General features: G+C 48.3%; 3 protein-coding genes, 1 long non-coding RNA gene and 1 other non-coding gene across 9 annotated transcripts; 3 read left to right on the forward strand and 2 right to left on the reverse strand.

The window, feature by feature from the left end:
• Nucleotides 1-7424: 7424 nt before the first annotated feature.
• Nucleotides 7425-91449, reverse strand: ABAT (4-aminobutyrate aminotransferase). The gene is made up of 16 exons (XM_060120209.1): nucleotides 91327-91449; nucleotides 42726-42840; nucleotides 37306-37403; nucleotides 35530-35559; nucleotides 32981-33098; nucleotides 29963-30012; nucleotides 22503-22583; nucleotides 21798-21890; nucleotides 21244-21306; nucleotides 18764-18827; nucleotides 18139-18287; nucleotides 14188-14325; nucleotides 13204-13371; nucleotides 11590-11736; nucleotides 8989-9100; nucleotides 7425-7669 (listed from the first exon to the last, which is right to left on the reverse strand). The coding sequence occupies exons 2-16, from the start codon at nucleotides 42793-42795 to the stop codon at nucleotides 7548-7550; spliced, it is 1503 nt and encodes a 500-aa protein (XP_059976192.1). The 5' UTR covers nucleotides 42796-42840; nucleotides 91327-91449; the 3' UTR covers nucleotides 7425-7547.
• Nucleotides 10137-10209, forward strand: TRNAE-UUC (transfer RNA glutamic acid (anticodon UUC)). The gene has a single exon. It is a non-coding gene; the product is annotated as a tRNA-Glu (tRNA).
• LOC132503605 (uncharacterized) lies at nucleotides 41122-42949 on the forward strand. Of its 2 annotated transcripts, none has more exons than XR_009534628.1 (4): nucleotides 41122-41426; nucleotides 42149-42294; nucleotides 42441-42582; nucleotides 42670-42949. It is a non-coding gene; the product is annotated as an uncharacterized LOC132503605 (long non-coding RNA). The 2 variants fall into 2 exon arrangements; XR_009534627.1 differs by having other exon boundaries at nucleotides 42692-42949.
• Nucleotides 91450-108244: 16795 nt separating the features above from the next.
• Nucleotides 108245-125884, reverse strand: METTL22 (methyltransferase 22, Kin17 lysine). 4 transcript variants are annotated; one of them, XM_060078961.1, is made up of 12 exons: nucleotides 125101-125884; nucleotides 122833-122974; nucleotides 121157-121248; nucleotides 120892-120955; nucleotides 116753-116793; nucleotides 116520-116664; nucleotides 113618-113689; nucleotides 112189-112242; nucleotides 111129-111209; nucleotides 110845-110947; nucleotides 109594-109762; nucleotides 108245-108351 (listed from the first exon to the last, which is right to left on the reverse strand). In XM_060078961.1, the coding sequence occupies exons 2-12, from the start codon at nucleotides 122936-122938 to the stop codon at nucleotides 108286-108288; spliced, it is 993 nt and encodes a 330-aa protein (XP_059934944.1). In that variant the 5' UTR covers nucleotides 122939-122974; nucleotides 125101-125884; the 3' UTR covers nucleotides 108245-108285. The 4 variants fall into 4 exon arrangements, with proteins under 4 accessions (XP_059934944.1, XP_059934941.1, XP_059934943.1 ...); XM_060078958.1 differs by having other exon boundaries at nucleotides 120892-121248; XM_060078959.1 differs by lacking the exons at nucleotides 108245-108351; nucleotides 109594-109762 and adding an exon at nucleotides 109777-110238 and having other exon boundaries at nucleotides 120892-121248.
• Nucleotides 122960-130833, forward strand: LOC132476974 (NADH dehydrogenase [ubiquinone] 1 alpha subcomplex subunit 1-like). Its single transcript, XM_060079227.1, has 2 exons — nucleotides 122960-123043; nucleotides 130591-130833. Exons 1-2 carry the CDS (start codon nucleotides 122960-122962, stop codon nucleotides 130831-130833), a joined length of 327 nt encoding a protein of 108 aa, XP_059935210.1.
• Nucleotides 130834-143090: the final 12257 nt, after the last annotated feature.

The following is a 143090-nucleotide window of genomic DNA, read 5'->3' on the forward strand; positions in this document are numbered from 1 at the left end:
TGCAGATTCTGGTTGGGCAGAAGCTGGGCATCTGTTTTTTGGGTTTTTTTTTGCAGTACGCAGGCCTCTCACTGTTGTGGCCTCTCCCGTTGGGGAGCACAGGCTCCGGACGCACAGGCTCAGCGGCCATGGCTCACGGGCCCAGCCTCTCCACGGCATGTGGGATCTTCCCCGAGCGGGGCACGAACCCGTGTCCCCTGCATCGGCAGGCGGACTCTCAACCACTGCGCCACCAGGGAAGCCCCTGGGCATCTGTATTTTGATGCTTCCCAGGTAATTCCAAGGCACCTCAGGTTTTGAGAATCATTGTGTGGGATTGAGCCTTCCCAAGAGCCGTGCCTCTCTGGTGGCCAAGCAGCTTCTCAGAAAATGGAAACGGTCTTTAGATTCAGGTGGTGTGTGGTTATATTGGTGATTTCCCCCTTGGAAAACAATTCCAAAATAATCATCTAATAGAAATACTCAAGCATGTATATGAGGATATTCACTGAATGTTTCTAATAGTGAAACAAACACAACAACAACAGGAAGTAAACTAAGTTGCCATTAATAGGCAACACAGTTAAATAAGCTATGGAATATTACACACCCTTAAAAAGAATGAGGTTGAACCATATCTGCTGATGTGACAGGATAATCATGAGGTAGTGTTAGGTGGAAAAAGCAAATCAGAGAGCAATATAGTTCTATATGATCCTATTTGTGATTTTAAAAAACACATTCCAATTTTTTCACAGTGGTTAATTCTGGGGAGGAGATTCAGGTGGATGAGACAGAGGGAAAACGTCTACTTTGAACTTCATGGCCTTCTAGTGTTGTTTAAAATTTCCGTAACAAGCATGTCATCCATCTTAACAAATGAAGTAAAATGCTGTAATAAACACAATCTCTTTTGCCATCCTTTCCCCCTCCTGCCAGCTTTCGAGGTAAAGAGAAAAGTTTCTCAACCATGAATCTCCATTCTGGACTTGGAAGCTGGGTGGACAGTAGGAAACAGTCATTAAAAGCATTAGTGATACAACCGTGTTTGTATTTTGCAGACTGGTTTTCATTCCCATCTGCTGAGAACCATCTGGACTTTGGGCACCCCACCTGCCCTGGGCTGTGTATTATTTAGATGCAGGAAATGGGGTAACCTGTAGCACATCCATTTTCACATGGTAGTTGCTAGGGACTGAATGTTTGTATCCCCTCCTAAAATTCATATGTTGAACCATAGCCCCCCATGTGATAGTGTTTGGAGATGGGACTTTTGGGAGGTGATTGGAGTCAGATGAGGTCATGAGGGTGGGGCCCCCACGATGGAATCAGTGCCATGTGAGGACACAAGCAGGAAGAGACCCTCACCAAGAACCCAACCCTGGATTTCCAGCCTCCAGAACCGTTAGAAATAAATGTTGGCTGTTTATGTTGCCCCATCTCTGATATTCTGTTAGAGCAGCCCGAGCTGAGACAGGTAGTCCTCCAGACCATGGTGAGGTCTGCTCCAACTGGGGACATTCACAGTGTGCGTGGCTGGGAGCCGTTGTCCCTCCTACACCGGTTACCAGAACTGAGCCTTACCTGGTCATAAGCCCAGGTATCCCACCCCCAGCCCATCATAAATAAGCATGTTTAATGCACTTCCCAGAACAGATTTGATGGGCTTAGCTGCTTGCAGGGGGCCAGCCTGGGGTGAGTTAGCCAAATAACTGGGGACTTGCCCTTGGCTGCTTTAAGAATTCAGGACTTGTGAATCTGCAGATGGAAAGCCACCGGGTCCCTTTGAAACCTGGGCAGAGTCCAACTTTTATGGCCCTGTTTTGATCCTGCAGCATTCATTCAACTATAAAATCATGCCTGATGAGGGTTAATCAGGCAGGGTCGATACCATCTGGCCACGTTTGTACCAACTCTAGTGACAAAACATCCGTTTTACTGATTAACAGTTGTAATCTACTCTGGGATCTGGTGGGACTTGTCCCCGTGTTGGGAAGTAGGTTTAACATTTAGAACTATATGTGAGCCAGGTTCACAGAGATCAAGTGGCAAAAGGAACCATTATGTATTAAGCACCTACCACGAGTCAGGAGATGATTACATGATTTTTTATTTTATTTATTTTGTTTATTTTTATTTTTTGGCTGTGTTGGGTCTTCGTTGCTGTGTGCGTGGGCTTTCTCTAGTTGTGGTGAGCGGGGGCTACTCTTTGTCGCAGTGCGTGGGCTTCTCATTGCGGTGGCTTCTCTTGTGGAGCACGGGCTCTAGGTGCTTGGGCTTCAGTAGTTGTGGTGCGTGGGCTCAGTAGTTGCGGCACGTGGGCTCTAGAGCACAGGCTCAGTAGTTGTGGTGCGTGGGCTTAGTTGCTCCGCGGCATGTGGGATCTTCCCGGACCAGAGATCAAACCTGTGTCCCCTGCATTGGCAGGTGGATTCTTAACCACTGCGCCACCAGGGAAGTCCCGATTACGTGATTTTCTTGAATCCTCCCAGCAGCTGTTGGAGTTGGAGAACCAGAGAGAGGTCGCAGGTGTAGGGTGAAGCACGTGGCTTGGAAGCAAGACTTCCTACCTGCTTGAACCCCAGCCCTGCCACTCCCAGGCTGTGACTGTGGGCCAGTAATATAATCACTGTCTGTGCCTTGGTTTCTTCATCTGTGAATTAATGATAAAGCACCCATCGAGGGTAGTTGAAGGGGCTGACGTAGTACATGAAAAGCACTTAAAAATAGCGCTTGGTCCAGGGAAGCCCTCAATAAGTGTCAGCTCTCTGCAGGTGATGCTCAGAGAGGTGAAGTGACTTACTCAAGGTCACCCAGCTAGAAAGCAGCAGAGTTAGGTCATTCTACTGCCTTGTCCTGCCTCCCCGGGGGTGGAGAAGGGGGAAGGACAGAAAGTGGGAACAGTGACTGTTTTTAACAAAGGTCCTGGCACCTTCCACCCACCTACCTTAGGGATATACGCTTAGGAGCTCACACTAATGCTGACCAGTTCAAGTTCACTTTCCCAGGCCAGTGGCCAGGCTGGTGGTGAGAAGGGTCCTGAGTGGTTGATCCTCAACCAACCCCATGCTGACTGCATGTGCTCATTCACACACACCCGTGTGTCTTAAATCCTGGCCTCCAGGCTGTGTGATGCTGGGTGGGTTCCCCAATCTCTCTGAGCATCAGGCTCCTCATCTTACAAATAGGCAGACACATACATCGCTCATAGGTGTGTTGTGAACATTACAAAGCCCCAGCAGAATATGCTTGTGCATAACAGATGCTCAACAAATGATAAATATTATCTCTATATGTGATTATTCTTAAAAGCATATTTAATGGTAGATATTGCTTTCCTAGTCAGTTATTTCATAGACCTGTTTGGTGTCCCAGCCGGAAGGAACCTTGGAAATCACGTGGTCCAAACCATACATTTTCCAGATGAGAAAAAGAAGGGCCGTGGAGGGCCACTGAGACAGCTGGGTGCAGAAGTGAGTCAGGAGCCCACGGCCTGTGGTTCTAGGTCAGGACACCAGGAGGACCAAAGAGCCAGCTCATTTCCACAGGTGCTGACTCAGCATCTCTTCCGTGCCTTCCCACGCTGCACCTGCCTCCCGGCTGATTCCCATCAGTCATCAGCTTACCACCTCAATCCAGTGACGGAGAGAATGTGATTTAATTGGTTTGGGGTGGGGCCTAAGCATTAATATATTTACCAAGTTCTTTAGGGCAACTCCAAAGTGCCTCTAGCGTTGAATGTCACTGTCCTGGATGCAGTGGATTCTGTGCTTTTCCTTCCCTCTCCATCCAGCCCATTATCGCTGTCCTGGTTGGGCCACCTGGTCATCTTGATGACCACAGATTCCGACTGATCACCCAGTCTCTCTGTTGTTCACAGTGGACAATCAGGACATTCTTTCTAGAATGCATGTTGGATTACCCCCCTGCTCCAAACCTTTGGTGGCTCCGTCAGTTCATGGAGGTCCCAGACTGGCCCAGAAGGCCCTCCAGATCCGAGCCCTGCCTGTCCCTTTGGCCTGGTCTCCAGGCTCTTCTGCTTTCCTGGTCTTTGTGATCTAGAAATGCTGAACGCTGTAGAAATGCCTGCCTCGTCCTGCCTTCGTGCCTTCAGCTAGCTGTTCTCTTGGTCTGGAATGCCTTCCACCCCTCCTCTGAGTCACTGGAGCAGTTCCCACTCAACCTTGAAGTTGAAACTCAGAGGCCTAACCTCCATCCTGACTTGGGCCTATCCTTTGTTCATGTACAATATCCTCCTGTATCCTGGTCCTTATGCTGGGTTGCTATGACCTTTGCCCCACTGGAAGGTGAGCTGAGGGTAAGGACCACACCTTGTCCATCCCCATTACATGGCATGTCTTGGATGAACTCGGATGAACTGTACGGCCTCACCAGGCTTCTAAGCCCAAGGCAGACTGAACGCAGGTAGAGAATTCCCCCAAGACATCCCTAAGAGGTGCTTAATCATAGGAGCTTCATAAGAACTTGTGAAATAAGTCCTTACCAAAACCATTTCCAAGCAAAAAGGCCACATTTACTCTGATGTTTCCATTATAAATATTTTGTTTTTAATTTAAGAATACTGATTAACACAGGAAACAGACTGAGTTCATGGAATTGTGCATATGGTCATCAGTTACACTGTGACGTGTTAATTTCTTTATCATTCATTGGCACTGTCAACAGAATACTGTAAACAAAACCACTTTGTATGCGTAAGTTGGCAAGGCTCCCTAGCTATGGTTTTCTACCATGAGCTGATATACAGATAGATATAGACAGGTATAGATACACAGATTATATTCATGTTGTGCACGATTTTGCATGGTTACTGAGTGTCAGTAAAAATTATTTAAAAAACACCCATTTATAATAAAAGTGAGGATGTGCTAAGATTTGCCATGACCAGACCTTGTTTTCTGTAAAAGTGATGAGATTTGCTAGCGACATTTACTAAACTCTATGGCACTAATGTGTGATGGATTCGTTTCTGGACCGTCGGCCACAGAAGTTCTTCTGCATGGGCTCTGCCTGAGCCAGCACCCTGTCCTCTGGGCTCCCTGTGTTTTCACTAACTTCTGGCAAGTTCCTTGAGCGCCGCTGAGAATGTTTTCCTTGAAATTCTCGCAGCTACACCTCCACCTCCAAAAGAGAACGTCTCAGGAACTCAATATGCCCTGAGTCAATGAGGACTGGCTGATAAATGGCTTAAAAAGTTTTATAAGTAACTTCCCTTGGTTAAGGAGTGAATAAGTCTGGAAATGACTTTCCAGATAGAAAAGATTTCATTTCTCTGTCAGTGCCCTGTGGGGAGAGAACAAAATATTGGAGCCACTCTCTCCACCAAAGAGAGCCAACGTTTCTGGTTGTGCCCTGGCTTAAAAACCTTTTGGACTCCAGGAATCTCATTGTATGTTTGGATCCAATGCTAAAGTTCTCAGGAGAAAGCATACATGAATTATGGTTTGGTTTGCATTTTGCTTGTTTGTTAAATAAGGCCTTGAATCTTGGGATATTGCCTGTGGAATCTGGATCCCCAGTGAAAAGTGTGAGGCTGTGAACTCATGTGTCTTTGCACATGCTGTTCGCTTTCTGCAACACTCTTCCTTGTCTTGTCTACTTGGTGAACTCTTGTTCATCCTGCAAAATCCTGCTCAAATGTCACTTTCTCCTTGGAACCTCCTCTGACCCTTAGGTGGATTGGGCCATTCCCTCTGATTTCCTGATGTTCCTACACATACGACTGTTATGGCATTAATTGTTGGTTTAAGAGTCTGTTGTCCCCAGTGGGATGTGAGTCCCTTGAGAGCAGGGACTAGGTTTTATTTCACCTTTGGATTTCTAGTGCTTAGCATTGGGCCTGGGACAGAGCAGGTATTTAATGGAAGTTTCATGAATGAATGATTGGATAAATAAATGAATATACAAATGAGCGCAAGCTTGCAGAGAGAGGGAGGCTCCATTTAGTTGGCAGTGTGAATGCCCTTGGACACGGCAGAGCTCCTTAAAAGCAACGGATTAGCACTGAGTGCAGGAATGCAGGGTGAACCGGGATTCAGTGATTCCCCCTCGTCTGTTAAGCACGTGACTGCCTTTCATTCTTGGCAAAAATAGGATGATGACCAAATCTGCTGAAAAGCGGAAGCAGAAAAAAACCAAACCACTTTGAGATCTTTGGATGGTTAGTTATTAAAACAGAAAAGTGCTGAATTGAGAATCTTTATCTGCCCAGCTCCCAGAATAGTCAACCAAGGCACCAGGAGACCAAGTGGCTTCCTTTTGGACAGACTTCCTTTATCTACCCGCTAAACAACACTCATTGCTGGAAGACAACCAAATGCTCTTTTTAGGAGCATCTGAGATCAAATCAGTTCCAAAATTGTCTTGCCTCCAGCAGAGACCTCCTTAGCCTCAGCCATCATCCAATTAAGCCTCTAAGCATCACCTGCCTGGTCATCTCACAGTCACTCATGGCAGGAAAATCTCTGACTTGGAGGGGTAACGAAAAGGAAGCCACCTTGCACCAACAGGCTACTTTTTCCTGCATGGAGCTCTGGTGCCTTCAATTCATGATGCCTCCAGCAAGAAGACACCTAGTCCAGTTTTGATGCAGCAGCAAAGCCGGTCCTGGGACGGCTCAGAAGTGGAGCAGAGGTGGATGAGCAGAGCTAGAGAAAGGGTCCCGGGGCGAGGGGTCCAAAGTCAGACCCCAGGTGCCGTGGGGACGGGAGGAGGGGTCTCTGCTGCCCCAGGCCTGGGCTTACACTCCTGGGTGTGTGTCCCTGGGGTGATCGGGCTCAGCTTTCCTTCCACAGAGGTCTGGGCTGACGTTTAACGGGAGGGAGGGAATTTGGGGAACGAAGGTGGTGAGTAAGACCTGTTGGCGATGCCCCCCAGAGATTCTCCCAGGACAAAGCCCCATAAAGGCGAGAATTCACAGTTTGGAGAGGAATCCCCGGATGGATCGGGGAAGTGGCCTTACTCTTCAGGAGGCCAGAAGACCCCTTCCCACACCCCCAAGCTCAATGCCGTGTCCCTACTCTCCTGCCTTAATATGCTCTGTCCTGCCCGTCACTGGACTGCACATGGGACGTGCTCAGAGCTTCGGGGCCTGGGCGCGAGGGGGAAGCACGTCTGTTTGCATAGGGCAGGGGGAGCCAGCGTCCTCCCCGTTCAGAACGCGTCACTTGAGAGGGACGGAACCCAGGAGTCCCAGCCCCCAGCCCCAGGAGCAGGTATCATTCCCTTGACTGGCTTCCAAAGGTATCGTTGGGGTCGAGGGTGGCAGATACCTGGCCAGGACCCTCGGGGCCCAACCTAAGACTGTGTCCAGGGCTCAAGCAGAATTTCTGGTCTTAAAACCAACGTGCGCCATTGGCTCTGCAGGGAGAGAGCAAACCAGCCCCTCCCCTCCCCCCAGGCCACGAAAAACATCCCCCCCCACAAATAATCCTCCAGTTTATGCATTCACCTCTGATACTTTAAGTGAAAACATGAATTAGGCAAACTAATCAATTTGACAAGGGGTGAGATCAGGGCTTCCTCAGAGCATGGAGGAAATGGCTTCTTTACTTGAAGTCGGCTAAGATGTCGCTGAAGATATTGAGGAACAGGTGTGCGTGGTGGTCCCTGAAGACCAGAGTGGGACGGAAGCGGATGGATTTGTCGCCGCAGCCCCCCAGCATCAGGCCTAAAAGGAGAGGCGGGGGTGGGTTAGGGGCTTGGGCTCGGAGTCACGGGCCGGGGAGCCGGGCGGGGTCACACACGGTGGCTACCGCATCCGTCCGAACCGTTCTGTCCGTCCAGCCGCCGTCCAGCCTTCCTTCCCGTCCTCTCTCATCGGCCAGCTCACCCGCCCTTCTCTCCCCTCCCTCCCCTCCAACTTCGAAGGCCAGCTCTGCTGCCCCTGAACTAGGCCTGCTGATTGAGAAATCCTGACACAAAGTCCTTGCCCTCCAGAAACTCGTGGTGTGGCGGGGAAAGAAAATAAGAAGTAAATTACAGAAGTGTGGGCAGGTCAGCAGTGCTTATGAAGGACGGAATCTGAGTTTTGGGGTTTTTTTTGGGCCGCGCTGCACAGCTTGCAGGATCTCGGTTCCCCAACCAGGGATCCAACCGGGGGAGTTCTAACCACTGGACCGCCAGGGAATTCTTGGAATCTGCTTCTTTCAAAGGGCGATTTCACCTTTGACTAGATGGGGCTCTTTGGCTGGGTTGTATAGTGTCTCTGAGACTCAGTTTTTTCATTCTCAGGAGGAGGTGAATTACCCCCTGCCCTTCAGGGCTGCTGCAGGATTCTCTAAGATGGTCCAGGTGAAAGACACCAGCTTTGACGCATAGTAGGCTCTCTGATCTGCCCCACTTAAAACTTCCATGGCTCCTATAGCTCTTAGGAGAAAGTCCACAATCTCGAACCTCATCCCCAGGCTGACGTGAACCTGATTCACCCCCTGCCACCCGTCTGTCCCTCGTTACACTCCATGCATTTGTTTTCTCCCTCTGTATGCCCCATTCTGCCCAGCTAAAGGCACACATCCCTTCTCCTGCCCGGAATGCTCCTTCTCACCTTCTTCACCTGGCCAATTCCTAGTCATCCGGCAAGATGTAGGGTAAAATGCCACTTCCTCAAGGAAGCCTTCCCTGATTTCCTGGACATTTTCCCCAGCTATTCGTTCTCTGGCTCCTTTTCCTCTGTTCTAGGACTTATAACTGTAATAGATTGTTTATGGAATATTCTCTTTGATGTCACCCCTTCCTGCTAGACTGCAAGCCCCTTGAAGGAAGGGACCCTGGCTCTCCTGACCCTCTCCAGAGTTGGTACCTCTCACCTTCTGCTCACCTTCTCGGCAAATATCGTTGAATGAATAAATGTATACGGAAAGCTCCCTGGTAACTTTCTCTTCTTTTGAGAAAGGCAATTCAGACTATTTTTAGTCCTGTGAATCACCTTCCCCTTCTCCTCCCTCCGGGCCCCCCACCAGGAAATGTGGGTACCCCTTGCTGCCTTACCTTTGTTTCTGGCTGTTGAAATGAGTTTATTCCGTGTGGATTCATCTGGCGTGTCGAAGGAGCAGAAGGTGCCTCGTCCTCTCACTCTGCTGATGAGCTGGGGGTACCGGGCCTGCAGCAGGGACACAGGCCGGCATCAAAGCCAAGGAAGGCAGCCATCAGCCCACGTGGACCTCACGGCCACTCAGGACAGGGGCGGCCTGCGTTTGTGACAGCCTCAGAACAACAAGATCCCTGCCGAGCCCGGCCCTGGCGCGTCCCATACTCCAGCACCAACAACTGCAAGCAGGGTGCAGCTGTACCCCCAAGGGACATAAGTAAGTGCCTGACATTTCTCCTGCCACGCTGGTGACAGGGGAAGGAATATTGTGGCAGGAGGGAAGGGCCCGATCCTTCCACCCTTCCCAGAGGCTTTTCCTAGCACCTACCCCTGCCCAGCCTCAGTCTAAATGCAAATCCAGCCCAAGAAAAGAAAAAGAAATTCCCCCTAGAGCTACAGCACAGTTAGAGGCTCTCAGCTATCTCAGCAGCCACACTTGCCCCTTCAGAGTCTGCAATCAGGCAGATCTGGGTTTAAAGCTCCCCATTCTCATCCAGAAAATGAGGAGAATTATAGTTTCCTAACTTCAAGTTGTTCTGGGTTAAGGGTGCCAGAAGAAAAACAGGACACCCAGTTAAATTTCAGATAAGCAACTTCTAATTCTTTTAGTATAAATATGTCCCAAACATTGCATGGGATATACTTATGCTAAACAAAAAAATTAGTTGCCAACCTTTAAATTTAACCGGGTGTCCTGTATTGTAATTTACTAAATCTGGCATCCCTACCTGGGAGAGGAAGACGGTGGTCCCTGAAGCTCCTGCCTCTGCCCCGTGACTGGAACCAAGTCCAGTGTCCGCCCTTCCCTCCTGGGCTTCAGACTTGTGAAATTTAAACTTAACTGCAGGGGGGACCTGCTTTTTTTCCCCCCTAAATGCAGCAATCCTATGCTGAGGATTAAATGAGATAAGGCACTTAACACAATGCTTGGCACAGAGCAAGTTCTCAATTAATGGAAATAATAATAATAAATAATAATTATTATTATTGTTATGTCCTTGATCATGTCAGAGAGGTAAACGCTGGCAAAGAACATGGGCTTGGGAATTCCCTGGTGGTCCAGTGGTTAGGACTCAGCACTTTCACTGCTGGGGGCCTGGGTTCGATCCCTAGTTGGGGAACTAAGATCCCGTCAAAAAATAGAAAAAAAAGAAAGAAAAAAAAAGAACATGGGCTTTGAAGGCTACAAGAAACAGGTTCAAACCCCAGTGGAAGCTGTGTAACTTTGGACAAGTTAATAACCCACTACACCTCAGTTTCCTCATCTGTAAAATAAGGATCATAGTGGTGTCTACACCCACGGTGTTACCGTTGGACTTAAGAGTGTATGAGGGGCTTCCCTTGTGGCGCAGTGGTTGAGAGTCCGCCTGCCGATGCAGGGGACACGGGTTCGTGCCCTGGTCCGGGAAGATCCCACATGCCGCGGAGCGGCTGGGTCCGTGGGCCATGGCCACTGAGCATGCGCGTCCGGAGCCTGTGCTCCGCAACGGGAGAGGCCACAACAGTGAGAGGCCCGCGTACCGCAAAAAAAAAAAAAAAAGAGTGTATGAGATCCCTATTACGGAACTTGGCAGGAGCAGGCTCTTAGTAAATGGAAGCTGTTATCACTACCACCCCTCCTCGCCTCATCATCACCATCACCATCACCATCAGTGGATCTGCTCAGCTCGCTGGTGACTGGGTGCTTCAAGCTCCCGGAGGAAAGGCTCTTTGTATCCAGCCCTCTGGGGAGGGTCATCTCTCCTCCTAACTCCTGGGCTGGGCTGGCCAGTCCTGGAAACACTGTGGTTCCTCCCAGCAGCATCCCCCATCCCCAAATCTAGGAGAGCGTGTCGGGCAGGGAGTAGATATAACAAAGACAAATAATTATAATAAAGAGCTATACTGTCCAATGAGGTGGCCACATGTAGCTGTTGAAATGTGAGTCCAAATTGGAATGCACTCTAAGTGTAAAATACATACTGGATTTCAAAGACTTATTATGAGAAGAAGAATAAATATTGAATTATTTTATATATTGGTGGCATGTTGAAATAATATTTTGGATATGATGGGTTAAGTAAAGTATATTATTCAAATTAATTTCAGCTCCTTCTTTCTCACTTTTAGTTTGGGTACTAGGACCTTTGAAGTTATGTGCATAGCTAGCAATCTATCCCCCTGGAGAGCACTGCTACGGAGTGATCAGGATGTACAAGGTGGTCCAGAGGAGGGAATAGTGGGCACATGGGTGGGAATGAGAGACAGGGAATGCTGGGGAGGTTTCTCAAAGGAGGGATGCCTGAACTCAGTGTCAGCAGAAAACCGGGAGTTCAGGAACTGGGAACGGGGTCGGCACGGAGTGGTGGGAAGGCATCCCCTACAGAAGTGGCGCAGCCTATTCAGAATCGCTGGGGCAGCGGGTGTGGTGCTACACTGAAGAGCTCAGCTGCTGTCCGCGGGGGCTGTGGGGAGCCGTGGATGGGGAGCCGGGAGGGCCGGGGTGGGGCCGGGCGGAGTACCTGGAGGTCCAGCAGTCCCGTGAGCAGGGCCTTCCCGGCGTGCACCGCGTTATTCAGCAGGTCCTCTCGCTTGATGATGTTGATGACCTCCGCCAGCAGCAGGTTCTTGGACGGGTCCCCCAGCCACGTGTTGAAGATCCGGTAAGGCTGGAACAAGACACGGGGTATCAGAAGGGTTCCGGGCCCAGCCTCAGACACACTTCTCCCCATTTAGGAGGAGAGAGACTAACCCAGCGAGTAGCTACTAAGTGCTGGGAGGATAACGCATATGGTCTCACTAAAATCTTTCCGTAACAGGGCTTCCCTGGTGGCGCAGTGGTTGGGGGGTCCGCCTGCCGATGTAGGGGACGCGGGTTCGTGCCCCGGGCTGGGAGGGTCCCGCGGAGCGGCTGGGCCCGTGAGCCATGGCCGCTGAGCCTGCGCGACCGGAGCCTGTGCTCCGCGGCGGGAGGGGCCACAACAGTGAGGGGCCCGCGTACCGCAAAAAACAAACAAACAAAAAAAAAAACTCTCCGTAACAGCAACCCCGTAGGCAGGTACTATTAGGGACGCCAACTTGCCCAGGTCCTGGGAAATCCCTTAGTCCGGGGGAAACCGAGACGCCTGGCCCCTAATTACTGTAATCCTCATTTTATAAAGGAAGAAGCTGAGGTGCTGAGAGGTTGAGTGATTGGTCTGTGAAAATATGGCCCTTAGGTGTTGGAGTCAGGAGTGGATTGGTGGCACTCTGACCCTCAAAGACCACCCGCTTTACTCCCCCTTCAGGGTGTCAATGCAGCCAACTAAAACACACTTCCCAGCCTCTCTTGCAACTAGGAGTGGCCATGTGGCCAGATCTTGGTCAAAAGTGGTAGAAACAGAAATGTTGTGGGATTTCTGGGAAGACTGCTTAAAGACGAGAAGGGGGCCACTTTATCCTTCCTTCCTTTTTCCTTGCTACTGCATCAAATTGAGACGGTGCTCCAGTAGCCATTATGGATCATGAGGTGACCTTGAGGGTAGAAGCTACATGCAGGAATGGTGGAAGGAACGATCCTGGGCCCTTGATGACTGTGTGCATGTGTGTGTGTGTACGAGAATCCATATGTACAAGTGGCAGTACAGTAAAATGGTTTAGAGTACGAGCTCTGGGTTTAAATCTTGACTTTGTCACTTAACAGGCTGTGTAACCTTAGACAACTTACTTAACCTCTCTGTGCCTGATTCCTCATTAGCAAAACGGGAGAGAAAAATACCATCTACTTGGTTAGACTGTTGTAAGGATTAAAAGTACAAGAGGAATACTTAGAACTGGGCCAGGCACAGAGCAAATGCTCCATTCACAGCAGCAGCTAATAACAATATTTTTGCTTGTGCACAAAGCAAAAAATTAGAAGCCTGACAATGGACTGCTATGAAGTCAGCCCTGCAGAGAGAGCTGGGGTAATCGTAAGCATTGACTTTAAATTAAATTGATAAGAACTAGGCTTTAGGAAACTTCTGTGACACACTAGGTATTCACTTAGTTCCTTGCTGGTGAGAAAGAAGCAGTAATGAGAAGTCGATGCCCCTTGCCCCGCCTCCCTCCCCTGCCCTGGACATGAGAGAGGGGTGGGCGGGCGGGTCGACACTCACAGCGTTGGGCCTCAACTCCTCCTTGTGGAAGAAGCCCCCGGTCATCATCTTCTTGCTGAAGGTCATCACGTCCGCTGGGTCATCCAAGCCCCAGTGCTCGTGGGCCCAGAACTTGCCGGTGCAGCCTCCTCCAGTCTGGACCTCATCCACCAAGAAGGCACAGCCGTGCTGGCCGAGATAGAACAAAGGAGAAATAAACACCCAGTGCAACTCGCCCTCCTCGGACCCCCAAATCCAGCCCAAGAGCCACTGCTTTCTGAACCTCAAACCAAGCCCGTGTTCTTGGGCTGTGCAAAACCAAACTAAGGCTGCAGGAGGGCAGTTCCAGCAGGCCTGCGTCTGCACGTGGCCTCAAACTGCTCAGCCGGTACGAAACCGGAACATCAAATGCTCCCTGAGCCATTGGCTTCGGTCCCTGAGCAAGTTGACCTGCTCAGAAGGAAGTGTGTCCCAACTGTAAGGCAGCCCCATTTCCCAAACTTCTGGTGCAGTGTTTGCCAGCTCTGCTCATCACCCGGACTATTATTTACTTAGCATTTGTGTTTAAATCAACTCATGTCATGTCACCTTTATCCATGAACGGACTGATTGGACAGGCCAGTTATATGTGCAAGACACATTAAAATAGACATGATATTAACATGAAGTTTGTTCATTTGGCTTCTGTTCAGTGTGGACCACAATGGGCTGAAAGATGAGGTGGGATCCTTAGAAAGAAAAGGGAGGAGGCTGAGGCTTTCCCCAGGATGTTCTCTTGATTGGGAATGTCCCCGACTAAGACGGCAGGTTGGAGACTGACTTTGGAATAAGATTTTAGGGGAGAATCCCCTGTCATGCCCTCACCCCCAACTTCTCTACCCGTGAGGCCGACAGGCAGCCTCTGAACATCTGGAAGTTTACAAGGACCCCAGGCTAACCCTTTGCTCTGGAAAACCAACTGGAAATGGCCCGTGGCCCCATCCAGCCCTGGCCCTGTGTGCTGACCTTCCTGGAGATGTCCCTCAGCTTCCGGAAGAAGTCGTCTGACGCGTGGTTGTCTCCACCTTCAGACTGGATGGGCTCCACTATGATCCCGGCCACCGTCTTCTTCTTCTTCCGGTATTTCACGATCAGGTCCTCCACCTGGATTCCAAAGGGGGACATGACAAGGACTCGTGGAGGCTCTTGGGCAGCCTCGGAGGACGGGCATGTGGGGTGCTGTGGACCCCTGGAATTTAAGTTGAAAATGTCGTAGTGTCTTATCATTACATAGAATACACAATGGAGAAAAGACAGTCTCTTCAGCAAGTGGTGCTGGGAAAGCTGGACAGCTGCATGTAAATCAATGAAGTTAGAACACACCCTCACACCATACACAAAATAAACTCAAAATGGCTTAAAGACTTAAATATTCAATATAAGACACAGCACTATAAAACTCCTAGGAGAGAACATAGGCAGAACATTCTCTGACATAAACTGTAGCAATGTTTTCTTAGATCAGTCTCCCAAGGCAATAGAAATAAAAGCAAAAATAAACAAATGGGACCTAATCAAACTTATAAGCTTTTGCACAGCAAAGTAAACCATAAACAAAAGGAAAAGACAACCTACAGACTGGAAGAAAATATTTGCAGACGATGCGACTGATAAGGACTTAATTTCCAAAATATACAAACAGCTCGTACAACTCAATAACAAAAAAACAAACAACCCAATCAAAAAATGGGCAGAACACCTAACAGACATTTCTCCAAAGAAGACATACAGATGGCCAACAGGCACATGAAAAGATGCTCAACATCACTAATTATTAGGGAAATGCAAATCAAAACTACAATGAGGTATCACCTCACACCAGTCAGAATGGCCATCATTAAAAAGTCTACAGGGCTTCCCTGGTGGCGCAGTGGTTGGGAGTCCGCCTGCCGATGCAGGGGACCCGGGTTCGTGCCCTGGTCCGGGGGGGTCCCGCGTGCCGCGGAGTGGCTGGGCTGGTGGGCTGTGGCCGCTGGGCCTGCGCGTCTGGAGCCTGTGCTCCACGGCGGGAGGGGCCGCAGCGGTGAGAGGCCCGTGTACCGCAAAAAAAAAAAAAAAAAAAAGAAAGAAAAAAGTCTACAAATAACAAATGCTGGAGAGCGTGTGGAGAAAAGGGAACCCTCCTACACTGTTGGTGGGAATATAAATTAGTGCAGCCACTATGGAGAACAGTATGGAGGTTAACAAAGTAAAAATAGAGTTACCATATGATCCAGCAATCCCACTCCTGGGCATATATCCAGAGAAAACTCTAATTTGAAAGATACATGCACCCCTATGTTTATAGCAGCACTATTTACAATAGCCAAGAGGTGGAAGCAACCTAAATGTCCATTGACAGATGAATGGATAAAGAAGATGTGATATAAATATACAATGGAATATTATTTAGCCATAAAAAAGAATGAAATAATGCCATTTGCAGTGACGTACATGGACCTAGAGATTATCATACTAAGTGAAGTAAGCCAGACAGAAAAAAACAAATTTCTGATATCGCTTATATGTGGAATCTAAAAAATCATACAGGGACTTCCCTGGTGGTCCAGTGGTTAAGACTCTGCACTTCTACTGCAGGGGGCATGGGTTTGATCCCTGGTCGGGAAACTAAGATCCTGCATGCCACGTGGTGCAGCCAAAAAAAAAAAAGAAAAAAAAATACAGGTGAACTTATTTACAAAACAGAATCAGACTCACAGACATAGAAAACAAACTTACGGGAAAGTGTGGGGAGGGAGGGATAAATTAGGAGTTTGGCATTAGCAGATACACGCTACTATATATAAAACAGATAACCAACAAGGTCCTACTATATAGCACAGAAAACTATATTCAATATCTTGTAATAATCCATAATAGAAAAGAATCTGAAAAAGAATATATATACACATATATATACATACATATATATATGACTGAATCACTTTGCCACTGCAATGAGAAGCCCACGCACCACAGAAAAGAGTGGCCCCTGCTCGCCACAACTAGAGAAAAGCCCGCGTGCAGCAACGAAGACCCAATGCAGCCAAAAACTAAAAATAAAAATTTAACTTTTTTTAAACTATTTTTTTAAATTGAAGTATAGTTAATTTACAGTGTGTTAGTTTCTGGTGTACAGCAAAGTGACTCAGTTACATACACACACACACACACACACACAAACACACATATTCTTTTTCAGATTCTCCTCTATTATAGGTCATTATAAGAAAAAAATTTTTAACTGTTAACAGTGAGAAAAGCATCTTATTTTCCCCAAGAGGTTATATTTCTTGAACTCTTGCTCTAAAATGGGCATCTTCTTACAGATAATTAAAGACTAATAATTGTGATACTTGGGGCTTCCCTGGTGGTGCAGTGGTTAAGAATCCGCCTGCCAATGCAAGGGACACGGGCTCGACGCCTGGTCTGGGAAGATCCCACATGCCGCGGAGTAACTAAGCCCGTGTGCCACAACTACTGAGCCTGTGCACCTAGAGCCTGCGCTCCACAACAAGAGAAGCCACCGCAATGAGAAGCCCATGCACCGCGACGAAGAGTAGCCCCAGCTCACCGCAACTAAAGAAAGCCCGCGTGCAGCAATGAAGACCCAATGCAGCCAAAGATAAAAATAAATAAATTTATAAAAAATAAAAAAAATTGTGATACTTTATTAATAATTTAATAATTAACACATAATTGAAAAAACCAAACCATACACCTGGATAGAGTAACAAGTACAATCTTTCTCTGTTATTCAGAATTAAGGAAAAACCTTCTATTTGGATGATGCAATTTTAGCCTCAGTCTCACCAGTTGCCCCAAGGAAGCTCTAAGACGCTTTTCTTTGCAATCAGAGTGTCATTTGCAATTTGTCATCATATGGCTATTTTCTTGCTTATTTGTCCAGTGCTGTGTTTCTGACTACCCTATACTATCTGATAGGATGCAGGAAAGACATGTGGCTATCAAGCTCTTGGAATGTAGCTGGTCCAAACTGAGATGTGCTCTATGTGTAAAATACACAGTGTTTCAAAGATCTAACATGAAAAAAAGAATATAAAAACATGTCATCAATAATTTTTAAATATTAATGACATGACAATATTTTTGATACACTGGGTTCAATAAAATGTGATTAAATTTAATTTCACCCAATTATTTTTACTTTTAAAAAATGTAGTTACTAGAAAAGCTGTAGTGACTTTTAGCTTGCCTTATTTTGCTTGGACTGCATCACCTTGTCTCTTATTTACCACTAAGTACCCAGCGCCTAGCACCTTGCTTTACACCTAGTAGGTGTTAACTATTAATTAAAAAGAATGATGAGCTTAAGAGGCAAACCAGCCTTATTTGAGCTCAGATCCAAATCTGAAGAGTGACAGCCATTCCCCGCCACCCCCCACCCTAAAAAAAAGAATCCTTCCAATGTCTTACATGGAATCCCAATATATGGGACAGATCAAAGGGGGGCTGTTCTGGTTGAAGCGGAGGCACGGGGACCAGGGTTGCCCATCCTTAGTCCCTCGCCACCCCCACTGCAACCTCCAGGGCTCCCAAAAAAGCCCCAGGATTCTGGAGAAGATTGACACACAGTGGACTACAGGATCCCATGGAATTGTTTTTCCTATGAGCTGCCCTGTATTCTTTCCATCCGTTCATTTTCTCCTACTCCAGAGTCAATGAAGCTTGTCCCCAAAGAAACTCACGATACAGAAGTTGGTACCAGAAGCGGGGTGATGGAGGCTGGGTGGCAAAATCAATGTCTCAGTACCTTTCCTAACATGGAACATCGGGACACGAAGCGCCCCCATCCCCCCGTCCCACCCAGGGAGCGCCACGCGGGTCCCTGGATAGACTCTTTGTGTGTTCCTCTTCCCCGGGGCTGTCTTGGGGTGAGGGGTTGAGGGGGAGGTGAGGGGAGGACCTGGGGGTTACCTCTTCTAGACAACGGGCCTCTTCTTGTTGGTTCTCCTTCACAAACTCTTCCAGAGGATACTTCAGCCGTGGGAATGGTGCAATGGGCCAGTCGAAGGAAGGGATGTCGATCTTGTGAATAGCTTTGGAGTGCGTGGTCGCTAAGCAACCTAAGCCCAGCACAACAGAAGAGCAGAGGTTGGCTCAGGGAAGGAGGACGGACCGTCTCTGAGCAGGAGATGGGGCAGCCCAGGGAGGCCCAGTGCCTGCAGAACCCCAGTTCTGGGACCATCCTGAAGCTGAAGTGGCACCCATGTGTCTTAATCTGTGCATGCGTGTGTGTGTGTGTGTGTGTGCCTTTGCTTTCTGATCTATCACAGACTAACACAGACTTTGAAGGAAGAGAGACAAGGATTCAAATCCTAGCTCTGCCACTGCATGGCCTTGGAATGTTCCTTCCCTTGCCGAGCCTCAGTTTCCACATCTGCAAAGTGGCAACAGCCATCCCCAGTCTCCAGGGAACAGTATGCAATCGGTGAGACAATACGTGGAAGCCGCCAGTACCAGATCAGAGGCAGCCGTCGCTATTGTTGTTGCTGTTATTATTACTCTACCTGCCACCTTGGGATCTCACGGCCCTCCTTACCCATGGTCCTCCCATGGAAGGCACCCATGAAGGAGAGGATGCTGTAGTCGGGGCACCCGGGGGCCTGGAACCAAGAAACAGCCATCAGTCAGGGTTGTGAGCTGGGGACCTACATGGTGGCCCCCACGAACCTCGAGGAGTACGAAAGTCTCAGGAGAACCAGGATCCCCTCTCAGGCAGAAGTTACAAACTGGACTCCAGAGGTCTGTATCCAGCCCACACGTGGTGTTTTCTGTTTGTTTTTTATCAAGAGATTTCATGAAATAGATATCTGAACCTCTGTCTTCTCACAAGTTCTGCACCACGTGGGCCCATTTTTCTCGGTCAAGCCTGAAGGTGGGCGAGCATGCTGGCCCTGGGCCCTCACCACCCACCTTTCTCCTATCCATCACTGGCAGGCGTCCGCAGGCTCTTCAAACTCCCCTGCCTCGGTCCCCCTGCCCCCCCGACTGCTCCCACAGCCCACAGATGGGCCAGGTGCTGGTGGTGGTACCTGCCTCCTGTGACCTGAGGTTGAGCTGGGCCCCTCACAGGACATGCCCAGGCTTTGGACGAGGTCTGCTGGGCCAGAGTGGGAGGGTGGGACCCCTAGCTTTCCCTCTCCCCACGGGGCTGCCCCTGAGCTCAGGAGGGACTCATGAACCCCACTCTTCTCCCAGCCCCAAGCGAATGGCACAGCAGCACTGCCTTCTGACCCTCCAGCTGGCAAGGGAATCAGACCTGCCTCCAGTGACTCAGGAGCCACTGGGGACACGGCAGAGGCCACCTTGGGGGCCCCTGAGTCTCTGGGAGGTTGTACGGCATTTTCTCAGGCTGGCTGATCTCCACTGGGTCCCTGAGACCCCTGGGAAAAGCTCCAAGACCTCTTCCCACGAATCCCAGAATGCCTTCTTGTCATTTTCCTTTGTTAGTCTCCAAATGTGATATATAGGGCGTAACTTGTTTTATTGCACTTCACAGATGTTGCGTTTTTACAAATTGAAGGTTTGTGGCAACACCGCATGGAACAAGTCTACTGGAGCCATTTTCCAGCAGCATTTGCTCACTTCGTGTCTCTGTGTCACATTTTGGTAATTCTCACGATATTTGCGACTTTTGGGTTATTATTCTGCTTGTCATGGTGACCTGTGATCAGTGATCTGTGATGTTACCACTACAACTCCCTGAAGGCTCAGATGATGGTTAGCATTTTTCAGCAATGAAGTATTTTTGAATTAACGTGTGTACATTTTTTTTAAGACGTAAGGCTATTGCACATTTAATGGACTACAGTAGAGTATAAGCATAACTTTTCGATGCACTGAGAAACTAAAAAAAGTCATGTGACTCGCTTTATTGTGATATTTGCTTTATCGAGGTGATCTGGAACCGAACACCCAATATCTCTGAGGTGGCCCCTATGCTGATTTACATGGTTGAGAGCACAGTGTCTATACACTTTACATCCCACTGTTTTCACTAAATTATAGCACACGTCTCCAGGCCAAGAGAAACCCTTTGTGATTATTCTGGCTGCAGAACTTTGTGTTTGGACACAGTGGGTAACTGAGTTCAGTGGCTCTTGATCTGCAAACACCCGCCCCCCCCCACCTTTCTTTAAGCGGTATATACTTCTGCCTCAGTCATAGTGGGAATTAGGGGAAGGACTGGCCTGCTCTGGTTGAAGCTGGCTGGGAAGCTTGGAGCCTTACTTGGTCTTCCCCATGCACCCCCGACTGTTGTACCCCAACAGTGGCCCCCTTGGTGCCTCCCTGAACTGCTGGGGTTCCACTTGGAACCCCTACACTTAATCCATCTTTCCCCATTACTGGATATACAGGTGGTGGCCAATCTAAACACCAACGGGTTAACACTCTCGCACATACATTTGTGTTGACATTTTGGATTATTCTAGAGAATACATGAAATGCCACTTTAGATGGGTCAAATACAGGCAGCTGTCCTGGGAAACTGATGAGTGCTAGTCCGAAGAGTTCCACTCGGCCGGCCTTGAAACCAAGGGAATGGACTAGGGGGTTGGAATGCTTGGGGAGCCCTTGTTGTGGACTGAATGTTTAAGTCCCCCTCAAATTCATATATTGAAGCCCTAACCCCCAGTGTAATAGTATCTGAACATGGGGTCTTTGGGTGGTACTTAGGGTTGGACGAGGTCATGCGGTTGGAGCCCTGTGATGGGATTAGTGCCCTTATAGGAATGGACAACAGAGTGTCTGCTCCCTCTCCCTGAGATAGATGGAGGACACAGTGAGAAGGTGGCCATCCCCAAGCCAGGAAGAGAGCCTGCCCTGGGAAACTGGATTGGCCAGCACCTTGACCTTGGACTTTCAGCCTCCAGAACTGTGAGAAAATACATCATACACATCTGGTGCTTAGGCCACCCTGTCTAGGGTTTTTGTTATGGCAGCCCAGGCTAACTAAGACACCTTCTACTTGAGGAGGACAGGGCCCCACACATGAGGCGGAGGGGATGCTGGGCTCACCTGGTTGATCATGCACGTCTCCAGCTCCTCTTTGGAGAAACCCGATTGGCCCCTTTCCTTGCTCTGATAAAACGGAACAGAACAAATTCTCAGAGACACTTTGGGGCAGGAAGGGCTCCCACTTTCCACCCAAACCAACATCTAGTCAACGAGGGGATGCTTTCTCAAGAGCTGATCAAATACGTCGACGTTACACGTACGGACAGAAGCATGAGACCATTCATTGTCCTTGTGATGAAATAAATAGATGGATGAATAAGTTGCTTTACTATTCTATTGGCAACAATGAAGATCTGTGAGATGGTATGTTATTTCAGGTAACACAGTATAATGACACTGGGGAGGTTTTACACTACACACTGCCAGGATGTTTGGAAAACTCGGTCCAGGCAATGGCCCTCCCTGGATTTTGACCATGGCCACTGATGTCCAATACTCCAGCCAGCTGGGATGAACAGTCAGACAAGGGCTGAGTGTGTGGCTGGGGGCTGGGGGGCCTGTGTGTGTGTGTGTGTGTGTGTGCACGTTGCATGCATACAAGCCCCAAACCTCACCCGGTACCACATGAAGATGGTCTTGAAGGCGTTTTCGTTGGAGCAGGAACCGCAGGCCATCGTGATGAGCTGGGACATCCCTTTAGGAGCCACCTGTGGGGAGGGAAACAGTTGTGGGCTCCCCACCTCCCCAGCTGGAGTGGGGCCTCTGCAGGGGCTGCACACTGGGCCCTGGAGGCTGTGGGAGGCTGGGAGGGAAACAGGGATGCAGTCCCAGAAGCAGTCTGATTGGGAGGGTGGACGAGAGGCCCCACAAGGCCCCAGGCTGGAGGCCAGAGAGGAAAAAAGGTGAAGAAAAGCCCAGACATCCCTCCTCACACAACCTCTGCCCGGAGACACCCACATTTTACAGGTGGGAATTCGGGGTTCTGAAGGACTGTAATCCTTGTAGCAACTGAAACCCAAAGGAGGACTGACGGGCACAGGCAAAGGCCCTGTCGTGGGATCAATACTAACTTCCCCGGGTTCCCTTTTTCCCGCACACAAGGGATCCCAGCTTTTATTGCAAAGGAAAATTAAAAAGACTCTTCATGAAAGAAACAGCACGAAGAGCAAGACTGAAGTAGAAACATCCCATCCTTAATCATTATGGATCTCAGTCCTTTCCTTCCCTGCTGCTCCAGCCTCCTGGATCAGAGCTGCGGGCCAGCGCGGTGAAGGGCGGAGGTGGGTTCTCACGGTGGCAAGCTGTCCCCACAGACTCACTGAGAGCAGGGACTCCCGGAGCTTCTCCACGAAGTTCTCAGGAGGAAAGATTCCAAGGGCAGGTCTGTTGATGAATGTGCTCTGCAAAAAAGCCAGGAGACCAGCAGTGACTTCTCCACCTGACCCAGCTCCCACCCACCAGCGATGCTTTTCAGAGCGGATGTGTTCCACGCTGTGGGGAATGATAGACTTCCCTGCGTTTTTAGAGAAATCCACTAGGATTGCTCTGGGTTTAAAATAAAGAGTCAATTTCTTGGTTGGGATATTGCACTATCACTAGGTAAGATGCTACCATTGGGGGAAACTGGATGGAAAAGACACGGGACCTCTTTGTACTATTTTTTGCACCTCCCTCTGAATCTGTAATCTTAAAAAAAAAATCAGAATGATTGAAAAACAAAAAATGGACAATAACAATTACTGGTGAGAATTCTCATTCATGGCTGGTGGGGATGTAACATGGTGCAGCTACTTTGGAAAACAGGTTGGCAGTTTCCTATAATGTTAAACAGACACACACCCTATGACCCAGCAGTTCGCTCTGAGGTATTTACCTAAGAGAAAAATGACAGCATATGTCAGACAAAGATGTGAATGGATATGAAGGCTTGTTGTGTCTTTTATCTTCAGTTGCCAAGAAATGGAAACAGCCCAAATGTCCTTCCACTGGGGAAATGATAAATAGACTGTGGTATATGCACACCATGGAACACTGCTCAGCAATGAAATGGAACAATCTACCCACACACTTAACAACACAGGAGAATCTCAAAGTCACGATGCCGAGTGAAAGAAGCTGGAATCAAAGGGTCACCCACTGCAGGGCTCCATTCCTACGACATTCTGGAAAAGGCAGAACTATTGGGACAGAAAACAGCTCATGGCTGTCAGGGGCTGGGGTGCGATCGACTACCCATGGGCTCAGAGGAATGTCTGGGGAGATGAACGGTTTGTGTCTGGATTTTTTTGGATTTTGGTTAAAAAACAAGTAACATAAAATTTACCATCTTAGTCATTTCTAAGCATATCGTTCTCAGTAATGTTAAGAATATTCATATTGTTATGCAACCATCATCACTATCCATCTCCAGAACTCCTTCATCTTACAAAACTGGAGCTCTGCCCCCACTAAACACTGACTCCCCATTCTCTCCTCCCCCCAGCCCCTGGCCACCAGCATTCTACTTCCTGTCTCTGATTTTGAGGACGCTAGCCACCTCAAATAAGTGGAATCAAACATTATGTGTCCTTTTGCGACTGGCTTATTTCATTTAGCATAACGTCCTCTAGGTTCATCCATGTTACAGCATACGGCAGAGTTTCTTTCCTTTTATTTTTTCTCCTTTCCTTTTTAAGGCTGAATAATACTCCACTGTATGGATATGCCACATTTCCTGTATCTGCTCATCTGCTGATGGACACTTAGGTTGCTTCCACCTTTGGGCTACTGTGAACAGTATGAACATGGGTGTGCAAATGTCCGGGTTTTGACAGTGGCTGTACAATTATGCATTTTTTAAATTAAAAAAATTTTTATTTATTTATTTTTGGGCTGCACCGCGTGACTTGTGGGATCTTAGTTCCCCGAGCAGGGATCAAACCTGTGCCCCCTGCAGTGGAAGCGTGGGGTCCTAACCACTGGACCACCAGGGAATTCCCAGATTATGCATTTGTTGAAACCCACAGAACTGTACCTGCAAAGGATGGATTTGACCGCATGTGAATTACACTTTAATTAAAAAAAAAAATGGGGAAAAAAAAAGAGGCTTCAGTAGCTCTGCAATTTCTAAATAGAATGAGCCTTAGGAGAGCAATCTGATGAGGGAGCTGGTTAATAAATGAATGAGCTGCATATGAAAAAGCAGTTTTAGACCCCCCCCCGCCACCCCCCCACCGCACCATTTTGATAGATGTGCGTCCAGAGAAGGATTTACCTCTGTAAGGAAATCAACAGTGCAAACCTGATGCTAAACAGACACTCACTTCTGATACCCAGGAAAGGAGGGAGTGTTATTTACAACAAAAAAGAGAACCACTCTAAATGCCAACATTAGGTTAAGTAAATGAAGGCACATTAACTGAAGGTGATGTTGTATTGCCGGAAAAATGGCGTGTAAAAAGAATGTTACAATTTTACTTTAGGGTTCACTGAGTGTTGTACCTTCTATGGGTTTTGATAAATGTATAATGATGACACGTGTCCACCATTATGGAAAAGACACAAATGGAAATGCAAATGGGGATAAGAATAGAGCGGTCCAGTCCCTCCAGGTCTAGCCAGTGCCCCCTGGAAGGCTTGGGAAGAGTCTGGGAGGGATCTGCTCAATGGATAAGCAATGAGGTCATCAGGAAGTGGATTTGAGTAATAGAAAGGGATTGTACTAAATGCAATGCATCATACTGGATTGGATTCTGGGGACCAAAATAATGGACACTAGTGGAAAAACTGGGGAAATCTGAATAAAGTCTGTAATAGGTAATGCACCAACGTTAATTTCTTAGTTTTGACAAGGGTACGGTAGAGAGGTGAGGTGTTAACATTGGGGCAAACTGGGTAAAAGGTAGATGGGAACTATCTTTACAACTTGTAAATCTGAAATTAGTCAAAAATAAAAACACTGAGTCTGGAATTCCCTGGCGGTCCAGTGGTTAGGACTCGGCGCTTTCACTGCCAAGGGTGCAGGTTCAATCCCTGGTCAGGGAACTAAGATCCAGCAAGCTGAGAGGCACAGCCAAATAAATAAATAAATAATAAAAATAAAAACAATGAATTAAAAAGTATGGAAGGTTTGATTGAGCCTGGGATTTGGGAACTTCTCAGGCACCCCTCTCTCTCTTGGACTCAATCGTGTAATAAACTCAGTGCAAATCCAAATGGTGGCATCACCCCATCGGAGGAAACCCAAGGATAGGGAGGCCCCAGCACTCATCCTCCTGGTGGCGTTGGGATTTGGCGTGGCCCACTAGAGTTTGTGGCAGGCTCATACCTCTGTTGCCTCTTCTTCTTTGTGACCAGCCGGGTGGGTCTAGGATAAGCGGTGGAGGGAGTGAACCGTTTTCATTGTAGAGCTGGGGAAACGGAGGCCCAGAGAGGTCAAGCAACCTGCCCCAAGTCACACAGGAAGGGGCAGCACCACGACTCAAGCCCAGGTTTGCTGACCTCACATCCCACCCTCTGCCAGACGCCGCAAGCAGCCTCCACCCGAAAATGTCAGTGCTGGACATGAATTTACTTGGCACAGCCCAGAGACCTTGGGTGACCTGTGGGGGCTGCCGAGGGGCCTTTTGTTTTGGCTTCGAGGTATTAATGGGGCTCCAAAGAAATCAAGCATAGCACGAGAGCAGGGTGGAGGCGAACTGCCATCACTGGCAGTGGGGGAAGCGGCTCACAGAGGGGATGGCCGGGCTGGCAGCGTGACTGCCTATCTGGGCCCAGGGAAGATGTGGAGGTGGTATTCCTGTTTGGCAAAGCATGATATTCATGAAGAACAGAAGATTCCTGGGACTTTGGGTAGCAGAATCAATTGAGGACAGGTTTCTAGAATCCTCGCCATCAGACCTGCTGTAGCAGGAAGAGAATGAGCTTTGGTTTAAGTGGCTGTGCAACCTGAGGCAAGTCACTTAACCTCTCTGGTCCTTAGGGTCCTCATTTGCAAAAATGAGGATCCCTTCTTGGGTCCTCAGAAGGAGCCAGTGGGAAAACACAACATACAGATGAGGCAGGAGCTCAGTCTTGAAGGACAGAATCACTCAGGTGGAAAGGCCTGGAGGTCACACTGATGTCTTAGCTGACCAGGCCAGCTGCCCTCCAGCCAGCCTAGCCAAGGTGCCACGGATGTCAATCGGCACTCATCACACATTGCACTGACTGGGCATGCGCAATGCCCAATAATTATTGTATAACCTGTGGGCAATGTAATGAGATGGTCCTGGTGACATAAGAAGTTCTACCTGGAACCCAGATATTGGATCCAGGTGACACGGCACATGAATAATGGATGATGTGTTTGGGGTACAAAAGGGTTGATAAGCCCTTCTCAGAACTTCAATGACTTGGCAGGAGCCTGCCCAGGACAGGTAAAATACCTTGACCACCAGCTGAGCGCATTTCCCGCTAAGAGTTTGGAAGACCCAAGACGTCAATCACCGGTCGTCTGGTCTGACGCCCCAGATATACTCTGCTGAGCTTGTGGCGGTCAGCTGTCACTTCTCTAAGGCTGTGCCGGTCACCGTGCCCTCTGCAGGGCATCAGCACAGACTGTGATCTAGACAATGAACTAGACTACGGTCTAGATAGTGATCTAGATGGATCTAATCTGTGATCCAGACTGTGGTCTAGACTGTTCTGGACTGTAATCTAGACTGTGATCTCGCCATCAAATCCAGCACCAAGGACTGTGCCCAGCACATAGTAGGCACTCAGTAAGCAAACAGATGTCAAGAAATGAGGCTGAAGAAGCAGAAGCCAGATCACAAAGGGCTTTACACTTGCAGTGGAGGAGCTGGGATGCATCCTGAAGGCAGTAGGTACCAGGAGAGGGTTCCAGGTACAGCGCAGCTTGGAGGGTGGTTTGGAGGAAGTGAGAATGGACGTGGAGGTGGGAGGGAGTGATGAAGAGGGGCTGTTGAGGAAACCCCAAGTGGAAGTTGGGGGCAGAGCCGGGACAGGCCCCGGACTGGGTGGGGGAAGGGAAGATGGGGGGTGGCATCCAGGTCCAGGTTCCGGGCAGGGATGGGTGGGGGCAGGTCATCCCCCGAAATCAGAATCTCTGGGCCTGGAAGTCACGTGCTGCTGGGCGACTGTGCCTCCGGAGGCAGCTGACACTGCAAATGTGTCTGGTGTGTTTGTTGACACAGTTTTTTAGCACCAACTGCTGAGGCATCTGGGATCCGCAGAACGTTTCGAAACAAAGCGGGGCTCTGAATGTAAACAGACGCATGGAGCCACCAACGGGCCTCGCCAGACACCCTCCGGAGGACACGGCTTCTGCTGGAGCAGCCCCTAGACTTGTCAACTAATTGGAGGCGAGAACCATGTCCAGGCCCCTCCCAGGCAGGCACACCCACAGGTAAAGAGGACCTGAGTTCTTTCCTATTATCTTCTGCTGTTCAGATTCATGGGAAAACGTTTAAGCCTGGAGAGTCGGTTCCTGACACGGTCGGGCTCTCAGTCCCCCTGCTTTTCTTTGATTTCCTTTTAGGAATCACACTCTTTGTCATGTGTGGACACGTATGTCACACCTGAGAAAAATGAAAGCCCCAATGACAGGCAATGCCCGGGAGGGCGGGGAGTGGCTGGAGCTCTCACACTGCTGGAGGGAGAAGATTTCCCACGCCCAGTTTGGAAAACTGTCTGGAGAGATCTGCTGAGGCCAACTGTGTGCGCTCACCATGGCCAGAGACGGACTGGCCTTGTATCATGGGACGTGTGAATGTGCCATCAAAAGACACACTGGAAGGTTCACAGTAGGAAGCGACCCAGATGCTCATCAGCGGTAGGTAGGATGTTAATTGCAGTGTGTTCACACAATGGAATGATTAGAGCCAGGAGGATGGATCCTCTGCGGCTACCAAGGATGCATCTTCAGATGGATTTTGAGTGAAATAACCCAGACGTGATAAAGAGCACACCCAGTACAATTCTACTTATGTGCTGTTAGAAGTTAAGGGGAGGGCTTCCCTGGTGGCACAGTGGTTGAGAGTCCGCCTGACAATGCGGCGGACACGGGTTCGTGCCCCGGTCTGGGAGGATCCTACGTGCTGCGGAGCAGCTGGGCCCGTGAGCCATGGCTGCTTGGCCTGTGTGTCCAGAGCCTGTGCTCCGCAACAGGAGAGGCCACGGCAGTGAGAGGCCCGCGTACCGAAAAAAAAAAAAAGAAGTTAAGGGGAGTGGTCGGCCTAATTTGGTCTGGGGGAATAGGACCTGGGTCAAGGCATGTTGAATTCAGTGGGGGTGAAAATCATCTTACCCTTGTGATATAGAAAGCACAGACATCTCTATGGTGCTTATTATCTACGTATGTACCACACCGTATACATATATACCACACACCATAGGTGTGTTGTAGGCACAGTTATGAAGATGCCCCAAGAAGATGTCCCAACCCTCATTCCATCCCCGGGACTGTGAATATATTTGTTTGGCCAAAAAGTTCGTTCGGCTTTTTTCTGGGAAAATCACAATGAACTTTTTGGTCAACCCAGTATCACATGGCAGAGGGAACTTTGCAGGTGTAATTAAGCTTCTTATTCAGTTCAGAAAGGAGACTGTTCTGGATTTTCTGGATGAGCTTAGTGCAACCATACAAGCCCTTTGCTAAGGGCAGTGGCAGAGAGAGGGATTGGACCAGCTGTTGCTGGCTTGACGATGGAAGTACCACGTGAAACAAACTCTGCCAACGACCTGCCCGAGCCCCAAAGCGGATCCTCCCCCCAGAGCTTGCAGCTAAGAGCCGACCTCAGCTTCGTGAGCCCCAAAGCAGAGCATTCAGCTAAGCCGGCCAGACTCCGGACCCACAAGACCTGTGAAACCATAAATGCGTGTTGTTTTAAACCCCTAGGCTGGCGGTAGTTTGTGACGGCAGCAACAGGAAACTAACGTCTAAAAAGGCTCCTTAAGGGAGTGATAATTGAAAAAAGAAAGTTGAGAAACACTGGGTTACAAGGGAAAATTCATTCAGCAGTACACTCAGCATGTATGCATGTCTCCGTGTGTGTGTGTTACAGCCAGTGTCAGCAGTCATCAACGGCGCCCACCACAGAGGAGAATCTGGCTCCGAATGTTGACAGTGCCGAGGATGAGAAACTGTGTGTCACCTGCCCTCTGCCTGCCACTCCAGTCATACGTGGATCCTTCCCGGCCCTCTCTGCTCTGGCTGCGCTGTCCTCTTTTGCTCCTGAAGGTCTCTGCTCCTCTCCCTCCCACCCTCCTCTCCCTACAGGGACCACTCTTCCCTGACCCCCGGCCCCTCCATCCCCAAAAAGCCCAGCTCCCGTGGGTTTTATTCCCAGCACCTCCTCTAGCTGTGTGACCTTGGACAAATACTTAACCTCTCCGTGCCTCAGTTCCCTCCTCTGTAAAACAGGGATAACAACAGTAGCTGCCTCGTAGACTTGGCAGTGTTCAATCTGTGAAGTGCCAGCCACAGTGTTTACACATATTATGCTCGTAACTGTTGTTCATTATTACCACTGTCACTGTTTTATGCCCACAGAGCACTGGCTGCCTCGGCCTGTAGCACTTAGTATGTTTGCAATTCTCTACTTATGTGTGTGGCTAACTGGCTGCCTCCATGGGAGCAGGGCGTTGTGTTTGTGCTCACCCAAGGCGTACCAAGCACTTAGCGCATAGTATGTGCTCAATAAATATTTAAGGGATGACTGAATGGTTGGACTATTTCCAAAGGCTGCTCCAGTGATCCTCTGAATCTCTGTGAACACTGCATAACCCGGGGACTCACCACATTTTGAGGCTGTTGGATGAGTTTCATGAGAGCAGGATGGTTGTAACCTGGGGAGAGGAAGATATGGTTAGAGACCAGCATCGGATCTGGGGGTCCCATGCCCCTCCCGCCATTGCCTGCCCCCTCCCTTCCCTTCCAACCCTGCAACTCTCTTTACACACAAAGGCCCATTCCTGGGACCCAGCCCAGATTCCCCTGACTCAGAGTCACTCAGGGTGAGGCCCCCAGATCTTCCACTAGTTCTCTGGATGACTCTGATGTTCAGGTGGGAGACACACTGGACTAGACGGACAGTGAATGAAGGTTAAAGCTAACTCGGGACCAGGGTTGGGAGGGTTCCCCAGGCCTGTGTGATGAATTGCAAACGTGGTCCTTGCCTTCCCCGCCGGTGTCCACTGCTTGAGTCAAATCTCAACAGGCATTCGGTCAGGGACTGGGGGAGGGAAGGATGCTGGCTGCACTCTGCGACCAGCACAACCGGTGCTGCCTGCACACATTTGCTCATGTCCAGCCTGGGCCTGCCACCCCGCGACAAGGCCGAGGATGCCCTTTGATTCCACAAAATTGCTCTTCTACGAATTTATCCTACACGTGAATAAAAACCCATGTAGGGACTTCCCTGGGGGTCCAGTGGTTAAGACTCTGTGCTTCCACTGCAGGGGATGTGGGTTTGATCCCTGCCCAAGGAACTCAGATCCCACATGCCGCAGGTGGCATGGCAAAAAAAGACAAAAACCAAAAAACCTGTGTACACCTATCTTCATGGTGACTCGCCAACATCTGCAGGCTTGAAAGCAACCTAATGTCCATCAACAGCAGGTCAGTTGTTGCCAGGATTAGCAATAATGAACACAAAGTCTCTTGCACATAGTAGATGCTCGATAAAATGGGAGATTTTTATCATAGAGGAGGGAAGAGTAAGACAGGCCCACACAGCACTGAAGCCAGATGTCCTGGGCTCTGCAGAGCCTTTACTGCCATTTACTGAGCATCTACTATGTGCAGGGGGCTTTCTGTTCCTTATTGCTAATCCTGGCAACAACTTGCGCAGAAAGGCCAAGTTTGTAGGAGGCACAGAAGTCAGGAGACCAGATGTAAGACCCTCAAAGGCAGATGCCAAGTGTTCAGCCCGATAGATATTGGTTGAATGATGGAACAATGTGAAGATACAGTGACACAGGCTAGAACTCAAAAACTGTTACAGATGAGAAAAGACTAATCAGTGACTCTTGGAAGCAGACTTTGGAGAAAAACCCCCAGTCTTCAAGTATCACATTTTTTTTATCATGCATACTTTACACCTACTTCCTTTAAACCAATTAACTTTTTATTTTTAATTTATTTTATTTTATTTTATTTTTTTGCAGTATGCGGGCCTCTCACTGCTGCGGCCTCTCCCGTTGCGGAGCACAGGCTCCGGACGTGGAGGCCCAGCGGCCATGGCTCATGGGCCTAGCCGCTCCATGGCATGTGGGATCCTCCCGGACCGGGGCATGAACCCATGTCCCCTGCATCGGCAGGCGGACTCTCAACCACTGTGCCACCAGGGAAGCCCGAAAAATAAAAATTTTATTGGAAAAAAAAAAGTATAGCTTTTTTTTTTTTTTGGTATGATTCTTTTTATTTTTATTTTTTATTTTCTGGCTGCGCTGCGCAGCATGTGGGATCTTAGTTCCCCAACCAGGGATCGAACCCGTGCCCCTGCAGTGGAAGCGCAAAGTCTTAACCATTGGACTGCCAGGGAAGTCCCCTATGGGAGTATAGTTGATTTACAATGTCGTGCTAGTTTCAGGTGTCCAGCAAAGTGAATCAGTTATACATATATATCCATTCCGTTTTTTTTTTTAAAGATTCTTTTCCCATAGAATCTCATCTTAATGGGAAATAAATAGGTTCGAGGGACTGGGCAGGGGGAAAGCAGAAGAGGCATGGAGACCTAAAGGGGGGTCTCAGGGGAAAGACCCCAGGCGGCTGAGTGCAGGGGCTTGGAGGGGAGTGGGGAGCTGTTGATGCGGAGCCCAGGATGTCTGCCATCATCCACTAAGGGACAGGTTTCATCCGACGCTCAGCCTACAAACCAGCGGATGCCATGGGTAATCCATCGACCCAAGAAACATCGACCATCCAAGCTACAAACAGCAGCCACATGCATGTGCCAATCAGCCCTGTCTGTCCCGTCTGCCATGCACTCCTGCAGCAGCACAGCCTTGCTCTGGATGGCCAGGAGATGAGCCTGGTAAGGCAGAGGCTACTGGTGCCCCTCCAGGTCACCTTTCCTGGGCAAGCCACCCCTCTCCCAGCTGCTCTGTGTGTGTGTGTTGGCGGGGGTGGGGTGGGCAGTGCTGTTAATGGCTCCAGCTGCCTCCTTCTCTGGAAAATTGCCCCTGGTGAATGGAAGCCGCTTCGCCCAAGAGATGACACAAGTCCTTCCCTCTGGCAGCTGATGGGCAAGGACCGACTGGCCCAGGGGTACCAAAAGGCCAGCCTCTTTGCCTTGGTCTGGGACCGACTCTGGGGTGCAAAGCACGCTTCAGAGACCCCCGTGGAATCAGGCTGTGGCTGGTCTCTGGCTGAGACCTCATCTTTCTTAATTTCCCCCTGCCCTCTGCTTTCTCCCTCCCTGCCCTTTCTCCCAAGAGCTCTCCCTCAGTTAAACACTTGCACCAAATCCCTGCCTCAGGATCTTCTTCCAGGAATCCTAAGACTGCTGACATTGGACATGGGTTCACCTTCTACCTATGCTTCCTCTCCAAGCTTTGCTCATCTACCTACAAAATGGGCATATTTACCCAGATCCATACTTGTAGGGTTTTGGGGAGGAATAAATGAGAAAAGACATGTAAAGTTCCTAGTAATACATGCTCTACGAATGACCTATTCCTTTTCTCTGCCCTTGAGGGAAGCGTCTGGCTGCACACAAGGATGCACATCTTGGAAGGAGTGGCTGAAGTCTGGAGAGCCACAACTAACACAGAGACAGAGGCTACATCCAGGGACTGATTTTCCAGCTCTTACCTATGGGGACAGAGGAGATCTGGGAATAAAGATCCAACATCCGGTTGCCATCCACATCCACCAGGTAATTGCCTCGGCTCTCTTCATAATTGCAGAAAAAGTGCACAGCTTCTGCATTCTTGGGGAAAGGAGAGACTGGATCAGGCTCACTGCAATTCCTTAGATCCTCAGTCTTTCAGGATTAAACTTGAATTGATGAAGTAAGCCATGTCCTGCCCATTTATGGACACATGGACGGTATCTGTGGGTGCTGGCAGTGTTGGATTTTTTGCCCTGCTGGTAATTACATGGGTGATTTGCTTTATAATTGTTTATTAGGCTGTGGATTTGTATTTTATGATTTTTTTCTGTATGTGTTTTATATATCACAACAAAAAAGATTGAGATATAACTCTGAAGAAGATTCTGAAAAGTTAAAATGTATATAGTAAGTCTTAGGGCCTAAGGAAACTAAAAAATATATAGTGATTATGAAAGAAATGAAAACGGTACACTAGAAGATATTCACTTTATGTAAAAAATTAGAAAACGAAGAGAGGAACAAAAAAGACATGAGACAGAGAGAGAACAAAAAATAAAACGGAAGCTGTAAATACAACTACACCAATAATAACATTAACTGTGCATGGATTAAACAATTCAACAAAAAAAATCAGAAACCATCAGACTGGATAAAAAGATTCAGTTATATGCTGTCTACATGAGACATACTTTTGTGTGTGTGTGTGTGGTACACAGGCCTCTCACTGTTGTGGCCTCTCCCGTTGCGGAGCACAGGCTCCAGAGGCGCAGGCTCAGCAGCCATGGCTCACGGGCCCAGCCGCTCTGCAGCATGTGGGATCCTCCCGTACTGGGGCACGAACCCGTGTTCCTTGCATCGGCAGGTGGACTGTCAACCACTGCACCACCAGGGAAGCCCGAGACATACTTTATTTATTTATTTATTTATTATTATTTTTTTTTGCAGTACGCGGGCCTCTCACTGTTGCGGCCTCTCCCGTTGTGGAGCACAGACTCCGGACACGCAGGCTCAGCAGCCATGGCTCATGAGCCCAGCTGCTCCGTGGCATGTGGGATCTTCCTGGACCGGGGCATGAACCCGTGTTCCCTGCATCGGCAGGCGGACTCTCAACCACTGCGCCACCAGGCAAGCCCCCGAGACATACTTTAGATTCAAGAATACAAATGAGATTGAAAGTAAAAATATGGGAGGGCCTCCCTGGTGGCGCAAGTGGTTGGGAGTCCGCCTGCCGATGCAGGGGATGCGGGTTCGTGCCCCGGTCTGGGAGGATCCCATGTGCCGCGGAGCGGCTGGGCCCGTGGGCCATGGCCGCTGAGCCTGCGCGTCCGGAGCCTGCGCGTCCGGAGCCTGCGCGTCCGGAGCCTGTGCTCCGCAACGGGGGAGGCCACAGCAGTGAGAGGCCCGCATACCGCGAAAAAAAAAAAAAAAAAAAATATGGGAAAAGATATATGATTCTCACAGCAATCATAAGAAAGATGCAATGATGTCTACTAATATCAGACAAAATTGACTGTAAAACAAACAAAATGTTCCTAGAGGTAAAGAGAGGCATTTTATGATGACAAAAGGGTCCATCCACTAAGATGACTATAAACATATAAGCACCTGATAACACAGCCCCAAAATACATGAAACAAAACCCAACAGAATTGAAGGGAAAAAGAATTCTATAAGACTAGTTGGAGACTTCGGTACCTGGTTTTCAGCAATGGATTGAACAAATAGGCAGAAGATTAACGTGAATACACTCCAGATCAATAGATCTCACAAACATGCATGGAACACCCCACCCAACAACAGTAGGGTACATGTCCCTCTCAAGTGCATGTGGAACATTTTCCAGAGTAGATGATATGCTAGGCCATAAAAAAGGCTCAATAAATTTCAAACTCAAAATAAGTTTCCAACCCCAATAGAATGAGATGAGATTAGAAATCGATAACAGAAAGAAGTCTGGGGGGTTTCCCCGGTGACGCAGTGGTTAAGAATCTGCCTGCCAACGCAGGGGACATGGGTTCGAGCCCTTGTCCAGGAAGATCCCACATGCGGCGGAGCAATTAAGCCTGTGCACCACAACTACTGAGCCTGCAGTCTGAAGCCTGCAAGCCACAACTACTGAAGCCCGAATCACTAGAGCCTGTGCTCCACAACAAGAGAAGCCACTGCAATGAGAAGCCTGTGCACTGCAAAGAAGCATAGCCCCCGCTCGCTGCAACTAAAGCCCGCGCACAGCAATGAAGACCCAACGCATCCATAAATAAATAAATAAATAAATAAATAAATTTTTAAAAAAAATTTAGAAAGAAAGAAAGAAGTTTGGGAAGTTCACCAAAATGTGGAAATTACACAACACATAAATAACCAATGAGTCAAAGAAGAAATCACAAGGGAAATTAGAAAAAAATGTTTAGATCAAAAGTCACCTGCATGTTTTAAAAAAAGAGCCAGCACAGATTAAGTGTTTGTGTCCTTTGGCGAAATTGTAACAAAGAAGCAATGGAAGGATTGTTATTTCATCCCCACTCACCTGAATTACATTCAGCTGTTTCATTAACTCCTGCAGGAGAGAAGAGAAAAGCATTATAGCAAGGAGACATGCTTGCCAGAGCAGCTTAAAATCTTTCATGTTTTCCCAGTACTATAAATATTTTTAAATTGCTTAATAGAATTAGTTGGCAGGAAACAATTCCTGCCAGTTAAATTACCAGTACAACAGACAGGCTGGAGGTTTAGACACTTCAAAGATAACAGTCAAATAAACTATTTAACAAAAAAATTTAAGCTGAAGATATTTAATGTCCAGGAAAGCATGGGCTCTCTTTTTATTTAGGGGTTAAAAAAAGGCTTTAACACCCCATTAGGAAAATAAAATTAACTGAAAATAGAAATTTGCACATCAAAGAACCATTTAAAATTATAATCTGAACACCCCACTTGTACAATTCCACATAGAAACTGGGAATTACAAACTAGTGGTTTTACTATTACAAGGATTTCTTCTTTAAAAACAAGTCAACATAAAGTAAACTTTAGCAATTAGTGTCATAAAACTATGTATTTCCACGTAAAAATACAAAATAATATTCATGACAAGAATATGAAATTTATTCCAAGTATTTTACTATTATTAAATTAAAATCCACCCCTCCCCAATAGAAATATGCATGAAAAAAGTCTTTTGTCAGCAAAAGACTATGCAAAATAACTACAATCATTTACATCGGTACAAAGATTTCTGGATTTATTAAATAGTTTCAACGACAAAAGAGACAGCTTTTGACTTAAAAAAAAAAGACACTGTGGATAAAATCTGCAAAATATGCAAAGAAAATAAATTTGTATTAAAAAGGTTTACACTGTTATATTTTAGGTGCAAACATTAGAAAGAGTATTGCACATTACAACACAGAATCAAGGTTAACCAGCCTTCCAAAGTGTGTTGTATGCAGGTTTTGTAGCTTCTTTGAGGAGAAGCAGCAACACCCCTCACTCATCTGTGTCTCTTCCATCTCACAGGCTAACATCAATTCCAGGGATTCAGAGCTACCCAATGTCTCTCATACACCCTGTACTGTCACCCTGAGGGCTTCTCCGTATACCATTCCCCTTGCCTACAACAGAATGCACTCCTTCATCCAGTTCCTCCTTGTGGCCCTTTAAGGTCAAGCTCAGTGGGGGATGTGCTATATCCCCTGTGTGCCCTGTGCCATATCACATCATCATGTTCCTTCACTGTTGTTGGAATGCTCTGCCCCAGCCCCTGACTCTGGACTCAAAGCAAGCCATGTAACTTGCTTTGGCCAACAGAATGAAGTGGAAATGATGGTGGGCCAGTGTGGAGCCTAGCTCAAGAGACCTATAGCAAGCTCTCCTCTTCGATCACTGTGAGAACAAGCTCAGCCTGGCTGGCTGGAGCATGCGAGATACCCAAAGCAGAGCCAAGTCACCACAGTGACCCAAGACAAGCCTAGCCAATCATCCCTCAGGCATGCAGATGAGCCCAAGAGAGCTGCCTACCCAACTGCCAGTTAACCCTGGATGCATGAGCAACTTGTGTGCTGCTAAGGTTTTGTGACTGTTTGTTACACAGCATTATTGTGGCAATAGACAACTGATACATCTCCTCTGAGAAGACTTCTTTGGCTTCTTATGAAGGAATGGCTTGGTTTAAGGTTCTGGATCTCTAATGGTGAACTCTCTGAAAGCAGCTAAGGATACGGGGCCCTCAGCTTAGCTGTGTTCTTGCCCCATGGACACTTTTTGCTCTTTTCTAAAACACACCATTCAGCTGTGTTCAACTTACCAGAGATCTAGGCCCTGGGACTTCCGTCTTCATCAAAGGCCCATCATAATCAAATTCAATGTCGACTTTGGCTGCGGCCTGACTGATGTGTCTGGATCCTGCAGTAAACAAAGATGGTGAGAACCCCTGGGGACAGCAGATGTGAGACTTGCCCTTATAACACCCAATGTCCCTAACAAAGGCAGTGCCAGTACCTCAGCCCCATCCCCGCCAGACTGCCCCAGAACTCTGAGTGTGGCCATGTGGGCACCACGAGAACCCTGAGGATTTAAAGAAATGGGAAAGCCTGGTGCCAGTGAAGCTGCAAGCAAGCAGGCATGCTCACGTCCTGCTGGTGTGAAGATAAGCTGATGCCGGCTTCCTATTCCTTTCGAGTGAGCAATCTCACTTTTTAGGATTCATCCCAAGAAAATAATGGGACCAGTGCACAAAGATATAGGTTAAAAATACTGGGACGTCCCTGGCGGTCCAATGGTTAATACTCCGTGCTTCCACTGCAGGGGGCATGTGTTTGATCCCTGGTCGAGGAACTAAGATCCCTCATACAGCACAGCGAGGCCAAAAGAAAAAAGAAAAAAACCAAAAACACACAAAAAATATTTGTCATAGTATTGTTTCTAACAACAACAAACAGGAAACAACCTAAATGTCCAACAATGGAGAGTTGCTGAATAGAATATGCCATATTCTACCATTTCACAGACAGCGGAATACTGGGAATATTATGTATCCATAATAAAAATTACTCAAATTTTGTAAAAAATTTAATCTATATCCATATGTATATATAGACCTGAGTTTCTCAGCCTCAGGCCTATTGATATTGTGGGCTGTATCTTTCTCTGCTGTGGGAGATTGCCCTGGGCACTGTAGGATGTTTAGCCGCATCCCTGGCCTCCACCCACTAGATGCCAGTAGCACCCATCCGGGAGTTGTGCCCCTAGTTGCATCAATCAAAAATCATCCAGGAGAGAATAATCAAATGTCTAAATTCAGGTGGTCCTCACTTATAGATTTTTTTAGTTAAAAAATATTTGGGGCACAAGTCATTTGCTTGAAACTGATTTCACATTTTTTGCATAGTAATAAACTTGTAGAGGGTTAAATAAACTTGAGTTCCCAGGCTAACCTCACAGGGCTTTTTAGCTCAGCATCTTGCTGAAATGAAGGATAGTTTTAATTCTAAGTCTCACTGATCCCTAAGCAAAAGACCGCTGTGCGGAATCCAAGATAAGTGTGTAATGATTTATAATCAGTAACCCCTAGAAATCCTTTTAATGTCCCTGTTCATCTTTTATCTTCCTGGCACATATTTGGTGGTTGGCAAATGTGAGTTCCTCTTACATGGGTTGCCATACTTGCATCAAAGTAGGGAATCTCTAGATGCTTCATATAAATCATATGTGTGATCTTATTTTATGTTTCCACAACCCTGAGGGGTAGGTTGTTATTGTTTGCATTACATAGGAAAGGAAGCTAACACTAAAACATGCTAGCATCTCTCTCTGTTTTCTCTCTCTCTCTGTGTCTCACACACACACACACACACACACACACAACTTGCCAAACTACAAAAAGCCATGATATTAGAAAACATATTTAAATTCATTCTTAATTTTTCATAATTGCTTTGAATATCAAAGAAGGTTTCTGAATTAATTATGCAATAAAGTGTAGCCCTTTGAACGTAAAATCCAGTTAAAATCCAACACTACCCTTATTTTGAGGCATGAAGGTACCAGCTTTTATTATCTTTTGTTTGATCTTACAATGAAAAGGGAATTCCCATTTATTCCATTAGCAGAGAGTTAAAGGTCATGGAACACACTGATGACTTTTAAGAAAACTGTAAACTCTTTCTCTCTTCCAGAGCTCAGGGTTACTGGTCAAGACTGAGTCCAACCAGACCTGCATTCAACAGGGATGCCTATTTGGATAAAAAGAGCTCTTAACCAGTGCTGGTCTTGCTTTGTCTCCAGCGAAGGGGGAAAGTGAAAAATTTGTAAGTAGTAAGTTGTCCTCTCATGAGGATACACAAGTCCTCCCTTCCTTTCTCCAGAAAATGTCTTGACATTGCATTGTAGGAATCAGACTTCTTGGGGGTTGGAAAGCGGGAATACCAGGAATGGAGGGAGTTACCAGTGGGACCTACAGCTGAAAGGATCCTGATGACAGGGAGCGTGTGGGGTCATGTGGAGTCACGGTTATGAGGTTGCCCAGACCATGAGTAAACAGGACTGGGAGGTGGGGTTGGGGTAGGAGCTAGGAGAGGCAGTGGATAGAGGGGGAGGATCCTTCCACTGGGAGCAGAGATCAGTGGGGCATGAGGCGGGGAGGCCATGGCCAGGTGCAAGGCAAGAACTGCACCTACCATGTGCCAAGTCTTTGTGGGTGTGGATGGAAGAGGGCCAAAACCTCTGGGCAGAAATCCTGAAAATCAGAGTCTGGTGAGTTTTTTGGGCAACTGTGCTATCTGAAAAAGGAAGATGGGGAAGCTAGCACAGATTCAGTCCCTACTTTGTGCTTGGCAGGCCCTACCTAGGCAAACGCTCACCTCTTGTTTTAATTAATCCACAACCTTTTTGTGAGATGATGTTGTCCCCATTTTACAGATGAGGATCAGAGAGGTTAAGCAACTTTCCTGAGGTCACACAGCTAGTGAGTTGCAAGGCCAGAATCTAAATCCAGAATACTTGTGCTTTTCCCACTATATCTCAATTTTGATTTTTTGTAGAGGAAAATAACCAAATACCAATATGACAACTTTTCTCTTGATGATATATAATGCCATAAACCACAAAAAAAAAGAACAAGATTTAAATTGTCAAGGAAGCCTTTTCTGGGATCGCTTATACCAAGTTGCATGAGTAGATGTCCATTTACTGAGCACTAATGGTGAACATACCAGGCATTATTCTGAGCAATTTACATGGATTACCACATGTAATGCTCACAACCCCCTAGGTGGTAAACGTTATTATGATTCTCATGTTAAAGAAGACACTAAAGCTCAGAAAGGTCAATTAATTTGCCCAAAGTCACACATCTGTCAAGTGGCTAAGCTGGAAATCTGTCCGCTGGACCTCTCCTTTCCCAGATACTGTGAATGTAACTTGATGTATCTTCCATTTCATCTAGTGTGGGTCTTTCAAATGAAACGTTTGCAGCAAAATGACTCACTTCCCCCAGAGGCAAATTACTATCAAAGTACAAGGAAGCCAAAAAATGTTTGAATTAATATTGAATGATCCAGCTTTTTCATTCATGAATAAAGCAGCACGCCCAGAAGGCAGGGGTGTGCCCTGACACACAAGACCAGGCATAGTGGGTAAATCCAGCCCAGCCCTCCGTGGCCATGCCAATCCACAGAGTCATTTTTTAACTCTAAACTGTAAAAGCAGCCATCCAATGTTTTTAACGTCCTCTTAGTCTTCTACTGAGAGTAATAAATGAATGTCATTTTCCCAAATAGCAAGGGTTCTGTATGTGAGCCTGGCCAAAATCAAGGTCACGTTCAACTGGAGTTGTTTGCTCTGATTTTGTTTGAAAACAAAACAACATACCTTATCCCTCCCTTCAACTGTCCACCCCACTTATTTCCTCTTAACAAGGAAAATATCAGTAAGCAACAATGAAAAAAACAAACACGTCTAATTTCACCACCCAGAGAGAACCATTCTGCTGTCTGGTCTCCCGGTCTCTGTGCTCTACTTGCTGATGTAAGATTATAAACGCTTTGCATGATGCCATTGGGAACACTCCCTCAGGCCATGAACTATCAGCATGTTTAATGGCTTTGCAGTGATCCAATGGGTGGAGGCACTGCACGGAAGCATCTGAACACAGTGTGGGCGGTAGCAGCCTCTGGCTCCCCACTTGGGCACCCTCTTCTTCCCCTCACCCTGAGGAAGCAGCTGCCGTGTTGTGAGCTGCTGCATGAAGACATCCACGTGGCACTGAATCCAGCCACAGCCACGTGAGTGAGCTTGAGAGTGGATCCCCGGCTCCCCCGGTGAACCTTCACACAGGACCACAGCCCTGGTACCAGCTCAACTGTGCCTCATGAGAGACCTGGACTCAGAGCATCCAGCCAAGCCTTGGATTCGTAATCCACAAAAACTGTGAGATAATAAACATGCATTATTTTAACCTGTTAAGTTTGCAGGTATTTGTTATATGACAATAGATAATTAATATGTAGTTAAGGGTGTGGGTCCTGGGGCAACCTGGCTTGGCTCAAAGCCTGGCTCAGTCCTGGCAGGCTCTGAGACTCTGGGAAACTTACATAACCTCTCTGAGTCTCAGTTTGGTTCAGAGCAACGTACCAAGGTCAGTTCCTCAGTTGTGGCAAATGCTAACACTGGGGAAAACTAGGTGAGGAGCATATGGGATCTCTTTGTACTGTCTCTGCAATTTCTCTGCATACCTAAAATATTCCAAAAGAAAATGTTTATTTAAAAATAAAACCTGTGGGAGAGGAGAGAACATTCCTGCTTTTTATCACACTCGGGATATAAACACCTGCAACATTCAACATGCAAACCAAGGCCTCGGCCAACAGCTTGTCTTCAGAAGGCAGACAGGACTGACAATAAGAAGGAGACTTTGTGACAACAAGCACGGGGCTCTGAAAACTGGGGAGAGCCTGGAGGGGCTGGCGTCCAAAGGAGGCTACTGCAAGCCTCCCTCTCCCAGAGCTGCTGGGAGGCACGTGGGGTAGTGGTAATGATAACCCAGCGTTTGGAGCCGGACTGACTTGCATTCAAGGGGCTGCGTGACTTTGCTTCTTGAACCTCAGTTTTCTCATCTGTAAAATGGAATTCACCCTTTCCTTCCTCATTAGACTATAGGGAGGGAGGTCTCCTGAGGTCATGCGGGCAGGGTGCTCACTTGGCTACACTGAACTCAGCGAGGCAGAGAGAAATAGAAGCATCTGAGAGAGATCACGGCGGCAGAATGAGCCAGTGCTGTTGGCCGGTTGGGTGCAGGGTGAGTGGAGGTGAGGGAGAGGGTGGGGTGGACATTCCTGGGGTGGGGCCTCCCATCCAGTGCCCTTGAAGCTTTCAGGTGAATTACAAGGACTTCTGTAGTTTTCTTGTTTCTCCGCAGTAAACCCAGCTATATGTTTTCTCCAGCAATCCCTATGCAGCCAGCTGGGCCCTTCTGGCTGCTGGGACCACCACCTCCGTGCCAGTAGAGTGGCTCCAGGATGGATCAGCTCCCTGACCACTGCAGAGCTGTCCACCCGGGGACAGGAACACATGGTGGAGATGGGAGGTGTGGCGATGGGGACAGTTTTATGGGGGTGGGTGGGACAGCGGATCCCTTTATCCCCAAGGACTTTTTCAGACCCCAAATCCCTAGTCTGGATTGTGTCTTCCATTAGGGCCAGTTCTTGCCGAGACCTCCCCAGGGCTTACCGGGCACCAGCAGGCGGTAGTTGTGCTGGAAGCTGCAGGCCAGCCGCCGGGTGAGCAACATGGAGGCCATGGTCACCTCCACCGGCAACAGAGACCCCTGTCACACGCTCCTGCCCTGAAAGAAAACAGAAGCACAGAGTCACGCCAACAAAGACCACACCCTTGCTGGCCAAGTATCCCACTCCCCACAGTTTCCCCACACAGTGGAGAAGTTTCTTCTAATATGAAATCCTTTGCTTTCATACAGAATATAAACTTTTTTAAAAAATAAATTTATTTTATTTTATTTACTTTTGGCTGAGTTGGGTCATTGCTGCGTGTGGCCTTTCTCTAGTTGCGGTGAGCAGGGGCTACTCTTTGTTTTGGTGCGCGGGCTTCTCATTGCAGTGGTTTCTCTTGTTGAGGAGCACGGGCTCTAGTCATGCGGGCTAAGTAGTTGTGGCTCACAGGCTCTAGACTGCAGGCTCAGTAGTTGTGGCGCATGGGCTTAGTTGCTCCGCGGCTTGTGGGATCTTCCCGGACCAAGGATTGAACCTGTGTCCCCTGAATTGGCAAGTGGATCCTCAACCACTGCGCCACCAGGGAAGCCCAGAATATAAATTTAAAAAAAAAAACTTTCTGACCGCATGACTTGCAGGATCTTAGTTCCTGGACCAGGGATTGAACCCAGGCCACAGCAGTGAAAGCTTCGAGACCTAACCACTGGACCTCCAGGGAATTCCCCAGAATATACACTTTAAATCAAAGCCTGTTCACGTGTTTTCATTTGACCTTGTACCCAGGTAGGATTATTATGCCCATTTTCTAGATGGAAAAACAAAGATAGGGGACAGAGTTGGCTTGAGAGCTCTCTGTAGGTGAGCTGGCAAGCTCAGGGCATCATCCACCTGGGATAAGCAAGGCAGGCCTGTGTTCTACACGATGGAAAGACCCAGACAGACGAAACTTCACAGCAGACGTCATGATGACCGCTCAGTGTGGGAAGCAGGGAGCTCCCTCTGCCCTGTTCACATACAGAATGTCGGTGGTTGGGAATCCTGCAGATCCAGAGGCGTATCTGGTGGCCCATTTTGGGGGTTGTACTTCTCCCGAGTTTGTTTTGGACTGAGAGCGGTCCCCGGAATGTGGGATTTTCAGTTTTGAAACTGGAACAGGCCCAGAGCCCAGTGGATAGCTACTCTACGCAGCACCATGGAGTCAGGGTTCCCAGCTCCCACTTTACAGGTGTGTTGGTTGATTCTCTCCAGATTGCTCCTAAGCCCTGATCCCAAATCCTGGCACCTAGCTCCGTTAGTTGCCTTTTGCACTATGGGCCTGGAGCAAAGCCTCCCTCCTCCATTGTTTATTTGCTTCTTTTTATCACCTCTCCCCCCTCCATCCCCCTCTCCCCAGGCCACCATTCAAACATACTCTCTGTGCATCTTTTTGCTTGTGGGTCTTCTCACTAAATACATGCTTTGTTACTTGGCACATGTATTTTCCTTGTCTACCTACAATACTGGGTATAGACCTGTATTGTTTCTCAGAACAACGACGGAAGCATTCACTTCTCATTATTACTCTGTTTCCCGAGTCCTTTCTACATGCTGCCCGCTGTGCTAAGCACTTTACATGCAGTATTATTAACATTTATTATTATTATTAACACCCACAACAATGCTATGTGATCCCCTTTTTACAGGTGAGGAAACTGAGGCACATAGATGTTAATGGTGGATCTGAAAACAGAACTCAGCTGTCTGAGTCCAGGGTCAGCAAATGTCACCATTCACCATTCTCAGAAACTTCTCCCTCCATCTACAGTGGTGTAGACATGAGAGCCAGGTCTGTTCTGTATGACCCAGCCCCACTGGTCATACCTGACTGGTCCTAGCTGGGCCAGAGTCCTGGGAGCTGTTGGGTCAGCCACTATGTACGTTGTAAGAGGAGCTGGCGTTCAAACAGGGTCTTTTGTTTAATAAATAAATTAATTAATTTGGCTGCGCTGGGTCTTAGTTGCGGCATGTGGGATCTTTTTTTTTTTTTTTTTTTTTTTTTGCGGTACACGGACCTCTCACTGTTGTGGCCTCTCCCGTTGTGGAGCACAGGCTCCGGACGCGCAGGCCCAGCGGCCATGGCTCACGGGTCCAGCCGCTCCGCGGCATGTGGGATCCTCCCGGACCGGGGCACGAACCCGTGTCCCCCGCATCGGCAGGCGGACTCTCAGCCACTGTACCACCAGGGAAGGCCCCGGCATACGGGATCATCGTTGCCGTGTGTGGGATCATTAGTTGCGGCATGCGGGATCTAGTTCCCTGACCAGGGATCGAACCCAGGCCCCATGCATTGGGAGCAGAGTCTTAACCACTGGACCACCAGGGAAGTCCCCAAACAGGGTCTTTTCATGGAGAAGAATGTGGCCTGTGCACTAGAGAGAAGCAGCCATAGGAGAGAGAAAGTGGGTCCGGCATGTGGGGGACTCCCTGGTTCCATCTCAAGCCTGCAGCTCAGCTCGGCCATGAGTGCAGCACCCACTTCTGAACCTGTTGGGGGGACCTGAGTTATCTTCCTGGGGGGTGAGTGGGTGGGGGCAGGGGAGAGCCAGGAGTGTTAGGCTCAAAGATGTCCCTCCACGTGGGAGGAAACATCAGGAGTGAGGGAAAAGTGTTCCCATCTTAATAGTGCCTTGGTAAGAAAGTCCAGAAAGCCTCCCCCTTCCCCACTTTTCTGGGCTTGCTTGCATTACTTTGAATGGATTTCTGTTGCTTGCAAACAGAATCCTAGCTAACAGCATGGTTAGAGCGTCAGAGCCCCAAATTTTGGGAGTGTACTGGGAATAATAATGCCTCTTCTGGGACTTCCCCGATGGTCCACTGATTTAGACTCTGTGCTTCCACTGCAGGGGGTGCAGGTTCGATCCCTGGTCAGGGAACTAAGATCTCACATGCCACACGGCGCAGCCAAAAAGAGAAAAAGAAAACGATAAACAAAACCATAATAATGCTTCTTCTACTCAGCACTGCAGGTGGAGCAAGGCCCTGCAGGGTGGCTAAGGATAAAGACTTCTGGGCTGGCAAACCTTCTCTCCCCAGTGGGGGATCGGGATTCCTCCAGGGTGGAAGTGACTATTCTGAAGGGTACTTTATTCCCCTCAATCTGCTCAACCAGAAGTAGCATATCTCTCCATTTCAGAGACGATGAGATGGAAGCTCGGAGGAGTTATGGTATTTGGCTTTGGTCATAGGATTGCTTCGGACTGTCTGACCCCAAACCCTTCATTACAACATCGATTAAGTCAGTGAATAACAAAACACCTACTGTGAAGCAACGGGGCTTGATGAATACAAATGATCTAGTTCAGAGAGGAAATTTTGTTGCTTTTCACCCTAGAAAATATTATTGAGAAAAGCATGGGCTTGGAAGGTGCAACCTTAAATTACTGAGAAACCAGACTCTTTCCTTGATAACTCAATGGATATTTTGATCTATTCCAGAACAGGCAACTCAATGCAAGCCTATTAATTTTTAGCAGCCTGGTAACTAGGTAGAAAGAGTAGTTGCTGTCTCTCATTTAAGAGCATTGGTCTCAAACGGGAGCACTTAAGACTCCACACAGTTCAATTTCCATTAGACGTGTTTTTGAAAATGCGAGAATCTCGGAGAGCTAGCATATTAACATTTGAATGCTCCGCAAAAGTGAAAGTCACATCTATACACTTTCAATTACAAAATGTCACACTGGGAAATATATCTCAGTGACATTTCAGTGGCCCGCAGTTGAAACTGACCTTATAACGAAACCTGATCTCTATCAGACTTTAGTTCTTAGCACAATATATTTCCAACAATCAGAAGAATTAATGTCATTCATTCACTGTCCCTGGCCCACTAATTCAATCAGCAAAATTAATCAGGCACTTGTTTCAGACAAGGCACTGCATTATTTAGACATAGGAGAAAACGAAGATGGATAAAATGCTCCTCTCTTTCTGAAGTTCTTAATTTAGTGTCAGAGGAATGAAGGGGAAAAAAAATGGGAGAATTTAATGCATCATGTTGATAAATTCCTAAAATAACCTGGCAGGATATGCAGGTGAAAAAATTTCCAGTTCACTGTCAACGACTAATCCTGTATAAGACAGAATGGAACCCTGACTTTTGCTGGTATAAGCAAGGTGCCACGGGAACAGAGAAATTAATTCTGGGTTGAGGGCGTGCTGCCCCTTGAAAGGCTGCGAGATTTCAGAAGTCACAGAGGAAAGGGGAGGTAAGGCCTGAGCTAATGCTCAGAGGCATGAAAGGACATGGAATGGCCAAGGATTCAGGCAAGAAATCACAGAGCGGTGGAAGGGAAGATGAGGGGCAGAAACAGCTGATCGCCAGATGGAACCCTCTGGAGACCCTCTCAAGGAGGGAGGGTGCCAGCTGCTCTAGTCTTATCCGGAAGGATCCTGTTCAGCCAAGTCCCAGAGGACAGGGAGGGAATGAGTATTCAGCATGACAGTGAGACGCTGGGGTCATCGTTGAGTTGGGGAGGGGGGCTTGCTGGGGTGAGCTGAGTGGAGGGCACACCAACGAGGGTGGGAGTTGATGGCGAGGAAGCAGCCGGGGACCAGCTCCTAAACCCTCAGCCTTAGAGATGGTGGTTTAAGAATTACGCATTCCTCAAAATGTTAAACGTAGGATTACTATATGGCCCAGCAATTCCACTCCTAAGTATACACCCAAAAGAACTGAAAATAGGAATAAATACATAAACACGCATGTTCACAGCAGCACCATTCACAATCATCAAAAGTTGGAAACAACCCAGTGTCCATCAGATGAACACCATGCAGTCTGTCTATACCAGGGAGTATTATTCGCCATGAAAAGGAAAGAAGCACTGATACAACATGGATGAACCTCAAAGACATTATGGTAAATGCGAGAATCCAGACGTAAAAGGTCAACACATATTGTAAGATTCTGTTTATGTATAAAACTTCAAGAATAGGTAAATCCAAAGAGATAGAAAGCAGATCAGTGGTTGCCAGGGGCTAGGAAGAGAGGATAGTGGGAGTGACTATTGAATGGACCCAAGGGTTTCTATTTTGGGTGATGAAAAAGTTTTGGAACTAGATAGTGGTGATGGTTGTACAACATTGTGAATGTATTAAAAGGCACAGAATTGTTCACTGAAGATGGTTGATAGTTACTTTTGTTATGTGAATTTGACCTCAATAAAAAAGAGAATTGTTGAGTGATCCCTCCTCTTTCACAGAGGGGAGAGAGAGGACCAGAAAAGGGCACAGAGGGGAATGACACATCTTGATCATAGAGGCCTGCGTTTGAATTCCTGCCGCTACAGGCTGTGTGATCCCAAGTTGTCATTTGACCGATCTGCTTCATTCATTCACTTAGCAGATGTCCCTGTGCCCCTGTGATACGCCAGGCACCGTGCATAGGCACTCTAATGAAATGCAGAGCAAGACCCAGCTTAAAAAGAGCTGTGATAGATTAGTGATGTCTGTCACGTACACTGTAATAGTGCAGTCGTTGATTCTAGAGAGCTGTGGTCTGATATCCCTGGAGGTTTCTGGGATCACTGAGGAAAGGGGACTCTGGGGCACTTCAGATGCAAGTTGGCCACAGGAGGGCCTCCCTTTCCTGGGCGGAGACTCCAAAGCAGCAACAGTGACAGCAGAGAGCTGGGTGCCCAAGGGTCTTGCTGGGGGCCAGTCATGCCCGCCTCTCACCTGGCGGGGCAATGATGCCCTCAGGGGGTTCCTGGCTTTCTCTCTTCCTCTCCTTCTGTTTTCTAATTGGTTTCTGACCTTTTTAAAGGATAATTCATCTCACATCACTCTCCTGCCTAAAACCCTCCAATCACACTTAGAAAAATGCAAACCCCAAGAGAGTGGGGATGGAGTGTTTCCTGTTCACCAGGTACCCAGAGCTCAGCACAGTTCCCGGACTCACCACATTTGAGCTGTGAAAGGCAGACAGTCCCACACGCCTTTTAAGGTAGATCATATTTAAAATTAGCAAGCAGGTCTGAAATTTGTGTTAAAACAACAATTTAACAATAACATTCCCTTCCCCTCAAATCTAAAGTCACTGTGTCACTGACTGTCCACCACAGCCCTCGTTTGGCTTGGGCACAGAAGACACATCACTCTCCTGGCCTCGGTTTCCTCGTGTGTAAAGTGTAGGTGTTGGATCATATTGTTTCTAAGGCCCCTTCTGACCCCGAGAAGCATGTGGCGAGCCGTTTACGGAGAATTCCTGGCAGTACTGCTCCCCACCCCCACTCTTACCCCAGAAAGGGTCCCAGCATCACCCTGTTCCTCCCACCATGACCTCTGCGATCTGTGGCACAACTGGAAAAAGGATCCCGGGGTTGAGGGGGAGCTTTCTGAGCATGGGCACACCCTGAGGCTTGTGACCAAGGCGGGGCTGGAGAAATCCCAGACTCTGAATGGAAACAAACTGGTTGCAGGCACCCCTGGTCCCTAAAATCCCATCTCCCTCTGTGTTTTCCAAACCTCTTCCCAGCATACTACTTCTCCCTCACATTCTTAATCTCGTACAACATATATTTACTTAACGTACTTCTTGAAATCAACTTACTTTACATTTTTTTTTTTTTTTTAACTTTTTGGCTGTGCCGAGAGTCACCTGGGATCTTAGTTCCCCGACCAGGGATCAAACCCGCGCCCCATGCATTGGAAGCTCGGAGTCTTAACCACTGGACCGTCAGGGAAGCCCCCAAATCAACTTGCTTTCTAAACTTTATAAAGCTATTTTCCTACAACCCCTACTAATCACTCCCCAGCCCCTTTTCCTCAAAGTTTCATCTGGGACAAATAAAGGTGATGGGGGAAAGAATGTAATAAAATCAAGACAGGTTGTTAAATTAAAAGCTGGATGCAGTTGACTACCCAAGGTTTCCGGCCTCGGCCAGGTCCCCTCCTTTTGCTGGGATGGAGACCACCAGCTCTTAGACAGGTTTTAAAGGAGGACAGGAACTTTCCTCCTTGACAGAAACTAAAGAGAAATTTCAATCAATCAATCAATTAGACAGAATAGGAACCATCAGAGTATGCTGCAGATGGGGGTGATCTTTGTTTCAGACACCGGGAGCCCCTACAATAAACGCTGTTTCTTACTGTGCGTTTCAGTCAAAACAAGTTGAAACCCTTGGGTTTCCACCCACTGCTCCCTATCCTTTTTCCTCTAATTAAAATGCTAATTAGTTCTCTCTGCTCCCTCTTATCTGCCTGGTGCAACTGAAGGGTGGGCAGGGCTGGGAGAAAGCAATGTTTAAATCAAGAGGGGGAGAGGAATTCAGGTAAAAGGGGAAAAAAAAAAAACCTTTCCAATTTGCTTTGGAGGGAGAATAAAAAGTCAAAAGTACTGGCTGCTGGATTTTTTTTTTTAACTTCTTTATTGGAGTGTAATTGCTTTACAATGGTGTGTTAGTTTCTGCTGTACAACAAAGTGAATCAGCTATATGTATACATATATCTCCATATCCCCTCCCTTGCTGTTTATGGCTCACCTACTGTGTGCCCTGTATATTCTATATTACTTTTCGTATCCACCTCAGGTGACAGGCTCAGAGGTGAATGGCTTCCCAAGCTCAAAAGCCAGTGATTTTGGGGTCTCAAAAGCCAGTGATTCTTCTCCATGCTGCTCGTGAGAATCAGGGGAGCTCTCCACCTACGACGTCCACCCCCCCCGCCGCCCCGGGCACACCACGGATCTGACCTGGGCATTGGTGAAGCTCCCGAGGCAGGGTTGGAACCGTCTTCCTAAGGGGTAAAAGGTGGACCTTGCACTTGACCCAGGTCTGCAGGACCCCCAAATCCTTGGAAATGGTTTCCGACTTTGAAAGTTAAACATCCCAAAGATGAAAAAGAAGAGAAAGAGAAGATCAAGGTGGCCCTTTGGGGAGGTGGTATGCAGGGTGTTTGATGTGAAACCAGCCTCTTTTGCCTTCTGTGTGACCTTGGGCACCTTAAGTAACCTCTCTGTGCTTCAGTTTCCTCCTCTGTAAAATGGGGACAATACCAATTGCACCTAACTCATGGACTAGCAGAGGGTGAACTGAGACCTGGGACTCGGGTCCCTGCTGTATGCCCAGCCCCAGTGCCTGGCTGAGAACAATCATTGAATAAATAATAAACACTCCAGACCCGTCCTACGAAGATGGACTCATCTCTCCACCATGCTGCCTCCCAGGCCCTATGAACACCAAATCTTTGCATGTGTCATTAGCTAGAGATAGAAGCCCTAGACCTCTCTGAGGCCCTGAAGATGCTCTTTCTCATTCTTCTATCTGCTCTAGGGACAGAGACAAAAGGGCTGGCAGAGGCTGGGGACATTCCTTTCCCATCTGCAGCCCTAGCCTTCGGCTTTTCTGCAGACTCAATGGGGACACAATGACACGTTCAGCTAAGTGGGCCTCCATTGTCAAGGCCAGGGGTCGCCATGGCAACCAATAAAGCCAGAGCCCTGGCCTTTACAGATGGCTAACAGGGCCCCATTCATGGGCCTGTGACAGTGGCCTTGGGACAGAAGGTTTTATCTCGGACCTGGCTTCCCTCCTCCAGCCCCGACTCCCGACTCCCGTGACTCCCCCTGCCTGGTTTTCTCTGCAAAATAGACCCTGGCCCTCCCACCCTGCACTCATGATTTCCTTTAATAACCTGCCTCGTGGAGCATGATACAATCATCAGTGGCTTGTATCAGGAGAGAGGAATATTGTTCTTAGAAACAGGCAAGTGTTGACTCCTAAGACAGACTAAGGGTTCATTTGAGAAAGTAACGTGAGCCAGAAATTGGGCCCAAATGTGCTGTCTATTAGCTTGATGACTCTGGGCAAGTTGCTCAACCAGGGAATTCCCTGGCAGTCTAGTGGCTAGGACTCTGCGCTCTCACTGCCGAGGGCCCAGGTGAGTGCCTGGGGTTCAATCCCTGGTCGGGGAACTAAGATCCCACAAGCCGTGTGGCATGGCCAAAAAAAAAGTCACTCAGGACTTCCCTGTTGGCACAGTGGTTAAGAATCTGCCTGCCAATGCAGGGGACACGGGTTCAAGCCCTGGTCCAGGAAGATCCCACATGCCTCAGAGCAACTAAGCCTGTGTAACACAACTACTGAGCCTGTGCTCTAGAGCCCACGAGCCACAACTACTGAGCCCGCGTGCTGCAACTACTGAAGCCCGCGCACCTGGAGCCTGTGTTCCGTGACAAAAGAAGCCACTGCAATGAGAAGCCTGCACACTGCAACGAAGAGTAGCCCCTGCTCACTGCAACTAGAGAAAGCCCACATGCAGCAACGAAGACCCAACACAGCCAAAAAAACAAAAAACAAAAACAAACAAACAAAAAATACATTGCTCAGCTCACCAGGGCCTCAGTTTCCTCATCTGTAAAATGAGAAGAATAAAACCTACCCATGTGGTCACGAGGCACAGAATTTGGTTCCGGCCAACTGAAGCCTACACACAAGATGTAGAAGAGAAGGCTCCTCGCAGGCCATGTTCTCAGTTTCCAAAGACCCCTCCTCTGTAGGGAAGGCATTTCTTCTACAGCCTCAAGTGCTGGGAGGGACAATTTGCACATGCAAATCTCTAGCTCTGCTTGAGCCTGAACATCCAGCTTCCACGAGACAGAAGCTGGTCTGCCTCAGCGCCTCCCATCCTAAGGCTCCTGTCTCCCAGTTCACCTGCCTGCCCCAGCCCGCGAGGCTCCATCAGGAAGAATAAGGTGAACTTAAATCATGCACGCGGGCAGCATGAACACGGCATCACTAGAACAGAGTGAAGGGAGGAAAGAATAGACAAGGCTTCAAATCCAAGTCCTCTGAATGGGAGAGACACAGGCTTTATTCTGGGGGCAGGAAACAGGTGTAAAGACGCGTCCTGGAATGGCTGGGCTAGTTTTGGATTTCCAACCCCACAAGGGAGCAGGAGTGAGAAAGCAGAATCTGGGCTGGGAAGGATGCTGTGCCAACACTGAAGAAGCTGACCCAGGCCAACGTACGCGAGTCTGCTCAACTTCACAAATGCTTACGGGGTGCCTGCGCTGAGCTGGCACGTGCCTGCAGAGTGAGCACATGCCCTGCTCTGTCCTCAGGATCCAGTGTTCCCAAGCGGTGGACCAACAAGCAACAGATAAGGTCAGCGTGATGAGAGGAGACATGCTTCCTGTTTAGAGAAACCAAATCATTTTAAGGACTCCAGGAACTGCTAAGTATGCAAATACCACAGCGTATAACAAATGAGCCATTTATTTCCTTCCAGGTCTGCACCACAGGTGACTTGGAAGCACTTTTTTGGTGATCGGAGTTACAGCGTGTGCCCGACAGTATTCCTACGATCCCTTGGAAATATCTTAACTTTTCAGAAATTCAAAGGATCTTTCACTGATGCGTGACGCAGGGTCTGCTACGATTCAATGAATGCATCTCTCCTGTGCCAAGCATTACCCACACTATCTCATCTACTCTTGGAAGGCAAATACTACTCTCCCATTTTTCAGGTGAGGGAATAGGCTCAGAGAGGTTTTGCCACTTGCGCAAGGACACAAAGCTGGAGATAGTGGAGCTGTGTTAGAACCACGGCCCTTTGTGCTTGAAGACTAAGATCTGGGTATATTACCAGTTTGGTGGTTGCGATCCTTACCCAGAAAGCTCATCAATCAACAGAGATCAACATACATACACCTCCTTTACAGGGACAAAACACTTCAACAGTTATCACTGTTTGCAGCCTTCCTGAAGACTATCATCTTTTCTTTCTTTCTTTTTTTTTTTTTTTGCCGCACCTTGCAGCACGTGAGATCTTAGTTCCCTGACCAGGGATCAAACACACGCCCCCTACACTGGAAGCATGAAGTCTTAACCACTGGACCACCAGGGAAGTCCCAAGACCTTCATCTTTTAGCCACACACTCGTTTCCAACCTCAGCCCATACGTGGCACTTTTCCTAAACCCCAAAGCTTGTCCCGCAGTCCCTTCCAGGGTGCAGAGGCCCAAACTCCACGAGGCGCCCCATCCCACCCTATGGCATGTAAGGTCCTTGGCGTGGAGGAAGCAGCATCTTTATGACTCCATGGCACTTAGGACAGCTCCAGGTAACAGAGAATGCTAACTGCATGTTTTAAACATCAATATGTGACCCAAGAGTTTGCCTCCCTTTTCTTGTGTCCTAATTCTTCTAGCCAACGCTTTAAACATTTTGGTGCAGGAGAGACAGCGAAGGGGAGGGGAGGTCCAAGGATAGAGTCATGAAAAAGCAGCCGATTCACCGCCTTCTGAACCAATCAAAGCAGGCTCACCCCTTGCTGCTGATGTGGCACAATGGCCATCAGTCATATGATCCTGGCCAGTCAGGCCTTCTGGATGGCACGTGTGTGTTGATTTCCAAGGTCCTCATGCCAGCCTTACCTGCCCCCCCTCAAAGATCTGGCAGCATCTGAGACATCAAACGTAATCTGTCCGTTTAGGGAGTCTTCCCACGGGACCACAGAGGGCAGATGGCTGGAGCCCTTAACCCTATAGCTCACAATGCCTTGTTTAGCTTGTTTATCGAAAGGAGTGGGCCCCGGAGGACAAAATATAGCACCAAAGAAAGAGCTGGGACATGAAGCTGGGGAAGAAGGCTGATCACAGCTGCTGGTGATTATCAACATGGGCGGCTGGAGCATTGATCTGGTGCAAAACACCCATCACTTCCACGGTGTTTTGTCCACACAAAGCTAGATACGCAGAGTAAATAAAACTGGCATGGAATATTTCCTGGTTGGCATCCTCCCTGGAGGGGAAACCCACCCAGGTGTCCAAACCTCCCCGGGTTTCTCTCATCAATAGCGTTCTCTGCCTTCCCTCCTGTTGAGAAAAATGCCTCCATTTTATGGCTTTTTGATAGTTTTAGGAAAACAAACTTGCTAATTAAAAAAAGAAAATCTCTAAAATGATACTCCTTGAGACATGTACAAAACCCCCAGCCATCTTCCAGGTAAAAAGATAAGGCTTTCAGGAACGAGTTGAGGGCTTTCTATCGAAACCATCTTATTTTTTCACGTTTAAAAAATGTGAAATGCCCCAATATTCCTTGGTTCCTTGCTACCCCCAGGATAAAGCCCAGCTGCTTGGCTGGGTACCCCCTGCCCCCGACCTGTATCTCCTGCCCCCTGGACGCTGACCTGCACATACTCTGCTCTTTGCTGCCTCCAGGTTGTCACTCATATGATCCTGTCTGGTGGAATGTCCTTTCTGCCCTCCTCCTGTGCATATTCCCTTACCTCTTGTGTACCTTTTCAGAGTGGCCACCTCCAGCCACCTCCTCCAAGAAGCCTTCCTGCTTCTCAATTCAGGGTTAGATGCCACTCACCTGTATTTCTCCAGCAATCATTCCTTTTATTTATTTATTTTTAAAAATATTTTAGGGGAATTCCCTGGTGGTCCAGTGGTTAGGACTTGGCGCTCTCATTGCTGGGGCCCGGGTTCAATCCCTGGTCGGGGAACTAAGATCCCACAAGCTGCGTGGCATGGCCAATAAATAAATAATTAAACTTCAAACACACAAGATGAATCTGACTCTACCTACCACCTTGTTCCAACTGTCAACATCTGTCATGTTTAGATTAGCCACAGATTTATACGCATATTCTTTTCCTGTTCACCTGTACTGTCTACCTGTTCACATCTCTGTCTCTGCCTTTAGCCTGTGAGATTCATGTATTCACTCATTCATTCACTCACGGGTCCGCCAGCAGGCACTGCTATGTCCTGACTGCCTATTGCCTGAAGACACAACACTAAATCCTGAGGACCCAGGTGGGATGATGGGACCAGACAGCAGAGTCCCTGCATTCTGTTCCAGCGGAAGAGACAGACAACAACTAAGTAAATAAGGAAGATAATTTCACATCGTGATGAGGGTCATCAGCATCACTTGACAGCCATCGACCCATCCGTCTCATCACCTCCAGCACTGAGCACCATGTCACAGGCAGAGAAGGCCCAGCAAACATCTGTGTGCTCCCAGAGCTGGATGCTCTGAGCACAGGGTTCCACCAGGCAGCCTGGGCTCTGTGGTCACTATGGCAACAGTCCTTCCCTTTCCACCCTCTTGGAAGGGGGCAGTGGATGGGGACCAGGATGACTGAGGATCCACTCCAGCTGCTCAGGACTGAGATACAGCTCCCCCCGGCACCCACTGGCCACCACAGTCTGCTCTCAGGATGACTTTTCAAGTGTGCAAACATCTGGTTCACAAAACCAAAAGGCCATGAGTGAACTGATAAACACTCCCTACCTGGGTTCTTTCCTGATCACCCTGAAGAGTCACCCCCATAATGTCAAGGGGTGAAAGCAACACAAAACAGACAAAACACAGGAGGCTGCTTCCAGCCCTCTGGGATGGAGTTCAGAGGCTCTGGTGAGCTCGTGGGCTTATGGGCTCTGACTAACCATGTGTTTCCCTGGAGGTCTTTACAGCGCACCTGAGTAACTCGTTCCCAGGCGAAGGCAGGAGGGCAGTTCTGTTGGGAAGAGGTGGGATAGGGAGGCCTCTTACCATACCCCCCACCCCAAGATCTCTGCAGTACCCACTAGGGGCCACCTGCCCAGAGGCCAGCTCTAGAAAGCCAGCCCTGGGTGCAGAAGGGAAAGACCCTCCAGGTTCATCCATCACTGGTTGAGGCAGGGGTGCTGGGATTACAAGAATAATAGCAACAGTAACAACAGTATTTAGTGATCACTTACTTCAGGCCAACCCTCTTTTAAGCTTTTCCATATAATAGTGCCTTTAATTTTTAGAACAATCCTCTGAAGCAGTTACAGTGATCCTCCTCTCTTACCAACCCCCGCAAAAAGGGGGGGATGGGGTGGAAACTGGAAGCACAGAGAGGTTAAGTGACTTGCCCAGAAACACACAGCCACTAAGTAGGTAAGCCAGGATACAAGCCCAGGCTGGCTCTAGATCCAGCGCTCTTAACCTCTACACCACAGTAAAGAGGTGAAGTCACTCAGACTCAAACTGGAAGTGGGCAAGACTGTTGAGTTATCCTTTGTAATTTCACAAGAAGGGTGGCAGTGGAGCAGTGACATCGTGTGGGTTTTGGCTGGGGCTGGAATCTGGCTCTGGCTCTGTTTTCTCAACTGGAAAATGGGTATGATAGAGTTCCCCCATCCCGAGGCTGCTCTGAGGATTACATGAGGCAATCCATATACCGAGCTAGGCAGAGTGCCCAGCATGTGGCCGGTACAGAAAAGATGCAAGCATAGCTCAACAACCACCCATAATCCCAGAACCACCAATTGTTAATACTTGGCCACATCTGTACCTAACCCATCTATTTATCAGTCTATGTATTTATTATCTCTCTTCTGGATTCTTTGAGAGATAGTTGCAGACATTATGAATTTCATCCTTCAGCCTGTGTAGTCTGAGAACAGGGACATTGTCCTATATAACCTCAGTACAAATTATCTGAGATACAAGGTATTTCACCTTCAGGAAATTCATCATTGACATAATAGTATTATCTAATATATTCTGTGTTCAGATTCCCCCACTTGTTCCCAAAATGTCTCTGGCAGCTGTTTCTGTTTTCCAGGCTCCATCCCGGGATCACTCGTCATTGCATTCGTGTGCAAGGCTCTTTCATCTCTTTTTAACCTGGGACCGTTTCTCAGCCATTTTGCTTTTCGTGCCATTGACATTTTAAGAGTCTAGGCCAGTCGCTTTGAAAGTCTTAATATATATTTTTTTAAGTCCTTGTAAAATAAACTGTAGCCCATGGGCAAATGGAGAAAGCGCCCTATAGGGTAGAGGTACAGGGGGTTTGGGGGCGGAGCAGCGGAGGGCCTACAGCATCAGCTCCACCTGGTCTAAGTACGAGGTTTCCCGGAACCAATGACACAGGATGTTTAAAGGTGATTTGAGCTTCGAGCAGGTGGACCAAGGTGGCGGGGCCACTGCAGACAGAGGCCATAGTGTAGGGAACGAGAGTGGCATCTTGGAATTACCAGTGGCAGCAACGCCTCTGAGGGTGAGAGCACCGCACTGAATAAGCAGGGTCTGTGCCCACGTGGACTGGAACCTTCCTGAGGCTGGTCCTTGTCTCTGGATCTGTCCTCTCCTCCAAGATGCCAAGGGCACTGCCCAGCCCACAGGCAGTGTTCATCCAGAGCGACTGGCCACCAAGCTTCCCAAAAGTTCAGGGACAGGCGAAGCACAAAGGATTCCCTTCCAGGGGTGACGTGGCCTCCTGCTCTCACGCACCAACTGCACGATCTTAGGTGGCGAGTCACCAGGATTCCCACACCTTGCCCTGCAAATGAAATTTCCCTTTCTAAATCTGCTGCCCCTTGCTGCCTCTTGGGGCTTGGGCTGCTTTGCTCAAAAACTTCAAAATGGACTTCTAATTGACCACGGAAGTAAACCATGTGAGGGGGCCGCCATCCAAAGTTTCCTCACGTCTCCTTGACTAAGCCCTCCAGGTTGTCAAGCAAAATCCTTCCGTCTTGTGGCGGAAGAAAGTGAAATGCTGCCTGATGGGGCCCCATGAGCCTTCCATTCCCCCAGAGTTTCAGAAAGAAAGGTGTGTGTGTGTGTGTGTGTGTGCTATTTTAAACCTTAGGACAGAAAGGAAGGATCTCTTTGTGAGGTTTGAGTGAAAATGCCCTTTCAAGGTGACCCACACTTCATTTCCTGGGGCCAGAAGGCAGATGCATGTCGGAAGTGGTTCTGCTAACCTACTGATAAATGCAAATTCCTTACTTATCATTTTAACATCTGTCTTTATCTTGTTCCCACTTGAAAGGGGCCCATACTTTAAAAAGTCAACTATGCTTCAATAAAAAATTAAATTAAATAAAAAGGGGTGGGGCTCATCCTGCTGTGTTCTCTCCACAAAATATCCTTGAAAAATCTGTCATGTAGGTTTGTGTGTCCTTCAGACAGAAAGTCACACACAGGCACACTTGTACACCAAACACCACAGATAACAGTGACACACCTCCACATGTCAGCAGATACATGCAAACACATGGACACACACACACACACACATGCACACACACGTCTGCACTCACAGCGCCTGGTCGTCAGGGTCCTGCAGCAAGCCCAGCTCCCGCCTGCTTAAAATGCCTCCTCTATGCCATTCTGCAGAGTCCCAGGGATGCGGCCGGCTGGTTCATCCTAAGAGGTGCCACCGGGTACCAGCTCCCCCCTCGGGAGGATGCTCCAGACTCCCAGGCCGTCCGTCCCCAGAACATGGGCTCAGATACTGGAGGGAGAAAAGGGCTCCTCGGAAGCCAAGCAGATTTGGAAAAGGAAGCAAAGCAGATCTGGAAAAGGATGCGCTCAGCTGGTTCCCAGCAAGTGCTTAGAGGGAGAATGGATGAGGAGGAGGGGCAGAGAGAGTGAGACATGGATTCAGAGAGAGAGAGAGAGAGCTTTCCAGACAGAAGCAGAAAGGAAAAGATCCACACGAAACACCTGCTCTGGGACTTTCTGAAATAGACTGTTTTTCTCCCCTTAACCCGTCGGGGGGTCTCTCCCTAGATTTTTCTCTAACAGGCTCAGGAATTCCTGAAGCTACAAAGCAGAGATCCAAGGCTTCAGATTCCTAAATGGCTTCCCCAGGACTCGGTGGCGGCGGCAGCAGATCCAGCCTATGACGGGGCCACAGCCCTGAGGGGCTCTGAGGGGCGCCAGGTCATCTCCAAGACCTCCAGGGGCTGACGGGCTGCCCTGTCTCTTCCAGTCCCTCTGCAGAGACCCCCTCTCTGCGCGGGGTCTGGGGGATTACTCTAGCCTCCCCATTATAGACCAAGCTGGGGTCAACGCCTGTCCACAGGGGGCCCAGAAGAGGAAGTGGGAATGGTCACAAGATGGGGAGGGCAAGTGGTGGGCGGGGGACACAGAGCTTTTGGTCACATGCTGCTCATCAGTTGCTATGACGACGGCAAGGGGGTGGGGGCACCCAGACTGGAGGCTGCAAGAGAGACGAGTTGGTTCTAAATCACCGTGACAGCGCTTCAGTTGAGCTATTACGCCGTTGCCGTGGCAACCAATGGGCTCAAATCGCAGAGGAAATCTATAATTATTACAAGCCAGATACCGGCGAACTTGGCGCGGTAATCAGCATGTTGGGGCAATTTAACCTGAACTCTGGGGGTGGCGTGGGGATCGCTGACCCCCAGCCCCCATCTCTGGGAACAGTAAAGTCAAAGGAGTCTCAGCAAGGCAGATCTGTTGATGCCACAGAAAGGAAACTTGGAAGGATCTTTTGGCCAAACGAAGAGTAAACATTCGGTGAAACCACATGAAAAATGTCAACATTTGACCATTGAACAACATTTCCCCTGAATTTATTATGGAAATTTCCAACGTACACCAAAGTTGAATTTGACATTGAATACCTGTCCACTCACTGCCTAGCTTCTGCTGTTAACATTTTTACCATGATCGCTTTATCACATATCCACCCCTCTTCCCATCCATTAACCCTCCCGATTTGTTGATGCATGTCAGAGTAAATTGCAGACATCAGTACCCTTCCCCCTCAAATACTTCAGCGTGAATAAAATTAAATATTTGATCATTTTTAACAACAATTTAATCTGATTCAATCTAAGTAGAATAAAATCTAGATTTCTGTCATCTAGCTGTCCATCCATCCATCCATCCATCCACCCATCTACCTTCTCTTCCACCCATCCACCCACCCAGCCTCCCACTCATCCATCCATCCATGCATCCCTGGGAGACCTCATGCACACTCATGGTTTCCATGAATGATTCACCATCCCTGAATCTTCCTCCCTGTTCCAACAGGAGGTCCTGCACATTAAGCTCAATACCTCCTCAGCTAAATATCATTCTTTTTCCCCTTCACCACACCTATTCCATTTCCTGTGTTCAGCATCTCAGTAAGCAGACCCACTGTCTATCCATTTATTCAAGCCAGAAACTCGAGACACATCCTTGATTCCTCCCTCCCGTTACCTTCACTCGGTACCGTGCCCTGGCATTTTACTTCCACACTAGCTCTGGGCTCCAGCCTCTCCTCTTGTCCCAGTTCTGGTACCCATCATGTCTTAGGTGGACAGCTGCCCCAGCCTCCTGGCTGGTCTCCCGGCTGCCATCTCACTCTCCCTCTGCTTTCTCCACACTGATTTATCTTCATGAAATATCTGGCCATGCTGGTGGGGGCACACATTTATACAAATACCTCGGAGAGCAATTTATCAAAATCTAAGTCAAAGAATTTGCAAAGGAGCACGTATGGGGCAATGTCTCCTAAGTCCCCAGCAGTTCCTACACTTGGGTATCACATTGGTTTGAGATTTAAGTGGATCAATGTGTCCAGGGAACGTGCTTTTATGAGCTGCCTCTTCTCTGTCACAAGTATCAACACTAGCTCTTCACCAGGAATACCTTTCCAGCCTTTCAAGCTTCCCCAGGTAACACACAGCACCCCAGCTGCACCCTTAGGTAAGGTCAGTCCTGTAGGGGCTGGCTGTACTAGGTGACGGTCTTCTCCCCTGTTCCAGGGATGACTGTGGAAGATACCTACCCGGAGGGTGAAGCAAAAACTGGAACACACTTTGGAGGCACGGCAAGTTTCAAGGGAGCATGATGGGGTTGACAGGAAGATGCCTGGCTCTAGGTCCTGCTCAAACCTCACAGGGTCCCTGTGCCTCAGTCTCCCCAGATCTACAAGGGGCTGACCATACCTCCTAGAGTGGTTCTGAAGATCAAAGGTGGCAATGGAGGTGAAAACAGCATGGCAAAGTCATCTTGCTACACAGATGAGAGTTATTATTATTAGTTTATCTTCAGATCTACTAAGCCCACTTCTTTTTAAATTGAAGTATAGTTGATTTACAATGTTGTGTTAATTTCTTCAGTACAGCAAAGTGATTCTGTTATACATACATATATATATTCTTTTAAATATTCTTTTCCATTATGGTTTATCACAGGATATTGAATATAGTTCCCTGTGCTATATAGTAGGACCTTGTTGTTTATCCATCCTATATATAAGAGCTTACATCTGCTAATACCAAACTCCCAGTCCATTCCATCCCTCCCCCTTCCCCCTCCCCCACCCCCTTGGCAACCACAAGTCTGTTCTCTATGTCTGTGAGTCTGTTTCTGTTTTGCAGATAGGTTCATTTGTGTCTATTTTAGATTCTGCATATAAGAGATATCATATGGTTTTTGTCTTTCTGTCTGACTTACTTCACTTAGTATGATAATCTCTGGGTCCAGCTATGTTGCTGCAAATGGCATTATTTCATTCTTTTTTATGGCTGAGTAATATTCCATTTTATATGTGTGCCACATCTTTATCCATTCATCTGTCAATGGACATTTAGATTGCTTCCATGTCTTGGCTATTGTGAATAGTGCTTCTATGAACATAGGGGTTCATGTATCTTTTTGAATTAGTGTTTTCTCTGGATATATGCCCAGGAATGGGATTGCAGGATTATATGGTAACTCTATTTTTAGTTTTTTGAGGAACCTCCATACTGTTTCCCATAGTGTACTCAAGCCTACTTCTTTTAGATTTTATTTATTTATTGGCTGCTTTGGGTCTTCCGTTGCTGTGCGCCGGCTTTCTCTAGTTGCAGCGAGCGGGGGCTACTCTTCGTTGCGGTGTGAGGGCTTTTCACTGCAGTGGCTTCTCTTGTTGTGGAGCACAGGCTCTAGGCACGCAGGCTTCAGTAGTTGTGCCACACGGGCTTCAGTAGTTGTGGCTCATGGGCTCAAGAGCGCAGGCTCAGTAGTTGTGGCACACGGGCTTAGTTGCTCCATGGCATGTGGGACCTTCCTGGACCAAGGCTCGAACCCGTGTCCCCTGCATTGGCAGGCAGATTCTTAACCACTGAGCCACCAGGGAAGCCCCTCAAGCCCACTTCTGAATACTAAACACTCCTTAAGTGCCTGGAACAAAAGCTATACCTGTTGCTTCTATTTGAGCACCTATTTTTTGCCTAGGACTGAGGTAAGCACTTTACCTGTATGATCTCGTTTAAGCCTCAAAACAACTCTTCTGTAGTAGGGATTTTTGCTCCCATTTTACAGATGAGAAAGAGGCACAGAGAGGTTAAGTAGTTTCCCTGATAAAATACAGAGGGATGCTACCCAGATACCCCCAAATCTTTCTGACTGCAAAGTTCATGCTCCTCCACTTCTTAATCATTGCACCTTCTTAAATCAGACCTTTAGACCAGTGTTGTTGAAAATATACACTTGACCCTTGAACAACATGGTGGTCAGGGGTGCCAACCCTCCACAGTCCAAAATCCGAGTACTGCTCTCTCTGCCTCAAAAACAAAGGAATTGATAAATGACTCACCCAAGGGCAGGAAGCTGAAACTACGTGAATAGAATCAGGACTCAAACCCTAGTTTTTGTATTCCACATACTGTGATCTCTAAATCCAACACAAACTCTCTGTCACACTTAGTTAATCCAAAGATCTGGAAAGTGGAAATATAGGTACTATGTGTGTGTGTGTGTGTGTGTGTGTGTGTGTATACGCACATATATATATTTTTTATAGACTCGGTTTTTTAAAATTTTAATTAAATTAATTTATTTATTTTTGATTGCACCAGGTCTTAGTTATGGCCCACGGGCTCCTTAGTCGTGGCTTGTGGGCTCCTTAGTTGTGGCATGTGAACTCTTAGTTGCGGCATGCATGCGGGATCTAGTTCCCTGACCAGGGGTTGAATCCTCATCCCCTGCATTGGAAGGTGGATTCTTAACCACTGCACCACAAGGGAAGTCCCTATAGGTACTACATTTATTGAAAACAATCTGTGCAGTTCAATCCGTGTAGGTCAAGGGTCAACTCTAAATGCGAGTCAGGTATGCAATTTAAAATTTTCTATTAAATCAACTGTACTTCAATAAAATTAAAAAAAAATAAAGTGGATATAGCCATTGGTAAATTCATGGATCACCTAACATCTAAAATAGGACAGGATAAAGGCCAGAACTGATATATGTATATGTATAACTGATTCACTTTGCTGTATACCTGAAACTAACACAACATTGTAAATCGACTATTCTCCAATAATAAAAACAAAAAAAGACCACAGCCATACCCAAATTACTGAATATTCCCATTAAAATTTTTTTCTACTGAACACGTTATCAAAAAAGGGGAAGAGATGAAATGTTAATGTTAGTTGTATGTTCTATTTAACCTGATACATCCAAAATATCATTTCAACACATAAGCGACGTAAAAACTAATTAATGGCATTTTTTTTCTTTTTAACAATTTAACGGCATTTTAATTTTTTGGGTCTACTGCATCATTAGAATCCCTTACAGCACATCTCGGTTCAGATGAGCCACGTTTCTGGTGCTCAGCAGTCATGTGTGGCAGCTTAGGTGGTGCATTTACATACCTAGAATGACTCTAAACCTTCAATAATGCTTTTGGTCACCATTTACTGAGCACCTGCTAGATGCCTGGCCCTCTTCTAAGTGTTTCACATATATTAACTCCACTATTCTCTCCACCCTGGAAAGCGGGCACTCCTACAAGTTACAGAGGAGAAAAATGAAGCTCAGGTAGTTTAGGTGACAAGCCCAAGACCATGGAGCTAATTATCCGAGGAAACCTGGCCCCTCACGGCCACCCGCTAATGTCCGATCTCCTCTTACAACATATCAGTCTGTAAAAATTAAACTCCCGAGAAAAAGGACTTGACTTGCGGCACTTAATTTTAAACAATCTGATTAATCAATATATACGATCAAATAAACATTAAAAAGTATGCAACGCACTCTGAACTCCGAACCAACGTGGGACCTTAAGAATGGATAACAAACCAGACTGTGAACCCCCCACCAGCATGCCTCCTTTTGTTTCGATGGGATGTGAATTAGAGGGAATGACCAAGTTCAAGTTTCTACCCCCTCAAAGCAGCTCCCTGTCGGACACAATGGTGGCTTCATTCTTTTGTGAGATCATAAGAGCTTGCTCCTCCCCCTGGTTTTACTTATGACATGCAAAGATTGGCTGTACTCTACTGGGGATGGGGGTGGGGGTGGTGATTTTACGACTGGTCCTGGATGATCCTGGACCAGTTTGAAGCACAGGTGATACCTGACCTGGGCTGCCAACATCCCTAACGCCTGGCGAGGATGCACCGGAGTTCAGTCCCGCCAGCTCTTTGGCTCCATGGTGTGGCTACTGCCTCAGAAATGCAGGCTGTAAACTGGCATAAAAGTCAACCACACCTTGGTGCTGATCCTTTGAATGTGACCAGAATTACCTGGTCATCAGCTTGAGGATGAAACCAGAGAAGGGAGGAAGAAAGGCAACTCTAATCTGCCTCTAACTCATCTGCTTCTCTCCGTTTCCATTAGTTGCTCCAGCCTGGGCATCTGTCGGCAGGTCTACTGCAGGGACAGAGTCATCTTCCTAATTCCACGCTCTCAGCTTGTCACTCCGCAGCTAAGGACAATTTGGTTCCCAGTCTTTCACGAAGCCGCCTGTCTATCTCTCCTAATTCATGTCCTGCCACTGCCTTTTGTTCACTCTCTCCGGCCATTCTGGCCTCTGAACCCTGGAAAGCACAGAGCTCTGTGGCCTCAGGGCCTTTGCATTGGCCATTCTTGCTGCCTGCACTGTTTCCCTCAGGCCTCCTCGGCCAGCTTCTGTGCATCCTTCAGGTCTCAATCATTGCGTGTTATCTCCTCAGAGAAGCTTTTTTTTAACCTCATGGAAATATGCTTGTCCTGCTGTAATTTCTTACAGCTTCCTGTGTTACTGTTCCTTTCCACTTATCACAGCTTGCACTTATACATTTATTTGTGTATCTTCTTACTCCATGCCTTCCAGGATATTCCCCATTCCCCAGAGATGGGGTGAGTGCCCAGCACAGTGCCTGGCACACACAAGGCACACATTCACTATTTGTTGAATGAATTCTTGCTATTCCCATTTTATAGATGAGAGCACTGAGGGCTTGGAAGAAACTTCTCTAAATGACACAACTATATTAAAAAATTGTTGATAGCCATAATATGATATCACTTATATGTGGAATCTAAAAAAAATGATACAAATGAACTTCTTTACAAAACAGAAACACACTCACAGACATAGAAGACAAACTTATGGTTACCAAAGGGAAAAGGGAGGGGGGAGGGGTAAATTAGGAATTTGGGATTAGCAGATACAAACTACTATATATAAAATAGATGGGGACTTCCCTGGTGGTCCAGTGGTAAAGAATCCACCTTACAATGCAGGGGAGGCAGGTTCGATCCCTGGTCAGGGAACTAAGATCCCACATACCACGGGGCAACTAAGCCCACGTGCCACAACTACTGAGCTCGTGTGCCTCAACTAGAGAGCCTGTGTCCCTCAAACTACAGAGCTCACGCACCCTGGAGCCTGCGCGCCACAACTAGAGAGAAAAACCCACATGCTACAACTAGAGAGAAGCCCGCACACTGCAACGAAAGATCCTGCATGCCTTAACAAAGATGCTGCATGCCACAACTAAGACCCAATGCAGCCAAAAATAAATAAATAAATAAATAAATAAATAAATAAATAAAATAGATAAACAACAAGGTCCTACTATATAGCACAGGGAGCTATATTCAATACCTTGTAATCAACTATAATGGAGAAGAAAAAAAATTATTGACGTCCTCTTGTATGCAAAGTTCTAATCCAAAGGGTCTAGACGTTCTGCCAAGAAATGTGGCCAATTCGCTAGCACACAGTTATACTCAAGAAATAGCATCTGTGACTAGGAACCAAGATGGCAGAGTAGAAGGACGTGCTCTCACTCCCTCTTGTGAGAACACCAGAATCTCAACTAGCTGCTGGACAATCATCGACAGGAAGACACTGGAACTCACCAAAAAAGACACCCCACATCCAAAGACAAAGGAGAAGCCACAATGAGATGGTAGGAGGGACACAATCACAGTAAAATCAAATCCCATAACTGCTGGGTGGGTAACTCACAAACTGGAGAACACTTATACCCCATAAGTCCACCCACTGGAGTGAAGGTTCTGAGCCCCACGTCAGGTTCCCAACCTGTGGGTCCAGCAACAGGAGGAGGAATTTCTAGATAATCAGACTTTGAAGGCTAGTGGGACTTTTTTTTTTTTTGCGGTATGCGGGCCCCTCACTGTTGTGGCCTCTCCCGCTGCGGAGCACAGGCTCTGGACGTGCAGGCCCAGCGGACATGGCTCATGGGCCTAGCCGCTCCGCGGCATGTGGGACCTTCCCGGACTGGGGCACGAACTTGAGTCCCCTGCATCGGCAGGCGGACTCTCAGCCACTGCACCACCAGGGAAGCCCAGCTAGTGGGATTTGATTGCAGGACTTCGACAGGACTGGGGGAAACAGAGACTCCACTCTTGGAGGGCACACACAAAGTAGTGTGAGCATTGGGACTCAGGGGGAAGGAGCACTGACCCCAGGGGAGACTGAACCAGACCTACCTGCTAGTGTTGGAGGGTCTCCTGAAGAGGCGGGGGTGGGGTGGGGTGGCTGTGGCTCACAGTGGGGACAAAGACACTGGCAGCAGAAGTTCTGGGAAGCACTCCTTGGTGTGAGCCCTCCCAGAGTCTGTCAAAGAGCCCAGGTAGGCTCCAGTGTTGGGTTGCCTCAGGCCAAACAACCAACAGGGAGGGAACCCGGCCCCACCCATCAGCAGTCAAGCAGATTAAAGTTTTACTGAGCTCTGCCCACGAGAGCAACAGTCAGCTCTACCCACCACCAGTGCCTCCCATCAGGAAACCTACACAAGCCTCTTAGATAGCCTCATCCACCAGAGGGCAGACAGCAGAAGCAAGAAGAACTACAATCCTGCAGCCTGTGGAACAAAAACCATATTCACAGAAAGATAGACAAGATGAAAAGGCATAGCGCTATGTACCAGATGAAGGAACAAGACAAAACCCCAGAAAAACAACTAAATGAAGTGGAGATAGGCAACCTTCCAGAAAAAGAATTCAGAATAATGATAGTGAAGATGACCCAGGACCTCAGAAAAAGAATGGAGGCAAAGATCGAGAAAATGCAAGAAATGTTTAACAAAGACCTAGAAGAATTAAAGAACAAACAAACAGAGATGAACAATACAATAACTGAAATGAAAACTACACTAGAAGGAATCAATAGCAGAATAACTGAGGCAGAAGAACGGATAAGTGATCTGGAAGACAGAATGGTGGAATTCACTGCTGTGGAACAGAATAAAGAAGAAAGAATGAAAAGAAGTGAAGACAGCCTAAGAGACCTCTGGGACAACATTAAACACAACAACATTTGCATTATAGGGGTCCCAGAAGTAGAAGAGAGAGAGAAAGGACCTGAGAAAATATTTGAAGAGATTATAGTCGAAAACTTCCCTAACATGGGAAAAGAAATAGCCACCCAAGTCCAGGAAGCACAGAGAGTCCCATACAGGATAAACCCAAAGAGAAACACGCCGAGACACATAGTAATCAAACTGACAAAATTTAAGACAAAGAAAAATTATTGAAAGCAGCAAGGGAAAAACGACAAATAATATACAAGGGAACTCCCATAAGGTTAACAGCTGATTTCTCAGCAGAAACTCTACAAGCCAGAAGGGAGTGGCATGATATACTTAAAGTGATGAAAGGGAAGAAACTACAACCAAGATTACTCTACCTGGCAAGGATCTCATTCAGACTTGATGGAGAAATCAAAAGATTTTCAGACAAGCAAAAGCTAAGAGAATTCAGCACCACCAAACCAGCTCTACAACAAATGCTAAAGGAACTTCTCTAACTGGGAAACACAGAGAAGAAAAGGACCTACAAAAACAAACCCAAGACAATTAAGAAAATGGTCATAGGAACATACATATCGATAATTACCTTAAACGTGAATGAATTAAATTAAATGAAATTAAATGTGAATGAATTAAGTTAAACCACAAGACACAGGCTTGCTGAATGGATACAAAAACAAGATCCATCTATATGCTGTCTACAAGAGACCCACTTCAGACCTAGGGACACATACAGACTGAAAGTGAGGGGATGGAAAAAGATATTCCATGCAAATGGAAATCAAAAGAAAGCTGGAGAAGCAATACTCATATCAGATAAAATAGACTTTAAAATAAAGAATGTTATGGGGCTTCCCTGGTGGTGCAGTGGTTGGGAGTCCGCCTGCCAATGCAGGGGACACGGGTTCGTGCCCCAGTCCAGGAGGATCCCACATGCTGCGGAGTGGCTGGGCCCATGAGCCATGGTTGCTGGGTCTGCGCATCTGGAACCTGGACTCCACGGCAGGAGAGGCCACAGCAGTGAGCGGCCCGCGTACCACAAAAAAAAAAAAAAAAAAGAATGTTATAAGAGACAAGGAAGGACACTACATAATGATCAAGGGATCAATCCAAGAAGAAGATATAACAATTATAAACATATATGCACCCAGCATAGGAGGACCTCAATATATAAGGCAACTGCTAACAGCTATAAAAGAGGAAATCAACAGTAACACAATAATAGTGGGGGACTTTAACACCTCACTTACACCAATGGACAGATCATCCAAAATGAAAATAAATAAGGAAACAGAAGCTTTAAATGACACAATAGACCAGATAGATTTAATTGATATTTATAGGATATTCCATCCAAAAACAGCAGATTACACTTTCTTCTCAAGTGCACATGGAATGTTCTCCAGGATAGATCACATCTTGGATAGATCAAATCAAGCCTCAGTAAATTTAAGAAAATTGAACTCATATCAAGCATCTTTTCTGACCACAATGCTATGAAATTAGAAATCAATTACAGGGAAAGAAACGTTAAAAACACAAACACATGGAGGCTAAGCAATATGTTACTAAATAACCAAGAGATCACTGAAGAAATCAAAGAGGAAATCAAAAACTACCTAGAGACAAATGACAATGAAAACACGATGATCCAAAACCTATGGGATGCAGCAAAAGCAGTTCTAAGAGGGAAGTTTATAGTTATACAAGCCTACCTCAAGAAACAAGAAAAATCTCAAATAAACAATCTAACCGTACACTTAAAGGAACTAGAGAAAGAAGAACAAACAAAACCCAAAGTTAGCAGAAGGAAAGAAATCATAAAGATCAGAGCATAGAAACAAAGAAAACAGTAGCAAAGATCAATAAAACTAAAAGCTGGTTCTTTGAGAAGATAAGCAAAATTGATAAACCATTAGCCAGACTCATCAAGAAGAAGAGGAAAAGGACTCAAATCAATAAAATTAGAAATGAAAACGGAGAAGTTAAAACAGACACCACAAAAATACAAAGCATCCTAAGAGACTACTACAAGCAACTCTACGCCAATAAAATGGACAACCTGGAAGAAATGGACAAATTCTTAGAAAGGTATAACCTTCCAAGACTGAACCAGGAAGAAATAGAAAATATGAACAGACCAATCACAAGTAATGAAATTGACACTGTGATTAAAAATCTTCCAACAAACAAAAGTCCAGGACCAGATGGCTTCACAGGTGAATTCTATCAAACATTTAGAGAAGAGCTAACACCCATCCTTCTCAAACTCTTCCAAAAAATTGCGGAGGAAGGAACATTCCCAAACTCATTCTATGAGGCCACCGTCACCCTGATACCAAAACCAGACAAAGATACTACAAAAAAAAGAGAAAATTACAGGCCAATATCACTGATGAATATAGATGCAAAAATCCTCAACAAAATACTAGCAAACAGAATCCAACAACACATTAAAAGGATCATACACCATGATCAAGTGGGATTTATCCCAGGGATTGAAGGATTCTTCAATATACGTAAATCAATCAACGTGATAAACCATATTAACAAACTGAAGAATAAAAACCACATGATCATCTCAATAGATGTAGAAAAAGCTTTTGACAAAATTCAATAGCCATTTATGATAAAAACTCTCCAGAAAGTGGGCATAGAGGGAACCTACCTCAACATAATAAAGACCATATATGACAAACCCACAGCAAACATCATTCTCAATGGTGAAAAACTGAAAGCATTTCCTCTAAGATCAGGAACAAGACAAGGATGTCCACTCTCACCATTATTATTTAACATAGTTTTGGAAGTCCTAGCCATGGCAATCAGAGAAGAAAAAGAAATAAAAGGAATACAAATTGGAAAAGAAGAAGTAAAAGTGTCACTGTTTGCAGATGACATGATACTATACATAGAGAATCCTAAAGATGCCACCAGAAAACTACTAGAGCTAATCAATGAATTTGGTAAAGTTGCAGGATACAAAATTAATGCACAGAAATCTCTTGCATTCCTATATATTAATGATGAAAAATCTGAAAGAGAAATTAAGGAAACACTCCCATTTACCACTGCAACAAAAAGAAGAAAATACCTAGGAATAAACCTACCTAGGGAGACAAAAGACCTATATGCAGAAAACTATAAGACACTGATAAAAGAAATTAAAGATGATACCAACAGATGGAGAGACACACCATGTTCTTGGACTGGAAGAATCAATATTGTGAAAATGACTATACTACCCAAAGCAATCTACAGATTCAATGCAATCCCTATCAAATTACCAATGGCATTTTTTATGGAACTAGAACAAAAAATCTTAAAATTTATATGGAGACCCAAAAAACCCCGAATAGCCAAAACAGTCTTGAGGGGAAAACAAATGGAGTTGGAGGAATCAGACTCCCTGACTTCAGACTATACTATAAAGCTACAGTAATCAAGACAATATGGTACTGACACAAAAACTGAAACATAGATCAATGGAACAAGATAGAAAGCCCAGAGATAACCCCACGCCCCTATGGTCAATCTATGAAAAAGGAGGCAAGGATATACAATGGAGAAAAGACAGTCTCTTCAATAAGTGGTGCTGGGAAAACCGGACAGCTAGATGTAAAAGAATGAAATTAGAACACTCCCTAATACCATACATGGAAAGAAACTCAAAATGGATTGGAGACCTAAATGTAAGACCGGACGCTATAAAACTCTAAGAGGAAAACATAGGAAGAACACTCTTTGACATAAGTCACAGCAAGATTTTTTTTGATCCACCTCCTAGAGTAATGGAAATAAAAACAAAAATAAACAAATGGGACCTAACCAAACTTAAAAGCTTCTGCAAAGCAAAGGAAACTACAAACAAAATGAAAGGACAACCCTCAGAATGGGAGAAAATATTTGCAAATGAATCAATGGACAAAGGACTAATCTACAAAATATATAAACAGCTCACGCAGCTCAATATCAAAAAAACAAACAACCCAGTCCAAAAATGGGCAGAAGACCTAAATAGACATTTCTCCAAAGAAGACATACAGATGGACAAGAAGCACATGAAAAGCTGCTCAACATCACTAATTATGAGAGAAATGCAAATCAAAACTACAATGAGGTATCACCTCACACCAGTTAGAATGGGCATCATCAGAAAATCTACAAACAACAAATGCTGGAGAGGGTGTGGAGAAAAGGGAACCCTCTTGCACTGTTGGTGGGAATGTAAATTGATACAGCCACTATGGAGAACAGTATGGAGGTGCCTTAAAAAACTATAAATAGAATTACCATATGACCCAGCAATCCCACTACTAGGCATATACCCAGAGAAAACCATAATTCAAAAAGACACATGCTCCCAAATGTTCATTGCAGCACTATTTACAATAGCCAGGTCATGGAAGCAACCTAAATGCCCATCGACAGACAAATGGATAAAGAAGATGTGGTACATATATACAATGGAATATTACTCAGTCATAAAAAGGAACGAAATTGGGTCATTTGTAGAGACGTGGATGGATCTAGAGACTGTCATACAGAGTGAAGTAAGTCAGAAAGAGAAAAACAAATATCGTATATTAATGCATATATTGGGATTGACATGTATACACTGATGTGTATAAAATGGATGACTAATAAGAACTTGTTGTATAAAAAAATAAATAAAATTCAAAAAAAAAGAAATAGCGTCTGTGAAATTGAGGGTGTGTGTTAGGTGTGGAGTCAATTTCCTCTCTGTGAAACGAGACCGAGCAGGTAGAACCAACCAACCAACAGACCAACCAACCAAGCAACCATCTGCAAGTTATGTTCTTCGCATTTCTGATCTCAGGTCTGAGGGTCAGAACATCACCCCTGCTCTCTCTCCAAACATACCATGATGGATAGTATCTGGATCCAACAGTTTTGGAAAACAAAGTAGCCCCAAGGAGTCAAGAGATAGTAAATATTTGAAAACCAAATAATTCCACCTCCCAGAAACGTAGCTAAAGCAATCAATCCTAAATAAAGAAATAGTTCTGTGCTCAGTTGTTCAGGGCAGTGTAATTTAGAAGAGTGGACCACTGAAAACAATGTAAACAACAAACAGAAGAGGGCTACTCAAATAAGCTGTGATACAACAACTTAATTATTTATCAAAAACCATGTAAAAAGGCAGAGGAATGATTTTTGAAGCAATGTAATGAGAGAGAAAAGACCGTAAAAAATTTTTTTTTTCGGTACGCGGGCCTCTCATTGCTGTGGCCTCTCCCGTTGCGGAGCACAGGCTCCGGACGCGCAGGCTCAGCGACCATGATTCACGGGCCCAGCCGCTCCGCGGCATGTGGGATCTTTGCGGACCGGGGCACGAACTCGTGTCCCCTGCCTCGGCAGGCGGACTCTCAACCACTGCGCCACCAGGGAAGCCCAACCGTAAAATTTTATATGCAGTCTGGCTATACTTTCATAGAGGTGCCAAAACAAACCCATAAACCAATACACAAGAAAGGAAGGCTGGCAAGAAATGGATTTTCTGTTCAACACCATTTTGTCTTGGATATGGGGCTATGGAGTGGAAGTCTACTTTTTTCCACCTTTTGGTATTTTCTGAATCATTGCTAATGACCTGAAAGCAGCCTCTCTCTCTAATAATATACAGAGAAATGATAACAGAGAGCTAGGGTAGCCTCAGCTGATGGCAGCAAAATGTGTCTAGACATTTAATTACAGGAAAACAAGTATTGAATAAATTGACACGGCATTAACAGAGAGCCTCACAGACACTGGAACATTGATCTGTGTTCGATTTGGTTTCTGAAGATGTGGGAGGAGGAGGTGAGCTTTCAAATGGACTCTAAAAAGGACGTTTGTTTCCTGGCATTGAACCAGGTCAAACCGGATTCCAATCCCAGATGTGAATACTTGAAAGTTGAAAGTAGGTCAGCACAGTCAGGGAGCTCAGGGCACCTGTTGTCAACACAAAGTGAAATTTCTCGACTCATCCCAAGACACTGGAGGAAAGGGAAGCTCGGAGTCAGGAAGCCCGGAATTCCTGGAAGACCAGGAAAGAGGATGAGGCTTGGCTGTCCAGGGATTCAAATTCTAAGCTATGAGTCTGCACAGTGTGGCCAATTGCGTGATTTTTGCAAATGAAGATCTGCTCATTCATTTCCACCCACTGCGGCTACTACAAAGCACTACAAAGGCAGCTGGGTAGCTGCAACAGAAATCACACGGCCACACTGCAGAAAATATTGACCATCTGGCCCTTTGCGGAAAAAGTTTGCTGAACACTGATCTAGGCTTTCCAAGCCTTGAAACCACGGATTGGTCCTATCTTCCTAACGACACAACAGTGACCCATGTGCATCCACATCCAGAGTGCAGTCTTTAGAGAAAGCACGCATACCCTGGTTTGGTGGAGCCACTCTTTGCAGCAGACACTGTTTCCTTTCCTGCTAACACGTAGGCAGCACTGGAGGTGCGTGTTTCTCCAGAGCCAGCATTTGCAGTCTACACACACACACACACACACACACACACACACACACACACACACACAAATGAATATTACTCAGCCATAAAAAAGAATGAAATAATGCCATTTGCAGCAACATGGATAGACCTAGAGAATATTATGTTAGTAAAGTAAGTCAGACAGAGAAAGAAAAATACTATATGATGTCACTTATATGTGGAATCTAAAAAATAATATGAGTCTATATACAAACAGAAACAGACTCACAGACATAGAAAACTAATTTATGGTTACCAAAGGGGAAAGGGAGCAGGGGAGAGATAAATTAGGAGTATGGGATTAACAGATACAAACTACTATACATAAAAGAGATAAGCAACAAGGATTTACTGTATAGCACAGGAAATTATACCCAATAGCTTGTAACAACCTATAATGGAACATAATCTGCAAAAAACCCAAATCAGTATGCTGTACACCTGAAACGAAGACAATATTGTATATCAAATATGCTTCAATTTAAAAAAAAGCTGTCTATCTTCCCCACATCCCCATAAGGATTCGAGCTCCCTAAATACAGAGCTTCATGTCTATTTTGATCACTGAGATATGTGACATGATACAGCAACGGTCATTCTAATTTTACAAAAGGGGAAACGAAGGCACAGAGAGATTAAAATAACCTGCCCAGAGTCACACCTGATGATAAAGAGCAGAGGTGGGAGTCCTACCCCATTGGGAACTGTCCCAGAGCCCGTGGCCTTCTGACTTCTGCCCCCATTATAATTTCATGCAGGGCTTGGCACATAATAAATGCTTAGCAAGCATTTATTATGCTTTCCAATGCAAGCATAATAAATAACAGAAGGCAAGCTCTTCTGTTGTCAGTATTGATATGATTCTCCCCAGATTTGGTTCTGTCTCACTACTGCATGCGTTCACAGCCCTACTGCAGCTTTTAACTAAAGCATTAATTGTAGGGCTTCACAAGCAGGAGGGAGATGCCCGACACCAAAGGGCACCTTCTGCAGATCCCATTCAGATGAAGTTCAAAAACAGACAAAGCTAATCTCTGCTGATAGATGTCAAACAGCAGTTACCCTCTGGGGGTTATTAAGTGGGAAGGGGCATGAGGGAACTTTCTGGGGGCTGGGAATGGTCCATATTGTGATCTGGGTGCTGGTCCCGTGTGTGTGTACATAGGTGAAGACTCGTGGAGCCATATGTTAAGTTTAGTTCTGTTTTCCATATTAAGCTATTCATCCATTTTAAAAAAGGTAAAAGGAAGGAGAAGATAACTAATAAATGCCGACTCAAGTGCAGAGGTGTCTTGTAGACTCAGCAACTTTCCCCAGTAACCATGTGGCGTCGACATGCCATTCTTCTTTCCAAGGGACATCCCCAAGCAAACCTGGGACACTTCATTTCACAGATCTGAAGAGATGCAGAAAAAAGAGCTCACGGAGATATGGGCTCTGGTCAGATGAGGCTGGATGCCAATGTTCCTGGTACTAGCTTGGCTCCCGGGCTCCCTGGCTCCTGGGCTCCCGGGCTCAGCGGCTCCCACAGAACACAGTCTACTGGGCCTCGTGTTCATGTGAGGAAATACGTGGGGAGCCGGAAGGAGGTCGGGGATGCACAGCGTGTCTGTGAAGAAGGGGGCATGGAGCTCTGGGGGACTTGCCCCCGAGAGCCCCCAGTTGGAACTCTGTCAGGATGAGGTGGCCTCCCCGAGTTTCCTTTTCCTTCTCTGCCCGTGAGTGCCTGACTGGACATGGGCCGAGACCAGCTTTCTAAAGTTACTCCAGGGATGGCTCAGCCTTCGGGGTGCACCTGTCACGGCCAAGTCCACTATTCCACCGGAAGCTCTTCTTTTAAGAGCAGTGGCAACTGGGCATCTCAAATTTAAAACTTTCAGAGCTGGATAAAGACCTCAGAGATCTTGTCCAACCCTCCCATTTAACAGAGTGAAAAAACAAGGCTCAGAGAAGACAAGCAATCTGTCTGATGCCTCATCAGATGTGCTTATTAACCCCATTTTACAGAAGAGGCACAGAGGCTAACTAACTTGCCCAAGTTTTCCACTGTTCAGTTGGGCAACGTAGCAAAACCCCACACAAAAGGCGAGAGTTTGCACAGCTGCTCATGCCCCAGGATATACACACAGGATCTCACCCAGACACGTGAGGTGACCCCGGGCACACGTGTTTAGCAGCTTCGGCACAAATGCATTCATGTGCTGCGTTCCCACGAGAAGGAAAAGAATATAATATGGCAAGTGTCCTGAGTTTCAGGCCCCCATGGGGGGATTTTTCTCTCAACCCCCTATCAACACAGGGGTGAACTGGCAGTACTGGAAATGCCCTGGATCCAGAATGGTGCGTTTTAAAATTGTGGGAATTCCCTGGCGGTCCAGTGGTTAGGACTTGGCGCTTCCACGGCAGGAGGAGTTCCGGGTTCAATCCCTGGTCGGAGAACTAAGATCCTGCAAGCCGCACTGTACAGCCAAAAAAAAAAAAACCTATCTTGAGCTGAACATCACGAGTTCAGCTGCCGCCTCCTTCTTGGATGTTATCTAAAGCATTTTACTGACTCCAATGCAGAGCCTAGGCCATGGCATCCTAGCAGAAGAAACACCCAGAGACCCGGTAAGAACCAGTCCCAAGGCACAATGTGTCAGAGAGAGAGGCGTCCCCTTACAGAAACTTCCCAAGAAAACCTTCGAAAGGGGGTGGAAAAGGCGTGCTCTCAAGCAGGGTCTCCCAGCCTCAGCACTATTTGACTTTTTGGGACAGCCAATTTTTTGCTGTATGTGGGTTGGGGGCTGTCCTGTGCACTGCAGGATGTTAACAGCGTCCCTGGCCTCTACCTATTAAATGCCAGTACTATCCCCTCCACCAGCTGTGACAACCCAAAATGTTTTCAGACCTTGCCAAACGTCCCCTGTGGGGACACAACTGCCCCACTGGAAATCCCCTACTCTTAAACAGGCACATGAAAAGATGCTAAACATCGATAATTAACAGAGAAATGCAAGTCAAAACTATGTCTGCCCCAAGGGGATTCCTGACCACTGACAGACAAATGCAGCAGGTCAGGTGACTCAGTTCAAATCCCAACTCCGGCAGTCAGTTTCTGGGAGTTGGTGCAAGTTTTGTTAATAGCTCCTCATCTGTAAAATGGGTCTGAAATCCCGTCCCAGGGTTGTTATGGGGTCCCAAGAGAGGGTAATTGCAGCACCCAGCACACTGCTGTGCAGAGAAGGTGCTCAGTAAACAGAAGTGTCAGCCGATACGGGGAGCACTACCTGCAAATGGAGGGAATAAGGGAAATCCGTAGTCTGTTCCCACCCCCACCCACCAGCATACCCCACTGTGGAGGGGAAAGCCAGTCCTTGTTCCAAAACTATATCATCTCTCCAGGCTCTGAGACCTCTCTGAAGTTCCTGGCTTCTTCATTCTCTTGCCAGCAAATTTCTGCCTTGAAAACCCACAAGGAACACAACAGATGCCCAGATTGATGAAAACATCATCAATCTTGTCGGCCCTGTCTGGATTTCCCATCCTGAAACAGGGACGGACCCATTTAATGAGATTTTAAGTGCTGGTGTAGATATAGCTCTCTCCCCCTCCCCTAGTTCTGTAAAACCCCAGCAGACATATATCTTGATGTATTAAAACCTTCTCAATTATTCTACTCAGTGCAGAAAGAACCAAAACCCCATGCTGGTTACCAAATTGAAAAAGCAGTGCCAAGGGCCGAATGAGGGGTCTTAGGCCTGGGTGATCATCAGTTCAGTTCAGGGCACAGATCTGGGGATCTTTTAAAATCCAGACTCAGTGTTGGAACTCTGCAGGTGAAATTCCTGAAGAATCTCACCCACTATTTTGAAAAGGAAAAAAAAAAAACCATTCAAGTTTAGAAAATAAAATTCATAGAGAGCTGAAAACTGCCATGTTTGCCCCTTGGAAGCTGTGTGGTCTTAGGCAAGTGACTTGAGCTCTCTGAGCTGCTGTTTTCTCATCTGTGGGGTGATGAGTAGAGATGATAGTGAATGAAGGGGAATGGCTCAAGTCCATGGCGCAGGGCCTGGCATCCCACAAATGCCCAGCAGGCAGGATACACTCTCCAGGCTGGGGAGAGAAGGGTTCCAGACCTGATATGGAGCTGGGCAGATGCTGCTGCCGGCAGAACTCGGGCTGCCTGCAAGGAAAAACTGTCACTTCCAGGAAAACCCAGACGCTCAGTGCCAGGAACTGTAGGATGAGGCTATAGGACCCATGTGTTACTACAGAGATTGTCACACAGATTCTCCTGCAAAAAAGCAACTCTAGCTGCACTGAGAAGGTGCTTGGAACTGCCCTTAATCTGGAATATTCCTGTTCTTTTCTTAGGGTAGTTGTTCTTGGTATAAAAACCAGCTCTTGAATGTGGTTCAAAAGCCTTGAGGTCTGGATCCTCTGACCTTTCCCATCTTCACGCACCGCAACTTCCCCTTCTCTCTAGGTTCTGCCACTTGGATCTAGTGTCCATCCTGTGTAGGTTTCTGTGCCAGAGACTTTGCAGTTGCTGTTCCCACTGTCCCCAATGCTTTTCCCTTGTTTCTGATTTCTTAATTCCTACTAACCCTCAATTTTGATTCATGACACACCTCCTCTGGGAAGCCTTCCCTGATCTCTCTCCCACCAGATCAAACCTCCCCCAAGCCCCTGCCCACCCCATGCACACTCAGCCCCACATACCTCCCTCTTTGTCGCACCCCATTTACAGGACACCTCTGTTGTATAATTATTTGGTTCATGTCTGGTCACTTATAAAACTGTAAACTTCTTTAAGCTGTGCCTATGCTTAGGATCATACACCCATAAATTATACCATTATTGAATTGTTAGTAAAAGTGTTGATTGGTTCAGCCTCTTTAGAGGCAATCTGGAATGTTCCATCATATTCTAAGGCTACAGTGGTTAAGACAATGTGGCGTAGGGCAAAGAAACACACTTCACAAATGAAATAGAGAACAGAAAAACAGACTTACACTTATATGAATGCTTGATTTCCTATAAAGAGTCAGTGGTATTGGGTCAATGGGATTATCCATATGGAAAGAAAAATTTATCATGATCCCGCCTCATTCGATACCTAAAAGTCAACCCCTGGCAGACTATAGAGATAAATATGAAACGCAAAATGTGAAAGCTACTAGAAAATAGAGGGGGCAATATGAATGACTTTAAATTTCTTAAATAGAACACAAAAAGCCTCAACCATGAAAAAAGATGAATATGAAATACGTAAAAATTAAAAATTCCAATAACCGAAAGTCACCATTGAAAACTAAAGTCACGCCACAGAGTAGAAGAAGATACATAACACATAACTGGCAAAGGGGTCACTATCCAGCATGATTAAATAACTCCTACAAAGCTATAAGAAAAAAAAAATAGACAAGTCCATAGCAAAATGGACAAGAGGGCTTCCCTGGTGGCGCAGTGGTTGAGAGTCCGCCTGCCGATGCAGGGGACACGGGTTCGTGCCCCGGTCCAGGAAGATCCCACATGCTGCGGAGCGGTTGGGCCCATGAGCCATGGCCACTGAGCCTGTGCGTCCGGAGCCTGTGCTCCTCAACGAGAGAGGCCACAATAGTGAGAGGCCCGCGTACCTCAAAAAAAAAAAAAAAAAAGAAAAATGGACAAGAGATCTTAACAGGCACTTCATAAAACAGGAACTCCGAATGGTCAACAGACATATAGAAAAGGTGATAGAATTCAGTTAGTAGAGAAATTTTTAAAACAACTACAGGGGCTTCCCTGGTGGCGCAGTGGTTAGCAGGGGACACGGGTTCGAGCCCTGGTCCGGGAAGATCCCACATGTCGCGGAGCAACTAAGCCCGTGCACCACAACTACTGAGCCTGTGTTCTAGAGCCCTCGAGCCACAGCTACTGAGACTGCGTGCCTAGAGCCTGTGCTCTGCACGCAACAAGAGAAGCCACTGCAATGAGAAGCCTGCGCACTGCAACGAAGAGTAGCCCCCACCCGCTGCAACTAGAGAAAGCCCGCACACAGCAACGAAGACCCAATAAAGCCAAAAATAAAATAAAACAAACAAACAAACAAAAAACCCCACAACTACACACCCCCTGGAATGGCTAAGATATAATAGCAAGTCGAGGTGCTGGAGCTGGAAAGGGTATGGAGGAAGTGGAACCCTCATACACACTGCTGGTGGAGTCTAAAACACTTTGTTCTAGGATGTTCATGGCAACACTATTTATAGTAGTCTTGCTATGGACTGAATTATGTCTCACATGTCCAGTTTCTGGCCCTTCCTACCTCTGTGAACTTGGCCAAGAAACTTAAAACTCTCTGATTCTGTTTCCATGTCCACAGAAATGTCATCCCCATCTGAATTACTGAGAGCATTAAATGAGATAATCCAAATACAGCCCAGTGCCTGGCAGGTAGAAAGCATTCAACCACTCACTCTTATCATCCAATCTAATAACCACCAATATGCTGTTTCAAAGGGCAGTATTGTTGCCATTTTACAGATGAGCAAACTGAGACCCAGAAGTCACAACCTCCAGGGCTCTCAGGGGGCCAGCAACACAGCTGCTTTCCAAATACAGGACTTCTTCCTTGACCCCATAGGAGGGTCTAAGAAACAGACCCCACCCCAAGCCCACAGCAGGACATTGAGGGGTTGCACAGGGTCGAATCTGATCAATTACACAAATGATCCGAGTTGCTGGTGGGCGGCTGCTGCTGGAAGTGCTTTGGACTTTCTCCACCCACCACCAGCTTTATTCAGCATTTTTGACTTTCGAACCATGCTTTCTCATTTGCTGTGGCAGCTGGTCCTCCCAAACTCTGCTGTGATCATCAAAGGATAAGACATTATTATTCCTATTGATGGATGAGTAAACTGAGGCCAGCAAGAGCAGTGGGCATACCCAGAAGCATCCATGTGGCTTAGTGCTAGACAGCAGGGGTCGGGGTCTGTAAGCCTGGGTTTCTCTCTAGACTTGCTGCTTTTACTATGAGAGCCCGGGAGTCAGTCATCCATTCTGAGCCTCCATTTCCTACCTCTGTAACCTGATCAGTCTTTCCTCCTTAGGTTGTTGTGAGCAATGAGATGAACAAAATACACATAAAACCCTCAGAATAGCCCTAGCACCCACCAAATTCTCAGCAAAGATGAGCTGCCACTGTTTATGGGTCATTGCATTAGGATGGGCAGAGCTTGAGTTGAAACTCCGTCCAGGGTCCTCTGAATGTTTCCTCTTGTCCCTCTAGCTTATCATTACCCTGGCAGTCCAACCCTGGATCGCTCCTGGACGCTGTCCCCAGGTCAGAACGTCCATGCTCTTCTGTGTGTGGCTCTTCTTTGAGTCTTGCTTTCAGCCCCTGGGAGGACTGTGCACTTAGGGCTGGGGCAGGATGCCAGGCATGCAAATTCGCATGCAGGCAGTAATTTGCACAAATGCTCCTTGGTGTGCTCATTTCCAGCCTGTCCCCAGAATGGCACTTGCAAAGCCAGCAGAGAGCTATTTACAGCTCTGGGCAAAGAGGGGAGGCAGACTCTGATCCTACACAGGAAAGCCCTGCTGAGGTGACTGGCTTGCTCTTTTGGCTGCTTTAAGAGGCTGTTTGGCCAATCTTGCCCTGAAGGAGCTTTGAGGTCCTGAAAGGCTTTGCTAGAAGGCCAGTGATCCACCCCAGGGATTGTCTGATTCCCTCAGGGAACTCACACTCAAAGGGAGGGGAGCGGTGTCCCTGGGCTCCCACCAATAGCTGCCAATGAACTCTAAACATCTAGAGGAAGGGATACAGGAGGCCTGTCAAAACCATGGACAGCTCTAGCCTCTCCGACGTTGCTCTAGATGAGGGGTTGACAAACTGTGGTTGGAGGGGGCATCTGGCCCCCCAGCCTGTTTTTGTAGATAAAGTTTTATTAGCACACAGATTCGTCCATTCATTTACATTTCACGGTACAGTTTGAGCAGTTGCGATCGTAACTGTGTGGCCCACAAAGCCTCAAATATTTACTACCTGCCCTTTAAAGAAAATATTTGCCGAGCCCTACTCTGAGTGAAGCCCCCACCATCTCATCTTTTAACAGGCTTCTCTGTCTGTTCCTTCTATAATCAGTCCACTCTCCACGAATCTTCCAGAAGGATATTGCTCAAGTGCTAATCAAATCAGGTCACCTCCTTGTTTAAAACCCTTCCAGGTTCCCCAGGGGTCTCTAGGTCAAGTCTGAACTCATTATCTAGGGTCACCAGGCTGTCCGTGACCTGGCCCCCCTGCAGCTTCCCTCTCCTTGCCCATCCACCCTGGGTGGGCTCTGCCATATGCCTCCCCCATCCTCTGAACATTGGTTTTATAGAAAAAAAAATTGCATCTCAATGGAAAACTATGCATTGTTTACATACAACACAAACTTTTAAGATACCTGATTCTAGCCCTGTTCATTATCTTCCAGCTATTTTTTTCAACTCTTTGTAAGTTGTAGGAATCTGATAGAGAAGCCAATTCTGTCTTGTCCAACCATTTTATTTTGTTTCCATTTGTAATGCATTTCAGCATTCCTTTACTCTGTAGACAACTGTGCTTTATTTGACTTTTCCTTTGAACCAGTTCCAACATCTGCTTGGTTCTCTCATTGAATGAGCTTAATAAAATCACCGACAAGTGTTTGCTTCTGCATCTGTATTTGGAGCCATTATTTTATTCCCCCCACCACCACCTTTTTCCTGAAGATTTTCTTTTAACAGTTTTCCATGAAGTCTCTGAGCCCCTGTTCATGTTCTATCTGTTGAGAATATCTTTCCTGGCTTTTCTGACTTTTCCTCCTGAAATTTCCTTCCCAGCATCCCCAGGGACAGGGAACCTCTTCCTTCTCTGACCTCTGACCACTATCCGCTCCCACACACACACCTGGCACTCATCTCTGTGAATGGTTGTTTATAGGCCTGTCCTCTGACAGCTAGCCTAGAAGATCCTCTGGTGTAGTAGCTGGGTGTTCGTCTCTCCCTCACCATGCACACACACACACTCACACACACACACACACACACACCCCACTAGTTCTGTCAGGACACACGGAAGTTGTGCAATAAATGGGCACGCTCACAGGAATGAATGAATGCAGATGGCTAGACTGTCCACCTAGACGGAAGCCACTAAGAGGGAGACCTTGTATTCCTTGTTAATACCATACACGTGATGCCGATGTCTGGCATCTATGAAGTACTCAATAAATACTTGTTGAATAAATGGCAAAATAGCACTTCAGTCCCTGTTTTTGGCTTACTTTTAAACTACCTCCCAGCTCTCCACATTTGAAAAGCAAACCTAGTAGCCTCAGAACGCTACCCTCCCCCCCATATTTTCATGTGTCACCACCATGGTGTTTCAACTGCTCCCCTCTAAGGAATGGATGGCCATCTCTCTGTTCTGCCTCATGGTCATCATTCGATCTTGAGCAAGACGCTGCCCCTCTGGTTTTCCAGTGGGTAAAGCAAGGTCAGTTTAGGCATTCCAAGAGATAAAATACATCAGGCAAAGAGATGAATGGCCAGTAACGCGCTAATGATGTTCCAGCCCAGACACCATATACAGTGTAACAGATGCTGTCAATATAACACATCAGCGAAGTTGCAAGGGATTAGCTCTGAGTTGTGAGGGTTATAGAGATGGCCTAGGACAGGCTTCCCAAACTACTTGAATGTGCACATGAACCCCCCATCCCGCCAGAATAGTGTTAAAATGCAGAATGCATTTTGTAGGCCTGAGGGGGTCCCAAGAGTCTGAATTTCTAACCAGTTCCCCAGTGATGTCATGCTGCTGGGCACTGGTCCACACTTGGGTAGCAGGGTTCTAGGGGTGCTAGGACACGGTGGGTTCCAGCTTTGAAGGAATTCTCAATGCAGTGGCTGAGGGACAGATATCCAGCATGTTGCTGATAGTCCAAAGTAATAAATGTTAGCACCCAGGTGGGAGATGCTGGCAGTTAAGATTATGAGACCTCTGAGGATGGACAGGTTGTCAGAGGTGGGAGAAGTCTGGTGCAGGGTTCCCAAGGGACATGGAAACTGGGTTGGGAGCATTCTGCGGGGCCGGTGATTCAACATAATTCTGGTGGTGGGGCCCATCAATCTTTGTTTTAACACACTCTCCAGGGGATTCTGATGCACAAGTGGGAGAACCATTGCGCTAGGCAGAAAGGGTAGAATATTCCAGTTGGAAGAATAGTGTTTTGCTTCACATATTAGAGTTTCAGGCACATGTCCAAACCCTGGAAACTGCATTCATTACTTCATCCATCCATCCATCCACCCCCCCATCCAACATCCAACAAATAAGTCCTGAACGCCCACTAGGTACCTTGTTAGGCACAAGAGATATGATTGAAGTTGTAGATACACACAACTGTCTAAGTCTCTAAACCAGTGATTCTCAGCCAGGGGACAAGTGGCCCCCCAGGGGACATTTGGCAACGTCTGGAGACATTTTTGGTTGTGACAACTTGGGGGGAAGTATGCTACTGTCACCGAGTGGACCTATAGTGCATGGACAGCACCCCCAAACGCACCCCAGCGATGGCACTAGTGCTGTCAAGAAACTTTGCTCTAAACTGGGAGCCCCTTGTGACATAAACGGGAAGGAAATCCCAAAAAGAGGGGATATATGTATACGTACAGCTGATTCACTTTGCTGTACAGTAGAAACTAACACAAAGTAACTATACTCCAATACAAATTAATAAAAAGAAATAAATAAACTGGGAGCCCCTTGTGGGCAGGAACTATATTGTAGTCACCTTGACATCCCGAGGTCACAAGACAGTGCCTGACCCCCAGGAGCTGAGCAAACGTTTAAATGCAAGAGGAAATGGCAACACAAAGATATACTTATGTATATAAAGAAGTCTTACAACAGCAACAGTAAGACAAACGACCCAATTCAAAAATGGGCAAAGGACTTGAATGAACCTTTCTCCAAAGAAGATATATAAATGGCCAACCAGCACATGAAAAAATGCTCAGCATCACTAGTCATCAGGGAAATGCAAATCAAAACCACAATGAGATACCACTTCACATCCACTAGAATGACAATACTACATTGTAATAACGGTAATAGGAAAATAACGTGTTGATAAAAATGTGGAAAAATTGGAACCCTCACACATTGCTGGTGGGAATGTAAAATGGTGTAGTCTGGCATTTCCTCAAAAGGTTAAGCAAAAAATTACCATAAGACCCAGCAGTTCCACTTCCCAAAGAATTGAAAACAGATCTGTAAACCAAAAGTTGTACATACATGCCCAGAGCTGCATCATTTACAACTATCAAAAGTTGGAAACCCAAATGTCTATCAACTGACAGATGGATAAACAAACTGTGGTATATCCATCCATGGATGCCATCCATGTGGTATATCCATGCAATAGAATATTATTTAGCCATAAAAAGGAACGAAGTAGTGATACATGCTACAACGTGGAGAAGCCAGACCCAACAGGCCACAAATTGGATGATGCCATTTATATGAAATATTCAGAATAGACAAATCTACTGAATCAAAAAAGAGATTAGTGGTTGCCAGGGGCTGGGGGAAGGAAGAGTGACAAGGTTTCCTTTCGAGGTGATAAAGGAGTTCTGGAACTAGAGAGTGCTGAGAGATGCACAGCACTGTGAATGTACTTAATGTCACTGAAGTGTACACTTTAAAATGATTAAAATGGCAAATTTTATGCTATATGTATTGCACAATAAATGCTCGTCCAGTCTCTACTGTGTGCCAGGAACGGTGCTCTGCATTCGGGACAGGAGGGAATGAGACCTGACTGTATGATCTCTACTCCCCAGGGATACAGAAGGGGAGAAAACCCAGCAAACAGTCATGGACCCCAAGGAGGCCTCAGATGTAAGTGCTGGGAGTTCCGAGGAAAAATCGATCTCCAGGCTGGAGCCAGGGAGGGTCAGGGAGAGAGCTTTGGAAGAAGGAGGGCAATTTGCCCTTGGGGAGTCGAGCCCACTATGGAAAGAATGTGTGACTAGAGGCCATATCAGGCTATGCCATTCCGGGGATGGGTAAGACAGTTTAACGCCTGAGACTGACGGGCTAGTCAGACACAAGGGAGAGGGAGGAGTGCAGATACCTTTAGAAACCCCACCCGGACTTTCTGCAGGGATGCAGTGGAGGGAGGGGGGTTGGTGATTCAGCCTGGGCGTTCTTGAAGCCCTCAGCCTCCCACGAGGCTTTTTTCCCCTGCGTCCTGGCAAGGGGGGCTGGCAAGAGATGGAGAGAGCCAGCGCTCACATTACTTAAGGGGGACTAGGTAACAGGTGTTTGAACAGGGTTTCAGCTAATCCTCACAGTAACCCAGAGGTAGGTTCTACCATTCCCTCCCTCCCTCCCTCCTTCCTTCCTTCCTTCCTCTCTCTCTCTCTCTCTCTCTCTCTCTTCCCTCCCTCCCTCCCTCCCTTCTTTCTTTCTTTCTTTCTTTGTTTTTATACTATTGCCTTTTCCAAGATGGGAAAATGTGACACTGACAGGTAAAATGGCCATGGCCTGAGGCCATCATGCTGGTGGAAGCCCAATTAAGCTCTGATCAGTGTGACCTCAAGACCCACTGGGATGCTGGTAGAAAGAATCCGCTGTGGCCAGGGCAGAGGCTTAGCCTATGGACGTGAGGCCTCAGATTCCTGTCTCCTGGCCCCAGAACTCCTAGGAAGCTCAAAGGCCTGAGTTTCAACCACTGGCAGCTTCTGGCCTGACCACTTCCCAGGAGAGAGCGACCAGGGTGTGCAGGAATGTCCAGTCCTCAGACCCCGCCTGCCACACTGATCTGGGGGCCAGGCAGCTGAAAGAGCCCCAGCCTGGGCTGTAGAACTCGGGCTACAGTCCCCCTGCCATCCTTCCTGGCTGAGGGACCCTGAGCAAGTCTCAACCTCTGGGGACTGTGCTTGGCTCACCTGTTATGCACAGGAAGCTGCCTAGAGGATTCCTTTTCTTCTTCTTCCCCCTGGATAGATTCATTTACATATATATATGTATATGTATATACACAGACACACAGGCCCATTTCATGCTCCTTGCTTCCCTATATGTATTTACATATACTTACTAAAATACTGTATATAGTGATGCTGTAACTTTAGTGTTTTCACTAAACCATGTCTTGGAGGTCTTTCCAGGTCAGGAATGTAGCTCTCCCCCATTCTTCTAAAAAGACGGCTTATATTCCCATGTAATGGAACCCCTTCCCATCTTGGATTGCCAAGCCCTTAGGCGAACATTCCTGCATTCTACTGTGTGCTTGTGTGAGCATTTCTACAGGAGATTCTTAGAAGTGGGATGGCCGGGCCCAAGGGCACGCAGTTTAAATTCTGAAAGAGACTGCCAAAGGATCTGAGAAGGCCCCAGAACTAGGTGATTTCTAAAACTGTTTCCTGCATGGACATTTCTTCGACTTCTAGCAGGGAAGGGGGTAATGCCTTTAGAAGAGTCCTTTAACTTCTGTGGGCCTCTGTTTGCTCACCTGTAAAACAGGAAACCTACAGTAATATACATGGAGGTGCTCCAGACTTTCCTGTTGAAATGTGAGGGGTTAATACTGCCCTCAATATCGGGAGGCTCAGCAGTTGAACACACCACCTCCATGATGCACAAACCAGAACGAGGAACCTGAACAAGAAGGATGCTCACTTATGTCAATCATCCACGATGAGTGGGGCACCTGTATTAGATCAGCAGTTCTGGGGGGGGCGGGGATTTTGACCCCCTCCCAGAGGACATCTGACAATGCTTGGAGATGATTTTAGTTGTCATAAATGGAAGTGGTTGCAAGTGGCTTTACTGGGTAGAGGGTAGGGATGCTGCTAGACATCCTACAATGCACAGGACTGTCCCCTGCCCCCCGCAACAAAGAATGATCCGGCCCCAAACGGCAAAACTGCTGAGGATAAGAAACCCTGCTCTAGACTTCTCTCTTATCTGATGCCTACCCCTCAACAAACCTAATTCAAAGATAAGGAAACAGAGGCTCGGAGAGGTGGATGACCTGCCCAAGGTCCCCCGTCAGCAGTAATGGGAGCAGACTCCTGGCTCCAGCTGACCTTAGGGTCTGCGGTGCATTCCACATACTGTAGGGTCTCTCTGGGAAGACATCACCCTTGTCTCCAAACAGGGGCTGACTGTTCGCTGCCTTTACCCCTGACAGATTATCTACACTGCGAGTCATAAGTTTTACCTAAAAGCACAACCTCCCTACCCAGGTTTAGAGGTTTTATGACTTGTAATCATAATCCCTGCTTCCACCCACTGGCCCTGAGCCATGCACTTTACAAAGATTAACTCATTTTACCCTGATAAAGACATTGAGGGAACTGAGTCACAGAGAAGTTAATAATTCCTCCAAGAAGCATACTAAGTAGCAGATTTGGGCTCTAGACCCTGAAAAGAGGGGTTCAGAGACCCATCTCTCAACCCCCATGCACTACAGTTCTCCCTCATACTCTGAACTTTCACCTTGGCACCTTGGACTTGGATCCCTGCTCTAAATTGGAGCACAATAGCTAACCCCTTAGCTGGAGGCAGGGGGAGTCTCTGCCTCAAGACCCTCCCATTTGTAGGGACCTGGTTGCTGTTGCCCCAGTGGACTGGTGGGCATCCAATGCCTCAGGAAAAGGAGCAGGCTCTGAGCTGGGGTGGGACATTGTGGCAGGGAACTCGGGGTCGGAGGGAAAAGGCAGGGATCGAGGTGGGGGGGCCCTGGAGGGAGGAGCCGTGACTTCCAGTTCTGGGGGTGGGGGGCTCTGTCCAAAGTGCCTGGAGCAAGCCTCACCTGCAACAGACATTCCTGCAGCAGCGTCGGCTCCAGACTATTGCAACTGATCTCATTTGCTATCCTGAGTCCATTTGTATTCTGGCAAGCCTAGATTTGGCAGTGGGCTCAATAAAAAGATCCCAAGGGCTGAGTGGTGAAGTGCAAGGTCCTGGGAATGGATCTACAAGGTGGCTTGTTGGGGGGCGGCGCTGGGTTACAGCTCTGTCCCCTCCTAGCTGTGTGACATTGGCAGAGCCTCTGTACCACCTCTGACAAGTGGGGACCACAGTGCCCAGAAGTCCCGGTTCTAAATATGAGGACAAGAGGGAGAGTGTCCAGGACCCCGGCAGCCCACGAGTCCTGGAGAGGCTGTGACCAGCTTTGCTATCCACTGGTTAGGTGACCTTGAGCAAGTCTCTTCCTCTCCTTGGGCCTCTCTTTGCTCAACTGTCAAATGAAGGAGCAAGATCTTTGATCTGGAGTCCCTGGGAGGTCTAAGGACTCCCGACTGGGCCATTTTTCTCTCTCCAGGGCTGACCTCTTTGGGCGTCCAGGACACACGCTTCTCCTACTCCACCTCTAGGGTGAAGCTCCAAAGAGCAAAGCAAAGCTCCTTGCCTTTCTCTCCCCTGCCTCCGGCCCCCATCCTGGCCTGCCAGATTAGAGCGGTGCCCAGCCCCCCTCAGGTCACCAACATCCTGTCCCTTAGTCCAGCTTCATTGAAGCCAGCCCAACGGATGGTTCCTGCAGCATCTCCCCTGGCCAAGGGCCTAGGGAATTCCACCAGGCAATGCCCACAGGAGCTGGGGGAGGGGCAGCCCCAGGGAGCAAATTGGGGCCCTTCTGTCTGCACTGACTCCCTCTTCTCCAGAAGAGGGGTTGGCCTGCCTCAGGGGAGGATAGTGTGAACACAGTCCTTTGTGTGTGTGTGTATGTGTGTGTGTGTTGGTGGGGGGGGGGGGGTCCCTGCTGGTTCTGCTGCCTCAGAGCCCATCTCTGTTGGCAGTTTGGAGGCTCCTGGAATGATCTCTAGGCTCAGGATCCCAGCTTTAAGAGTTTCAGTCTTACTAAACCTCATCCTCTGGCCTTACCTCTGGCCAGGGTGGGTGAGGAAAGGTGAGATGGAATTAGGTGGGAAGGATGGGACTGGGAGTGGTGGATGGGTGGGGGGTTGTTAGTGGGATGGGGTTTGTGTAAAAGGGTTACAGAGGGGTGGATTGAGGTGGGTGACTGGTCCAGACTGGTGACCAGACCCTGGCCCTGTTTCTGAGTATGAAAACCCCTTCTGTTACATCTTGACTGGAGAAAGAGGAGAAATCCCCCAAATGCCTTCAGTGTGGAGGTGTCTGAGGCAACCAACCGTCGTCTCTCTCTTACGGATGGGGAGGTGGGAGGAGGTAGGTAATCATCCACCTCTAAAGGCAAATCGCAGAGTCCAGTTTCTGAGTTGGGGGGCCCAGAGAGGTCTGTATTGGGTTTGAGGGTGACATGCAGAATCTCTGGAGAGGGATATCCTTCTCTTAGGGAGGGGCTTATTTCCCCTCCTGGAGGAAACACACCATTATCTATGAGCTGAGAAGGGAGGGTGGGGAGAAGAATCCAAACTTAGTTTTTTAGGGAGGGGGAAGGGGCATGGGTCTCCAAAGAGCTGAAGGGGCCCTAGATACCTGGGGAGGCTGGAACCCACTTTGAGGGGGCACATTCCATTCCAGGGGGTAAAGTAGGAAGAGAAATCCTATCTCTAGAACCGGGGGACAGGAAGGAAAGGCCCACTTCCACTTCTGAAGGGAAAAGGAAACTATTTTGCTCTCTGGGAAGTGAGAGACCCTCTCTTTTCGTGGGGGGGCGGGGGACCCGCGTCTCGGGAAGATGAGGGCTCCGTCTCTGTGAGAAGATGCCCCGTTTTTGCTCCCTGGGGCAGGGCCGAAGAATTCCGTCTCAGCTCCCGCGGAAGGGCCCGTCTCACGCGACCCGGCGCCAGGTCCTTACCTCCAGGCCCCTGCTCCAACGTTCGGACTCCTATCTGCCAGGCACCGACTTGAGGGATCCGCGTCCTGGGCTCCGGTTCTTCCCGGTCTCTGCCCAGCTTCCCCCAGCGACTCGCCGGGCTCCGTGGCTCCGCCGAGAGGCTCTGGCCAATCAGCGCCGCCGGTTCCGGCCCTCGCTCGCACCGCCGCCAATCAGCGCGTCCGCCACGGGCCACCGCCCCCAGGAGGGAGGGGGAAGGAGGGACGGGGGCACAGTCCGGCCTCCGGGGGCGGAAGAACTGGGGGCCTGGAGGAGGGACTGCGAGGGCCGGGAGCGAGGGTCCGGGCTGTGGCGGCGGCCGCGAGGAGCCCCCACCAAGCCGGAGGGGAGCCTATCTGATGGGGGGTGGGGAGCCCGTCTCTAAAAGCGGGGCGGCTCTATAGTTTGATTTCACCTAGACTTTAATTACCCTCTGACCCTTTTCTGGACCCTCGCGGCTGCGGGCGAGTGTAGCTGCCCCATCTGCACCCTGCGGCCGGGATTCCGGGCTCTGGAAACCTAGATTCGGAGTCAGACAAGGTTCCATATGAAAGGGAGGGGAAAGAGCATCGGGCCCTCCCCCCGCCTACACGTACCCCCCACCCCACCCCCCTCACGTACTCCCCCCCACCCTTGCAGGTGCTCAGGGCCCTCTCATTCTCTGCCCTAAGAGATGCCATTCACTTAACACCTCCTAGCCCATCAACTCCGGAAGACGGATAGCTAGTGCATCGTGGGGGCAACGCAAAGATCACTGGACTAGGAGTCCATGGTTCATTCTGCACGATCTAGGGCAGGTCACTCCGCCTCCCTGATACTCAATGTCCTCAATAGTAAGTGGAGACAGCTGTGATAGTACCTCCTTCATGGGCATAAGAGAAGTGGTAGATGTGATAAAGGTGCTTTTATAAAAATTAAAATGCTGTATGAAAACTAGTTAATACTAAAGTGTGACTGACTGATAGCCCGGTAGCTTTCTAAAGGTATTTAGAAAGAGGATGCGTTCATTCAATGGTCAACTCAAAACACAAGAAACTATCCATCAGAACAACATGAGATGACCAAGCTCATAATGAATGGATGAATGGGGATTCCAGAACTTAAAAGGCCAAGGAAGAATACAGCTTGGCTTTTCCCACTCAGCATGATCAGGTAACTATTTCCGTAGTCTGCTGGAATCTTGCAAAACCCTGAGGTCCTTCCTTCCTGCTTTCCATGAATCCAGGCTGCCCTATCTCTGATTAGGTGAGCAGAACTATAGTCCTAGGAATTAAGATAAATATAAAGCAAACAAATACATTTTAAAACCGCCAAACAGGGACTTCCCTGGTGGTGTAGTGGATAAGACTCCGCGCTCCCAATGCGAGGGGCCCGGGTTCGATTCCTAGTCAGGGAACTAGATTCCACATGCATGCTTCAACTAAGGAGCCCACCTGCCACAAGTAAGACCTCATGCAACCAAATAAATAAATATTAAAAAAAAAACAACTGCCAAACAAACCACCTGCCCCCTAGTGTGGCCTGTGACTGTAGGGACCAAAAGAAATAATAAGAGTAATACGAAGGAATAGACAAAATATAATTGATCCACAGTTCTACTAAAACTGAGCTTTGCCAATCTCTTTGGTATGTTAATCCTGTCACCTTGCAGAACTTTATGAGGCCTGGTGTATAAATCGAGCAATTTTTCCTTAAAACCTAAGCCACACAGATAATCCCTTTTATTGCCCAAGACACACTCAAAGAAATAAAATGATCAGTAAATATGGGAGGAAATAAAGTTTGTCAAAGAAAGGCAAATTAAAGAGATGGAAAATTTCATCTACAAAAATGGCCTAATTTTTATTATAATTACCATTATTTGTGGAGGTTTCAGGGTAGTGGACAATTTCATAAATTGCTGTTGGGAGTATCAATGTTCAAAGCCTTTCTGGAAAGAAACTGAGTACTCCTATTTAAAAAAATCTTAAAAATGAGCTTACCCTTTGAACTAGCAGTTAAACCTCTATGAATTTATCCTAAAACAATGAATGATGCGTAAGTTTAGTGATAAAGTGATTTATTGTCACTTTGTTTCTTGTAGCAAAAAACTGGAAACAACTTAAATGTACAACAGGGACTTGGAAGGGACATCTGTTGCATGATACTGAATGCCTCCAATAAAGCATAGGTGTTGAATATTGAATGGTATGGAATTGAATAAACATAGTATTGGATGTTGAATGGTTGACTCAAAATATTGAGTAAAAGCTATTCACCTAAAAAGTTTATTTGGTGTTGTGCTATCTTTGGTAAATCTGTATAAATAGATACAGTGCTATCCAACAGAACTTTCTGTGATGGTGGAAATGTTCTTATCTGTGCTGTTCAATATGGTAGCCACCAGCCATAGGTAGGTATGGAACACTTGACATGTCACTAGTCAAATGAGAAACTGAATTTTAAAATATTATCTAATTTTATTTATTTATATATTTTGGCTATGCCGCACGACTTGTGGAATCTTAGTTTACCCAACCAGGGATCAAACCTGGGCCCTCGGCAGTGAAAGCGTGCATCCTAACCACTGGACCGCTCGGGAATTCCCTAATTTTAGTTTTAAGTTAAATAGTCACACATGGCTAGTGGCTATCACACTGGACAGCACCAATATAGATGATAGATGATAAATAGATAGATAGATAGATGGATAGATAGATAGGCTGAAAAAATAAATGCCCAGAAGTAGTTCCCTCTTTATGTTGAAATTGTAGATGATTATAATTTTACTTTATCTGCATGTCACTAATTTCTAATTATTCTATAATGAATATATGTTGCTTCTGTACTAAGAAAAAAATATTTAAAATGAAAAACAACAGGCAAAAGTCTAAGTCAAATGCAGCCCACCATCTGTTTATATGACCTGCAAGCTAGGATATAAAATAGGTTTTACATTTTTAATGGTAGAAAAAAGTCAAAAGAAGAATATTTTGTATCTCAAGAAAATTGTGTAAAATTCAAATTTCGTTGTGCATAAAGTTTGACTGGAACACAGCCATTCCCACCCACTTCTGCATGTCTGTGGCTGTCTTTGTGCTACCAAGGCAGAGCTGAGGACTAGTGGCGACAGAGACCACACAGACTGCGAAGCCAAACATATTCACCATCTGGCGTTTTTAGAAAAGTTTGCCAGGCCCTGGTCTAAGGCAGTCAGGGGAGACAAAGTGTGTGGAGTCATCTTCATCTGTTCATTCATTCATTCGTCTGTGTATGGAGCATCCACTGTGGGTTAGGCCCTGGTGCTGGGCATCCAAGGAGGTGCTGTGTTGTTTCTGGTTCAGGGAGGGTGTGAGAGGGATATTTAGAGCAAGGGGCTTTGCAAGCTGGTTCTCAAATAGCTTCATTGTGACACTTGTGAAGAAAATTGTCAGCAGGTAGAGAAAGCCCTGCTCACATTAGCATTTTTTTTGCTTGCATTTTCCTCAGCTCCACGGCTTTCCTGTGGGGCTGCTTGGGGCTGCAGGTGTCTTCCAGGGGATGCTGAGAATGTCTTCCAGAGGCTGGCTGAGGCCCAGGATGGGAACTCCTGCCAGAAAAGCAGCTCTGCCTGTGAGGGTTCCCACTGCACCTCCTGAGAGGAGAAATGAGGGCAATGGAGCCTGAGGCTCTTGGGGCTCTGAGCAGGAAAGACCCTCAGCAATCAGCAGCTCACTGTACAGAAAACGAAACTGAGGCTCAGAGATGAGGATGAGCTTGCCCAGAGACAGATTAGAATGTGTGTCTTATTTCTCAGGTCTGTGCTTTCCATACTCCCTGCTCACAAACTAATAAAGGGGTGTCATAGAGGGCATTTGGGTATGAGGGAAAGGGGACCAGTTTGGGGCTTGATATTGATTTCCAGTTTCACCTTCCAGTGGCCATGTGACACTGGACAAGTCATTTACCCCTTCTCAGCCTCTGTGTTTTCATCTGTAAACTGGGTAATTAAAGTATCTACCACAAGATCCACATGTAAAAGAATGAATTTGGACCTTTACTTCACACCATATAAAAAATTAACTCATAATGGATCAAAGACCTAAATATGTCTTAAAACTATAAAACTCTTAGAAGCAAACACAGGATGATGTTCCCAGGGTGGGAGCAGGTACATCAGCCATCATGGCCAGAGGTCGCCTGGAAGGCTGGGACATAAGTGGACGCCTGAATGCTAAGAGCAAGCCTGGATGGGATTTCCTTGCACTGATTCCCATGCATTTTGTTCCTTGCACTGGGCTCCTGGAAGACCCAGGGCTGCCTGCAACTTACCTGAAGGACAGGTAAAACGGGGACAGCGTGGGTAGGTGTGCCACAACCAACAGAAGCAGTTGCCACATCTGATATGTCACAGACATGCTTTATTCTGCTGTCTTTGTGATGTCTGGGCCCCTCAGAGCTGCCAGCCCGAAAGAGACACGACAGTGCAGTTACCCTGGTAGCTCCGGACACACTGAAACATCAGGGGGACTGTGTCATTCCCTAGTGCCCCCCACTCCCCCATGCCCTGCAGAGCTTCCCTGAGGCAGGAAATGCACAAGGCAGCCCCTGAGAACAATCATCCTGCTCAAATGTCAACAGTGCCGAAGCTGAGAAACCTAGTACTAGGTGATGTTTATGTAGTTCCCAGAATATGGAAGGAACTTACTGTGTATGAGGTCCCTTCCTCCTGTGGCTGGAGACATCCTCCTATTCATCCCAATTCTTGGCGGATACATACAAGGGCATGTCGGGGGGTCAGATGGAGGGGTGTGGCTCCCCCCTAACCTCCACTGCTGGAGAAAATAACTAAGCATTTAGGTCTTTCCTGAGGTCTTTGAGGACAGTACCTGGCATGCAGTAGGTGCTCTATTAATACTTGGCCCTGACAACTTCCTAATGAAGAGGAGAAAACCCAAAGTGAGAACAAACTTCTCTCAGGGCCAGCAATTCCGAAGTCATTTCTCTCCCTCATCCTCCCCTTGATACTGACTCGGGTCCTTGGACTCTTTAATCAATAGAAATTGATAAGAGGTCAGGCGAGAAATTCAGGCCAGGCTTTGTTGGGACTGCAGCATAAGGGAGCAAAAAAACTGCAAGGAACATGTGCCCTTGCTCGCTCCCTGAGGAGGGAGCTGGTTTCTTTTTTGTGTGTGAAATTCTTATGTATGTATGTGTGTATGTATTTATTTGGCTGCGTTGGGTCTTGATTGCGGTGCGCGGGCTTCTCACTGCAGTGGTTTCTCTTGTTGTGGAGCACGGGCTCTAGGCACGCAGGCTCAGTAGTTGGGGCGCACGGGCTTAGTTGCTCTGCGGCATGGGGATCTTCCCAGACCAGGGCTCGAACCCGTGTCCCCTGCACTGGCAAGAGGACTCCCAACCACTGCGCCACCCGGGAAGCCCTGGGAGCTGGTTTCATAAATGAGGTGAGGGTAGGGGTGGATCGGTGGGTTGGGCCAGAGGGGTGTGGCCTTAGGTGGTCTGCCCACCTCCTTAGTGGTGCTGTGAGCAGGGATCATGGGTAGTGTGCTGCTTTTGCACCCAGCACCTCAGAAATGACAGTTGGTTTGTGGCCTTTTTTACCTTATTGTTCCTAATTGCCCCAACCGTGCATGCATGCAGTTATTTTTAGTTGCTTCTGCGAGTGCAAGCACTCTGGTTAAGGGTCCCAGGTCCCAGGTCCCAGCCAATCTCAACAGAGATCTGGGTTCATATCCTGGCTGTGGCAGTTAAGAGGCAGTTAAAGTCATAACTTTACATAGACAACTTAAGTTCTCCCAGCCTCAGTTCCTCATCTGTGAAATGGGGATGATGATCATGATGCCTGCATGACTGGGGTCCCCTGAGTGTTCAGTGGGAGAAATGTCTGCAGAGCACATAGTGGAATGGTTGGCACACAGTAAGCATCCACGATATTAGCCATTATTATGAACATCATCAAATCATCACAGTCAGTGTGGGTTTCTCCTGGAACCAGGATTTGAGTGCTTTATCTGGGAAGTGATCTGAGGAGACCCCAGTACAGGGTGGGGTGGTGAGATAGAGAAGGAAAGGTGGATGATAAAAAGGTTTCTACGGGCGAGCAGAGCAGCATTCCCCTGGGGAACGCGGAAGCCGGCGTGGCTTACTAAGCACAGAGCAGGGCTCAGTATGTGTCTGATTGAACTGAAACAAAGTAGAGGAAACAGTATCATTTTTACTTTTTATTCTTCCTGAATTGAACATGCCATAAAGATCCAGGCTTCCCTGGTGGCGCAGTGGTTAAGAGTCCGCCTGCCAATGCAGGCGATGCGGGTTTGATCCCTGGTCCAGGAAGATCCCACATGCCATGTAGCAACCAAGCCCGTTCACCACAACTACTGAGCCTGCGCTCTAGAGCCCGCGAGCCACTACTACTGAGCCCGCGTGCCACAACTACGGAAGCCTGCGCGCCTAGAGCCCGTGCTCCACAACAAGAGAAGCCACCGCAATGAGAAGCCTGTGCACTGCAACGAAGAGTAGCACCACCTGCCCCCGCACTGCTCACCGCAACTAGAGAAAGCCCACGACGTGCAGCAACGCAGCCAAAAATAAGTAAATTAAAAAAAAAAAATCCAGGGTTTGTGGGAAGTGGACACTTGGTTGACTGATGTTTCAAATACATTTCCCACAGAAAAGGTCTTCATGAAAATGAATCTTGGGGGTCCCTGGGAGTTTGCAGACATGAAGTACACATGCAAGTGCTCATTCTCCTGCTGAATTCACAGGCAGTGGAGGGAGGAGCCTTGCCCGGAAGGTACCAGATGACATGCCAGCTCCTGGGCCTCTCCTTACCTGCATTCACCAGGGTTCCAGTCCCAGACCGGTTGTTACTTCCCAGCTGTGTGACCTTGAGCTTGTCACTGGCTCTTTCTGAGCCTCAGCTTTTTAAGTGGGGATGATGATTTCTCCTCGCTGGGTGTTGAGAGGATTAAATGTGGTAGCTTGTGCATACAGCTTGGGAAATCAGTGTTCGCATCACGTAAGGTCCCACCCTCTTTATGAGGACCACCGAACCAAGGCTACTTTCACTGAACTATCCTCCACTCTCCTCTGTAACCGCAGGCAGGTGACAGCCCTCCCCCCATGCCACGGTCCTATGTGTGACCGAGGGGCTGACGTCTGCCACGCTGGGTCCTGAGTGGGGTGCCCGTGACTCTAGGCTGCTTCAGTCCATCCTCAAGTCTGTCATACAGCACAGCAAGCTGAGCTGGGCAAGCCTATTGAACAAATGTGACCTTTGGGATCTGGAGTCCTTAGAGGCTACAGTGGAAACCACTCACCCAGCACTGCCACTCACAGGGCCCGGGATCCCTGGGGGCTCCCCCTCCTCTCTGACCCTCCGTTTCCCTGCCCATAAAAAGGGGTGGTACTGCAAGATGTGTCTGCTCAGCGAGGAGGTTAGACGGTTGAGTTTCGCCCTGATTTCCCAGGTCTCTCCCCTAGTTCAGCCACTGGGCTCACACCCTGGGTCCCAGGATGCCAGGATCCTCGCCATTAAGGACCTCAGAGTTACATGATTACATGTGATCCCATGAGACAGGTCCTGTGAAAGAGCATTATACATGTAGAGTGCCCTAAAAGTGTAAGGAATGACTATTAACCTAGCCTGGGGGCGACCAGCTGGGACGCCTGGCCATTGTCTGGAGCCGGCTTGGGTTGTCATGACCAGGGGAGGAGGGAGGTGCTGGCATCAATTGAAGGGAGGCCAGAGATGCTGCTAAACATCTAATAGTGCACAGGCCGGGCCCCACAAAGAGTTATTTGGCCCCAAAAGTCAACAGTGCCGCAGCTGAGAAACCTGCTCTGGTATAACTTCTCTAGTTTGACAAGACCGACCTTGGGCAAGTTTTAACTTCTCTGAGTCAAAGTTTCTTCATCTGTAAAATGGGGGTAAGAATAATAGTACTTACCCCCATAGGATTGTGGTGAGGTTTAAAAGAGAGAACCTATGTAAAGAGTCCTACTGTACAAACACAGCCAGAAAAATAGGAGTGGGGGGACCCCCCTCCCCATCTCTCCATTTTAGTTCTCTTCCCCACATGGCTGCCTTCTCCCTGGAACATCCAGGTGTGTGTTGCCATGGAAACCTTTCAGGGATGGTGCATTCAAGAGCTCGTATGATTTTTTTTTCTCCCCAAAATAACCCATGCTGTCAGTCAAATAACACTTAGGGGAAGTGGTTAGGCAAGTGAGATTGTTTTACCATCATTAACTGTTGAGCAAGGCGGCTGCTTGGGGAGTTTCCATCCCCCACTGAGACAGGCAGTTAACAGAAATGCAACAGTGAACAATTAATAATAGTGATGGTGATGATGCTGATGGCGGTGGTGATGAAAGTGATAATGATGATGACCACCATCTCCTGCATCTCTCCTGAACCAGGTTATGTGCCATGTGTTTTATATGCATTATCAAGTACAACCTTTTACAGACACAAATGCTGAGGCTTGGAGAAGTGAGTTTTAGGGCTGGCTTGAGCCCAGTTCAGACACCTGGTGCCACGCTCTAACCACCCAGCTTTATTGCCTTTCAGGAGCCTTCAGTGGAAGAGGGTGTATGGGGAAAGCTCAGTTCCTTTTGTCCCTGGCCCCGGCATCCAAACCATTAGCTCCAGGCTCTCTTCTTGGTAAGCTGGAAGCTGGAAACTCCACAATTGCCCATGCAACCCATTTCTGAGCTTAACTCCTTGATCCAGGCGTTGCTGCCCCCAAAGAAACAGTCCTGTATGGCTCCAATGTGCACTGCTTCCTAAAGCCTAAGGCAGAATGGTGTCTCAGTCCACGCATATCAAACCCTTGCATCTATCCCAGCAAAATAGCATAGCAAACTCTCTGATCCACAGGGCTCCTGCTTGCCTCCGTCCAAACAGTCCCCACCGTGGGCAGGGGGTAATTGTACGAATGCTGACTACAGAGCCAGGCAGACCCGGGCTTAGATCCCACCCTTGTTACTTCTGAGTCCTGGAACCTCGGAAAGCCTACGTGTGCTCTTTGAGCCTCAGCTTACCCACCTCTAAAATGGGTTCAGGGTTGATGTGCTGATAAATGAGAGCAATAGTAAGTGCTTAATAAACGTGGGTTTGATCTGAATTAGGGTGTGGGGCTAACTAGGTCCTGGCCGCCCTAATCAGAACTAGTGTGCCATCGGATAATGTAGCGCAGGTTGGGTAGAGAGTCCCTCGTGACTCCCAGGGTCCACTTGGGAGCGGCTGCCAGTGGCCAAGGGGACAGATGACTATGCCCTAGATTCCTCGCCTCAGTTCCCGCTGTTGATTCACGAGGCTGGGGCGCCACCTCGCGGCGAGAGTCCTCCGGGGAGTCAGCCTGGAGGTGAGGTGGGAGGGGAAAAGGACCCGCAGGCTCTAAGAAGTAGCTCCAAGCCCCGTCTTCACCTCCGGTTGGGGCAGAGCAAGGAGGCCGCAGAGCTCTGGTTCCCTTGCGGTTCATTCATTCATTCATTCATTCCTCCGTTCCTTCCTCTGCACTGCCGGCTCCTCTGCCTTCAGGACCCGCCCCGTCACCTCCCCCATCGTTAGCGCTCTACTAGATGGCTTTACTTTTCTTCGTAGCGCTTATCAACCCCGGCGACGTTATAATTCTCAAGCCATGAAAAGGTAATTCTCTTCAAATTGATAGCGAACACGCTGCAGAACCTTGTTTAATTCACTAAAGAGGGACTAAGCAGGATGAGCTCAAAAGAGGATATGACAACTGGAGATTTTCAGAGTTAAGTTGGGAAAATGGTGAGATGAAGGTGCCGTTTTAGACATAAATTTGGTTAATGTCCTATAGAGCAAAGACACTGAACCCCTTGTGAGAGAGCTTGGGACAGAGGCACCCAGTTAAGCCAAACCCAGATTCCTGACCACAGAAACTGTAGGAGGATAAACGTTTGTGTTTTAAGCCTCTAAGTGTTGGGGGTATTTTGTTATGCAGTGAATAGATAACTAGTACAACCTCTGTGCTCTCTACAGAGGGCCTTGCTTATATTAGAGTTCTCCAGCCACTGGGCAGAGGCTCAGAGGTCTGAGTCACTCCCCCTGTGGTGGCTGGATTTACGCCCACCTTCAGTTTCCTGCCATGTCCGTGAGGGCTCTCCTTGAAAAAGTAATGGGCTAGAAACGTGGATAAAATCTATGGCGCGACTCCAGCCTTTAGTGCAGACGGTGGCCATGCTCTCCTGGGCTTGGATATGCCAAATTCCCGACCAGGAAAACTGGACAACGTGGAGCTTTATTAAATGGCCCTGAGTCCTCTCGTTCTGTGTCATTGTCATCTGGGTCTCAGCTGGAGGACGACGGAGCACAGGGTCTTGCAGGCCCAGAGCCACCTGAGGCATGATTTGGCCTCCACACGGGTGACTGTTTCTCTAAGTCCTTCTAGAACCTTTGGTTAAAATTGATTTTATTTTCCCAGATTGGCTACTGAGCCACATTCCAAAAGCATGGTTTGACCCATTTGCTTTCAAATGTGTCTCTTGGTGGAGGTAGCATTTGCGGGTGTGTGTGTGTGTGTGTGTGTGTGTGCACGCACACACACACGTGCATGAGCTTAATTTTCTTTTATCTTCATTTGCAGTAAAAAAGAAAAACACAAAAATACCCCATGCTGGTTGTAAAAACAAAATACAGTTGACCCTTGAACAATGTGGGAATTAATCCAAGTATAATTAACTTCTAGTCGGCACTCGGTATCCGCGGTCCCGCCGCATCCACGGATTCAACCAACCATGGACTGTGAGGTTCTGTAGTATTTACTATAGAAAAATATCCGAGAATAAGTGGACCCAGGCAGTTCACACCAAGGTCAGGTGTAGGTGTGCACAGTACAAAAGGCAAAGTCTCTTATCAACTCCTTCCTCAATCCCACGCTCCAGGATTAACCCAAGCCCGTGGTGCAGTGTGTAACTTTCCACATAGAAACACATACCTTAGAGCTGCCATTTACAAGCAGTGCCATGGTGGGCAGATTACCTGGAGGGGTGGATGGCCTGTGGGTGTGTTCAGACTCTAGGTCCAGATGGCCTGGGTTCAATTTCTGGCTCCATCGCTTACCACCTATGTGACCTTGGGAGGGTTACCTGGCCTACCCCCTGGCCTTAGTTTACCCAGCCATAAAGTGGGGTTGATACTACCTGCCTCATGTGCATGCTGGGGGATTTACTGAGCTAACACCTGCAAAACGTTCAGAACAGTTGGCTTTTACTGCCTTGATACTCCAGGTCTCCCACAGCAGCATCATACTCAGGCCTGGTTTTGAAGCAAGGCTTTCTCCTCCCCTGAGGTCATCATCTTTCTAGGTGGTTCCTCACTGCCCAGGTGCTTAGGGGAGGGTGTTGATGTGCTGTAATCCTTCTTCAAGTCCCCTCCTATGCTTAATTCTCCCAGTGGCTTGAGCCTTGGGAGTGATGGGGAAGCAGGTTTAATGAACTGAGCTCTAGTTAATTAAGGTTTTACTACATACGGCAGCTTAAGAATAAAGTTAGATTTTAATCATTGCAACTCTGCTGCTTAAAATCACCTAGTGTTCCCCATGGGAAACCAATTCAAGACCCATTTTGACCAGGCATCTATCAATCAATAGAGATTGGTGTTTCTATTAATTTATTTGTCCACTGCACTTCATGTAGCTTTATTTCCCACGGGTTTAATCACCAAGGGTGGTACTGTTTCTTCCTCTGATTCTTATGCTCTTTCCAATCATCCCATTGATTTTTTTCCTGTCAGCACAGAACTCACATTCACTGGATGCTAGATTGTTCTGATGAGAAGAGTGTCCATGTGGGGACAGAGGTCAGGGCTGCCCCCAAGCGTCCAGGGCATCTTCCATCACCCAAGCCCACAGGGTTTAATTTTTGGTCTGCGGGGCTGACCCTGCCCCTTTGTGGTTTTATTTTTATTTATTTTTCAAATAATAATTTATTTACTTATTTTGGCTGTGCTGGGTCTTAAGCTGCAGCATGAGGGATCTTTTAGTTGTGGCATGCATGTGGGATCTAGATCCCCGACCAGGGACTGAACTCGGGCCCCCTGCATTGAAAGAGTGGAGTCTTACCCACTGGACCACCAGGGAATTCCCTGTGGTTTTAACAGAGGGTTAAAATGCACAAAACCATCAGGTTGATTTCTCAGTCTGTTGGTAGAGAGACTGTAACATCACTTAATAGTTCATGGATTTCAGAACCACCAGTTGGCTGCCCCAGTTGTGGAGCAAAACCACTCAGCAGTGTTGGGTCAACAAGTCCTGGCTGACACCTGCTTTGGGGCACAGGGCTGCCACCCCGGGTGGGAAATGGCACAGTCTGGGAGGTGTCCTGGGTTCTAGCTGGGACCAGGGGTGAACCCTTGCCTTCTTCCACTGTCTGCAGTGTGACCACCTGCTCAGCACCTCAGCCCGTGCGCTGGCCGAGTGGCCAAGGTGGGTTCGACCTTGCAGTCACATTCCCGAGATCTAATACCACACTCGTGTCGCTTTCTAGAAGACTGCAGGGCAGGGAACATAGCACGCACAGTGTCGTCATCCCATCGGGAGGACCAGCGCCCAGGTACCCAGTACAGCTGCTGCAGCCCAGTGCCCAGAGGCCTAGGGGTCACCTTAATGCAGAGACACAGCAAGCTGGGGCTCCTACCAGGATGCTTTACATCAGAGTCACGGAGGGCCAGGATCTGCCTGCCAACTTAGGGTCAGCCCCATGCACTAGTGTTTCGCCTCAGATGGGGCAAACACGACATCCCACTTCGAGCTCTACCCTGTATGAGATACCTGGACCCTGAGATCGTTTCCCCAGGCAGTGGTCTCCCCCACCAGTGGTGTTGAGGGTGACTTGCCTATTACTCTGAGGGCTACTTAGGTCCTCCAAAGTGACCTTTATGTGTAACACGGAGCCTGGAATTTAAGGCAGGCCTGTTCAGTATGACTTTTCAAATTTGCTCTCTGCCCAGCTAGGTAACACACAGGATCTGTTTTTTTGTTTTTGTTTTTCTTTTTTTTTCCGGCTGCACAGTGTGGCTTGTGAGATCTTAGTTCCCCGACCAGCGATTGAACCCGGGCCACAGCAGTGAAAGCACCGAGTCTTAACCACTGGACTGCCTGGGAATTCCCAGGATCCGTTTTACGTACACAGAGACGTAGAGACGGCTCTCAGTGATTCCTCTAGCAGGTGACGATGACAGACAACCAGACCTTATAAATCACCCAGGCCACGGTGTACAAACTGAAGATGCTCCCAAACCAAACAACTCTACATTAGGACAATACCTGCAATCTACTAACACTTCCCCCGGTGCATCACAGATTATCTAATATCATCTTCACAATAACTCCATGAAGAGGGGGAGACTCACCATTTTACAGATGAGGAAGCTGAGGCTCAGAGAGACTAGGTCATTTGTCCAAGGTCATCTGGTTGGTCTGTGGCAGAGCCAGGATTGAACCCAGGTCTGCCCAACCCCAAAGTCTGTGCCCTTAACAAGGGATGACACATTACACTCTTGCTCTTTACAATGTGGTCCCTGCACCAGCAGCACCAGCATCATCTGGGAGACTGGTAAACGGCAGCATCGAGCCCCACCCGGGACTGAGTCAGAATCTGCGTCTGTCAAAACCCTGGGTGAGGGGCTTCCCTGGTGGCGCAGTGGTTAAGTATCCGCCTGTCAATGCAGGGGACACGGGTTCGAGCCCTGGTCCGGGAAGATCCCACATGCCACGGAACAACTAAGCCCGTGTGCCACAATTACTGAGCCTGCGCTCTGGAGCCCACGAGCCACAGCTACTGAAACCCGCGCACCTAGAGTCTGTGCTCTGCGACAAGAGAAGCCACCGTGATGAGAAGCCCGCGCACCACAACGAAGAGTAGCCCCCCGCACGCAGCAACGAAGACCCAACGCAGCCAAAAATACAAAAACAAACAAACAAAACAAAACAAAACAAAAAAACCCTGGGTGATTCACGTGCATAGAATCAGAGAAGTGCTGGGCCCACAGCATTACTATTTGTTGGTTTTACCGAATCTTTCCAGTGTAGGCTTGAACCACCAAGTCAAGTCCTCTCCCTGGGCCATATATCCTCTGAAAATGTTAGAATATGTAAAAAAAAAAAATTTGAGTCCAATGGCCTGGGTTAATTCTCTAGCAGAACACCTTGTTGGTTTGATGATTCTGAAATAGCACTGCCAAACAAGAGCTTACAGAAGCTCAAGCAAAGCCTTAAAACGTGGCAATAAGGGTGCATTTCCACTCTGAGAAGTGAAAATCTGATGATGCCTTGAATTATAGTGAATCAAGATTAATTCCAGGCTCCACTTAGAGGAAGCTTTCAGGCCAAGTGGTTTGGACATAAAAGCACTTGCCCTAACGTGCCAGGTGAAAGGCGTGACAAACTCTATTGCTTGGTGTCAATTACGTTTATAGGCCTGTCCCCAGGAGCACTAGGAAAATGTCACCAGTAATGCTGATACATCACCAGCTGGGGCTCTGTCTGGGGGGTGGTTCTATTTCGAAGACTTGTTATTAATAAATCCCATTGTGATCTGCAACTCTGCCTGATTATGGCGAGTCTATCAGGGATTTTTTTGTGTGTAGGAACCTTGGAAAGTGGGAGTAGCTCAAAGGCTATGCATCTCAAACCACCGTGTTCACAAATCACCAGGGGGCTTGTCAGAATGCAGATCTGACTCCGGTCTGGGCTTGTGTTGCTGCTACATGTTTAACAAGCTCCCAGGTGATGCCACTGCCACCGGCGCTGCCGGTCCAGGCACTGCACTGTGGGGATGTGGGAAGAGTGCAGGCCCGGGCTGGGAGCCTGACTCTGCCACTTGGCAGCTGTGTGATGGTGTGCAAATTGTTCAACCTCTCTGAACTTCAGATTTCTCACATTTATTTATTTATCTATCTATCTATGTATTTTGGCCACACCACGTGGCATGCAGGATATTAGTTCCCTGACCAGGGATCGAACCCGTGCCCCCTGCAATGGAAGCATGGAGTCTTAACCGTTGGACCACTAGGGAAGTCCCAGATTTCTCACATTTAAAATGGGGATACTTCCTCCTCTCGGGGTCTTTGTAAGATTTAGAGATGATGTGTGTAGACTTCCTTCCACTCCCAGAGGGAAGGGCTGGGACTCATTCTCCTGCACTGCTTTCATGGCAGGTACGGCTGAGGCCCATTTTTCTTTCCTGAAGTAGCTAATTCTCTCCTTCCAGGTCACGGTTTCTCCACCTTGGCACCACTGACATTTTGGGTCGGACCATTCTTTGTTGTGGGGGAGCTCCCGTGCAGGACAGGATGTTTAGCAGCTTCCTTGGCCAGTGGCACCCATCTCCTTGAGTGGTGACCACCCAAAATGTTTCCAAACTTTGCCAAATGCCCCTGGAAGCAAAACTGCCCACAACTGAAAACCACCATCCTAAGCAGTAATTCCTACTAACGATTCATTCAACAATACGTGCCGAGGGCTTCCCTGGTGGCGCAGTGGTTGGGAGTCCGCCTGCCGATGCAGGGGACACGGGTTCGTGCTCCGGCCTGGGAAGAAGATCCCACGTGCCGCGGAACGGCTGGGCCCGTGAGCCATGGCCGCTGAGCCTGCGCGTCCGGAGCCTGTGCTCCGCACCGGGAGGGGCCGCAACGGTGAGAGGCCCGCGTACCGCAAAAAACAAACAAACAAACAATATGTGCCGAATACCTACTTTGGGCCAGGATCATGTGCCAGGAATACACTGGTATATAAGACAAACAGGGTCCCTGACCTCCTGGAGATTTTTCCCTTTTGGAGCCTTAGTCTTCTCAACTGTTCAATGGGTCTAACCAGGCTGCTGTTGGGAAAATGAAATGAACTGAGACCTGCAAAAGCCTAGCCCACGGTGTCAGGATAAGCCAATGACCAGGGGTGGGGGGTACGACGGGCCTGGCAATCGGACCTGTGCCTGGGGAGAAGCGACGTGGGCAGGAGCAGCTGAGCTGCAGCGGGAGGGGCAGCAGGGGAAGGGGCATGCCGGGTCCTGGTGGGAAGCGGGCAGGAGCAGCGAGACAGGGGAAATGGAGCCTCTGGGAGGGTGGGAGGGACCCTACCTGGAAAGAAGGAGAAGGAGGGAGAGGTGGTGGGAGGGGCATAAAGAGACAAGGTGAAGGGGGAGAGCAAGAAGGACGGGGTGAGAGACAGCAGAGGCACAGACAAAAAGATCAAAAACCAGACGGACAGACAAACACGTGCACAGGTGGCGCATGGTGGAGAGACTGAGGGGACAGGGGGAACAAGGCCAGGCTGAGGAAGGGAAACACCCTCAAGGCAGGTGGCTGCACGGACCCCGGCCCTAGGCACCTGCAGCACCCAAAGGAGCGGCTTTTATGTTTGTTCTACGCACACCCGATTTTGGTTACAAAGGGTTAAAACATAAAACAAGGGCCGCCGCCAGAGGCGTCCAGTCTGGGAGCTCCTGCCTCCTCCTCTGAAGGGGCCCCCAGCAGAGGGAGAGGGACAGGGCACAGGCAGTGTGGGAGGCAAGGAGGCTTCTGTGCCCCATTTTGCGGGGTGGTACTACGGCAACTGTGAAGACGGTATTAAACTCATTTGTAAGCAGTTAGAAGAAGAGACCATAAAAGACTATGGGTGCAGCCTGGGGCCCCTGCCCCAAGGGAAGCACCTGGGTAAGGTCATAAGCTCCAGCGGAACCAAGCTGAGAACACCGCCCAACTTGACCAAGCAGCTCTCAAACACCCTGCAACACCTACTCAAAGCCGGCAGCACAAAAACCACATGCGACCAAATGGACTCCCAGCCTAGGGCAGTAACGTTCTCTGGCTGCTGCTGGGAAGCAGAAAACCGTATTGGGTCACACAAGGCCCACTTGCCGTATTTTTTAAACAATAAAATCTCAAGCACATTACTTTGTGAGCTTTCAGTTTTATTAGAAACATCACAAGAACAGTCAAGAAGCTGTGTCTGCAGACACGATGGGTTCTGTTACTGGTTCCACAAAGACCTTCCAGAGCTCCTGCAGCAAACAGAGAGAGGGGGAGATTCCGAGATGTGCAAACGAGACTTCACAATTTCATAAAGGGACGTAATCAGCAAAAGAGAAGCCCCAAACAAGACGTGAAAAACGGGCAGCATGAAAGCTACTGCAAGAGCAGGGAGCCTCTCCTGGTGCTTTTGTTGCTCTGGGCTGTTCCGTGGAGGCGGAGCTGGATGCCGAGTCCTGGCACTGATCTGAGAGGCAGGAGGCTGCCACACTGTCAAAGGGACCAGAACGGCCACAAGTCGCACACCTTCTCCATTCTGGGAGCCGTGCAGCACGGCTGCTGGGTTTTGTGAGGATCTGATTTCTTGGCTGCGTGATGCTCCTCTTAATGCTGGCAGGTGGAGAAGGTACAAAACACGCCAAGTTCTTAGTGGGAGCCTGGCACCCTCACGAGCAGGAGGAGCCTGGGAAGCTCAGAGGCCAAGGAGCGACGAAGGGAAGGCCCTCCTCGTACATGGAACCGCACACACGAACGAACGCAACGCCGCGCTTGCTGGCTGAAGGGACCGGAGGGCGAGCTGAGCAGGCCCCTCCTCCTAAGAGCCAGGCCGGGTCTCCAAAGACCCAGACAAAGGGCAGCCGCAGACAAGAGGCCAAGAGAACGAAAGACCTTGGGACTTATACGAATCCAGCTCCTACAAAGTTTAAGGGATTTTAAAGGGTCTTCTGACTTTCCAGATTTCCCCCTAGTGCTGGTTTTAAAACTGTAATAGGAAGTGATTAACCCCAGCCCTGCCCTTTCCTGGCTGGGACTCACCTTGTCTCTCACTGAGACAGTCCGCACCTAGAGCATGTCATCGGGGTTACTGCTCAGAGACCTATGTGATGGGACTCCACTTGCCCCGTCAGACGGGCCATCGGCCATCAGGCAAGCCCGCCTAGGCCACGAGGCCACACACTTTCACAGTGAAGACATGGCCGTCAGCACTGGGGCTCCTGCATCAAGATCTTCAGCCCAGTCAAGAGCAACCCACACGCAACGCCCCCCCCGCCACGGCTCCCGCTTCCCCTGGAGTCTGCACTGCCCGCGGAGAGAGGAAGTGCTCTAAGGCCAGGTGACCGTTGGCCAGGCAGGCCCTCCTGAACCTGGAGAGAGCCCAGCGTCGGGGTCAGCGGGGAGAGCGCGGGCCGGGCTGGACCTGGAGGCTGGCTCACGGCCTCCTCCAGCCGACAGCCTCACGCCAGAGCAAGCTGCCCTTGGGCGGGCACACCTACCAGCTGCTGGATGCGCTCGTAGACCAAGAGCTGCGGGAAGGAGACGTCCACCGGCTCCACCGTGAAGCGCAGGCGCCCACCGGTCAGCCCCTCCAGTCGCCGCAGGCATGAGCGGAAGTGGTCGTAGGCCTCGCACGTTACGTCCAGGTGCCGCAGCGTGAAGTTCAGCCTGTGCACAAGCCGCGACACACACACTGCCTGTCACCACCAGAGGCTCTGCATCTCCCTCCCGTCACGGCGCTGGATTTTAACTGAGCGCCTCCTGCGTGCTGGACGCCAGTGCGCGGCCTTCCGGCATCTGCAGGAGAGCCTGGGAGGTGGGGCCGGCTACGGCCTCCGCTCAGGCGGGGAATGGGGCTCAGAGAGGGGGAGGCACGTGCCCAAGATCACACCCGAGTGATGGGGTCCACACGTTGCCACTGGTCACGTGGACCCTGAAGGGGGTCCTGGACGTCATCGGTGTAAACAACGCTGCAACAGATGTGTCCATCTGGACGGCTCTGTGCACGGCTGGGATCGCTTCCTCAGGGCCGGTTCCAGATGCTGAACTGCTGGGTCAATCAGTGTGTTCGCATGTGTAAAATAGGTAGCTAGTGGGAAGCTGCTGTATAGCACAGGGAGCTCAGCACAGTGCTCTGTGATGACCTAGATGGGTGGGATGGGGGGGTGGGAGGGAGGGGATATATGTATACATAGAGCTGATTCACTTTGCTGTACAGCAGAAACTAAGGCAACGTTGTAAAGCAATTATACTCCAAAAAAAAAAAAAAAATCAGTGTGTTTGGTTTTATGGCTTTTGCTATATACTCTAAATTGCCTTCAGAAAAGCTGTGGGCTATCACAAGAATTAGAGGAAAATGTGTGCAGGGGGCCCAGCACCAAGTCTATCACAACACGGTCACTCCATCAACAAGAGCCCTAACGTTTCAGGACATCCGGGCGGAAACGCCCTGGAGGGGCTCTGACTGAGTCAGGGCGAGGACAGAGGCCCGGGGTGCAGAGTGGACATGTGTCTGGGCTCTGACGCACTCACTGCCCAGCCACGGCCTGGATGGGTCCCTGACGCCTCAGCCCTCCTCGCGTCGGCTGTGCGATGGGGGTGGTAGTGCCTGCACACGGGGTTGGTGAGCGGATTAAGCGAGGCCCCGTGTGTGAAGGACCCGCAGGCCCGGCCACAGCAGGTGCTGGATAAGCAAGTGACGAGGAAGACACCAGTGAGGATGCATCTGGAAGGCCCCGCAAGGAGCTCACCTCTTCTCCACAGACAGGATGGCGGTGGAGGCGTTCTTCAACTTGTGAGCCAGTCGGGACAGTGTTTTAAACAGAGCATCAGTTAGGTCATCGTCGTAAAACACTGTGGGGAAGAAAACAGGCAAATATCAAGAGAAAATGATTCCTCAGCGGGCCCCATGGACGGAATCTTTGATAAACATGAACAGCCACAGCGCTCAGAACGAAAGCGGCATGGAGCCGTGGTGGGAGCCGGCTCGTGGCGACGTGCGGTGACACCGGCTGGGCCGCGGAGGCGCCCTCACCTTCGGCCGCGAGCAGGATGGTGGTGTGGCCGTACAGGTCAGAGATGTCCTCCTCCGACCAGCTGAAGGGGACCTCGGGATCTGTGAAAGGGGAAGGACACCTTGGGCTCAGCCCTTTGTCTGCGGGCCACCAGCCCTCACCGAGACAGACTGAAAGAAGCTTCAGGAGAAGAAATGCGGTCGGGTAAGCTCGGTGCAGTGGGCGCCACCAGGCAGCCCTGAATCCCAGCGCCTCCACCACGCACGTGGAAAACTTCAGGGCAGGAGGTGCCCTTTCTGCCAGGGCGGCTACCTTATCCATGGGGGCCTGACCTGCTGACTCGGCCAGTAGCCTGTGCAGAAAACGATCTACACCTCCGTCCATGGCATTCCTGCCCCCGTGGACTTGCTGTGTGACCCCAAGAAAGGTTCTTCACCTCTCTGGGCTGCAGTGTTTCCACTAGAATGGGCATAACAATGCTTCCCTCACAGGACTGTCGGGAAGACCAAAGGACCTCAAGTGTACTAGGTGCTTGCTAGGTGACAGGCACTCAACAAGCAATGATTTTCCTCACCTGACATGTGACAGGGAAAAGAAAAGTTCTTGTACAAAGAAAGAGCAAAGGTGCAGGTGTGAAACAGTCTGCATAAGAAATTTAGAAATCTCCCCCACCCAGCAGCCCCTGAACCCCTGGGGCCGACTCCCTGCTGCAGGCAGAGGACGGGTGCTAAGTGGGAAGCTGCTTCCTGGCAGGCAAGTGGTCTAGGCCCTGGAGTCCCAGACTTGGGTTCACACCCTGACCTGCCAGGTACCTGTGACCCTGGGCAGGCACTGAACCTCTCTGAGCATCAGTCTTCCCTGGAATTAGGGACTATAGGACCGACTGGACAGTGAGACTGTGAGTCTGAATGACAGAACGAGTGTAGGGTGCCTGGCATGCAGAACCAAGAATGGCAGCTGTCACTCATCAGCCAACGGAGCTAGGACTCTGCTGGGCGGTCAAGGCCACAGGGCTGACGGCCTGAGGGCAGCACAAGGAACCACTGAATCAGCTGGGACACGAGAGAGGAGGCCACGCACCTGTGCAGAGATCGTCTTTCAGCCAGTCCAGTTCCTTGACCTTAATCACACCGCCTGCAAAACAAACACAAGCGCAACTCCCCAAACTCTGAACACAGTTAGGGAAGGAGATAAAACTTCCCACTACACACCAAGATCCATCCATCCCACATTTTTTGAGTGCTAAGCATCAGGCTTGGTGTCGGCCCAGGGAGCAGAGATTCATGAGGTACGTCCCTGCCCAAGGAGACCGGCAGGGAGCAGACACTGATATGAAAAGGACGTGCCAGGTGCATGGGAGGAGAGGGCTCTCGTGTCAATGGGTGTCAGGGAAGGCTTTGAGGAAAAGGCACTTCACACCGCTCCTTCCTTCCAGGCCTGCTGACGGGCTGCTGTGCCCTGGGCATTCAACAAACATGACACAGGGGATCAGACAGGGCCCTGACCTCATGGAGCGTGTGGTCTAGTGGGGCGGCAGATGCCCATCAACTAGTCCCACAAATGTCAAAATACCATGGTTCAAGGTGTAAGCAGAGTCTGTAAGGGGACTGTGATCTTGCCTGGAGGTCTGAGCGTGATTAGGAACAGACGGGAGGAAGAGGGAGAGGAAACAGGCAGGAGGAGAGAGCAGAGCAAAGGCCCCAAGGGGACAGAACCTCCAGCAAGGCCAGGATGGCTAGAGCGGAGGGAGCCGCTGTGGGGAAGGGGCTGCCGACGGGCAAGGGCCAGGCCCTATGGGGTCCGGACAAGCCAAGGAGTTGGGTCTCTACTCCGAGAGCAATGAGCAACCTCTGAAGGCTCTGAAGCCCGTGGGGCCAGATGACCCGGTCGGAGCCCAGAAGAGCGCCCCAGATCGCTCAGAGCAGGAGGCCTGGCCGGGCAGCTCCTCCGTCACGGCAGCTTACTCCTGCGGCGGGGCAGGAATCTGATGGTCAGGCCGACAGGGCGGGGGCGCTCTGGGCAGAGTGAAGAGCATGTGAAGTGAGCCCGTGGCTCGCTGGATGCAGGGCTAGACAGCGGGGCTGCCAGGACAGGAGACAGGAAAAGCCGGCCAGGGCCAGACCAGGAGGTGTGGAGCCAGAGGAAGAGCTTGGACTTCACCCCGGGAAGATGCTCAGCGGGGAGTGAAGGGGTCAGGCTGCACCTTAGAAAGGTCACCCTGGATGCTTGGGCAGGTCAGAGAGGAGCTGGAGAGACCAGGTAGGGCCCTGCGACCTGCAGGGAGGAGAGATCTGAGGCAGGACGTGGCTGTGGGCGTGGGAAGAGATGAGGCGAGGACAGAGCCGTCAAGCATCTGAAGTGACGCAAAGCCGAGACGCCCGCTCCCTCCACCCACTGGGGTGTCCAGGGACGCAGGGAGAACCCCGCCTCCCAGTCATGGTTCTGGCTGTCTGTCTCACCTGTAAAACAGGGAAACCTCCCTCCCGGGCGGGGACCTGCTGGGCCTCACCTCCAGTGGCAGTCAGGTGGCTGTTAAGGGCAATGTTTCGCTGGCACATGGCCAAGAGATCTGCACCGACATCTGCAAAAACAGAAGGGCCAAGCCATAAGGTGCCAGTCGTGACGACACTTTTATCTCTGTGCTTCTGCCTGGAGAGAGCTGGTACCAACAGCACGGCTGCAGAAACGTGCAAAATTGAAACGCAAGTTTCTCCTGTGTGTTTTACACTAAAATGAACCATGTTCACCTTAAGGCTCTTTCTAATGATCTCTGCCTTAAATCAGAGAAGACTGCCCTGGTGGGGACAGACTCTGCATTCCAGGGAAGGGTGAGAACTCCCAGCATCTTTAGAGCACATGACACATGCACACACGTCCCGAATCCACCCTCCATATTTCTCATGACCCTGAGCTGGTGTCATGGCCCCGTCAGAGGCGAAGCGACTCAGACAGTCACGTGGCTGGGCAGAGCCAGGGCTGGGATTTGAACCCAGGTGTCTCTGACAACAAGCCTCGCTCTTTGACACCCCAGAAAACTGACCGGAGCCAGGAGGGCGTTTGGATGTGATCGGTGGAGACAGAGCGCGTTCAGGCAGGCTGGAGGCAGGCACCCTGGTGCCTGACTCACTGTCCCGCCGTCATGTCTCCCGAGCCACCTGCTGCTCTGATGAGATGGGGGTTCCTGTCACTTGAGCAGACCTGAGTTGTAGCACGGTGTATCCTTGACAGCAGTGGGGGCCGTGCTTTGCCAAAATTAACTTCCCATTAGGAGAGCGTGCGTGTGGGGGGCACAGGGGGTCTTGTGAATGGCATTCGCCCGCCCACTGCAGACTTCCCGGGACTGGACCGTTTCCACCCCAGGGACCATGCAGAGCTGGTGTGTGTGTGTGTGTGGGGGCTCTGCTCACCGAGGGGCCGCACCTGTCTCTTTTCCTGGGCCACTGGGTAAAGAGAATACACTGATGTATGTGCCTGACAACACAGGACTGGGTCAGCAGTTTTTAAGCCTTTATGGTACTTTTTGTCAAAACAGATCTTGTGTGGGATTCTAACACGCCAAGCGCATAGGAGAGGAGCAGCGATGGCTGAGCGGGGGTGGGAGACCCAGAGCCCTGGGGCTGCCCCCGCCCTCCGCCCCTTGGCCAGCCCCCGAGGGAGCCCACAGAACCCTGCTCCACAGAAAACAGCCTGAGCCCCCCACATGATGAGAGGCACCATGCTGTGAGCCAGCGGCCATGTATGTGACCTTTGCCCAGCCACCTGACCTCAGCCTTACCCCGCCCACTTGGATGGAGGGGATGGTGACAGGCTCCCCGGCGACTGCCCAGGGTCACTGTGAGGTAAGGCGCTGATGCTCATGAAAAGGCTCTACTAACTGGAAAGTGCTGACAGGATGCAAGCTCTCTTCCTCTCCAGTAAACCTCTCTCAAGGGTAAGATAACTTGATTAGATGCTGTTGTCAGGTGCTAGGCATGAGCACAGCCCTGGGGTGTTGCTTTACGGCTTGACTCTTGAGAAGTTCACTGGGGATTTACCCTGAATTGTCAAGGAGGAGTAAACAGGGTGGCTTCCGCAGGGTATCTGAAAAGTACTCCTGACTCCCAGGCCACCCCTAGCTTCCCCTTTCCTAGCTCAGAAGCAAAAGACGTGCGCCACGAAAATGTCAACTAGGAATCGACGAAATGCAAAGCACGTCAGCAGCACCACTTCCTGCCTAGCAGATATCGAAGACTTAAAACATAATGACACTAACAATAATTACTTGATAAGATACTATTGTACTTTCTTATAAACTGGTATACTCTCCCTAAAAAAGCATGTCGGCAAATCTGGAGTGTAACTGACAGTACTGCACTGTGTCAATTTGCTGGTGTGATCCCCAAACTATGGTATAGAAGATGTTACCACTGGGGGAGCTGGGTGAAGGGTACATGGCACTTTCTATACTATTTTGGCAACTTCTATGTGAACCTAATATTATTTCAAAATAAAAAATTTAAAAAGCAATCATTTGACCATAAGTATCAAAAGCTTAAGAAAGTTCCCACCCACTTCGAGGAATCTAGTTTAAGGATTACCAGACAATGATGCACAAAGGTATTTGTTGCAGTGCAATAGACAAATGCAAACAAAACAAAACATATGAAAACAGCCAAAATGTCCAGTAATATAAGAATGGTTAAAAAAAAAAGGGACAAAATATTACCTGGTCATTAAAAGACATCTGTAAGTAATTTTTAATGACGGTGGAAAATGCTTTTTCCCTTTTTTGACATTTTTGGCAGGATACAGCACTGAATATATACAGTTTGATTTCAGCTATTGTTTGGGAATAGGTACACACAAAGGAAAAGGAAAAAACTTGTAAAAAATATATATACGAACGTTAAAAAATAGATTCTAAAGCTCCCTGAGTACAGCGACTTGATCTGTTTCATTCACTCCTGGGTCTCCCGCATCTGGAACTGTGTCTGGCATGTAGTGGGCATGCAATGAACTGCATATTGTTGAATTTATATGGGGAATGTAAAATTATGAGGAAATGTTATTTGCTGTTCTACAAATTTTCCACAGAGAGTAGGCAAGATTTCTATCATCAGAAAAAAAATAAGGAGCTTGTTTTTAAGCCATATGAGAGGTATATTCCTCATGGTTTTCTGAGACGTTTACTCTTTTGAGGGGGTGTGAACAGAGGTACCAGCAGAACCACTGGTCCTGCACCCGCCGGTCCTGCTGGGTCATCCTCACGCTGCTGAGAAAACAACGAAGGGTGGAGAAAACCAGCGAAAGAGGAGGGCAAAGTCAAGAGCAGCCAAGGTCCAGTGTCCAGTTTCCCTCCTCACTTTCTACCTAGTCAGCACACGCTCTGTGAAGAGCCTACTCCCCCTCAGCCTGAGACGGCGGGGCGTTACCTGTACAGTAGACGGTCTGCGCCACGGTGGCCGCGAGGATGCTGGCCAGCCCGGTGCCCGCCCCGAGCTCCAGCACCGTGCGACCCTGGAAGAGGTCCCGCTGGGACAGGATGTAGTCCGCCAGGAGCAGGGAGCCCCGCCACACCTGGAGGGGAGAGGGACCAGGAACAAAGGTGGCCTGCGGCTCCCGAGAGACCCTTCAGGGCTGTGGGAAGCGGACGGGACCTACCCACCTGCTTGCCAACATCCTCCAGGGGGGTGGCCATGGTGTGCTCTGGACGGGATGGAAACCGAGAGAGAAAGGGCCACCGTGAAAACGGGGATGGACAGAACGGAGACAGATGGGGTGCGGGGGAGGCAGCAGAAACACAGGCCAGGCTACAGCCAGGAGGGGGCGCGCGAGCGTCGCTCTCATTCAGATCCCTGGGTCTCTCCGCCCGCAGCCCAGAGACTCGGGTCACAGGAGGACTTGGCCCAACTTGATCAAACACACATACCCCACACTCCACTGTTTTACGTTCAGTAACCGCATGTTACGATCATAATATATTTATGTTCTTTTGATCAACTGTATGGGAATAATAATCACAACTCATTCCAAAATATTTTCTTACCCTCAGAACCACACTAGAAGTTAACAAAATAAGTTTCAGATTATATCCTTGTTAGATGAAAAATAAGTATGTTAGGGAGTATTCTCAAGCACAAAATACATCAGGACAAAATCTGGTGCTGGTTGCTGGGGGGAGGCGGAGAACAGAACTATGAGATCAAGGAGAAAAGGGAATGATGGAAAACGTTTTCCCTGTTAAATAAGAACCGGCTCTCGTGTCTTTAAGCAAGATGGGGACGGCCATCAAAACACCACGACATACGCACGGCAGGGAAGCTTCACAGGCTCGTCGGACTAGTTCACATCAAACCCCAGGCTCACCTCCAACCGGGAGCAGGGAGCGGGGGTGGGGTGGGGGGGAGGCGACAGCAAGGCTGAAGGGGTGTGTGTCTGTGTCTGTGTGAGTACGTGTGCACGTGCGTGAGAGAAGAGGCCGCCTGGCTTTCCAGCCCTGCTCCGGACCCTCAGTGTCAGCTTCCCCAATCCTGCCCATCCCTCTTCCCCAGTCTCTGCAGCCTCACGGCGTACTGTCCCTGGCCCACTGGCCCTTGGCTGGGGCTCGCGTCTCCCCTCCTCCCATCTTTCTTTTTCTCCTTCCAGTTTGCCTGGCTGAGCCAGGGGCACCCTCCCACGGGGACCTCGGTCGTCTATGCCTGGTTTTTTCTCCGAGGGGGCCCGTGGACTTAAGTTTTGCCTCCAGCTGCATTTAAGGTGTGCTCAGCTTCCCTCGAGTGAGAATATGGACTGAGCTCAGAAAGACCTGCATGTGAGCCAGGCTCAGTCACACAGTCTGGCTGGTGGCGTGAGTCACTGAACTGCTCAGCACCAGAGCCACAGTTTGCTCCTTTACAAGATACAGAAATAACATCACCTCATTCCTGGGCTCAATGGCCTCTCTAACCAGGGTCAAGGGCAGGGAGCTCCTGCCCCAGGGGAAAGTCACACTTTATAATTAAACAATTCCAGCGGCGTCTTAAGAACATAAAATTAAGAACATAAAAGCCCAGCCTGAGGAACACACGAGAATCTCCAGGGTTAGCAAATGGGGTTAGACAGACAGTCTTAGCATCTGAGCTGTACCCTGCCCCTACCAGGACTGTCTCTAGACCTGCAGGAACCCAGACTCTCCTCCTCAGCCCGTCTCCCTCCTCCACACTCAGATCAGTCCCCTGGAATGAAAGCTGACAGCAGCTTACGTTTTTTGAGCACCTACTATGCACCAAGCACTGTGTTAAGAACTCTACATGTGCCATCTCTCTCAGTTCCTCACAACCAGAGATTATACCCATTTTACTGACAAGAATACTGAACTCTGAGAGGTTAAAGGACTTGCCCAAGTCACAGGCCAATGGAAAAGGCACGTGACTCGGGATCCGACAGCCCAAGTTCTAGCCCTGCCTCTTCTGAGTTCTCTTTGCGTCCCAGTTTATCCATAAAATGGGGAAAATGATCACAATTTACTCTGAACCTTGCGTCTGTGGATTCCTAGCAGGTTCGTGGATAAACTTTAGATTTTTGACAATCCCTGGAAGTAGTCTGGAAAACACATTCTCCTCCCCCTAAGAGAATTTGATTTTAATCAGTTTCTCAAATGGGTCTATAACCTTAAAAAAAGGCTGGGCTTACGAATGGGAGGAACAGGGTGGCCAGGGGAGGGACACCTGCTTAGCACCTGCTCTGCACCAGGCCCTGCAGGAGCACTTACTGGGCAGTATTTATGAAATCACCACCAAAACCCAGGGAAGGCAGCTTCCCCGAGCCCCTTTCATAGGTCCAAAAACTTGAGGCTCTGGGTGGGCAGGATACTTGTCCGGGGTCCCCTGGCTTGTGAGGGGTGGAGGAGCTCTACAGGATCCTGAGACCAGGACCCCTTCCCCTGTGTCACATTTTACAGATGTGAGTACACAGCTGCGGATGGAATAATTAGGAGTTACTGCTTAAGCTCAGGTATTCAATGACCTTTCTATTCTCCTCCCTCAGGGCAGGTAGGGACCAAGTGACAGTGAGCCGAAAAGGAGGGTGAACTTCCAGGCGCTGTGAGATGGGGCTTCACAGCGAGGCAGAGCTGGTGGCACACTGACCCTACGCTGCCCTGTGGGACTTTGTTCTCAGCTTGCAGGATGGGAAATTCCCGGAACATTAAACATGTGCCCTGGAGGCCAAACAGCTCGCTGTGAAGTCTGCTGCTCCGCTCCTCAGGGAGGCCAGTTAAGTGACGGCTGAGGGAAAGGAGCAGTCATCCACCCCCAAGAATAAAACTTTCCGATGTTCTGATCACGTGACATGGGTAAGAAACATGGGCTGTGGTGTCAGACGGACCTGAGTGTGAGTCAAGGCTCTGCCACTGACTAGCTGTGTGATCTTGGGCAAGTTCCTCAACCTCTCTGAGCCTCAGTTCCCTCCTCTGTGAAATGGGAATACTCATCCCTGGAAAGGCCATGAGGACCAGAGGTAATCCACAGAAAACAGAGTAGGGCCCCCACCAGGGTGGTCTAGAACCAGCCTGCCTGGTACCCAGCAGGCACTCGGTAACCGTCTGCTGAACAGATAACCGCATGGCTATCAGAGCTGCTGTTCCGTCTGGGTTTCTGAGAGCGCCCAGTGGACCCCATGTGCGCAACCCAGGCCAGTGTTGTGGGAGGCCTTTACCTGGGACCTCAGGCACCATCCAGGACCCTGCATCTCAGTGAACAGACTCACATCAGAGCAGTGCTGGGGATGGCCAGAGCCCTGGCTGTGGAGATGGATCACGTGGACTCAGAACCTTCCTCCCTGCCCCCAAACGGCACGGCCTTGGGCTCGTCACTTCTCATGTGTAGCACCCCTCAGAGAGGCTGAGAAGACTGTGAGGTGAAGGAGGTGAACATCAAAGCACAACAGGTGCCTCATCGTCGCTGGCTTCCTTCCTGCCCTGGCTGCTCTCCACTCCTGGCATTTCCAGAGATCAAAATCCCCGAGTCACCAAAGCCCTCTGCCTGCCCCTACGCCCGGGCATGGATGCTCTGGGCCCTGCCTGAGTGCCTGCTGAAACCTCCTTCTGCCCCGCCTCTCCTGCCACTGCATCCCTGCCTCCTCCCACCCCCACGCCCCCAGCTTCTAGCTCCCAGCTCCCAGCCCATCTGATGGGCCCACACACTCCTCCAGGTTAACTCTGGATCTCCCTCCCCGTCCCTCCCCCTCTGCCCTGCTCTAGCTCCAGAATCTGCCATGGCTCCCTGCTGCGGGCTCCTGCGGGCCGAATCTTCCACAAACAACCCCGACCCACACCCAGGCGTGCTACGGAGGATCCGAGTACTGATGCAGGAGGCAGCAGCAGTGAAGCTTCCAGAGCAGGGACGGCCACGCTGGGACGTGTACAACCAGGAATGAGTTAGGGAGCGAGCCCTCCGGGAAGGAGGCAGAAGCAGAGGTGCGCAGGGAGAAAGCGCACGGAGGCTGAGCGGTGAGGCTGGTGTGAGTTGAGGCTGGAGAGGAGGGCGGAGCCACCTCACACAGGGGCCCCGGAGCTATGCTGAGCGTGTGGACTGTGTCCCGAGGGCAATGGGGAGCCACTGAAGAGTCTGGAGCAGGAGGGTGACTCGACAGCACTCTGGCAAGCTCTCCTGCTGTCGGCAGCACTACTGGCTCCCAGTGTCTGGACGCCGGTTCTGCTAACCTGTCCTGCCCTGAGATGCCTGGACGGGCCCCGTGCTCAGCAGCCTTGTGCCCCGACCGATGCTGTGGCGCCGCCTGGCGGCAGGTGAGCAGCCCTTTATTTACCTATTTTGATGACATCGTAGGGGCCACTCTCTCGTGCTTCGTCTCCCAGGACGTCATCTTCCTCCTGCGTTAGAATCACGGGATGTACCTTGTCTCTCGGAGGCCCCGAGGGCTTGGAGGGAGAGGCAGCCCGTGGTCTTCTCACAACGTCCAAATCCCCATCCTCGTCCAGCTGAGCTGCCACGCCCTCCTGGCTGGTGGCATCAACCCCAGCCTGGAGGGAGACTCCCTCACTGCTGCAGCCGCTTCTGGCGGGAGGAGTCACCTCTGCGTGATGGGCTCTGTGACTGCCACCCTCAGCCCCCGAGTCTGTCTGAGAGGCTTGGTTCCACAGAAGCTTGAACTGGGACAGGAAGACTGAAAGGCAAGACAAAACACAAAAGCAGAATATTTCCAAACCGTCTCCTTTTCTATTTCCCTTCCTCAATTTCCACCTGGCAAGAGTTTTAAAGGCCAGCCAGGTGAAAAAAAAAAAAAGGACAAGGACCTACTGTATAGCACAGGGAACTATATTCGATATCCGGTAAATAAACCATAATGGAAAAGAAAAAAAAAAAAAGGCCAGGTGGAAATATCATAAAACCAGCAGAAAAGGTCTGATTTGGCTGTGACGCTGCAGCCTCCAGAGCAGCCCCGCTGATGGGCACCTGCACTGCAGGCACTCGGCTCACAAGATCGCATTTACTCCTTACAGTGGCTGTGAAAGTGGCAGTGTCACTCTATTTTATTTATTTTTTATTTAAACATCTTCTTGGCTGCGCCACACAGCTTACAGGATTTTGGTTCCCGACCAGGGATGGGACCCACGCTCAATGTAGTGGAAGTGCGGTGTCTTAACCACCAGACCACTAGGGAAGTCCCAGTGTCGCTCTGTTTCACAGATGTGGAGGCTGAGGCTCAGAGGTTACGTGAGCCGACCAAGGTCACACAGCTGTGGGTGTGGCTGAGGCAGGATTCAAACCCAGTCCACTCAACCCCTGCGCTTCTGCCCTCCTCACCGCACTGTTCAGCCTTAAGGTTGGAAGTGAGCACAAGGATACTGTGTCCCTCACCACCTGGTGGCCAGAAAGTCACTGGGACAGGCTTTGGTAAGAGTATGGGTGCCAGGAGAGTTGGGCTGGAGGCAGGGGGTGTCCTGGGCCAGAGTCCTCCACGTCCCCCGACTGTCTGACCCTGGGGCAACTCACTTATCTGTTCTGAGCCTCAGTTTCCTGAATCCAGGAATCCAAACTGGGACATGAGGGAAAGGGGAGTTATGAATTGCACCAGAACAACAAGCAAATACAACAGAGTGATCGGAGCTGGGGAGGGTGGCTAGGGAGGGAAGAATGTTCTAGGCAGAGCGAAAAGCAAGAGCAAAGGTGCTCAGAAGGAAGGTACATGCAGTGTGTGAGGGGCGGAAAGGAGCAGAAAGTGGCCGCTGAGCAGCGAGGGCGGGAGAGAGAAGTGTGGACACACGGGCAGGGGCTGGGTGGGGCTGGGTCTCGCAGGCCAAGGTGAGGGCTCTGATTTCCTTCTAAGAGCAAGGGAAGCCCCTGGAGGGTCTAAATCAGGGCAGTGGTGTGATTTGCAATTTTCAAAGGACCCCCTGGGCTGCTGGGGAGAGGAGTGAGGGAGTGTGTGCAGGAGAAAGACCAGGGAGCCCTGGTGGGAGGAGTCAGCCGGGGGTAGGGGCAGTGTGCTGGGGGAATCCCTGGTCCCCGACTCCCCCACTGGCCCGTGGGCTCCCCCAGGGCAGAGCTCGACTCATTCCCTCTGTGTTACCGGCATCGCGTCCAGGTCTGGCACAGAGCAGGTGCTCGGGAGAGCACAGGGGTTTGCTCAGTGAAACAAGGGCACTTAAGAAGTGGTGTGAGGATAAGCTAAACAATCCAGTCTTCCCAATCTTTCCTGTGAGAAAGCAGGAAACACAATGGGCTCCCTGGGATGCAGGGACCTTACCGGGCTGCCCCACACCACTCAGCCGCACCATGAGGTGTCTCTGGTTTGGGGTGTGGAGGTGGACGTCTGACAGCACGGTGTCGCTTTTGAAGGTGATCTCGTCCATGGCCTGGGCTCCCCATTAACCATGGGACGGCAGCACCTGAGAGGCGAGAGCAAGTCCTCAGGACAGCAGGTCCCAGAGGGGAACAGTGTAAACGACCCCAGCCAGGTGGCAGAGAGCTCCCTTTTCAATCCTCTCTTAATTCTTCCTGAAGGAGAAAGTCTCAGAGCCTTGACAAGGGAACAGAATCCAGCTAGAACTGTTATTTTGTTTTGCACTGTGTTCATTTTCATAGTAATCGTTTATTTATGGCAAGAGATCTACATTTCCATTTATACTGATAAAGTTTTCCTTCCCTTTTTTATTTTTTCCAATTTTTTTATTACGAAATTTTTCAAAGAGCAAGTTGAGGGCATAGCATAATAAACGGCCATATACCCACTGCTTAGATTCAATGATCATTAATGCTTTTTCACATGATCAATCAATCCATCTATCTAGGTTTTTTCTCCCCTGAACTGAGCACCGTCTAGACATCACACCATTTAACCCCTAAATAATTCTTCAGCATCTGTCTCCTAAGAACATGCTCCTACATAACCATAAGATCATTAGCAGACCTAAAACAATTAACGATTCCCTTATACCATTTAAAACCCAGTTCATGATCAATTTTCTCCATTTGGCACCCAAACGTCTTTTGCAGCTAGTTTTTCCTAAACCAGTATTCAATCACAATTTATGCTTTGCATTTAGAAGTTGTTTTCCCTATAACCTTTTTCTTCTAGAAGTTGGCCCCAGCTGCCCATATACCATTTGTTTTTACCTTCTTTTTAAATTAAAAAAAAAAAAAAGAAGTGAGTGGATTTAAGGGAAAAGCAACTAAGGGAATCACTGTACAGGTGATATACAGATGTGGAAAAATTATGAAGGCGATACAGCAATAACTAAAATTTGGAAAACCATGCTGGAGGCAAGGTGGTCAAAAACAGGAAGGCTTTCCCTCCATCCAAATGTTCCACCTCATCAAAAAGCATTAAACAGCAGCAGACAGAGCCTTGAGCTGTGATGCCGGGCAGAGCAGGTATAAACCCAGTCTCCTACCTCCTTGCTACATGAACTTGAGAATATTACTCCACCTCTCTGGAGCCGTTTCTTCAGCTACATTCTCACCTTGCAGGGTTGGCAGTAGGTCGGGGGATGGGGGGAGATATGTGGGGGAAGGGTGTTAAGTGCTGAGCAGAGCCCTTGGTCCGCAGCAATTGTTATTAAATCCTTGGTTTCAGATGCTTGACCCAAACCTGCCCACAATCCCTGACCTCCTACAGGAACCGTTCCTACTTGGGTAGGTGTGTGCACTACGTGTGTGCCCCACGCATGTCATGAGACCTCTCGGGCCTCCATTTCTTCAACTGGAAAATGGGATCGTCATAACCCAGGCTGTCCACAATCTGAGTCCACATACTGGAGTGCCTACATTTAAGTACTTTCCACGGGGAAGCAAAAGTTGTACTAACACAAACATTTTTATAAAAGAGTCGCCCCTTGCTGGCTGGCTTTCCTATCTAACACTATAAGCCAGCACAAAGCAAGTGGCTTGTGAAGTGAGCCTGTGAATCTGGCAAATGGATGCAGGATTTCATGGTGTCAATGAAAGCAATGGAGAAGAAATGCTCGACCCTCAGGCCAAAGTCCTCAACCAATGAGGACTGGAAAAATTAGGATGGATCCAGGAAGAGTATCCAGTATAAATACAGCTTAGACCTACCATGACCAATCGTTTTAAAGACAGATCTGGCTCTCCCGTGACTGAAAGAGGTTCTGGGGGAAAATACTGCAACCACATACCAAATTTTCTTAAATACAGAGAAAAGCCAAACCCGTATTCTTAATTTCTAGTTGAAATTTCAATTTTAAAATCCAACCTGCACAGGTCTCCCAGGAAACGCACTCTACAATGGAGTACTAGGTTAAGTGGAATCCCTTTAAGGGGCTTTTCCTAGAACCAGATCTCTGGGAATGCAGAGGCACTTTGTACCTGTCTCAGCGTCTGTGTGAGGATGAAATGAGACAATGATCACTTTCAGGGTTCAGGACATAGTAAGTGCTCAATAAATGACAATAGGAAATATTATCATTATAGTGTTGATAAGAATAATTATTAACTGATGTGCTGGAAGATGTAATAAGACAATAGTTTCTCTATTTAGGAATAGCTGACTCACAGTCTCTGTCTGCGAATGCTGGGGCTGGATGGGCTTCAGTCCCCTCTTCTCACTGGGAGGAGGGAAAGGACACCCCGACTGCAGATGGGACCTCTGCTTCTTCCTTTGGGCAGCTGACAAGTGTCCTTGGCTCCTCTAAGGCTGTGGGGGCCAGACGCAGACGCTGTCATCTGAACCCTGTCAGCAGTGCCCACTGAAAGCAGTTTGCTGGGATCTGGAGGTTGAAATGCCTCCCCGCCTCCGAGGCTTTCTCTCTGCCAGGTGTCACAAGGTCATCAACAATCAGGAAGTAGGCGCGATTGTGGAACCGAGGCCCGGGTCTGTGGGGCAAAGACTTGGCCCTGGCCGCGGCGCGGAGCCGTAGTCAGGGGGCTCCAGGGTCCTCGGCCCTCGGGGCTCTTCGTTCTCTCTGTCTTGCCGCCTCCCTTAACTCCAGCTGGCGAGCTAAGCACTGCCCTCTGAAACTGCAGTCACAGCTCGGGCATCACCCTCCCTTCCTAATCCAAAACCGAGGGGGCTGCGTGGACCCCGAACGGAAACCCAGAGGAAGGCATGGACTCCGTCTCCCAACACCCTAGCTTAGAAGGGGAAACTGAGGCTGAGTGGGGACTTAGGCTTCAGGCCCGTGGGAGCCCGCACTTCAAGGCCAGGCTCGGTGCCAGGAGGCTCCCTGCACCCTTCCGCGTGCCGCCGCCTCGCCCACGGGCTTACCCACCGCCGGCCGCTGCCTGAAGTCCCAACCGAAACCCTCAACTCGGTGCGCAGGCGGCCACCATTGCAGGCAGCCTGCGCAGGTGCGGCCCCACCCCCTGCGCGTGCGTCCCTCCTCGTCTCCCGTGACCACGCCTACCTACCGAATCGCGCATGCGTGCCAGTCTCGCTGGCAGACTGGTGCAGCCCTGAGGTGAGTTTTGCGCCTGCCCAGGTTTGCTCTCACCTGCCCTGGTTTAATGGGGTGCCCGGCCTGGGTGGGACGGGTCTGCGAGAGGGGGGCCGTTAGGTCGCCCCAGGTCACCCAGCTAAGTGGCAAGGCTTGGATTCGAACCCAGGTAATTGGGCTCTAGAGCCTGTGCTGTTAACCAGTATACTAGCTATATACTAATTATCGTTATCCCTGCTCTTAGTACTCATTAATATAATAGCTGGTACTCGTTTCATTCATTCATCCACTCGTCAAGTCTCCAACACCAGGCGAATGAAGAACCTCAGGTTTATTAGCGTCTAACAGGAAATGAAATCTGATACAACTGTTGCACTTCAAGTAAGCTTCCAAGCACATAGGACCACAGATGTAAAATGTGCACACATTTACATGCACATACGGAGGGTCAGCATCAGTTTCGTGGATAAACATGAGGGGGTGGTTAATAGGGTGAGCAAGCAACATAAATAAGTGTTTTTAAAGGAAACAGATTGTTTCCTGAACTCCCCAGGACAGTACAGGGAGAGCCGGCTGAGCGTCTTGGGACCCCTTTCTAGTCTTGGTTGCGTTGTTCCCAGGGGATGTCTGGGTGCTAGGAGGGCACCGAGGAAGGTGGTGTAGACACCTCTGGGTTTTTTGTCTAAAAGCTTGTGAGAATAAAGCAGGCAGAGCCATCTTTTAAAAACAAAAGTCAGGTTACATCCCTCCTCTGTTCAAACCCTTGGAGGCCCCCACCTTGGACAGAAGGAAGTCAGTATTCTCACAGTCATCCCCTCCCCATCTCATACCCGATTCTTCTCCCTCCTATTCACCCGGGAGGCTTCTCTCCAGGACACCCACCTGCCTTGTTCCATTCCCTCACCTCCTTCTGGCCTGTGCTCAGGCATCATCCTCTTCTCAGTGAGATCTTCCCAGACCATCCTATTTAAAATAACCGTTTCTCGGGGAATTCCCTGGTGGTCTAGTGGTTTGGACGCTGCGCTTCCACTGCTGGGGGCCCAGGTTTGATCCCTGGTCAGGGAACGAAGATCCCACAATCCCCACGCCCTGGCCAAAAAAAAAAAAAAAAAAAAAAAAAAGCCACCTGTCCCCACCCAGGCACTCCCTGGTGCATAGGAGCTGCTCACAAAGTTCAATTTGTCGAATGAAAGAAGAAAGAGGAATGTGTGCTCACAGGGTGTGCAGAGAGGGTGGACAAAAGCAGACGTGATGTCACTGCCCATCTTTGGGCTGCCCGGATGTGTTAGGGAGCTGGACAGAGAGCTGCTGGGGGTCTGGGCAGTCCTCACTGAGATGTTGAGGTAATTCACGTCATCCCAGGCTTCCTGTCATCCTCAGCGTCAAGTTCAAACTCTCCACCTGGACCCTGTTAACCTTTCCTCCCTGAGGCACGGGCAGTATCCATTCTCCTCTCCTCCTATAGTTGTATAATATTTTTGCTGGGCACATGCCTCCCTCAAATTAAAGACTATTTCCCAGCCTCCCTTGCAATAGCAAGGACATGGGGTTAAAATAAAGGGATTAAGCCAATGGGATGTAAAGGGAAGTGTTACGGAGCAGTTTCCGGGACCCTCCCTTAAGCAGGAAACTGGGGAGTCCTTGGTTCCTGATACTTTGTCCCTTCCATCATTCATGAGGCCCAAAACTGATGTGCTATGAGGGCTCTACACTAAGTTATGGCAGAGTGGCAAACCTACTTGGAGGTCACCTCCTCCAGGAAGCCTTCCCTGATTCCCCCTCCTCCAGCTCACGACTATGAGTCTCTGGGCCCTCCCAGTCCTCTCTACTGTCTCCATCAGAGCACCTGTGACTCCCCAACCAGGTTGTGAGTACCTTGGAGGCAGGAGCAGCTGCTGGTTCCCCTCAGCAATTTATGCTGGATTTCTCTGTATCCACAAAGGAAAAGAGAATAATGCTTGTAAAGCAGTTAGCATCATCCTTGGCATGCTGTGAGCACTCAAGAAATGACAAGAGCACCTATAAACTATTACAGTTGACCCTTGAACAACATGGGTTTGAATTGCACATCATGGGTCAATTTATAGGAGGAGTTTTTTCACTAAATAGGTACTGTGGTACTATACAATCTGCAGTTTGTTGAATCTGCAGGCTGTAAAGTTATATTTGGATTTTCTTTTTTTTTCTTTTTCAAATTATTTTCCCATTTAGGTTATTGTAGAATATTAAGCAGAGTTCCCTGTGCTATACAGTCGGTCCTATATTTGGATTTTCAATTCTGCAGAGGGTCAGTGCCCCTAACCCCTGCGTTGTTCACAGGTCAACTATATTATTGCTTATACTAGTTCATTCAGGTGGTAAACGCCCCAGACATGTCGGAGGGGGCGGGCAGGTGGAGACCCTCTGGTCAACAGGTCCAGCTGAATCCATCGTTCACCATTCGGCCAGGTCCTGCAAATGTGAATGATGGAACTGTATTAAGGTTCTTATGGCTGCTGTAACAAATTACCACAAGTTTGGTGGCTTAAAACAAAATGAATTTATTTTCTCACAGTCCTGGGGGCCAGAAGTTCAAAATTAAGGTGTCATCAGGGCTGGGTTCTCTCCAGAGGCTCTCAGGAAGGATCCTTCTGTATTAGCTTGAGCTGCTGTAACAAACTATCAGAGATTGAGGGGCTTAAACAACTGAAATTTATTTTCTCACAGTTCTGGAGGCTGGAAGTCTGAGATCAAGGTGCCAGCATGGCCAGGTTGTGGTGAGGGGATTGCCCCTTGGGTTGCAGACAGCCACTTCTCACTGTGTCCTCACACGGCCTCTTCTCTGAGTACATGAATAGAGAGGGAGCAGGCTCTCTAGTGTCTCTTATAAGGACACTAATCCTATCAGATCAGGGCCCCATCCTTATGACCTCATTTAACCTTAATGACTTTCTTAGAGCCCCCATCTCCAAATACAGCCACACTAGGGGTTAGGGCTTCCATATATGAATTTGGGGGGACACATGCAGTCTGTAATACCTTTCTTGCCTTTCTCCTAGCTTCTGGTGACTCCCAGTGACCCCTGACTTGTAGATGAATTATTCCAGTGACACATTTGCTTCCATCTTCACATGGCCATCTTCCCTCTGTGTCTATGTCCAAATCGCCTCCTCTTCTAAGGACGCCAGTCATTGGATTAGGGCCCACCTAAACCAGTATGACCTCATCTTCACTTATTTACCCTGCAAAGACCCTATTTCTAAATAAGGTCACATTCACAGGTTTGGGACTTGAACACATCTTTTGGGGGAACATAATTTGACCCATAATAGAAAATATCTTAGAAGGGATGCTCCAGATCTAGTTTTTCAGCCCCCAGCTGTGTGAGTCACCTCAGCTATGGGGGTCCTCCTGGCTGAGACTCCCAGACATCGTAGTGCAGAGACAAGCCAGCCCTGCTGTGCTCCATCCGAATTCCTGACCCACAGAATCCATAAACATAACAAAAGTGTTATTATGGTCTATGCCGCTAAATTGGGGGGTAGTTTGCGACACAGCAGTAGATGCTCAGAATGAGGGGGAAAGAAAGCTGCCCTTCTTCGCAAAGCTTTGCAGATTAGGGGGAGAGGGCCCCCCGCGTTCCTGAGTCTTGGTTACATACACAACCACCCCTGAGGCTCAGACAGGTGAGGTGCTTTGCTCAAAATGCCAGCTGCTGAGTGGCAGAGCTGGGATGCAGACTCAGGTCTCTGAAATGTCCCAGCGTTGGATGGTGCCTTAGAGTGAGAAGCCGTTTCTAGCATCCCAGGCACGTCTTTTTCTTTGAGAGTCTCCCCCGAGGCTTGGCGATGCAAAGGTTACTGCACTACTCCCATATGCCGGAGTGTACATCACCCCCACTGCCTGGGCTAATGACAAATCATGTATGCAACAGAGGAATGCGGATGGTCTGCCAGATGTGTGATAAGAAACCAGCTTGCAGGAAATTGCTATCAGGTGATCATTATTAGCCCGGGTATTCAGAGCAGCCCCGTTTCCAAAGGTCTTGCGTTTACTAAATGCTTGATGCGTTTTCCCAATCGGCCCTGGAAGATTTTGTCCTCCTGGAGAGAAAGCTCTTCCCCTGGATCTGCTGAGAGCAGGTGATTATAATTCTACACCTCCCCCACCCCCGCATCTCACCAGCCTCTAACAGCAGCTGCTACAAATGCACAGTGATTGCCTCTCTGGTTCCTGGTACTGCGTAGAGAGAAACCAAGCTGACCGTCGAGTGCGATGGAGCTGGGTTCAAATCCCAGCTCAGCCACTCAGTAATCATAGTCACTCATTTGATGCGTGATTGTGGAGAGCTTTTCACATGCTAGGTACTCGGGCAAGTTACTTTACTTCTTTGAAACTTACTTTTCTAATTTCTCGAGTACTGATAATAATACCTACCTTGAAGCGTTGTTGTGAGAATGAGTGAAATAGAATGTGGAAAGTTCCAGACATGACTTTCCTGCACTTCTTGAGCTGATCTGAGCGTATCTCTTCATCTTAAAGAACACACCAATTTCACTAATTTTACCAAGTCATATTGTTAGATTTTTAAAAAACCAGTTAAGCCAGGTCACCTTTAAGGGACCTGGAAGGAAGTGTTTGGCCTTGGTGACGGTGTCACGACGTGGTTCGAGATTCTCCCCGGGGTTGCCGTCATGGCCGCATGCTTGTTCATCCCGGGAATGGCCACTGCACGCATCCACAGGTTCACTAACAGGGGCAAGGAAAAAAGGGTTGCCCATTATTCATATCTGTGGAACTTGGTGGAAAGAGATAGGCGCATCTCTGGAGTTGATCGTTACTATGTGCCAAAGGGTTTGGAGAACACTGATTAAGGAAGCATTTTCCTGATTGATGAAAAATAACTCAGTTATGCTCATCTACCACTGCTAGAAGTTTATGCAGTGTATTGTGTAGCATGCAGTGTATTTTGTACTCTGTAATCAAAATAAAACAAAAAAGTAAAATTAAAAAAATAAATAATTGTAAAAGCCAGTTACATAAATCAGGAGCTTGGGATGAACACACGCACAACTATATGTTAGACAGATAACCAACAAGGACCTACTGTACAGCACAGGGAACTCTACTCAATATTCTGTGATAACCTATATGAGAAAAGAATCTAAAAAAGAATGAATATATGTATATGTATAACTGAATCACTTGGCTGTACACCTGAAACGAACACAACATTGTAAATCAACTGTACTCCAGTAAAATTAAAATAAAAAAATTTAAAAAGCCAGTTATGATGCCATACATACTGTATAATATTAGTTAAGTAACAGAAAACACTCAAAAAATTACATGTTTTCTCAGGATATGTGCATATTATGTAAATACACAGAAAAAATCTGGAAAGATGCCTTCTTAGGATAGGGGCTGCTTTAAGAGGGAGAAACCAAGACTGGCCCCATTTTGCAGATCAGCACACTGAGGCTCAGAGATGTGAAGTCACTTGCCTGCAGTAACTCAGTTCCTAGGGCACTGGCCCAGGTGGGTCTGACTCTGAAAAGTGGTTCAGAAAAGTAAAGTGGCTCTTCTAAAATGTGCTTCCAGCTTTCTGGAGTCAGGCAGCCTCGATGCCAATCTTAGCCCTGCCTCCTACCCCCTGTCTCAGGTCAGGTTCTCCCAGAAGCAGACCCAGAGATGGGAATTCACATGCAAGTGATTTTTCAAGGGTTTCCAGGAGAAACTGGAAAGGGAGTGAGGGAAGTAGGACAGGGAAGGCGAGAAGGCCAGCATGAGAGAGGGCTCAGGTGGAAATCCAGCTTCAGCCTGATCCCACGGGGAGCTCTGGAGCATGAGTTATACTACAGCCTTTCCCCTTCCTTGAGACAAGTGTAGGAGTTTCCTTGGGCTGTTGTAAGAAACCAGCACAAACTGGGTGGCTTAGAACAACAGAATTGTATAGTCTCACAGTTCCAGAGCCTAGAAGTCCAATGTCAAGGCGTTGGCAGGGCCAGGCTCCCTCTGAACGCTCTTGGGAAAGATCTGTTACAGGCTTCTCTTCCAGTTGGCAACCCTGGACGTTCCTTGCCTTGTAGACGCATCGCTCCAATCCCTGCCTCCACCTTTGCATGCTCTTCTCTTCTGTGTCTGTGTCTTCTCTTCTTATGAGGACCTTTGGATTTAGGCCCCTAACAGGTAATCCAAGATGATCTTCTGATGACAGACTCACTCGTCTAATGTCTGATCCATTCTGTATACTTTCCAGACCTTTTGACCTTGCACAGCCCTGTGCCTGTTCCGATGGCTTGGTTGGAAGCCCCTGAAACCAGCAATGGCTAAAATATACTAAAAAATATGACAGTGTACAGGGGGACTCTCACACCAAAAGGATGGAAAAGCTGGGAAAGCCAGACCTTGAGAGGGACAGGGTCCAGAGAGCTCAGGAACTTTAGGACGAAAGCAAAGGGTCCTTCTTCAAGGTGTTACCTTAGAAATGGCGTAACTCTACGCCCCAAGCACTTTCCTTGATCACCGTCTCTATTCACGAGGCATATTCTGGAAAGAAGAGCATCTGATTGGTCTACCTTGGCCTGAGTGGGCGGGGCACGTTGATTGACAACACCGCTAAGACTGCACAATGCAGGGGATGGTTCCCCTAAGAAAAATCAGGGTACCACTGCCTGAAGAAGGAGAAGGGGTGCTGGGGAGCCTCAAACCCCAGGTGTCCACCGTAGAGTCCCTTCTGATTCCTGGTGTGCCAGCTGTACCAGGCTGCTGGTGATTTTGCAAGGACAATGCTCTCCCTGCGAGTCTTTGCACCCAGAACGCCCTCCCTTGTGACTTGGCCGTTGATTAGTTCCTACACATCTTTCAGGCTCTCCATCCTTTGGAGTCTTCGCCATCTCCTTGCCAGGCTGAATCAAGGGAACTTTGTGTTCCCGCAGGGGGCCCTGGGCTTACTTCTATCAGCTCCTAGAGGTGGTGGCGCTGTGGTTTCCTTCTCGCCTCTCCAGCCCCTATCCAGCTTCCGGCCCTGGTGCCAGCTCAATAAATAGCGATTTTTGGTCTGACTTTGGATATTCTTCCTGTTCTGTGGGGGAATTTTAGCTGCAGGAGAAAAGGGCAGCTTTTGTGCAAAAAAACAAAAATTTCGATTTCTTCGCTCCCAGTTGGGGAAATGTGTTGCTGTCAGAGCAGCGCTGAGCTCTGTGGAGAAAGAGAGAGCAAGATAGCTTAGGGGTGTGGTTCAGGGAATGTGTGCTGGCAGGAAGGCAAACAAGAGGTGCTTCATGTTCTCTGGGATAAAGCTGGAATGCTGGGGGAGGGGCACACAAGGGCTGAGGGACCTGGAATGGGATACAGGAAGCAATAGCCATCTCCAGGGGAGGCAGTGCCACGTGCGCACAAAGGCCTAGGCTTTGGAGTCTTGGATTCAAGTCCTCTTTTGTTAACGAGCTATGTGAATTTGGGCAAGTTATCAATGTCTCAAAGCCTCAGTTTCTTTCATCTATAAAATGGGGATAATAGTGCCCACCTGACAGAGTTGTTTTAGGGTTTAAAGGGAACAGCCCAGCTTGGTCCCTGGTTTATAGTATTCGCTCAATAAACACACATGCTTCTCCTTAGTTCCTGAACAGTTCTCATAGAACCATGGTCCCAGGCCAAATCCAGCCTGGCTTTTGTGAGTAAAGTTTATTAGCAAACAGCCAGGCCAACTCATCTACAATTGTTTATGGCCTCTTTCATGCTACAACGGTAGAGCTGAATAGTTGTGTCAGAGATCATATGGCCAGGAATGCCTTAACTATTTACTATTCTGGCACCATACAGGGTTTGTTGGTAACCTTTTGTGTATATATAAGATATATATCTTACATACAGAGTCTCTTTCTTTCTAGACTGTCACTGTGTCACCGTAGACTAGGGGACCCAAACTCAAATGATTCCAGGGGTCTCACCAGTCATGCCAATATGCAGTTTGCTAATGTAAACATTTTTGTGGATGAATAAGCTATCTTCCATTTTTCTTGAAACACAAGTTCTTCTACGTCTTTTTCGTTGTGTGTTTGTTTTCCATGTTTGATTGAGACAGGGCACTGAGAAATTTATTCATTCAGTAAGTGTTTATCACGTGCATGGTATGTGCCAGGCAGTCTTCTGTAAGCTGAGAATAAAGCAGTGAACAACAGAGACACCCACCCGGTCCTGCCCTCACAGAACTTCTGTTCTAGTGGGAGGGAGAGAAAATGTGTCAATTAACTTGCAATATTGGGGGGTGTTAATTGCCCTTATGAAAGGCAAGGCATGGCAGCAGGATGGAGAGAGAGGTGGGGGCCATACTGAATCGGGTGGCCAGGAAAAGCCATGTAGAATGGGAGGCTGAATGGATTATCTCTCTCCTTGAGCACAGACAAAATTTTTTGTATTCAAAGAATCAACACTGTGAAAGAGGAATGACAAAAGCTCCCTTGGGGCTGGATAGAAAATGGGAGCATCCAGAGACCTGGTCTTTGTTCCTCCCAGAGATTGGAGTTCACACTCAAGAGAGGGGGCACATAATAATGTTACCAAACGCAAGTAGTTCGTGTTCCTGATGCACAGTGAGGCCAAACAAACCCAAACGCAGGAGTTTGGAGTAGAGAAAGGTTTATTGCAGGGACATGCAAGGAGACGGGTGGCTCGTGCCCACAAACCCCCAAACTCCCGGAAGAGTTTCAGCAAAGCATTTTTAAAGGCAAGGTAAGGGAGGGGCATGGTTGGTTGTTGCAAATTTCTTGGTGCCGGAATCCTTTGTTCTTGCAGCTGTCCATGTAGGTCAGGTCACGATGATGTTCCTGTAAACCTCCAACAAGACAAATGTTATTCTCTGTTCTGCAATTTTTTATCTCCATGTGAATGGAAAAGAGCCTTGAGAATGGGCTATCCTGTCTATTTCAGGCTATAGGCAACATTCTTAACTGGAAGCAAAAGCAATAGAATACAAAGGTTCAAGTAAAAGAAACAGACCCAACATGGAATCAGATTTGTTCTTCCCTATTACAATAATAGCAATAATAATAATAATAATGTCAGCCAACCCTTACTTAGCCCTTTCTGCAGGCCTGGCACTGTTCTAGTTGCTTTATCTAATCCAGTGAACCCAAGTGATGCAAAGGAGGGGGGTATGGAATCCTGGAACCCACAATGGGGGTGTTCCCACAGCTGAAATGTCTTTTATACGCCTTGCCTAGACCTGTCTTGAAAGTAAGAGGGTCTCGTATGGCAACACTATCTACTATGATAATCACTGTCCCAAATGACTATTTTTTTCCTTTGTTAAAAATAATCTGCACTTAAAAAAAATTAATTATTTATTTATTTGGTTGTGCTGGGTCTTAGTTGCAGCAGGTGGCCTCCTTAGTTGCGGCTCCAGGGGCTCCTTAGTGACACCCTGTGGGCTCCTTAGTTGCGGCATGCATGTGGGAGCTAGTTCCCTGCTCAGGGATCGAACCTGGGCCCCCTGCATTGGGAGCACGGAGTCCTATCCACTGCGCCACCAGGGAAGTCCCCCAAATGACTATTGAGCACTTGAAATGTGGCCAGTGTAACTGAGGAGCTACATTAAAAATGCTTAAACTTAAATCGCCACATGGTGCGTAGTGGCTATCATTTTGGATGGCATGGCTCTAATCCATATAATCTATAAAATTATAAACCTACTGTCTCCTTCACACTTCTTCTGCCAAAATCCAGATGTCCAGTTACCTACTTAATATTTTTCTTTAAATCGAATCACCTTGTTAAAATAATCTTTAAAAGAGCTCTGGGTGCTACTGCTGCAGTGGAAAACTGCCATTTCTTACCAGGCAGAGAAGGTGGCTGTGAAAGTGAATATCGTGGGAAACGAGGCAAGCCTACCGGATTCTCGCCTGGAACTGCCCAAGTCTGAGCCTGGAGCTTGCTGTCTTGGTAAAAAGGGAAATGGACAAGCGTCAGCTATAAGGGCATTTGTTCCAGCAACAAATTAAGACTTCCTCCTGGAAGCGATCAGAGGGCTGAAGGAGCATGGGAGAGGAAATGGCTGTCTCTCTGTGTGATCAGATGTTATTCAATCCTTGACATGCATCCTCTGAAAACACTCTCCAATCCCACCTACCCCTGGAGGATGCATCCCACCCACCTCCAGAAGATGCAGCCCCGCCTTGGGAAACTGGTCCACGTGCAAGCTCGTGAAGGGCAGCTGGGGCTGTTTTGCTCTGCATTTGCTCCCCAGGGCATGGTACACTTTCTGGCACATAGTAAATGCTCAATAAATGCATGTTAAAGCCTTTCCACCCTGCCTTACCCTGGCTCTTTCACCTCCCTTGCCCCACCGGTCACCTTTGCAGTCATCGAAGGTGGGCGTGGGTTGGAAAGATGAAGCAGCTGTGCAGATCGGCAGAGACCAACGTCTTCTCCTGTCCAGATCTCCACCAAGGGACACGCATCACAAGCCCAGCAGCCCTCCTGCCAGGAAGGATCTTGGTGAGCAGATAGTGGGGTGACTTTGAGTTAGTTCAGAATTGGCGATGGGCCCAATCAGCATCTTCCTTACCTACAATAATGTGTTAGGACATGATGTCCAGGGGCGGACAGGGAGATGCCCGCCCCCAACCCACTTAATGAGGCAGGAGGGATCATCATTGGTAATGCCTATGAAAATATTCCTGATCTGAAAAGTGGGGCTTTCCGGGGGACATGGCTGTCCTTCTAGTGGGCTCTGGGCACCTTGCTCCTCTTTGCAGCAGGAATTGGAGGGTTAGCAACGTTGGCTCTGGGCAAGTTACATCACCATTCTGTGTGCCTCAGTTTATCTGTAAAGTGGGATTAATGACAGCACATTCCTTCATAGGCTGTTGCGAGGATGGAATTAACATGGGTAAAGTATAACAGGGCCCGGCACACAGCAAGCACTCAACAAACATTTGCCAATTTATGATCGTTTTTGTTGCCAGGGTGGGGCGGGCCACGGAGAAGCCACCCAGCCTTCTAGAGACCCTGTCCTGGGCTCGCTGTGTTGCTGACGATGCTCCAGACCTGGAGCCCTTGTGAGCAAGGACCAGGGCACTGCAACTCCGCTGGCTCTGACCTTTGCGTCCAGCCAGCTTTCCTTCACCAACGCTCTTTACGAGCTGCTTTTTTGCTGCACACTGTTGGGCAGAGGGGTTGTTTTCCAGGTCAGCTGACAGTGTGAAGTGTGAAAAGGTTAGAGTGTGGACGTGGGAGATGAGGCGTGTGTAATGGAAACGACGTGAGCTCCAGAGCGGGGCGGTGGTGTTCTGATCTCCATCTTCCCTCAATATCCATTCTGGAGTCATAATTCCTAAAGCGGGGTGGCTGTGCCCATTCTGCTCACAGCATTCCTTCTCGAATCACTCTACTGACCTGGGTTCTGGGTGGGGCTGTCAATCATGACATTCCTGCCCCTGGAAGCTGGTCATGTGATCCAGGATGGCCAATCATAGAGCCCCAACCTCCTGGTGATGTAATTCTAGCAAGGGGCATGTGACCCAAACTGGGCCAATCATATTCTTTCAGGTTAGCCTGTGGATTTTGGGAGAGTGCTGCTTCTGTTCTCCCAGGCTTGCTAGGCTGGGAAGAAATAGATCTGTCATGTGGATAGAGCCTGAAAAACAGAAGCAAACAGAGCTAATAGATTGGTAAAGACAGAGTCCTGCCAACAGATATCCTTCCAGCTCCTGGATACAGCCATGCCTGGAGCCAGCCACCCAGAACTCCCCAGTTCTGTGAGCTCTTTTTAGCTTAGACTATTTTGAGTTAGGTTTCTGAAACTTGAAACTGAATGAGTGCAAACACTATAAGATTTATTGAGCACTGGCCTTGTGCAAGACATGGTAGTAAGAATTTTATGAGCATTGTCTGATTCATTTCTGGTGAGTCACTTCATCTCCTGGAGACTTCATTTGCTGGTGTGTAAAATGGGTATAATATGATAAGAATAGGATTGTTGGGAGACTTAAGTGAAGTAAAACATACAAAGCACCTGTCATAGGGACTTCCCTGGTGGTCCAGTAGTTAAGACTCTGTGCTCCCAGTGCAGGGGGCACGGGCTCGATCACTGGTCAGAGAACTAAGATCCCGCATGCCACATGGAGTGGCAAAAAAAAAAAAAAAAAAAGAGAGAGACAAAGCACCTGACATATAGTAGGTCCTCAAGAAATGTTAGATACTTTTCTCAGGCTAGGGAACTCTGTGATGAATATCTTTGAATGTACTTTTTGGAGCAATTGCCTCTCTATTTCTCAAAGTGGAATGACAAAATCAATGGGTATGCCCTTGTTAAGGTCCTCAACACGCAGCCCCAGACTGCTCTCCAGAAACATGCCAATCGTATTAGTTACCTGTTGCTGTGTAATAAATCACCACATATTTAGTGGCTTAAAAGAGCATACGTCTATTATCTCACCATTTCTGTGGGTCAGGAACCCCAGGCACGGCTTGGTTGGGTCCTCTTCTTCAGTCTTTCAGAAGCCTGCAATCAAGTTGTTGGCTGAGGCTGGGGTCTCATTTGAAAGCTCGACTGGAGCAGGCTCTGAGTCCAAGCTTACTCAGGTTGCTGGCAGAATGCAATTTCTCCACAGCTGGCTATTGAGGACCTCAATTCCTCACTGGTGTCTGCTAGAGGGCCATGTATAGTTGCTGGCCACGCTGACCTTTCCAACATGAAGTGTACAGGCTGAGAAGGCAAATAGAGAAAGTCTGCCAGAAAGATGGACATTACAATCTCATATAATGTAATCACAGAAATGACATCCCACCACCTTTGCTGCATTCTACTGGTTAGAAGAAAGTCCCGTGTCCCATCCACAGTCACAAAGAGGGGGATTACACAAGGGTGTGATTACCAGGAGGTGGGATCATAGGGGACCACCACTTCTTTCTTTTATGAATTGTGCTCTTTGTATTTTGCCTAGGACATCTCGCTTAACCTGAGGCCATAAGGATTTCCTCCTATGTTCTCCTCTAGTTTTGTAGCTTTAGTTTTTGCACTTAGGCCTGTGATCCATTTAGAATTAATTTTTATATTTAGTGCAAGGTGTAGATCGAGGTTTATTTTTATTTTTGCAAATGATGTCCAATTGAATGATGTAATTATAGTTGAAGAGAAAACTCTGCATGTAGCATGATTAAAATTCTAATAATTAGATCTTATATATTGTGAATGCTTACTATGTATAAGCCTCTAGCTAAGTGTTTTACCTGCATTATTTCATTTGCTTCTCACGATGACTGAATGAACGAAGAACTAGTTATATGTCTTCTCAGAGCTATGCGTATGATAAGTTAGAACCCACTCTTGACTGACACATGATCTATGAGATATTTTGTTAAATTAACAAAGCAAGGTGTAGACTATCCTGCCACTTGTGCCAAAAAAAAAAAGGATGCACAGACACACACATATACACATATTTGCTTACATAATATATCTCCGGAAAGGTAGAAAGAAACTGCTAAGAGTGGTTCCCTCTGGGGAAGGGAACCTGGTGACTGGGATGAGGAGAGAGAGGGAGACTTTTTAGGGTATGGCATTCTGTACCTTTTGAATTTTAAAACTTGTGAATTTCACAACTTGTGTCAATATTACCTGTACAAGGAATACATAAACTTAGAGAAAAAGAAAAGAACTCCTGGTGGTCTGCCTTCAAAGCCTGTACTTTTGTCTACCATCCTGGGCTCTCTTTTTTTTTTTTTTTTAGTTTTTTTATTGCTTCACTTCTCTTTGCCTTGATATTCCTACCTGTTAACTGTGGATGATATAGCCACAGTTATAACCTTGTAGAATTGTAATTCTATAACCTTGTAGAATTGCCATGAGGACTGGGGCGATGCAAGTAAAACACTCAGAGCAGGGCCCTGCACCCAGAGAAAGAAAGAAATGCTACTATCATGATTTTATTCATAGAAAAAAGATCAGAAAGAAACACACATGACAGGTTAACAGAGGTTTCTCTGCATAATAAACAACTTTGTTTTTTTTTCCTTTTCCCCAAGAATAAAAAAAAGTTACATAGTATTTTTATACTGAACATTTCCACTCCTTCCTGGCCCATCCCATCCCAAGAGTCTCTGATTGCACATTCTCTGCGGGATTCTATTCAGACTTTAAGTAATGGCCGAGGTTGGATAAGGCCAGGCTTGTCTGTCCTGTGTCTAGATGCCTTATTTCCCTCAGCTGTTGTAGAAAAGAGAGACTTCTTAACATTGGAAAGATGTCTCTGAACAAAATTCCAGGGCCAGGGAGAAGAATGGAAGGAGGTAGGGAGGGTAGTGAATGTGCTTACTTACTTACTTACTTTATTTATTTATTTATTGGCCATGCTGCGCGGCTTGTGGGCTCTTAGCTCCCTGACCAGGGATTGAACCTGTGCCCTCTGCAGTGGAAGCACGGGGTCCTAATCACTGGACCACTAGGGAATTCCCCTGAATATGCTTACTTTAATAGGCATCACTTATGCCCATTTTTCAGATGGGAGAAAGATGCTTGTAGAGGTTTCAGAGATTCAGATGAGTTGGGGACTGGAGGTAAACGACTGAATTGTTGAAGCTTCCAGCCAAGCTACCATTTCTGTCTCGATGATATGGAACTACAGGGGCAAGTGGCCTGGCTTGTTTGGGGACATCAGCTACCTGGTTTCTTTCCCCCACATTGCTTGTGTTGATGTTGGTCTGGGGAGCGGGGTGGAAAGTGTAGCCAGGTGTCCTGCAGTTCAACCCCAGAATGCCCCAAATGCCCTATTTATGCCCCAGTTGCAAAGGCAGTTTGGCTTGGGAAGGCTCTTTTGGGAAGGCTTCTTTCGCTGGCTCTAGACCTCAACCTTCCGTGTTTTATAGCAGAGTAGAGACCAGACCATGCTCTTAGGAATCAGGTAAACCCACTTCAAATCTCTTTCCCTTTTGTGACTTTGGGCAAGTTACTCCACCTCTCTAAGCCCTGGTTTCCTGATCTCTAATGTGGGGGTGATAGTGAGTCCCTACCTTTTGGGGTTTGTGCTGGGCAGAATCATGGCCCCCCAAAGGTGTCGGAGTCCTCATCTCTGAAACCCGTGACTGTATTACTCTCCATGGCAAAGGGGACTTTGCAGATGTGATTAAATTAAGGATCTCAAGATGGGGAGATTTTCATGGATTGCCTGAGTGTGCTCAATGGGATCACAGTGTCCTTATAAGAGAGAGCCAATAGGGTCAGAGAGAGAAGGTATAAGGGCAAAAGAGAGGGAGCAGAGGTCCGAGAGGAGGGAAGATGCTATGCAGCTGGCTTTGAAGGTGGAGGGAGGGGCTACAAGCCAAGGAATGCAGGCGGCCTGTAGATTCAGCACAGCCCTGCCCACACCTTGACTTTAGCCCGAGGAAACTAATTTCAGACTTCTGACCCCCAGAACTGAAAGAGAATAAACTTGTGTTGTCTTAAGCCACTCAATTTGTGATAATTTGGAATAGCAGCCACAAGAAACTCATGCAGGGTTGTGGTGTAGATGAAATCTCAGGAACGTGGCCAGGTATGGGGGAGAGTGATTGGCTAGAGGAGGGAGTGGGGGGCTGTCTGAATATCCTGCTATGGGAAGGGCTTTTAAGTCAGACCTTCACAAATGGTAGTTGTCCTCAAACAGTATGGTTTCGATCTTCTTCTGTGACTGCGTGTACTACGTCGTGTTGAGTGTATTCCTTTCCTGTTCTGTGTCTCCTGGGACACTGTGAGGTCCTCAGAGGAGGAAGGGGACCTTGTCTTATTCCTATTGTATCCTTTGTGCCTGGCACACAGTAGCTGCTCAATAAACGAGAGCTTTCAAAGCTGAACAGAGATGCCCCTCTTCTCGTCTTCCATGAGGGCTTTCAGAACTGTGCTCTTTCCTTTCTGGGTCCTGGTTTCCTCCTCTGTAAGATGACTAGGCTGATACTGTGGTTTCTTCCAGCTCTATGGTTCTAGTGCCTCTGCCTCTCCCCCAGACCCCGCTGAGCCACTGTATTGAGAAGGACCAAATCTATCTCTCATGGTTGCAGGTCCTGGCTGGGGAAGGGAGTGGCAATGGCCCCAGCAGCAGGCAATTTCAAAAGAACATGACCTCGGAGATCTGGCTGGTTCCAGACCCACCCCTTGTGATGTCCAGAATCTCTATTAGCAAATTTCTAGTCTGACCTTTGCTTACCCCAGCCTGGGAGGGCTGCAGGGAGCTGGCTGGAGGCTGGCACTGGGCACTGATGTGGCAATTCGGGCACTAACAATCTGGAGAGATGCTGTCCCCTTGGGAGCTACAAATGCTTTCAGGGGGACGGCTGGGGCAGGCTGGCTACTGTCTGCAGCACTGGGGTAGGTGAAGATGTCAGGCCTAATTGTTGAGATTCATACCCAGGTAGTGGCAACAGCCCAGAGTTGGGAGTCGGGCCTGGATTTGAAAGCCATGTCTGTGCCTTATTAGATATCTGACCTTGCTGGGTCAAACTCTGAATGACTCTGTCATGTTTTGTACAACAGGGACCCACGCTAGTAGCCAGAGCTAATATTTACACTGGCTGTTTTCTAGGGGTTACTGGGGACTCTGCTCAGAGCTTCACATGCTTGATTCCAGGTCGTGTCCTTGTAATCCCAAGGTCAGGATCATCTTATGTCTTCTCTACAGATGGAGAAACTGAGGCTTAGGGAGGCTTTGGACCTTGCTCGTGGTCCCAGGCTAGGAAGGGCTGCAGGTGTGGTTTGATCCTGGGTAGCCTGCCTGCAGAGCTGTGTGCTGGTCATAGACCCCCAGCCCCTTAACCAGAACTACCTCCCAGGATTGCCGTGTTCACGAAGTGATATGATGGATGCCACAGTGTCTGACACAGAGCAGACGTCCACTTTCAGTAAGTGGTGCCGTTGTGGTTACTATCGTCCCTGTCACCTCCGCCATCATTGCATCACCATTCTCATTGCTCCTGAACTCTTCCCTTTCTGTTCCTTTTGTTCAGGCCTGGGCAAGTCTGGCCTAGGCTTCTATAAATTTGCATATCTATATCTGCATATATATGTATACATAGTGTATATATATTTATATATACAAAATAGTTTTTAGTATATCTACAGAGTTGTGCAGCCATCACCATAATCTAGTTTTAGAACATT

The sequence above is a fragment of the Mesoplodon densirostris genome, chromosome 16 (genome assembly GCF_025265405.1).
Source record: "Mesoplodon densirostris isolate mMesDen1 chromosome 16, mMesDen1 primary haplotype, whole genome shotgun sequence".
NCBI lineage: Eukaryota > Metazoa > Chordata > Mammalia > Artiodactyla > Ziphiidae > Mesoplodon > Mesoplodon densirostris.

Bases quoted from the DNA above. Each gene is read 5' to 3' on its own strand.
- ABAT (XM_060120209.1), bottom strand. From the start codon at position 42,795: ATGGCCTCCATGTTGCTCACCCGGCGGCTGGCCTGCAGCTTCCAGCAC. The intron at 21,307-21,797 runs GTGAGGTTTGGG...CCGTTTTATCAG, and splicing joins CCATCTTCATGTGGTACCGG to AGCAAGGAAAGGGGCCAATC. The intron at 11,737-13,203 runs GTGAGTGTCGAC...GTCTTGTTCCAG, and splicing joins AGGAGTTGAGGCCCAACGCT to CCTTACCGGATCTTCAACAC.
- METTL22 (XM_060078958.1), bottom strand. From the start codon at position 122,938: ATGGACGAGATCACCTTCAAAAGCGACACCGTGCTGTCAGACGTCCAC. The intron at 113,690-116,519 runs GTAACGCCCCGC...CTGTTTTTGCAG, and splicing joins GCAGACCGTCTACTGTACAG to ATGTCGGTGCAGATCTCTTG. The intron at 112,243-113,617 runs GTGAGGCCCAGC...TTTGTTTTGCAG, and splicing joins CCACCTGACTGCCACTGGAG to GCGGTGTGATTAAGGTCAAG.
- LOC132476974 (XM_060079227.1), top strand. From the start codon at position 122,960: ATGGGACGGCAGCACCTGAGAGGCGAGAGCAAGTCCTCAGGACAGCAG. The intron at 123,044-130,590 runs GTGGCAGAGAGC...GGGACCTGGAAG, and splicing joins GTGTAAACGACCCCAGCCAG to GAAGTGTTTGGCCTTGGTGA.